Source organism: Rhododendron vialii, chromosome 5a (assembly GCF_030253575.1).
Source record: "Rhododendron vialii isolate Sample 1 chromosome 5a, ASM3025357v1".
Classification (NCBI taxonomy): domain Eukaryota; kingdom Viridiplantae; phylum Streptophyta; class Magnoliopsida; order Ericales; family Ericaceae; genus Rhododendron; species Rhododendron vialii.
Genome location: NC_080561.1, coordinates 18,720,946 through 18,865,124, shown reverse-complemented (window position 1 = coordinate 18,865,124; position 144,179 = coordinate 18,720,946). Strand labels below are relative to the sequence as shown.

At 41.5% G+C, this 144,179-nt stretch overlaps 4 protein-coding genes and 1 non-coding gene across 6 annotated transcripts; 2 read left to right on the top strand and 3 right to left on the bottom strand.

Annotated features, from left to right (window-relative positions):
* Nucleotides 1–4,478: 4,478 nt before the first annotated feature.
* LOC131327666 (uncharacterized) lies at nt 4,479–5,027 on the top strand. The gene has a single exon (XM_058360810.1). It carries the CDS (start codon nt 4,479–4,481, stop codon nt 5,025–5,027), a length of 549 nt encoding a protein of 182 aa, XP_058216793.1.
* Nucleotides 5,028–13,102: 8,075 nt separating this feature from the next.
* On the bottom strand, nt 13,103–13,759 carry LOC131327664 (uncharacterized). Its single transcript, XM_058360809.1, has one exon. It carries the CDS (start codon nt 13,757–13,759, stop codon nt 13,103–13,105), a length of 657 nt encoding a protein of 218 aa, XP_058216792.1.
* Nucleotides 13,760–49,597: 35,838 nt separating this feature from the next.
* Nucleotides 49,598–82,808, bottom strand: LOC131326928 (uncharacterized). The gene is made up of 21 exons (XM_058359841.1): nt 82,384–82,808; nt 79,636–79,768; nt 74,664–74,800; nt 74,504–74,549; nt 61,785–61,997; nt 61,153–61,656; nt 60,937–61,071; nt 60,629–60,844; nt 60,459–60,548; nt 60,120–60,364; nt 59,942–60,030; nt 57,482–57,522; nt 57,158–57,188; nt 56,946–57,068; nt 56,624–56,841; nt 56,430–56,525; nt 56,213–56,325; nt 55,872–56,007; nt 55,676–55,780; nt 50,384–50,698; nt 49,598–49,836 (listed from the first exon to the last, which is right to left on the bottom strand). Exons 1-20 carry the CDS (start codon nt 82,656–82,658, stop codon nt 50,498–50,500), a joined length of 3,147 nt encoding a protein of 1,048 aa, XP_058215824.1. The 5' UTR covers nt 82,659–82,808; the 3' UTR covers nt 49,598–49,836; nt 50,384–50,497.
* Nucleotides 75,313–75,420, top strand: LOC131328147 (small nucleolar RNA snoR100). Its single transcript, XR_009200425.1, has one exon. It is a non-coding gene; the product is annotated as a small nucleolar RNA snoR100 (small nucleolar RNA).
* A 6,125-nt stretch (nt 82,809–88,933) lies between the features above and the next one.
* On the bottom strand, nt 88,934–96,162 carry LOC131326927 (uncharacterized protein At1g10890-like). 2 transcript variants are annotated; one of them, XR_009200133.1, is made up of 4 exons: nt 95,882–96,162; nt 95,450–95,628; nt 89,589–92,852; nt 88,934–89,525 (listed from the first exon to the last, which is right to left on the bottom strand). XR_009200133.1 is itself a non-coding variant. In XM_058359840.1 (4 exons), exons 1-4 carry the CDS (start codon nt 95,584–95,586, stop codon nt 89,151–89,153), a joined length of 855 nt encoding a protein of 284 aa, XP_058215823.1. In that variant the 5' UTR covers nt 95,587–95,625; the 3' UTR covers nt 88,934–89,150. The 2 variants fall into 2 exon arrangements, 1 of the variants encoding a protein (XP_058215823.1); XM_058359840.1 differs by lacking the exon at nt 95,882–96,162 and having other exon boundaries at nt 88,934–89,417; nt 90,190–90,436; nt 92,649–92,852; nt 95,450–95,625.
* Between the last annotated feature and the right edge of the window lie 48,017 nt (nt 96,163–144,179).

The window sequence follows — 144,179 nt, the reverse complement described above, 5'->3', positions numbered from 1 at the left end:
TGTGTGCGTTTGTGAAGTGAGAGCATGGGATAATTTTTCCCATCTTTTCCTCTCTTTTATTTCCCAGGAGATATTCTCTCCTTTATTTCTCCTCTCTCTCGGCCGACACTCTCTCTCTCTAGCTGTCACCTCTCCTTCATCTTCTCTCCTCAATTTCACCTCCATGGAGTATGATTCCAAACAAAGTCCGAGAATTAAAGTTGTTCTACGGAACGAGGGCTATCTATCCATCCAAGAAAAATTACGATCGGATCACGTAGGAGTTTCGGTTTCGCTCGGATCTTTGGGGTTTTGCTCAAAACCCGTGAGGTAGGGATTTCTTACTCTTGTTATGTGTTTATACGGTGTTTATGTACCTAGATCGTATCTTGCTTCGTTGTTTAAGCTTGTTCCTTCCATTTCCGAAAATCAGCAGAACAGGGCCTGTGTTTTTGGGGTTTACGCGTTCTTAAGCTCAGATTTGAATTTTGGTTCCTTCGTATGAAATAGAGTAGACTTAGAGCCGGTTCTAATGCCGTTGGAATCATACGAAACCGTTGAGAATTGAATTGATAGTGATTTTTAGAAAACTGGTCTGCAATCTGTCTCGTGTTCTGGATTTCAGCCCACTTCGAATGGCCATAACTTCCTCGTCCGATGTCCGTTTCATGCAAACTTTATATCGATTCGAAGGTCTTGAAGTCAGCTTTCATTTGCCACTAGAATCGTCTTAAAACTCTTAGTACACAGAAAGTTATGTTTGTTTGAGTGGAGGTGTGTCAATCTGTCATGCTGCGCGACAGATTCGTGTAGCCTGGGAAAACCCCTGTTTAACCACCCTTTGAGGGCAGATTTGACAAGGGTTCCTTCGTGACTTTTAAGCTTCGTTCAATCGCGCAACTATTGGGACCGGAATCACTCAAAAATATTAAGAACTCGATTTATAGTAATTTTTAGAAGATTGAACGAAAATCTGAAAATCTGGGCAGGGCATCGGGTTGCGTTTTCTTTTTATTGTTTGTTATGGTTAAATGATGCCATTGGTTATGGGTCCTTGTGGGTTTTAAAGATTGGTAAGTTGGTGATAATTTGGCGTTGGAATCATTGAAAAATATTGAGTATGCAATTTTTAATGATGTTGTATAATCGTTTTAACTCGATAATGGGTGTCAGATTGATTATGGATGGATTGTGCATAATGAAGGATGTTTATGGACCTATGATTCGAGTGTTACGGCTACGTGTGACATCGAACTTTGTATGTATCATGGTGTGGCATTTCATAGCATATGGACAATGGATGGAGTCGTATCCAACTTCGGATGTCGACGAAGGTTACGGGGCCTAACACCGCCCGGAATTCACGTCAATATGGACGGAGCCCGGTTCACCTCATTGGTGGGACCTTGGCGAGGGTTACGGGGCCCAACACCGCCCGGAATTCACGTCAATATGGACGGAGCCCGGTTCACCTCATTGGTGGGACCTTGGCGAGGGTTACGGGGCCCAACACCGCCCGGAATTCACGTCAATATGGACGGAGCCCGGTTCACCTCATTGGTGGGACCTTGGCGAGGGTTACGGGGCCCAACACCGCCCGGAATTCACGTCAACATGGACGGAGCCCGGTTCACCTCATTGGTGGGACCTTGGCGAGGGTTACGGGGCCCAACACCGCCCGAAATTCACGTCAATATGGACGGAGCCCGGTTCACCTTCTTGGTGGGACCTTGGCGGGGGTTACGGGGCCCAACATTGCCCGGTGCATTGCTTTGCATCACATATCACGCATTGTTGATTGGTTGAGCTAGACTTATGACATGTGTTGCTTGAGAAATGAAAAGAGAGATAAAGTTGTTAATCTAATGTTTGGCTTGTCGTTCGACTTTGAACCGTATCTTGGATTACTATTCTTCCTCACTGAGCCTCTTGTTCGGTACAAATCAAGGAAACTAGTTCTTGTTGCATGGAGTGGCTAATACTTGAGAAATGAAAGATAAATCAATTATGTTAAAAAAAAAGGAAATCCAATGATATGTTTGTGTTGTTCTGCTGATAGATATACTCATTGTTATTATCGTCTTGGGGTTCGTTGTACATATATAATGTTGCTCACCTACCCCTGTTGGTGCATGATCATCACATATTCGTATAGATCGAGGCAAAATGGAGTAATTGCGTAGCGATGGACAAGTGACGGTTGAGGATAAGTTGTGGTCTAATTAGGATAATTCGAGTTGGTTTATGCTTCTAGTTTGACGTATGAGCTGTTAGGAATACCTTTATGAAATTATGATCCCCTGGTTGTAGTATGCTCGTTTGTGATGGAAAACTCACGTTTCTTTGTGGTATCTCGTCGTATCACTCAGTCTAGGTGTATGATTCATCACATTTTCATATAGCTTGCGTATAGATTTTCCTATTGGGCTAGTGTAGCTCACCCTATCATTTTCAGGTACGATTCAAGGAAGTTGACATGGAGTACATGTTGTGCACTTGTGACCAAACCTTTAAAAAGGTATTCAAGAAGGATTTCATAGCACAAGATCTGAAATAGCATTTTTTTTGGAAAGATAGTATTTGTAAATTGTAATAATATTTCTCTAGGATATTGGTATTTTGATGATTTAGGGCCTTCGAGTTGGAATGTAATTTTTGAATTTTATTTGAGAACAGTGAACAAAAAGATCTTTTGGGGTATTATTTGTATTACAGCAAGGACTTTATTTATTAAAAGTGTTTATTATTTATGTTGAAAATCGAGGGCGTGACAGATCTCCCTTGCATCACCTGGGTCTGGCGGGATGCCAAGGCTATCCTTGACGGAGCTGCGGTAGGACTTTTCGTTTGGATGCCAAGGCAGTCCCTGACATATTATACTGGTGGCGACACTGGTATAATGTGTCAGACTTTGTAGATGATCAAGGTGAGCTGTACACCTTGGAGGCCTTTGGAGCTAAAAAGCTAACTAGGATGGAAGAGCAGGTAGAGCTGTAGTTAGGAACCCTAGTTTCCCTCCCTTTTGTAATGAAAGTACTCTCATGGAGGTTATGATGTAATGATGAGCCAAACTCTATTTAGATATTGTCTATTTAACGTACACGGAAATTGGGGGCGTTACACTTGGTATCAGAGCTTTAGGTTCAAAACCTCGGCCATGGGTAGAATGGGTAGACCATAAGATAGTTTGACCGTTGCACAAACAAGAATTGAGTTTAAGTTTATCGTCCCAAATTGGGTGGAATTCTGACAAAACAATCTTCGGATTGAAGCAATGTGTGGAAATTGGCAGTACTACTGAGCTGGGAATTCCCGAACAATTGGATGGTGACTTAAATCAAGAATCGAATGTGGAACTTAGAAACTCGAAAATATTTTTGGTGTTACTACCCGTTAAGCAATTTTTATTTACTAGTTTGTTGAGGAGCCATTCTTGGATAAATATTTTCCCACGCCTCTTAAGGGACCTAGCACCGAGTGCCAAGCATAACCCCACTAGGCGCGGCAAACCGCACCTTCTAAACTTCAAATTTCAAAATTTCAAACTCCAAATTTAAATTTCAAATCCTTTCCCTCCTCAACACACCTCTTCCGCCCCTATATATTCCACCACCACTTCCATCTCTTCATCTCCCTCACCATTTTAACCCCTCCAAATCGCTAGCCTATCGTACCGAGCCATGGCAACCCGAGGACGAGGATTTTCAGAAGATGCCGTGTTCCAAGAAATCGAGGGAGCCGAACTAACCATAACAATCCAAACCCTATGGATGCGACTCTTCATCCTCATTTTGTCTTGTGCGGTACTTACAATAAGCATGCCACGGTGGTTCGCCGGGAATAACCATCTCAACACCTTCTGGTACTGGGTTCTCGTCATGGCTGTCGCACTCGCAGCAATCATAAAAGAATACGAACGTCGTTTGCGCTAAGCTTTCGATGAAAGATGGTAGGGAATCTCGAGGAGTAGGCATATCTTAGGCCGACCTAGGAGCAATTGTAATCCTTCGGGATGTAGGATAGTATCGTCATAACTTGTATTAGGAAGAATCTTATCCTAAGATCTCTGCTTGCCATTGTAGTAGAATTTTATGCTTGTATTGTATCTTTCTTTTATCTATGAAAAGCTTGCTTTAAAAAAGTATTACTGCATACCACGTGATAAAATTGCTTTTGACCTTTAGGAAGATATACCATTTACAAAAGGAAAATTATTTAAGTAGACTAAAACACCCCCTTTCGATTTCCCCTCGTAGATGGTGAACCGACGCAGTGGATTAGGATGCGAAATCGGAGAATCCTCAAACGCTAACCCAGACCTAACCCAAATCATGCAAGCGTTCATAGCTGCTTTGAAAGTTAATCGCCCAAACCAAAACCACGACGATGAACCTATGACCCGAACCCGAGCAATGAACGAATTCTGAAAATGTCGACCCCCGACCTTTCACGGAGACACCAACCCCGTCGTGGCCGAGACATGGCTGAACGAGGTCAAGATGATCCTTAGAACCTTAGGGATCACCCAAGATGGAGATCGTGTGGCCTTGATCACCTACCAGCTGAAAGGAGAAGCCCACTACTGGTGGGATCTAATGGAGGCAACCCATGTCATAGCCACCATGACCTTTGCCGAGTTTGAGACCCTATTTCTCGACAAGTACTTCCCCACACCCCTTCGTCTGGCCAAGGAACAAGAGTTCCTAAATCTGAAACAGGGAACGATGACCGTTACCCAATATGCGGCCAAATTCGAGGAATTGTCTCGTTACGCCCAAACGGCCGTTGCAACTGAGGACAAGAAGGCGAGAAGGTTTGAGTGGGGACTGACAACTGCTAGAAGGGCTGTGGTAGCTCAGGCCTTTCCCACCTATTCCGGTGTTGTGAAGTGTGCTCTTCGGTTAGAGAGTGAGGAGACTGACTTCAAAATCCGATGGAGGAAGGCGAATAACAGCACTGGTGGACCAATCCGAACCCTTTTACCCAGCAACAACCATGGACCCTACCCTACCAAACCCTCTAACCTGCTTCAAGGCGACCAACTCTAGAAGACTACTACACCAGGGCATGGCGAACCACAGAGAAGTGGTTGAGACTTAACGACAGTTCGGTGCTACAACTGTCAGGCTATGGGCCACTACAGCCGCCAATGCCCGCAACCTCAGAAGGAGGGTAATGGGAGCTTTGGACAGACAGGTTTTGTGAAGCAAAACCCTGGAGGCTCATCACAGCAGCAGAATGGGCAAAACAAGGGAAAACAGCCTATGGGAACCCAGTAAGGCACTGGAGGGCGCATATTTGCACTACAGACTGAGGAACAAGAATCGGATTCCTCTGTGATCCAAGGTACGCTACTATTATATAGCACCTGCGTACAATCCTTGTTTGACTCTGGTGCATCTCATTTGGTTATATCTACTGCCTGCGTAACTGCTCTAGCATAAGAAACAGAACCCTTAAGTACGTGTATGAAAGTATCATCACCGTTAGGGGGAAGGATAGCTGTTAGTCTAGTGTGTAGAGGGTGCGAACTAGAAGTAGCCAACTTGTGCCTAACTTGCAATCTTTAAGTAATCAACATGACAGATTTCAACGTAATCCCAGGGATGGACTGGATATCAACACATCGAGCGGTCATAAACTACCATAAGAAGATAGTAACCACGTATACCCCCGAAGGGACTCATTTCCAATTTAAGGGGGATAGATAGACGGTGAGCCCGACGACGAGAAGATCCAGGTGGCAGAATCAACTGTTTGGATGGCTAGCTAGCCTCCAGTTGGGAGAAGCCGATAGGATGGAAGTGAGATTACCACACATTGTGTGCGAGTACGCCGATAATTTCCCTGAAGAACTTCCTGGCTTGCCACCAAAAAAAGAGATAGACTTCTCTATAGAATTCCAACCGGGAAATGGCACCAATCTCTATGGCGCCGCATCGAATGGCCCCAGCTGAGCTAAAGGAGCTCAAGACCCCAATTGTAAAAGCTATTGGACAAAGGGTTTATCAGGCCGAGTATGAGCACCTGCACTGTTCGCGAAAAAGAAGGAAGGGACGCTTCGACTATGCATCGATTACAGGGAGCTAAATCAAGAACCGGTATCCATTGCCAAGGATCGATGACCTATTTGATCACTTAAGAGGAGCACGAAGGACACCTCCGGATAGTACTACAAGTACTCCGAGATAGCCAACTTCATGCCAAGACAGGTAAATGTGAGTTTGACTAGAAGTGGTTAAGTTCTTGGGGCACGTAGTATCCAAGGAAAGAATCAAGGTGAATGAAACTAAGGTTGAAGTAGTACTGGATTGGAAGCAGCTGTACCTCTGAAATTACCGCCAGAAGTCGACGCTGCCAAAGGCTTATTTTTCCTTAACTGCATAGGCTCTTTCAGTGCCTTTGCGGATATTATCCGAGTTTGTATCGTAGGGCATACTTGCTGATGTTCGATTTTTCCCAGATAAGGATAAAGTACTTACGCTTTACGATGATGGAGTGAATCTTGTAATGCCCCGATTTTCGTACACGTTAATTAAATCATTTCTAATTGATTTAATAATCCATAAAACTGATTTAAGAACTAAAATTTTATCAAATAGAGTTTAGCAGCATAAATCTCAAATACCGAATTCAAAACAACTTAACTGTCTTACAACCCAATGAAATAAAAACAGAGTTTGACAAATGTGATAACACTTTTGGAAATTTAAATAACAATACTTTAAATTAACAGAGCTTCTAAGGGTAGGGTATCCAAGGCTCGACAAACTCCCCTTCCTCAGTCGGGAGGTCCTCACCCTGATACTGATCATCTTGAAGACGATTCTGCTCTTCGGTCTCTTGATTACCTAGCATAAAACGCCAGCCCAACGGCACCATAATGAGTTTTGAAACTCAGTAGATAACCCCAACCCTACTAACCCCTTATTCTACAGTTAGCAGTTCAACGATATAAAAATTGACAACATACAGAAAGTACAGAACAATAGCACATCATCCTTTTTCTTTACTATCCACCAACTTGCATGATATCTAAGGATTCTCTCCACGAGATCCTTTTCCTCCCACTTCCACTAACTACAACCGTCTCATGGGTCCACCCTTCCTCTTGCTTATCCTGTACCAGGATCCTAGGTGAGTTCACCTAAATTATATATCTAGCATGTTCTCACTTAAGACCATAACAGGAGGATCGTCATCCCATGACGCATCGTACATTAGGGTCGGACATCACCTACCACTAACTATAACCGTCTCATGGGACCTATTCCCTCTTGAACAAAAGAAGTGAATTTTCCCATGACGCATTATACATTAGCGTCACAACATCTCTCAATACAGGGCCCCATTGGTTACCCATTTCAACACAGGGCCCCATTGGTTACCCTTGCCATAGCCATGGCTCAAATCACAATCCACAATCTCACACCTTAACACCTTTCCATTTTTCATTTACGTAACACCGTCTACGTGAGTCACTACTCGTAACCACCCAGTGAACCTAAGTCCGTGCTAACACGTACAACATAGCAATTCCATAACAACTCATTAAATAACATCATACATATCAATGTGCACATAAGCATGGCAGTTTATAAGTGCGAGTATTTAAACACGTAGATGTTAGGATTGGGCCAATGCCCTTGTTGAATTAGTAAAACACAAGCTAACTTTTATTCAATAAGTTATACTTATTTTTGTTAATGATGATACTAAATTTTTACTAATCGGTTCAGTACCTCACCTAATAAATATCAAATAAACGCATACATTTATCCTTTAGGTTAAGAGTAACCTTAATCATTTTAGTATCTTTATATACTTCTTTATATTTTATAATCTATCCGGCTAGATTAATAGGGTCTTTAATCTTTTAGCCTATAGCCAAATGTTTCAATAGTTTTTAACTTCATAAAAAATAAATAAAAATGTTAGCTTTCACCTACTGATTACTTTACTTTAGATGATGGTTAAACTTTTTATTTTACTACGTAAAGAGAAAAGAAAAAAAAATGCTCTTATCATTTTTTTTTTTTGTTCAAGCTAATTATTACTTTTACTCTTACTCGGTACTTTTATTTTTCTTGTGATAAAATTTTACTGTGATTGACTTATTCACAAACATTAAATATTATACATATCAATGGAGAAATACAACCGTAATGCATTTATCCTACTGAACAACAAATGTAATAAGTTAACCACCTAGTTAAGGATCAGATTTGGGAACAAACATAACCACAGGGGGCAATCTGTAGTTTCGGCACATCTCCTTAATAAAATAGAACGTTCATGTTACTGTAGCAATTGAGTTTTGTTTCCAGAAAACAGAGCATCGCCTCTGGTCTTTTCGTTTTCATTATAGGGTCGATTCTCTTCACTTCTAAGTATTACAGCTAACACATAGGAGTAAAAATATACTTAGGGGAGAGTAGGGAAGTGATTATTCTACCTCGACTCCGGCCGAAAAAGCGATTAATGGGTTTGATCGATTTTTAGCGATTGGAGAAGATGACGGAATCGGAGAACTTCGGGGCTGCCTCGGAATGAATGGAAGGTGGGCTGTGAATGCTTGGTGATGTAGTGGTTGATTGGAAACCCGAATTTGATGTGTGGAGAAGTGTTATATAGGAACCCGTTTCTCTCTCTCTCTCTCTCTCTCTCTCTCTCTCTCTCTCTCTCTCTCTCTTAAAACTCCATGAATGAGAACTCAAGTTCTCTCCCTTTCTCTCTTTTTCTTTCTCTGGACTGAGTAGGAAAAATGGAAATGAGTAACTTTGTTTTTTTTTATTTTGATTTTCGGAATTTATGGGTGTGTCTAATGGAAGAGAATGAGATAGTGGGGGATGGGGTGTTGTAGACTTGTAGTGGGTTCATGGCATAGAGGGAGAAGTGGGGAGTTTAAAATCTACACATGGGGTGATGGGTAGTAATTCTCGGCTGGGATGGGGGGAAAGATGAGTTGGTTAGGAGTTTTTTTTTTTTTTTTTTAGAAAGGTAAAAAGAATTATGAATGTAGTACAGTAAGTGTAAATTATCATGTACTAACATAATCATAAGTTTTAACTAATTAATTTAATTAATCATTGAATTTGAATTTAACATTTCAATCTTTTTTTTATATACTACTTATTTATTTATTTAAATTAGAATTGTTACAACTTATCCCCCTTAACGAAAATTTCGTCCTCGAAATTAAAGTTTACCTTCCGATGAAAACAGATGTGGGTAGTTGGTGCGCATAGTATCGGCTCGTTCCCAAGTTGACTCTTCTATACCTTGATGTCGCCATAAAATCCTAACAAGTTTGATCGTCTTACCACGGATATTCTTCTCACTATAATCTTGGATCTCGACTGGTTGTTCATCAAAAGTCGTGTCTTCGTTAATTGTGATCTCCTCCCAGTTGAGTATGTGGGAGGGGTGTGACATGTATTTGCGAAGCATAGACACATGAAAAACGTTATGAACTCTGTCAATTTGTGGTGGCAGGGCTAGGCGGTAGGCGGCTTCTCCAATCTTCTCCAAAATCTCAAATGGTCTGATGTACCGGGGTGATAGTTTCCCCTTCTTTCCAAATCAGATAACTCCTCGTCGTGGCTTGATTTTAACAAATACATGCTCTCCAGCTTGGAAGGACAATGGTCTGGTCCTCTTGTCGGCGTAGCTTTTCTGTCGGCTCTGAGCGGTCAAAAGTCGTTGGCGGATGATTTTGACTTTTTCTATTGTCTCCCTAACAAGTTCTGGTCCCAAAAGGCTTGATTCTCCCAGCTTGGTCCAACAGATAGGGGATCGGCATGGTCGTCCATATAGGGCTTCGTATGGAGCCATCTCGATACTGGCTTGATAACTATTGTTGTAAGCGAATTCAACCAACGACAAATGACGTTCCCAATTTCCACCTAAATCTAAGGTACAGGCATGGAGCATATCCTCTAGAGTCTGAATCGTCCTTTCAGTTTGTCCGTCCGTTTGTGGGTGAAAGGCTGTACTCAAACGAAGGTCTGTTCCCAATGCTTTCTGCAGACTCTGCCAGAATTTTGACGTGAAACGCGGGTCGCGGTCGGATACAATTGATACTGGTACCCCATGCAGTCGTACAATCTCCTGAATGTAGAGTCTGCTGAATGATTCCATGGTATCTGTCATGCGCACAGGGAGGAAGTGCGTTGATTTGGTCAATCGGTCAACAATTACCCAGATGGCAGTGTTGGATTTTGGTGATCGAGGTAATCCGGTGACGAAGTCCATAGTGATGTGCTCCCACTTCCAATCAGGTATAGGTAATGGCTGAAGTGTTCCTCCAGGTTTCTGGTGTTCAACTTTAACTTGCTGACAAGTGAGACACGTGGACACATAAGCTGCCACATCCTTCTTGATTCCGCTCCACCAATATTGATGACGAAGACCTTGGTACATCTTCGTACTTCCTGGATGTACGGCGAAATTGGAATGGTGAAACTCCTTCAATACTGCTTCTCGAAGTGTACCAATGTCAGGTACAAAAATTTGTTCCTGGAAACGGAGACTTTTGTCGGAGTGAATTGCCCATCTGGCTGATGCTTTTCCAGTTGACAGTTGGTATCTGATGAAATCACACTCTTGGTCAAAGGTTTGGGCCAACAAAATTTCTCGATGTAAAGCTGGTGTGGCAAACAAAGCAAAAAGGTAGGCTCCTTCTGCTCTTACGGTAGGTTGAAGTCTGAACTCATTAATGGCTTCCATCATTTTCCATTCCCTGATGGCCATACTTGCCACCTGTCCTCGAGTTTTGCGACTGAGAGCGTCTGCAACTACATTGGCCTTCCCATGGTGATAAGACAATGTGAAACTGTAGTCCTCCATGTATTCCATCCACCTCCTTTGCCTCATATTCAGCTCCTTCTGAGTGAATAGATACTTTAAACTTTTGTGATCAGTGAACACTTCAAACTGTTCTCCGTACAGATAGTAACGCCAGGTCTTAAGGGCAAATACTATTGCTGCCAATTCCAAATCGTGAGTCGGATAATTCTTCTCATGCGGCCTTAGTTGTCGGGATCCATAAGCGATGACCTTTCCATTTTGCATGAGCACAGCTCCCAATCCATCTTTGGATGCGTTACAGTACACTGCATATCCCACGTTCCGCTCGGGAATGATTAATATGGGGGCGCTGGTTAATCTCTTCTTGAGCTTTTGGAACGATTTCTCACATGCTTCATTCCATTAAAACTTGACCCCTTTCTGGGTCAGTTGCGTCATTGGTTTCCCCAAAATTGAGAAATCTTGAATGAACCTTCTATAGTAGCCAGCTAATCCTACGAAACTCCTAATCTCAAACACTGTTGATGGTCGTTTCCAGTCCATGACAGCTTCTACTTTGCTGTTATCCACAGAGATTCCTTTCTCTGACACCGCGTGTCCTAGGAATTTGACTTCTGTCATCCAAAATTCGCATTTGCTAGCCTTTGCATATAATTGATTATCCCGAAGTACTTGCAGTACGATTCTCAAATGCTCCTCGTGTTCCTTCTCAGTTGGCGAGTACACCAAAATATCGTCAATGAACACTACCACAAATTTGTCCAAGTATGGCGTGAAAATTTTGTTCATCAGACACATGAAAACGGCAGGAGCGTTGGTTAGCCCAAATGGCATCACCACAAATTCATAGTGGCCATTAACGGGTTCGAAAAGCCGTCTTGGGTATGTCACTATCTCTAACTCGCAGCTGATGGTATCCAGACCGTAGATCGATCTTTGAAAAGCAAGTTGATCCTCTCAGTTGATCAAACAAGTCATCGATTCTAGGTAAGGGATAACGATTCTTGATTGTGACTCTATTGAGTTGGCGATAGTCGATGCAGAGTCTGAGTGTTCCTTCTTTCTTTTTGACAAATAAAGTAGGGGCTCCCCATGGTGATGTACTGGGTCGGATAAAACCTTTGTCCATCAATTCTTGTAGCTGAGTCTTCAACTCTCGTAGTTCCGCTGGTGCCATCCTATATGGTGCCATGGATATTGGTGCTGTACCTGGTTGCAACTCGATCGTGAAATCCAAGTCTCGATGTGGCGGTAGTCCAGGTAATTCCTCGGGAAACACGTCCTCGTACTCACACACAATGTGAGGGAGACCAAGTTCCATACGATTTGTCTCCTCGAGCTTGAGGCTTGCTAGCCAGCCAGAAAGCTTATCATGCTACCTCGATCGGTGTGTGGTTATAGCAGAGGGGTCTTGTTTATCCCCTTTAAATTTGAAACACGTACCGTCTAGTGAACACACTGTCACCATTTTCCGATGGCAATCTATGACAGCGCGATGCGTGGATAACCAATCCATTCCAAGTATGACATCAAAGTCTGTCATGTCGATTACTCGTAGGTCAACAGTTAATCTCAAGGTAGATACTTCTAATTCGCACCCCTTACAAATTAACCCCACAGAAATTTTACCACCTAATGGTGAGGTCACATGCATCGTCGTCCCTAGAGGTTCTGTTTCTAGTCCAAGAGTAGAGACAAATGCAGCAGATATGAAAGAGTGCGAAGCTCCTGAATCGAATAATGCTTGAATACAAGTGCTATATAGTATAAGAGTACCTTGAATCACTGACGAGTTATACTCCTCCTCAGTATCTTGCTCAGTGCCTTGTAGAGCAAAGACTCTGCCTCCTGTTGGCTTGTTCTGTCCGCCTGCATTGTTCTGAGAAGGATGAGATTGTTGCTGATTCCATCCGATCTTCTGTTGGTTCGGATTAACCGGATTCTAGTTCCCAAACCCTGACGGCCGAGCCTGAAATTGCTGCTGTGCTGCTTGCCCAAAATTTCCAGATCCCACAAGCTTTGGGCAATTGTTCCTAAAATGGCCTTCTTGGTTGCAGTTGAAACACCTGCGGTTATACGATGCCTGAAGTGAGTTTTGGCTTTGATTTGGGTTAGAATTGGAGTTTTTCCAGGTTTGAGGGATTTGCTGTAGAGGGCGAGGGTTGTTCTGGTAATAAGGTGTTTGAGCAACAACAGTCTTGTTGTGGTTTGTTCGGATTGGTCCTCCAACTGATGGAACATTCTTCTTTTGCGCCTCCCATGTTGACTTTGAATCAGATTTCTCACGTTCCATCATAAGTGCACATCTCACCACCTATGCATAGGTGGGGTACTCATGAGAAACCACACTAGTACGAATAGAGTGGGACAGACCCCATTCGAACTTCCTTGCCTTTGCTTCATCGGTGGGTACTATGGTAGTAGCATGACGTGCGAGTTCTTCAAAACGGGCAGCATATTGGGTTACTGTCAGAGTACGCTGCTTCAAGTCCATAAATTCCTGGGCCATGGCTTGCTTCACAGTTGCTGGGAAGTATTTTTCAAGGAAAAGGTTTTCAAACATCCGCCAGGTCATAGTTGTCAAATTATGAGTGGTCTTAATCAAATCCCACCAATGATCTGCTTCCCCTTGCATCTGAAATTTTGCTAAGGCAATGCGATCACCTGCATTGGTCACATTAAGTACTTCCAGGTATTTGGAGATTTGTTTGATCCATGCTTCTGTAGCACTAAGGTTTGCTTCCCCATAAAAGATCGGAGGGCGACGTTTGCAGAATGCATCCAGAAGTTGATCTCTACTCCTGATTAGAGGTCCACGTTGTTGTTGTTGTGGCTGTTGAGGGTTGGCAGCAGTAGCAGCAACAAATGCTTGCATCAGTTGAATCAAGTCTGGCTGTCCTCCTTGCCCATTTGGTTGTGGTCCGCCATTTTGTCCATCGTTCGTGTGGGTCCCGTGTCGTGTTTCCACCATCTATGTATAAATATATATATATATATATATATATATATATATATATATGAATTTTTTTTTTGTTAGGGGGTTTTCTGTTTTCATACTTAGTGAGCATTATAAAGCGACGAATGTAACAACACCGATGTGACAAAAGTCAATTTTTTATTTATTTATAATACTGGAATGAAGTACATGGGTCCTACTACCAACTAGAAAAAAAAAACAAAATTTAAAACATGACGAAAAGGAAACAATATTACTGTCTAGAAAGAACAATAAACAAATAAAGAAAGTCAGACTACTATGTCACTCTACTCAATAGTTCAAGATTACATTCTCCTTACTAACCCTTAAAACTACCCTAATTTCTCCTCATCTAGTCGTCGAAAAAATTCGGATAGTGCCTTCTCATCATACTCTCAGGCTCCAAAGTTTGCTCGGTAACACCGTAGCACTCCCAAGTCACAGTCCACTGCGGGTTGTTTTGATGTTCATTGGGACCAACTACATTCTGCATGTGGATTGGTGTTTCGACGTATTCTCGGTGATCATTATAATCCACCCCTGCAGATACGATGCGACTGTCATCTCTCGGGCGACGATTGGTAATAAGTGTGTATAACAAGTACTCCGAGTAATGCTCCGCAAATCCCGGTGGTACTGCTACTCGATAGTAATCCTGTTGGTGAGGAGATAAGACTCGTATTGGTCCTAAGTAAAATGGTTGTGCCTTGCGTTTCCAAGGACAAGGGTACAGCAGAGCTAATTCCACAAACACATAAGTGTTAGTGGCAAAAACTGGGGGCTCAAGATCATCAACTTCACTCTCCAGATCTTCCTCCTCTGGGGCTGGTGGTGGTGGTGGCGGTATCGGTACTATTGGCTCCAGGTGCATTAGCCTCCATTGTAGTTCATCTTCCCAATTGACTGGTGCATCGATTGGGACCAACCAACTGTCATCGTCCTCCTCATTGGGGGACAACCAACCCTCATTGTCCTCTCCCTCTTCCATGTCCTCGTCAACCTCGTCTTCCTCAGCAAAGCTAATCTGGTTCTGATCTCCCTCTAGGAATGGTGGTTCCTCAGGGTCTTCTTCTTTTTCACTAACATATTCTGGGGGTGTCCTTTGAATTTCATGGCTAACAGGGGTCGGGGCTGCAGTGACATGAAAAGGGGCATTGTTAGGATTGGTGTAATATGAATAGTAAGGATCGTCCTCCATACGAAATCCTGGTATTGATCTCAAGACCCTTTGAATCTCTCTCTCATTAGTGGCTACCCTTTGAGGACCCCAATCTTGTGAGTGATGTACCCTCCTTCGGCAAAACAAATTAGTTGTACACCATTGGTACTGAGCATAAAGGAGAGGGAAATCTGTTGGAACATATGGATCCTCGAATGAAAAGTCAGGCCCTATGCGTCCTAGAAGGTCTCGCAGCCTCGTCCACTCATCAGTTAGTTGTGCACGGTATACTGGGTCCATCTACAAAGAAATAGCTATAATTAGATTTAGGGTTAAATAGCGCATATTACAAATTCTAAAAAAAAAAATTTTGATTAACACTTCAAGTTATTCTCTTAGTATGACGTTCTACCCAATCTATCCAAGGTCGGAGGGTTTGAACCTAACCTCTGATACCAAGTTGTAACGCCCCGATTTTCGGACACGTTAATTAAATCATTTCTAATTGATTTAATAATCCATAAAACTGATTTAAGAACTAAAATTTTATCAAACAGAGTTTAGCAGTGAAAATCTCAAATACCGAATTCAAAACAACTTAACTGTCTTACAACCCAATCAAATAAAAACAGAGTTTGACAAATGTGATAACACTTTTGGAAATTTAAATAACAATACTTTAAATTAACAGAGCTTCTAAGGGTAGGGTATCCAAGGCTCGACAAACTCCTCTTCCTCAGCTGGGAGGTCCTCACCCTGATACTGATCATCTTGAAGATGATTCTGCTCTTCGGTCTCTTGATTACCTGGCATAAAACGCCCGCCCAATGGCACCATAATGAGTTTTGAAACTCAGTAGATAACCCCAACCCTACTAACCCCTTATTCTACAGTTAGCAATTCAACGATATAAAAATTGACAACATACAGAAGGTACAGAATAATAGCACATCATCCTTTTTCTTTACTATCCATCAACTTACATGATATCTAAGGATTCTCTCCACGAGATCCTTTTCCTCCCACTTCCTCTAACTACAACCGTCTCATAGGTCCACCCTTCCTCTTGCTTATCCTGTACCAGGATCCTAAGTGAGTTCACCTAAATTATATATCTAGCATGTTCTCACTTAAGACCATAACAGGAGGATCGAGTCATCCCATGACGCATCGTACATTAGGGTCGGACATCACCTACCACTAACTATAACCGTCTCATGGGACCTATTCCCTCTTGAACAAAAGAAGTGAATTTTCCCATGACGCATTATACATTAGCGTCACAACATCTCTCAATACAGGGCCCCATTGGTTACCCTTGCCATAGCCATGACTCAAATCACAATCCACAATCTCACACCTTAACACCTTTCCATTTTTCATTTACTTAACACCGTCTACGTGAGTCACTACTCGTAACCACCCAGTGAACCTAAGTCTGTGCTAACACGTACAACATAGCGATTCCATAACAACTCATTAAATAACATTATACATCTCAATGTGCACATAAGCATGGCAGTTTATAAGTGCGAGTATTTAAACACGTAGATGTTAGGATTGGGCCAATGCCCTTTTTGAATTAGTAAAACACAAGCTAACTTTTATTCAATAAGTTATACTTATTTTTGTTAATGATGATACTAAATTTTTAATAATCGGTTCAGTACCTCACCTCATAAAATATCAAATAAACGCATACATTTATCCTTCAGGTTAACAGTAACCTTAATCATTTTAGTATCTTTATATACTTCTTTATATTTTTAATCTATCCGGCTAGATTAATAGGGTCTTTAATCTTTTAGCCTATAGCCAAATGTTTCAATATTTTTTAACTTCATAAAAAATAAATAAAAATGTTAGCTTTCACCTACTGATTACTTTACTTTAGATGATGGTTAAACTTTTTATTTTACTACGTAAAGAGAAAAGAAAAAAAAAACTCTTATCATTTATTTATTTATTTTTTTGTTCAAGCTAATTATTACTTTTCCTCTTACTCAGTACTTTTATTTTTCTTGTGATAAAATTTTACTGTGATTGACTTATTCACAAACATTAAATATTGTACATATCAATGGAGAAATACAACCGTAATGCATTTATCCTACTGAACAACAAATGTAATAAGTTAACCACCTAGTTAAGGATCAGATTTGGGAACAAACATAACCAAAGGGGGAAATCTGTAGTTTCAGCACGTCTCCTTAATAAAATAGAACGTGCATGTTACTGTAGCAATTGAGTTTTGTTTCCAGAAAACAGAGCATCGCCTCTGGTCTTTTCGTTTTCATTATAGGGTCGATTCTCTTCACTTCTAAGTATTACAGCTAACACATAGGAGTAAAAATATACTTAGGGGAGAGTAGGGAAGTGATTATTCTACCTCGACTCCGGCCGAAAAAGCGATTAATGGGTTTGATCGATTTTTAGCGATTGGAGAAGATGACGGAATCGGAGAACTTCGGGGCTTCCTCGGAATGAATGGAAGGTGGGCTGTGAATGCTTGGTGATGTAGTGGTTGATTGGAAACCCGAATTTGATGTGTGGAGAAGTGTTATATAGGAACCCGTTTCTCTCTCTCTCTCTCTCTCTCTCTCTCTCTCTCTCTTAAAACTCCATGAATGAGAACTCAAGTTATCTCCCTTTCTCTCTTTTTCTTTCTCTAGACTGAGTAGGAAAAATGGAAATGAGTAACTTTGTTTTTTTTTATTTTGATTTTCGGAATTTATGGGTGTGTCTAATGGAAGAGAATGAGATAGTGGGGGGTGGGGTGTTGTAGACTTGTAGTGGGTTCATGGCATAGAGGGAGAAGTGGGGAGTTTAAAATCTACACATGGGGTGATGGGTAGTAATTCTCGGCTGGGATGGGGGAAAAGAGGAGTTGGTTAGGAGTTTTTTTTTTTTTTAGAAAGGTAAAAAGAATTATGAATGTAGTACAGTAAGTGTAAATTATCATCTACTAACATAATCATAAGTTTTAACTAATTAATTTAATTAATCATTGAATTTGAATTTAACATTTCAATCTTTTTTTTATATACTACTTATTTATTTATTTAAATTAGGATTGTTCCAAATCTGCCCAAATGATCCGTTGTTTCCTAGTTTTGGAAATGAGTTTAATATCGTTAGGTGGGGAAGCATGCGGATTCAACAAGGACGTGCTAAGGAATGTTTGTAGGGCATGAGTCCGCATGATGATTTGGTAGAAGTTTTGCATTTGACGTTGGCATTTATGACAGAAACCTCATCAAAGGTGTGCAACGAGGCGAGTTGTTCGACGGCTGAAGCAACTTTAACCCCGCTTTGTTAAGCAGGTGATGAGGCTTAATTTGATTAACAAAACATGCAAAGGATTGTGATGGATGCCTGAAACCCTGTTGTCTTACTCCGAGATACTTCTAGGACCTGCCGGAGCCATAGACAATGGCCGTGTGATGCCAAAGAGTTTTGGAGCGTAGCGAATATGTCTAAATCGTAGTCACGCACCAATTTCAAGGACGAAATTATTTTAAAGGGGATAGGTTGTAACAACTCTGATTTTTGGTATATAAAAATTTCCTTAAAATTTTGAATTTTTATTTTTAATTACTCGGAGTGCATTTGAAATCCCTTTTTAATTTCTAAAAATCCATCATAATTAGATTTTGGCCTTTAAAATTCGTTTCTTGATTAAAAGCCCTACTTGGCAAGTGTAGTTAGCTTCTAACCAATTAGTTGAGGAAACCTAACTACCAATTTATCTAGTTATTTTCTCCTAATCCTAGATGAGCCTTTTGAACCTCCTTAAGCCTTTTGAACCTTTCAAACCCTAATGAAACCTTTTGGACCTAGGTTATTATTATATACATACACACACACACACAAATATATATATATATATATATATATATATATATATATATATATGACTAGTCAATCAAGTCATACTTGTCCTCTTGGATCTTTACCCATTGGACGATAAAAGTTAGGGAAACTTTTATCTATTGGACAATAGACCTTCCATTAAAAAGATTTCTATGCTAGATTGTTAAGTTCAAATATATAGTTATATATAGGTATATATACACATGCCTAAAGGACATATGGTATTATTCTAGTGTATATAGTACCTCACCCTTTTATCCATTGGTCAATAACCGCTAGGGAAATTACTACCCATTGGATAATAGTATTAGTCTTGCCATCAAGTACTAGGGTTTTATTTAATAATCATTTCCTAGATTTCCCATGTGATGATATATTTATATAAATATCTATGTGTGTACCTTATAATATATACCCTAGATTTCCTAAGTACATAATATAGTATTATAAGGAAACATGTGCCAATTTGGATTATTTTAATAAAGGATTTTGATCTTATAATTTTTTATTGGATACTTGGAAATCTTAATAGATTTCATGGTACTATTATATATATAGTTGGACATGTGTGTGTGTGTGTGTGTGTGTGTGTGTATAATAGTATAATAAGAACATGTGTGTATTAGAATAGTTTAATAGTAAAATCTTGGCTTTGAGATCCTACTAGATTATATTGTACCTTATATACTTGGTTATATATATATATACTTCCATAGTACGAGAGAGAGAGAGAGAGAGAGAGAGAGAGAGAGAGAGAGAGAGACAGACAGACAGACAGACAGAGAGAGGAAGGCCAAGAGAGAGAGAAAGGGAGAGAGAGAGAGAGAAAAAAAAAAGAGAAGGAGATTTGATTGTACCTTGACTTGATCTTCCATGATCTTCTTACATCCTTTCAATCTATGGTTATATATATCTCCAAGCAAAATCCATCTTCCAATGTCCTTTTATGTTCTTTTAATCACCAAATCTTGTACAACCCCTCCTTTCCTCCATCAAATCTTCCAAAATCAAATCCAAGGTACTACATCTAGTCATGCAAGCCTAGAACTAGATCTTGATCTTTCAAAAAAAGCATGACAAGTTGAATAAAAAATGAGATATGGAGAGAGAGAGAGAGAGAGAGAGAGAGAGAGAGAGAGAGAGAGAGAGATTTCGGGTGAGAAAGAGAGAGACGGAGCCTTGGCCTATAAATAGCAAGTCATTCCAAGCTTAAACTCACACCTTCACTCTTTGCTCCAACTTCTCTCTAGAATTTCTAAGCTTTCCAAGTTCCAAAGTTCTAGTTTCTTGAGTTTTCTTAAAGTTCTTGAGGGCTACCACCAAACCACCTCCAAAAACCACCCCTAGATCTTTAAAGTAGCCTAGTTTAGTTTGCAAAGTTGTTTCTAGGAAGAGAAAATCCATCTCTCTTCCTTTCGAAGCACTTCAGAGCCATTACGCCGCCGATTCGCAAAATCGACAACCAACTCTCAAAAACCGACCAACCGCCAAGAAGTAAGGTAGGATTCCTTGTTCACCAACTCTACGTATAGAACTGTATGTTAGAAAGTAGATTATTCTTATCCCCTCGCTCTAAGTATATGTAGAATACCTCTACTTACCTACACTACGTATATTGTATGTTGTTTGTATATCAAAATGCATGGAAGTATTCGTATTTTGATCTTAAGGATGGTTATGAGTATATATGATTACTTGGATTACCTGTTTGATGTGTGATAAAGCATAAGTGGCATCCACTCTAAGGGCATCCGTACATGTGGCGTTATGCTTTAAGTTGTGATTTGAGCATCTTAAATAACATAGAGTTGGATGATCTTGCTAGTTTAGTTTCAAGATTACAATGAATGATTTATGTATACGTGAAAAGTCCTATCGCGGAGTCTATGCATGTGACGAGACAAAAATCAAGGAAGATAGAAACATGACACCTAGGGTGTGTTAATGACAATGTGTGTTTTGAAATCGCAATGTGGCCAGACTTGCCCATTGTGGGAATGTGTGTGTGTGTTCTAATGGAAATTCGGATCAGCGGAACCATTGTGAGGTTGTGTGCATTCCCATGGGAACCCGGAGCGGCGGAACCATGGTGAGGAATGGCTTGGTTATCTGTGGAGAGAAGCCAATGCAAATTTTGTGTGCCAATGGGAACCCGAAGCGGCGGAACCATTGTGCGGATACTTGGGAACCCGGAGCGGCGGAACCGAGGTTGGGTGTGTAAAAAATGATTTTGGAAATGATGGTTTGGTTTATGAGAAACGGAAAATGGTGACACGGTCTAAGACGTCGTGTAGGAGAAACTCAGAAATCATGGACACCAATGATAGTTGAATAATGAATGTGGATGTGTCATTGTTAACTATTTCCGTTAGCTATGCATGTACTATGTGGAAATTGTTAATTTTGTGATCTACTGTTTGTAAGTTAAGGGTTAGTGGGTATGGATTATTCTATTGAGCTCTCGTAGCTCATGGTGTTACCTTTGGTGACCCTGACATATTATACTGGTGGCAACGCTAGTATAATGTGTCAGACTTTGTAGATGATCAAGGTGAGCTGTACACCTTGGAGGCCTTTGGTGCTGAAGAGCTGGCTAGGATGGAGGAGCAGGCAGAGCTGTAGTTAGGAACCCTAGTTTCCCTCCCTTTTATGATGAAAGTACTCTCATAGAGGTTATGATGTAATGATGAGCCAGACTCTATTTAGATATTCAATAAAATTGTTTATTTAACGTACCAGGAAATTGGGGGCGTTACATCTGTGGTCCTCATATGAGCGGTGTCATGCTCGCTAGGAAGATCCTACGGTAGGGTTATTTCTAGTCTACAATGGAGTCTCAGTGTGTGGATTATGTACCACGTTGTCATAAGTGCCAGATCCATGCCAACCTAATGCATGTTCCTCCTTCTAACCTATTTGGCATGACTTCTCCTTGGCCTTTCTCTGTGTGGGGCATTGACGTCATTGGCATGATCAGACCGTCTACTTCGAACAGTCACAAGTTCATTTTGGTAGCGATAGATTACTTTAGCAAATGGGTAGAAGCTGAATCCTGCAAGATCCTAACTGCGGTTCAAGTTGCTCACTTTATCAGAAAGAACATCATCTATCGATACGGTGTACCTCAAGCATTCGTGTCAGATAATGGGACTCACTTCAAAGGTAGGGTTTTGGAACTTTTGGAGGAGTTCAAGATTCAGATCCATCACTCGACAGACTATCATCCTCAAACGAATGGAGCTGTCGAAGCGGCAAACAAGAATATTGAGACGATTATCAAAAAGTCTGTTGAATCTGCCCGGGACTGGCATGAGCAACTACCTCTAGCACTTTGGGGGTATCGAATGTCAATTTGAACACCGACAGGGGCGACACCCTATTCTTTAGTTTACGGGATGGAAGCAGTACTTCCCATCCAGCTCGAGGTACCGTCATTAAGAATCATGGCAGAATGTGGACTCACGAAATCTGAATGGCTCAGCGGGAGGTTCGTTGAACTCATGCTCTTTGATGAGAGAAGACTTCGTGCCTTGTATCATGTCCAAGGGTATCAGCGAAGGATCGCCCGAGCATTCAACAAGAAGGTGAAGACTAAGGACTTAATCGAGGGGGATATGGTTACAAAGGAGATTCGGGCGCCTGTATTCGATCCCCGTGGCAAATTTTGTCCGAAACGTTCGGGGCCTTACATCATCAAGACCATCCTTTCTGGGGGAGTAGCTCAGCTCATAGACCTCGATGGCAATGAGTTCGCCACTTTGGTTAACCTGGATCAACTCAAGCGTTACTATCCTTGAGAGAAACTCGTTGGGCCGAAACCACAAGGGTGGGCGGTCCCAAGCAAAAATTAGACCACGGTTGCCGGACCGAAAACCTGAGAAGGCGGTTCAGGCAAAAATAAATATGCAGTAATCAAAAGCTCACTAGGCCAAAAACCCGAAGTGGCGGCACTAGGCAAAAGTTAGAGCATAAAAGGAGAGCAAAAATACTCGAGTGAACCTTAGCTTGAACTACGTTTTGACATGTTCCTTGAAAGGGGATACGTAGGCAGTCTCTTCATGAGATTCGGTCACACTCCATCAACTTAATCCATGGTTTGCCATTTTGGAATTTTCTTCAGCGTGCAAAGCGGTGTGGTGTTCAACATTTGGATCAAAAGGAGAAAGTTCTAAATCTTTTGATTTTATTCAAACTACTACTTCTATTACATAGCTGAGCAAAGCCTTTAAAACAGTTAAGCATAAAAAATAGAATAAAATGCTAGAGGCCTTAACAAGCTCACAGTTTATTCTAGATCATTGGGGTCTTGTCAGGAGTCAGTCGACATTTTGCCTCTTTGCAATTTCTTTTCTTAGCCATGCTTTATAGCGATGCTTGAGTTCTGTGCTGAAATCTGATTCCACTCCGCCGAGTTGCCTCAGGCCCCAATTGTGCTCATATCCTGTCAGATTATGGGCAGTGAATGCAGGGATATGGAAAGTTTCGACTCTGGCTCTGTGTAGCCCTTGACTTATCCCTAATTGACGAAGAATACAACCGAAAATGTAGAATGTGAAAGCGGTCAGTCCGGCTATTACAATCCTCTCGAAACCTGCAGAATTAATGGCCATGTCTGGGATGTTCAAAGCCTCATGCCTCCAGATGATTTCATTCGACAACATTTCTTTCATAAATGTGTACCACTAGTTTACGGACATCTCTGGGTAGATCATTCCTCGCTGATGCATTCGACCAGGCAGATGAGGCCAGTTTGCCTTCGGTGCTGTGAGCAGCCCCAATTTGTCTGATAGCCAGAGCTGCATGAGGTAAAAGACAAGTAAGGAGCCATATAAAACTTGAGTGAGAAAATAAGTGAGAAGCTCCGATATAGCCTAAGCCGAGAGATGAGATAAAAGGTAAATGTGTGAAAGCTAGAAAAAGGTGAGCTGAGTGAGAGTTACCTGCAGCAGGAGTGGACTACCACCAAATATGTCTGTTTGGCAAGTAGAAACCAAATCCAAACCCATGAGTGTTTCTGCCAGAACCAGCGGCACCACATTCCATTTAGCACCCATTTGAGCTGCAAAGCTCACTAGCGAGGGGTTGACTCGCCCATTCGGAGATACTAGTAAATAGGCGGCCAGCACACTGACCACCAGGGCAAATCGGTGCCGAGCTTGCAGGGCGGTGTCCTCTGTATTGCCTTTAGGCTCATACCACTCCATCAGGCGCACGACATTGATCTGCCCCTCAGTTAACAGACTTTCAGCTGCTCCCCTTGAGATGTTGAGACATGACTGCAGAAGTCTTGGCATGCTCTTTCTGTAAGGTGGCATGACAATCATGCACGAAGCAAACCCCTGGAGATATGCTTGAAATTCCTCCACAGTTGGCACAGCTCGTTGTCCTCGAATCTAAAAACGTGAACCTTTGGGTCCGAAAACTGTAGGGCTGCCATCAGAATTTTGGGACAGACCCTCACATTTCGGAGAAAATGAAAAGCGGCCAGCCCGTGAGACCGAAATGAAAGCCAATCTCCGGCAACAAAGGCCGTTAGCCACGGGCTGATCAAGGCGGGAAGATTATTTGCAATTATAAGGGTAATGAAAATGTTAGCTTTGGAGGGTGTGCGTCACATTTGCAAGGATATGGCCTTTTATAGCCAAAGCTTGAAAAATATCCCTCCTTTCAAGGAAAATATCTAGGCAAGGTGGCATTACCCCCTTCAATATAAGGCCACACCTGTGAACTGCCCCAGAAGTGTCCTGGACGACTAAGGACAATGACAAGGCTTTTTGTGCCTTAAAGATCTGATGTGGTCAAATAAAAGAGGCTTAACAGAGGTTATCCATCGCGCGACAGACCCACTTTAATGCACGAGTAAACCTCCATCGCGCGATGAACTCACTCCATCGCGCGATTCTGAAGCCTGCATTTTGATAGTTTGCATAAGCCTACTGTCCAATTTTGGTCGTTTTTTTGTTCCGAATGTCTTTTTCCACATTTGACGGTTCCAACAAGTCATAATAAGCATTTGTGACTGTATCCAAGCATCGGTTTCAAAATATCAAGCTTAACGAAGATTTTGGACCCTCGGCGGCTTGTTTTGAGTTCAAATCGAGATTTTGAGAGGTTGAAATTCGTTTTGAAGATTTTCATCAAGTACTCTCATGCTGTACAGGTCATATGGACTTAATGTGACTGTATGGAGGTGTCGGTTTCGGTCCGGGACATATTCAAGTTCTGTTTTGTGCATTTTGTCCATTTTTACGACATTTTTGGCACTTTTGGGTCTAAATCTTGCTCCGAGATGTATTTTTCAGTTTCGTCGATTCGTACAGGTCATGTTATGCATATTTGGTCTTACAAAAGCATTAGTTTCTTCTAAATCAAAGTATTTTGAATTTTGGCCTATTATTGTCCAAAATTTCATTTTATTTCCCGTGTCCTCGTGTCCTGGACATATCCTAGGGTATATTCTCAATTTTCTTTCAAGTTAGTCACATATGTACATGTGTATATGTCTGTGAGCAATCTCAGTACATCATCAATGCAAATTTGGTATTAATGGTGAGTTTTTATCTTCTCTTATCTATTACAAGAGTACATAAACCATGAAAATGCAAATTTTATAACTACCATGATCTATCCATATCAAAATGAAGAAAGCTACTGCATGTGCGGCACTTCAGCCAATCAAAGTCATCATGTCTGCTTAGGCACATCCGTGCGCAAGTCAAAAGGACACGCAGGCCTTAAAACGGCTATCAAATGTCAGCTAGGGCGTATTCGCTCGCTATCTACCTATCTACTTGGGCACGCAGGCCCGAAAGCAAAAGTAAACGCAAAAGGTAAGATGAGGCTTCATAGTAGCCCTCAGTCCTCTCCAAGCCAGTCGTCGTCGTCCCTCTCTCTAGGATCCTACTTGTATCCATGATCATCTGCGGTGTCATCAGAGCTGCTGCCGTCGCCTGCTATCTACCTATCTACTTGGGCACGCAGGCTTGAAAGCAAAAGTAAACGCAAAAGGTAAGATGAGGCTTCATAGTAGCCCTAAGTCCTCTCCAAGCCAGTTGTCGTCGTCCCTCTCTCTAGGATCCTGCTTGTATCCAGGGTCATCTGTGGTGTTATCAGAGCCGATGCCGTCGGACAACCCCTCTTCTTCCTTTTCTCCCTCTTCTTCCTCTTCTCCGTCTTCTCCCTCTTCTTCCTATTCTCCTCCTTCTTCTTCTTCTTCTTTTTCTTCAGAGACCTCAAGCAGGATCAGTAGCTTCTTACAGACCGGCTCGTCTTGAGTGGGCTTCTGGCGCATCTTGATTTGGTACCGCTCTTTCGCGCGTGCCACGGCCTCTCTGGTTGCTTCCTCGCTTGCAACTGTCGGCTGTGAGCCTCTCGTCTATCGCCTAGTAGTGACTGGAGGAGTAGGAGTCCTCGCTGCCAACTTCTTCTGCGGAGGATCTCTGGCACTCTTCCTCCTAGGAGCCGCTTGTCTTTGTGCCTGCATTGTAAATTTTTAAGCATTAGTATACATTGTGCATATTGTATATCAAATGTCTGAAAGCAAGTATGATCAATTTCAAATCAAAGGCTACCAAAGCATATTATGTATCGAAAGGAGATGCAAACATCAAGTATTGAAAGCAGGAGTGTATCATTTTTTGAAGGGTACACCTGAGATCTCTGAACTACCGGTGGTGAAGTTGGTGCTGGATAGCGCAAATCTAGTGGCAGACCACTTGCGGCCCTTCTCACTACATTCTCCAGCGCAAGCATGCGGTGAACAGCCTCGTTCACCCACTCAGTTGGCACTTGCAATAGTGATTTGGATTTATCAAAACAGTTCAACGATAATTCAATTCTATTAAAAATGCAATAAAGGAGGCTATGATGTTTTACTAGAACAGTAATTGGTGCAGGCTCAGTTCTGGCAGGGACTTGGTGTAGCTCAGCTGGGTTGCCTTGGGAATCTACTACTGTTATCTTCCACAACAACTCTGGTGGCCTTCCTCTCACAGGTCCATTCAAGCTCTATCTCACACGGCCCTCACCACCGCTTCGTCTCTCAACAGTAGCTCTCCTCTCCTCAGCAGCTCCGTGGGCCTGACTCTAGACCTCTTTGAAATCCCGAACTCTCAGCGGCCCCGCCAAACGATCTCTTCGGTATGTGGCATAGTCCATTTCAGGGCGTAAGTGGCGTGCCAGGTCAGTGTCAGGCTGCGTGAAGGTCTCCAGCTTGGCCAGTGTGTACTCCCCTATGTGTGAAGCCCGTGGTGGAAGTGGCCCTGGCACCTGGAACTCGGCATAGCCAAGTGACTGGCGTGTCACTTGGTCACCCAAGTACCATTGCCAACTAAAGGCTGACTCCAGCAATACCCTACTAGCCGTGACGGCCCTACTCTTGGCCAGGTACTCGGGCTCTGGCCCTGCCATTCTCCAAGGATCCTATTCGATCTGCCCACAAGACAAGCAATCAATGCAAATATTGATCAGCGACAGCATTAAAGCAATATAAGGGATGCATACTTTGCTCGATGAAGTTTCATGTCATACCTGTGAGCGTCGGAGCTCATCTAGATATATCCGGAAGCCGTTCAAATCACCTCTTCCTTTCTTCTCTCCCATGTTCTTCTTGCTCCAAACGTGAGCACGCGGGAGGATCATCAAGTCCGAACACTTGGTTGCTGGTCGGCACACGTTCTAAACCTCGTAAGCCCAGAGCTGCATGGTTGTCAAACAAATCAAAATCATCAGTTTATGCAAGGATACAATTAAGCAAGTTATGCAATCAAATGGATATAAGTATAAACTAAAATTGTGTTTTACCCTATTGAAATCATACCTCAAAGATCCTCCAATACCCAGCTGTACTCTGCTCCGTTCTCGACGAGTCGCCCAGGAAGCCATAGGTTGTGCCAAGTGCTGCTGCTCCACCCCAGTCAAAACGCGAGGCTGTCCTCAAGTCCCTCAGCGCAGGCAAGTATGACAAATGAACCTTGCTACGTCTATTCAGGTACAAGGAAGCACCAAAAAGGTACAAGTATGCTCTGGCCATCTGCTCCGCTTCTTCTTCCGTTGTCACCTTTTTCTTGAGGTATCTTGTGAATTGCCCATACCTCGCCATCCCCTCCTCAATCTTGCGCACTTCTCCCAAGAACCACTCTAGTGTTGTCGGATCCTCTTGAATGCCTGAATCAAACGAAATGGGCTCTTTTCCAACTCTCAAGCCAGTGATCGCCGCGAAGTTAGTAGGCGTCACTGTCATCTCCCCAGGCGGAAGGTGAAAGGTGTTAGTAGTGTCCCTCCACCTTTCTGCAAGCGCTACTAGGATGACATGGTCATTTCTGACCGGAGTAAGGGTCTGTATGAATTCGCCAAAGCCCGCCTCATCCACTAACTGCCTCACTCTTGCCGGCAGACTCTTATATAGCTCCAAGGAACTGCACGCGCCTCCAAAGCCGCAAATAACCCTTTGCCTCGCTCTCGCCTATTTCAAACACGAAAACAAGCAACAAAGGGACATGTTAGCATGCAAGGCTTTCATTCTCAAGTTCTAGGTAATCAATGTAGCCTAGCGACGGATGGTTGGTTCAAGTTATTGTGTTACATGCATGGCATTCGATGTGAGAATTATGGTATCGCAAACTGGTTCATTTCAAGGGTTATGGCATATTCCTCAAAGTTCAAATACATGCAAACAAATTTGAATTTGGAATTACAAAAGGAGGTTTTCTAGGAATATACCTCTGTCCAGCTGCTTGAAATATGAGTCTCAGGGTCTCTCAGAACAAGCTCGGGGTCATACTCTGTCCGCCGTGGCCTGTATGCCACAAAACCTAACGGCACAAACAAGTGTGGCATAAGAGGTACATATGCCTCGACTGAAAAAGGAGGGCGTATCGCTCTTCCGGCCTCCTCCACCGCGGTCACCCTTGGCCCCTGTGCCTCTGCTCCAGCCTTTTCCTCTACCTCCATGCCTCTCAAAGCCTCCTGCTCCTCGGCTCTCTCCCTCTTGACCTTCGCAGCGGCCTCTGCAGCGGCTATTTCCCTTTCTCGCTCCTCCCGAGCCTCTAGAATTGTAGCTCCAATTGCGGGATTCTCCTCGAGGAGTTGGGTTAGCTTCTCGTCACTCAAAAATTTTGCAACATCCTGTTTCGTGAGTGGCCTATGGCCTGACGATGTCACCGCTGGCCGGAATAGCACATCCTCTTCTCTATAAACAAAAGGAACCCCCGTGGTCTCCTCCTCCTCAGCCACGATGCCCTTGCCCCTCGCCGGGTCCCTCGGCGGAGACCCACTCGGCCCAACGCGTCACCATCGGCACCGCTGCCGCCAGTGTTTCTAGAACCACCTTCAGTCACCACTAAGCTGTTTATGGCCATACTTGGGTCTAATGGCCAAACAAAGGGGCCCACGGCCCTCGGCTCCTCTGTCGCGCGATGCTCGTCGCCACCACCAACCTCCTGCTCACGACCTTGACCGCCATCGCCACCGCTCATAGCCGCTGCACTAGAACTCACTATGGCCTCTACTAGCTGTTGATCCCCTACTTCGATCTCCATGGGTCCTTCCTCATCCTCGAGACGATCAACGACCTCTCCTCCGCCGCCATTGTTGCCGTGCTCTGCCATGAACAATTGGCTGTGTTTGGGTCTCTTGATTTTGGAAGAAATCCTATGTTTGGGAGAGATTGAGAAAGTTTGAGAGTAGAGGGAGGTTTTGAAAGTTTGAAACCGCTAAGGACTGGTTTCTGTAGCATCCCCGGGAAGAAAAGGGGAGGAAACAGGTTTGGGCCGGGTCTGGGCTTTTTCCCAGATCCAAGCCCTAGCAGGCCTCCCTCGCGCGATGGAGTGACTCCATCGTGCGATGGAACAATTGGGCCTCTGGCCCAATCCAGCCTCTGGACAGGCCCAATCATGTTTATCTCTCTTACGAAGCCCCATGAGTTCTTATTATGGCATCGCAACAATTTTGAGGGTCATCAGGAATAAATACTTGTTCATCTAGAACATTTTATTTCCCCAGCAACTATCCGCCCGCACACTCTCCAATTTCAAATCAACGACGATGCATCCATCCAATTTCAAATCAGCGACGATCTATCCGTCCAATTACAAATTAGCGACGATCTATCCGTCCAATTTCAAATCAGCGATGATCTATCCATCCGTCGAATTTCAAATCAGCGACGATCCATCCGTCCAAATTCAAATTAGCAACGATCTATCCGTCCAATTTCAAATCAGCGACGATCCATCCGTCCTATTCATTTATTCCCCAGAAGAGTCATATCAATGATTGATCTGCTCTCCGATCCATTGGTGCACGGTATTTTTAGATACTCGTTTGCATTTTCCATTTAATCGGCTTTTGGGCAGATTTGATGGGTGTCTAGAAATCTTTGACGTTACCCGTACCAGTCAATGGTGCTCCACGCGCCGTCAAAGAGGGACTATTGTAGACACCCCAATTTGGATCTCCCAATTGATTTACTTTGTTTTTCGATTTCTTGTTTCCCCGATGACGAATCAGATCAAAAACAGTCTTGAGAGTGAAATGGTTTGAGCTTGGAATGAGTGGAGCCTATCATAAACCCCAGAACCCTAAGTCAAAACCCTAACCTCAAGTTTGACCATCGCGCGTTGAAATGGATCTCACGCGCGATGCTCCATCCGCCAGGTGTTGGTCAAAGTCAACCTACGTCAAAACCCTAACCTCAAGTTTGACCATCGCGCGTTGAAATGGATCTCAAGCGCGATGCTCCATCTGCCAGGTGTTGGTCAAAGTCAAAGCCTTGACTTTTGACCATCGCGTGGGTTGGTGAAATAATCGCGCGATGATGTCACTCTCTCACGCAATGGTCAACACCTGTCCCTTTCACTTTTTTCCAGCTGGATTTTGTGATGATCAGGGGGCTACTGACCTGTGGAACCCTGTTTTCGTCGATTGAACAACATTTGCAGGGCCTTGGAGTTAGCCACCCACTCAAGCTCTCCCATCACCTTTTGGGGATGGCCTTAGCCACCAAGTAAACCAAGGCCAGCTTTGTTGGCTGGTCTCTCCTCCAAGTTAGCCACCCACCACACTCTCTTCCAACCCCTATAAAAACCCCCCATGGTTCATCTTCCTAAGGGTTACAAAAAAATCAAGCAAAAAAACGAAGGGCTACACAATCCTCAATATCCTTACTACTTCATCACTCAAACCACTTTCATACACTTATTTCACAAGCTCTACCACCTTGTTCAAGCCATTTTCATATCACTCAAGCAAAGGTATAAATTTTCTGCCTACGTACTATTTGATCCCCGAGGGGGGGGGGGTTGGCAAGGTCAAGGCTGGTAATCAATACCAGTTCTGGTCCAGAAGTCAGCAGGGTTGCAAGAACCGTGTAGCTAGTACACCTATGCTTGACGGAGCCATTCACGCACGCGACTGTCTCAGTCAGCGCGCGACGGTCCTCGTAGGGATAGGATACTAGTTATTTTTCTGTTTTCTGTGGTATCATAAATCACTCTGAAGCATGATTAAAATTAATCCACTGACTTGCATGCTAAAACTCATAGCTTAGCTTTAGGTCGCCTATTTAATTGCTTTGGAATGCCGCTGGATTGCTTCTGAATATGTCTCAGAGCCCAGGCATGCAAAGCAATTCCTAGAAGTCCAGTCATGACCCACGCGCGGTACTCTGACTCCATTGCGCGATGGTCAACCTTTTTTTAGGGGTTGCTTATGTATGGGCAATTTGGTCTCTAACATTTGTTTCAATACCCCCACTGTTTAGGGGTTTCATCTTATTCCTGTTCATCCTGTTTGTAATAATTATTTACTTTCAGTACATATAAACTGTTTGGTTTGTCCCTGGGTGTGCATTGGTCCTTCCAGAGCCCAGAAGGAGATAAAACTTAACCTGTTGGGAGGATATCGACTCTCGCACAATGGAGTGGTTTTGACGCGCGACGGTGGACTTGCATGCTGGCAGATCCATGCATGCAAGTTGGCATTGTTTGTGTCAAATTCGTGCCAACGCGCTGTTTTGATATCCAATCACAGTGTTGGATTTTTATCTCATTTATTTTCTAATATATCATTCATCCATGCTATTTTTTGATCACATCCTGCAAAGTGTTACAGTTTTGAACCCCCAATTAACTGCTTCCCCGCCCTAATTGGCTAAAAATTGTTTAAAGAAAAAAAAAGAAAAATCACAAATAATTTCACAAAATGCTTAAGTAGAGACCGATCTCCGGATTGGGCGAGCGGGATGCCTTAAAACCCTTCCCCTCTCGTAACCTGGCTCCCGAACCCAGATATGGTTATGACGGACTGGTGCTTTCACGTTTTCAAAAACAAACAGCGCGGCAGGTGCTTCGAAATATGGTTCCTTGGGTGTCGGACCTTCAAAACTCAAGTGGCGACTCTGTATTTTTGAGCGCTTGCCATCTGCGCTCGCGCTCCCTCGATTCCAGGCCCTTGGTTTGGAAATCTGGAAATTTCCAAGGGCATGCTGCCCACACCGGTCCTTTGTAAGCTCCTCATTATTATCAATCCAAGTGTCGGCAGTGAAAACCTCAATTGCCCAACCTAATGCCATCATGTTAATCTCCGGTTTGAACGGGATGGATACGATTAGTTTGGGTTGGCTTTCTGAGACAATATAGTGGCTAGGGTTGAATATGGTGGAGTTAACCTCCTTTATCATGTGTAGGTAAGAGCATCGCCTACTTACCACACATGATGCTTGGACCTCTGTCGCACGGGGCATTTGCTAAATAAATTCTAGAGCTAGCTTGGTAATTGAACCATCTTATCTTCCGGTTTAGGAACCTTAATTGAGTATCTTGAACCACATAATTGGGTGAAAATGTGATTTAACTTGAGCCGTGGGTGTTAATTTATTCCGAGACCTAACCTACTTTTTATCCTAGTTTATTTGCTTTTAATTTAGCCTTTTTACTTTCCACCGCAAACGTAAAGCAAAGTTGGCTGCCTAAAAGCCAAAAACCTTGCTTACTTCTACAAATCCAACCAAGCCATATTAATTATTCCCGTGGGTACGATCCCGGTCTTCCAGATTATTATGCTTGAATTGGACGTTTAAGCCCTACGCTTGGGGCGATCTTATTTGATATATTGACGAACGAAGCATTGGGTTCGGGCCCCATAGCTTTGGCGTTTTGAACCTGATTGATGTTAGCGGCAACTGCGTTATCCCCATTTGAAGCCGTACTGGCGTAATTGCCACCGCCAAACAATGCGCTGCTATTTCTAGAGTAAGCCTTCGATTTAGTTTTATATGAGGAGAACTCTCCCTTAGGCAGAATTCCACTCTACAGTGCATCCTCAATGGCCAAACCAGACTCAAAGAAAGTCTTTAAGTTTGTAGATGCTTGAACCAATACAAGGTTCTTGGCATAGTCGGGCTGAAGATTGCACGAGATGATGCGGAGTTGATCCCTCTCGCTCGGGCGTTCAGTCATTAGAGCGGCTTTGGCTCTCCACCTCTTAACGAAATCTGCAAAGGACTCCTTTGCTTCCATTTTGGTGGACTCCAACTCATGAATGATCATCTTAAAATGAGAGTTGTAATTGTACTGTGCAACAAAGGCAGCCCCAATGTCTTCCCAAGTCCTTCTTTTGGAGATGTCGAGCGATAGAAACCATTGAAAGGCGGGCCTAGAGAGAGTCTATGGGAACAGTCGAGACATAGCCTCACTTTCCATACCCAGCAGTTTCATTGTAGCATGACAGCCAAAGAGATGAGTCTTAGGATCACCGCTCCCATCGAACTTAACCAAGTCAGGCATCTTGAATTTTTCGGGAACCCTAGCATTAGGGTACAGGCAAAGACGATCCAAGTCAATTCCTCCTGCACTGATTTTCTTGGATTTTGAGACAGCTTCTTCCAGCCTAGCAATCTTGGCCATAAGAGCGGCCATGTCAGGGTTTTAAACAGGCCTAACAGCAACAAGGTTCGGGTTTGGAGCAGGTGCACGAGCCTCTTTAGGAATGGGCTGAACAATGAGACGCCTTGCATGATTTGGATCCTCGACAAAGATAGGTTCTACATGAACATCCTCATCGTCCTCGCCTTCCTCTTCAAGCACTGGCGCTGGTGGAAGACGAACGTTGATGAGATCATTCAGACGAGTGATGGAAGCATCAGTCTGAGTGGCCCTCTGTTGCATAACAGTGATACTGTTCTGGAGGTTCGTGAGCATAGTTTCAAGATTGAGCGGCTGATCTGTCATCGCAGGTTTTTCAGTGGAGCTTGATGAAGAAGCTGAAGATGGGGAAACCAGCGGCGTGGCTTTTTACAATATTGATGGCGAACCCAATTGTAGGGCGGCCAACAGTGAACCTAGAGAAGTCTCCGTTGCGACTACAAAGAATCTAGCCTGACAAGTCTTTGAACTGGATTTTGAAGACGTTCCCACGTAGGTTTTGCTCTTCCTTTCGGTACTTTCTTGTTTGGTGTAATGGCTCCAAACTAGACAGTAAAGCAATTGAAAGCTCAGTGACGTTCCTGCAGCCGCAGTTAATTGCAAAAAGAAATGCAATGTACATGTCATCGTCGTCATTATCCTCTTAGACTCTATAACTAAAAACGAGTCTGTCTTATGATGTTTGAACATTGCCAAAATCCTCAGAATTCTTTTTGAGGTGTATCCTTTGAATAGATTGACTAACACTAAGAGATGTCAAAATAGTCTAAGCTTTTGACTATTCCGTTCTCGAAGTTTCAACTTTGGAGTCAGAACAACTCAGTGTAGATGACGTGATACCGGAACCGGGGTGGCGTAGGCGACACAGCGCCGTAGCCTAAACGGTGTACGTGCTTAGCACGATAACCAAACTGGTATAAGCATCACGGCATTCTCTCTGTTGTTCCTTGTTTTCTGTTTGAAACCTCGATCGGATATTAGACAAGGATTTAGAAAGTCTTGATTTCCCAAAGTCTCGTTGATCTAAGGACTTTGAAAATTGATAACGTGCACCATCAAGATGCACGACTCTTCATCGGGTCATAGCAGCATCCTAATAATCATAAGACAAACCCGAAAGAGAGACAACCTAGAAGCCGCTCTAAACATACTCCTATGCAAAACGGTATGTATGTATAGTGTATGCGATAAGGAAAGCAGTAACACGTAGACAGTATATGGGGTTAGATGCAAATAGATCTTACCTTGTAGGTACCTGTTTTAGTTTGGAGAGTTCTAATGCTTTGTATATGCAAAGGCCAGTTTTGATTTGAGGGGGTTCCTCGGACTAAAGCCAAGATATACCTTCTGCTGCTCGCGTAACCGCAGAGCAATAGTCAAATGGTAGAATGACTTATCATCGTCGAAGGTTATCGGGCATTCGAGGTCCCCGGACTCCGATAAACCGTGCAAGATTGCCAAAACACTCCAACGGGGCTATCCCACATTGATGCAAATGAGAAATGCTAAAAATTGATTGAGAAGAGAAGAATCACAAAATTGCAAAACGCCTTTTCAAATTTGGCTCACTTTATTTAGTCCATCTTTAGAGGAAACTACACAAGTGATCGATCGAAAAAGTCCCAGATCGGATTGGCCGGACACAAGGTCCTGTTAAATCACCATTCCAACCTTCGATAGCGCGAAGCTAACCGTTTTGACAGACTTTTTTAAAAGATTGTTCACAAGCGTATTAAACTCTAAGCATGGATTAATATTGGTTCGATTATCCCCAGCAGAGTCGCCACTGTGGGCAGCATGCCCTGAAAAAAGCGGATCGATAAGCATGCTTTTGGCAGACGAGCGCTCAATTTAGAGTCGCCACTTGGGTTTGAAGGTCCGACACCCAAGGAACCGAACTTGAAACGCTCGCTGCGCTATTTATTTTGAAAAAGTGAAGGAACCAATCCGTCATAATCATATATGGGTTCGGGAACCAGGTTACGAGAGGGGAAGGGTTTTAAGGCAACCCTCTCGCCCAATCCGGAGATCGGTCTCTACTTAGGCATTTGCGAAAACATTTGCGATTCTGTTTGGTTAATCAATGCTTTAGCCATTTAGGGCGGGGGAATAGTTTAATGGGGATTAAAGCCGTAACACAATTTGCAGGATGTGATTGATAGCATGGAACAGTTAGTATAGGATGAAAACAGACTGCTGTGGGAGTGTAAACAGACTAGAAGGCTGCTGTTTTGGAGTGACGTGCGCAGGTGGAAACCAGTATGCACTGATCAAGTCAGTGCATGCTAATCAGACTTGCGCGCGCTACTACAAGAAATGCACGCGCTAGTAAGTCTAAGCCCACAACTCTTATTTTCAAGCCCTCTGGGCTCTGGAAGGACCAATGCACACCAAGGACAAACCAAGCAGTTATAATATACAATTTAAAGGCTGAAAAGCCCTACGAATTAACAAAACACCCCATAAACAATGTGTGGACAAAATAACGGCCTAAGGCCAAGTTACCCATGCAAGGCCAGCCACTGGTCGGAGACAGATTGGCGTGCGCGTATGGCGCCATGGCGCGCGCGTGTCTAAACCATTCAACCAGTGTTTGGTTTACATGTTTCTGGGTTCTGGAACATATCCTGAATGATCCCAGGGGTACTCCACAGTAGCAGATATGCATATAGAAATACAACTAACAGTTCTAACAAAGGAAAGCAGTAAACTGGTTATTTACATGCTCGCAGTGATCCATGTACAAATTAAAGTGTAAAAAGAGCAAGAAACCAATCCCTACATAGATCCGCGCGCACAGCCACAGAGTGGCGCGCATATGGAAAACTGGCGTGCGCTGGTCCAATGCTCACACGGTTTTGAAACCTTGCCAGCTTTAGGGCCAGGATTGGTATTGATTACCAACCTTGGCCCTGCCAGCCCCCCTCAGGGATCAGAATAGAGAGTAGAACAAAGGTGTTATACCTTTGGTTTTGAGGTTTGAAAAGAGTATTTGAGCTTTGATGTTGAGGCTTGATTGAGTGGTTAGATGTTTGATAATTGAAAAACAAAGTGATTGTGGGATGTTATAACCCTTTTAGAAAATTGGAACCCTTTTAATGGAAGAACTATGGGGGTTATATATAGGGAGAAAGGAAGGTAGATATGGTGCAAATAGAGGAGCTCAGCCAGTCCACGAGGCTGGCTGAGGGTTACTTGGTGGTTAAGCTTACCAACCCATAAAGGTGATAGGGACAGGCTTAATCGGCGCGCGCACGTGTTGTGCCCCAGCGCGCGCATGTCATATTAACACGCGCGTGGGTCAACGGTCAAGCTTTAACTGTTGACCACCACCCGTTCTGTAACAACCCTAATTTTTAGTAAGTAAAAATTTTGTTAAAAATTTGAATTTTATTTTAACACTTGGATTCGCTTCCAAAAATTCCTTTTGTATTTCTAATAATCCGTCATAATTAGATTTTAGTCTTTTAAAATTATATTTATTAGCTAGAGATTCTACTTGGCAAGTATAGTTAGATTCTAACCAATTAGTTAGAGGGACCTAACTACCAATTCATCTAGTTACTTTCTCTTAACCCTAGATGAGCCTTTTGAACCTTTTGAACCTTTCGAACCCTAGTGGAACCTTTTGGACCTTTAACCTTTAGCCATTGGACGATAAAAGTTAGAGAAACTTTTATCCATTGGACAATAGATCTTTCATCCAAGATCTTTTGATAGATTTGTCAAAGTACAAGGATATAGTTATATATATAGGTATATATACACATGCCTAAAGGATATATGGTATTATTTTAGTGTATATAGTACCTCACACTTTTATCCATTGGTCAATAACCGCTAGGGAAATTATTACCCATTGGATAATAGAATTAGTAAGTACTAGGGTTTTATTTAATTATTATTTCCTAGATTTCCCATGTGATGATATATTTATATAAATATATATGTGTGTACTTTATAATATATACCCTAGATTTCCCAAAGATATCCTAAGTACAAAATCTAGTATTTTAATAAGAAACATGTGCCAATTTGGACTATTTTAATGGGGAATTTTGATCTTATAATTTTTTATTGAATTTGGAAATCTACCTAGATTTCATAGTACTTGTTTATATATATATATATATATATATATATATATATATATATATATTACAAAGTACACATGTGTTTATTTGTATAGTTTAATAGAAAATCTTGACTTGAAAATCTAGTAAGATTACATAGTACTTATGTACTTATATTTATATATACTTGGTCATACTAATATATATATATATATATATATACATACATATATATTTACATTGTACAAGAGAGAAAGAGAGAGAGAGGAGGGCCGAGAGAGAGAGAGAGGGCCGAAGGAGAGAGGAGGGAGAGAGAGAGAAGGAGATTTGGATTGTACCTTGGCTTGATCTTCCATTGTACTTTGACTTGATTTCAATCTTGGGTTGTATACTTCTTCAAGCAAACTCCCTTCACATTGTCCTTTGTTGTTCTTTAATCATAAAATCTTTGTAAAATCCTCCACCAATCTTTCCATAATCCTATTCAAAGTACCAAAATCTAGCCTTGCATGCCTAGAACTAGGTAGGAGTTGTACAAGTAAGCCATAACCTAACCCATCAAGCTTGACAAGTGAAAGAAAAATGAGATATATAGAGAGAGAGAGAGAGAATTCGGTTGAGAGAGAGAGAGAGGGAAGCCTTGGTCTATAAATAGAAGGCCATTCCAAGCTTAAACTTACACCTTCTCCATATGCTCCAACTTCTCTCTAGAAATTCTAAGTGTTCTTAGTTCAAAAGTCCAAGTTTCTTGTTCTTTCTTTGAAGTTCTTGAGAAATACCACCAAACCACTCCAAAAACCACCCTAGATCTTTAAAGTAGCCTAGTTTAGTTAGCAAAATTATTTCTAGGAAGAGAAAATCCATCTCTCTTCCTTTCGAAGCAAACCGGAGGCGTTACGCCGCCGATTTGCAAAACCGACGACCTATTCTCAAAACCGACCTACCGCTAAGAAGAACGGTAGATTCTCCCTATCTACTACTCTAAAGTATAAGTAGAGTTCCATATATGCTATCTCTAAGTATATGTAGAATATCCTTAACCGTTTTCTATAAGTATATAAGGTTATCTATTGCTTGTAATGTTTGGAATGAGGGATAGTTAGTAAACTCGTTTGCTAATGGTGGTATGAACATGTTGAATAATTGACTTTTACTTTGATAAACATATGTTGTTTAGAACTTGCCAAAAAGGAAGAAAGAACGGCTTTCGAAAGATAAGACTTATCGTTGATAGAAGTATTCGTATTTTGATCTTTAGGATGGTTATGAGCATGATTACAAATATAGAATTGGATGATCTTGCTAGTTAGTTTCAAGATTACAATGAATGATTTATGATTACTTTTGTGAAAAGTCCTACCGCGGAGTCAATGCATGAAACGAGACACGGAAATCGAGAAAGTAGAAACATGACACCTAGGGTGTGGTTAACGAAAAGGTGTGTTTTGACTTGGATAAAATATTTTTGAAACTACATAATGGCCGGACATAGTAGCCATTGTGTGGGTGTGTTTTTCGAAAACCCAATGGGAACCCGGAGCGGCGGAACCATTGTGGGATACTCGAAACTTGGAGCGGCAGAACCGAGGGTTTTGAATTGTGGATTGGTTATCCGTGGAGAGGAGCCAATGCTAAATTCAATGATTTTGTGTGCCAATGGGAACCCGGAGCAGCGGAACCATTGTAAGGTTGTGTGCATTCCCATGGGAACCCGGAGCAGCGGAAGCATGGTGAGGATCCTCAGGAACCCGGAGCGGCGAAACTAAGGTATGGCTTGGTTATCCGTGGAGAGGAGCCAGTGCAAATTTTGTGTGCCAATGGAAACCCGAAGCGGCAGAACCATTGTGTGGATACTCAGGAACTCGGAGCGGCGGAACCGAGGTTGGCTGTGTAAAAACGATTTTGGAAATGATGATTTGGAAAATGAAAAATGGAAAATGGAAAATGGTGACACGGTCCACGACGAGTCGCATAGGAGAACTCACAAAATCATGGACACAAACGATAGTTGATTAGCGAATGTGGATGTGTCATTGTGAACTATTTTGTTAAATATGCATGTATTATGTGGAAATCGTTAGTATTATGATCTACTACTTGTAAGTTAAGGGTTAGTGGGTACGGATTATTCTATTGAGCTTTTGTAGCTCATGGTGTTACCTTTGGTGACCCTGACATATTATTTTGGTGGCGACGCTGGTATAATGTGTCAGACTTTGTAGATGAACAGGGTGAGCTGTACACCTTGGAGGCTTTTGGAGCCGAAGAGCTGGCTAAGATGGAAGAACAGGCGGAGTTGTAGTTAGAAACCTTAGTTCCCCTTCCCTTTTGTAATGAAAGTACTCTTACGGAGGTTGTGATGTAATAAAGAGCCAGACTCTATTTTGAAGTTGCAATAAAATTGTCTATTTAACGTACCCGAAATTGGGGGCGTTACACGTTCGTTTCACCAGCGCGCGCAGATTTGGGTTAAGCACGCGCATGTACCACCTACTCATGCGTTGGTCAATGATCAAGCTTTGACCATTGACCAACACCTATCACGTTGATCTGCGCGCGTAGGCTTCAAATCAGCACATGTCAGTAGGTTTTTTTGGCTAAGGTTAGAGGTTCAAGGGTTTTTTCAAACACTCAAAGCTCAAATACTTATCATTTTCGGGGTGTTCTTGATCCATTTCATCATTGGAGAATCAAAAACCGAAAGTAAACTAATTTGGATGCCCAGATTGGGGTGTCTACAGGATCATCAAAGGAGAACATTTTCACCTCGGCTAGAAAATGATGTCGTTCTTGGGTAGACCAATGAGTCGGAGTCAATCCCGTCACCAAATAGTTGATGATATCTGCAAACCATGTGGCCGTTGAAATGCCAAACAATTGTTCATCGGGAAAGGAGTCATCGATAGGGATATGAGAAGTGCGGTCTTCGAACTCCAATCGAGACAAGTGGTCGGCCACCACATTCTCTACGCCCTTTTTATCCTTGATTGTAAGGTCAAACTCTTGCAAGAGGAGGATCCACCTAATCAGCCGTGCCTTGGCATCTTGTTTCATGAAAAGGTATTTGAGCGCGGAGTGATCAGTGTAGACCGTGATAGGAGCTCCCACTAAGTAGGACCAAAACTTGTCCAATGCAAAGACAATAGCAAGCAACTATTTCTCGATTGTAGAATAGTTCATTTGGGCCTCATTGAGAGTCTCACTGGCATAGTAAATCACATACGACTCTTTTCCTTGCTGTTGTCCGAAAATGGCCCCGATGGCGTAATCGCTTGCATCACATATTAGTTCGAATGGTAGAACCCAATCCGGCGAACGAACGATGGGTAGAGAAGTAAGACTTGACTTAAGCTTTGAGAAAGCTTCCTCACAAGCAAAAGTCCATTCGAGCTACACATCTTTTGGGAGGAGATGGCACAACGGCCGAGCAATGGCGCTAAAGTTTTTGATGAACCGCCAATAAAAACCAGCATGCCCCAAAAAGGAATGGACGTCCTTTAAACACTGTGGAGTGGGGAGGTTCCTAATTAAATCAATCTTTGCTCTATCCACCTCAATACCTTTGGACGAAATGATGTGGCCAAGGACGATGCCTTCGATTACCATATATTGACATTTTTTCCAATTCAACACCAAGTTCTTCTCCTCGCACCGTGCTAACACTAGCTCCAAGTTGGTGAGACATGACTCAAAAGAGTAGCCAAACACGGAGAAGTCATCCATGAACACTTCCATGACCTTTTCCACCATGTCACTAAAAATTCCCATAATACATCGAGAGAAGGTGCCGAGGGCGTTGCATAGCCCGAACAACATGCGTCGATATGCGAAAGTCCTGAATGGGCATGTGAGAGTAGTCTTTTCTTGGTCCTCCAAAGCCACTTCAATTTGGTTATAGATGGGTGGGGTCTCAAAGTTAGTAAAAGACTAACTTTGAAGGTGAGAAAAGAAAACAGAATGTTCTTGAGGAAAGGCCTAGAGAATGTTTTTAGAACAACATTCTCAAAGCTTGGGAATAGAGAGAGTGAGTATATGGGCCAGATGAGAAAGAGAGATTAGGGACCCCTTTCACTTGAGTGGAGGGGTGTATTTATAGGCAAGAGCCAAGGATTTCAATTCAAAATAGGGGAGGTGTCTTCTGGTTGAGCTGGAAGTGCTTTTTCAGCTAAGCCGTTTTGTAGCTGTGGCTCGAGTGAGCGTGGCCGACAGCTTTCTGAGCCAGTCAGAATTTTACCTAAAATGTCGTGTGGTTAACCTCTTGACCTCATGCGGTGTATTCAATTCTATTACACCGCACGGTGTAGGGGTGTGCCGTGCGGTACTAAAGGTTCAGTTTTGCGCTTTTGGGATTATCTGGGCTTTTGGGCTTATCTAGGCTTTTGGGCTTTTTGGGTTATGGGAGCCCCTCATTCAAGCTCTCGAAGGTATTTGTTTCCTTTCTTTCATCATCGGGGTATTTAAAGAACCTCCGAGGTCCGGATTGGGGTGTCTACAGTTACACCTTAAGTTGATTTGGTGTTTCAGTTAGAGGTATCCGCTAAATCGAGTTCAAATTATACAAAGGAAAAGATAAACGGAGTACTTACAGTGGTTTGTCGAACCTCCAAATAAGCTATATTAAGAATCCTTGGCAACGGCGCAAAAAATGCTTATGACTTTAGAATGGATACTCTTGGATGTTTAGCCCGAAGTGTAGGGCTTCTAGTCGATTGCAGAATAACTCGATAAGACCGGGATTGCACCACATGGAATCAATAATAGCTTCCTCGGATTGTAGGTTTTATGTAAGGATTGTGGCATTTAGTCGGCCAACTGTCGGTTTTGCTTTGAAAGTGGAAATACTAAAGTGAAAAAACTAGAAACGAGTTTAATAAGCTAAAAGAGGCAAGTCTAGGGATCATTCATCCTATGACTTAGGCCGTTATTGGTTCTCGATTATAACTCAAGCGAGAGTCACGACTGCACGCTCACGCTCGAAAGATTTAACTTTAAAGACTATGTTTAATCAAATGATATGATTTGCTGGAGACGAACTAACTTGTTTGACTAATGAATCGAACACGTAGGAGGATAGAGCTCCAACCATGCTACACACCAAGACCGCTTGTCGACATGGCACCGAAAGAGTTGACACCCCTAGTTTAGACCTAAAATTGCAAGACTAGTTCTATTTCGAAAATCATACTTTTAAGCCCGAGGGTTCGAGAATCAAACAACAACCTAAGTATTTGGGAAAGATTAACCCAAGACTTAGCCAAAAGACTACTCACTCATAGTTAAAGAACAAAGCATAGCATAAAAATGAGACATGTTATTTAACCGTAGGAAACGAAAATAAACTTGATATTAGGGAGAATCTAGTTCGTACAAACAAATTTAATAAACAACAAATTAACGAACTACAAATACCTTAAGGCGTTCTTGCAAGGATAACACTAAAAAGCTTGAAGCAAAGATATGGAGTTCTTAAAACACAAAAAAAGACTTAAAACTAAAAGACTAGATAGTGGCCAAATATAACATACAGAGTTATTAACATGGCTTATAAAATTAGCCTACAATGGACCAAAAGGTCCCCAAAATATCCCAAAAACTATCCTTAAATAGAAACTTTCCATAAATGGAAGGTTGAACAATTCAGCATAAAGTTCTGGTCACAGAGTAGCGGTATCGATACCTAAGTTTTGAGGTATCGGTACCAAGCCAACTGTGAAGCACTGGAGCAGAAAGGTACCGATACCTATTTTTCGAGGTACCGATACCTTGTTCTGCAATCTCCAGAATTGGACAGCTTGCTTCATAAGTCCTTTTGATGCCTCGACGGCCTTCTGACTCTTCATTCCTTGATACTTGAGACTTGACAGAGGAGTGTCATGTGGCCTTGGTCTCTCAGATGCCCTCGAGGACTATCCTTGATGCATTCGCCTCGCTTCCTAAGCTTTGACTCACTCCATGTCATTCTTGACCACCGGGCGTCCTCCGAGGCTACTTGTAGTGCCGTTAGGTTCCGGTTGCGATGAAATGCGTGTTGTTGGGCACTTGGACGCTTGGCTGCACCCCAGAGCATCCCTTGGTGATCAAACACGCCTTATTAGCACGTTTGACCTAAAACACTTACAAAATACCTTACGTGCAATATCGAATAAAAACAGTAACTTAAATGCATAAAAGCTACAAACTAGAAGACTTAAGCACCAAGATTATACAATCTTGGGTGCTTATCATTCGCTGCCGCCGTCGGTGTCGAGTTTTAGACAAGTTGGGAGAGATGTGGGGGAGTAGTGTGGTGGTTGTTGTCGAGCTGTGACAACGGAGGCGGTGAAGAATGTGAGGAGGATTGGGAAGAGGAGTTTTAATGGGTGAGGCATTGTGAGAGAGAGAGAGAGAGAGAGAGAGAGAGAGAGAGAGTAGAAGGAGGAGGAGGAGAGAGAGAGAGAGTAGACACCATGGCACTGTGGGGAGATTCGGTGAGGAGAGACAGAGAGATGAGAGAGGGGTATGAAATTGCAACAATTTTAGGAGAAAGGGACGTTTTTGTCTTCAAAACCATGTCTTGGCAATTAATGTTTTCCTTTTTATAACTTTTTAATTCCGAAAAAGTAGTCCATGAGTTGAGGAATATTTACCCCAAGCCCCACTGAAACCAAATTCCCCCAAAAACTAACCCAAAAAAAACCTCAAAACTGTGACGTTAGTCACCCACCGACTCTCATTTTCACCTTTCTGGGCCTCGTTAATTCCTCTCTCTCTCTCTCTCTCTCTCTCTCTCTCTCTCTCTCTCTCTCTCTCTTTCTCGTTTCTTTTTACGTAGATACATCCTCTCTCTCTTCTCCACAGCAAAACCTCAAAGCACAGATTTTTTTTTATGAAAAAGCATGGACTATTCAATGAAAACCATCTTCGTTCCTCATGCCACCGCCAACGCCGTCTACCTCTGTTTGCCTCTTGGCTCCGGTCACAGTTCAAGCCAGACATGGAGGACCTCCACGTTTTCTTTGCCGAACAAATCTCCGTCTGAGAAGATTGTCGATTCTCTATCCATTGGTGATCTTCTCCCACTCGATGAATCTCTCTCCTTTTACCATCTCCAAGCCCAGAAGATTGTCACCGAAGTGATCTTTATTCATACACTACATCAATATTGCAGAAAAAAAAAAGGAAATTTTTAACTTGGGCCTTTTTCAGTTTAAGGGTTTGGATTTTTTGTTTTTGAAATTTAATTAGGGCTTGTTCAATTGAGGTTGAGGATTTGGACTCTAAATTATTACCATACTCTAACATCCACTCATTACCCCTATCTCCAATCACTACTTTCATTTTTATTTCTATCTCTCTCCAATCATTACCCCAATCATTACCCTATCTCCCTACCCTAATCATTAAAAATTCAAATCCAAAATCCAAAAACCTTCAACCGAACAAGCATTTTTGTTGAGACGGGTGATTAATTTAAAAAATATGTTTGGTAATTTTTTCGTCTGGTGAACTTTTTGGTGCTTTTGGTCATATTTTGTTACTTTTGAGACTCCTTTTGTTGAGACGGATGATTAATTCAAAAAAATGACACCAATCTAACAAAAAATTGAAAAAGACGAACAACACCCACAAATCAAAAAATAAAAACAAAGTTAGGGAGAACACAGCCCAAGCAAAGTAAGTAGTAAAAAATTACGAGTATCGATACATTATATACATGGAAATTAAATTTACATGTGTTTGTGCAGAATTGTGGGTGGGTGTCGATAAGTCAAGGTACACAATCAATCCCTCATATACACATGGGCCCCACACCCATAATTCCGTGTAGACCCCATGTGTATGTGAGGAGTTGTAGTTGGGTTGTGGTTGGTTGGTTGGTTGTGTATGAAGCATTTCTTGTGTCAAAAATACCCAATTTGTTTTGTTCTGAAACTTGATTTCAAGGATGATGCTATTGTGTCCCTGGTCATTTTGGAAACACCATAATTTTTAGCATAACTTCATCATTATGAGTATAACTAAAATCCATTACAAGCATAACAGAACCCAAATAAGGCATAACCAAGAAATATTCAAAAAAACCAACCAAGGCATAACCAAACCCAACTATTGTTTGTTATGCCTTATTATGGTTTTGTTATGCTTGTAAGAGGTTTTGGTTATACATATAAGGGAATGACTTCGGTGTCCCCGATCATTTTAGGGACACCGTAACTTTTGGCATAACAAAACTATTATGAGTATAACCAAAACTCATTACAAGCATAATAGAACCATAATAAGGCGTAACTTGTTTGTTATCCCTTGGTTGGGTTTGGTTATGCCTTAATTGGTTTTTTGGATATTCTTTGGTTATGCCTTGTTTGGGTTATATTATGTTTGTAATGAGTTTTAGTTATGCTCATAATGGTGAATTTATGCCAAAAATTACGGTGTCCCCAAAATGACTAGGTACACCATAGCATCATCCCTACTCATAATGATTTTATTATGCCAAAAATCACGGTGTCCCCAAAATGACCGGGGACACCTGTCACGCCCTCGATTTTTAACATAATAATAACAGTAACCTTTAAAAGGAAAACCATCGCGGTATACTTATAATAACCCAAAAAAGACTTTCTCATATCGTAACGACCCTGATTTTTGGTAAATAAAAAAATTCGTTAAAAATTTGAATTTTATTTTAATACTTGGATTTGCTTCCAAAAATTTCTATTTAATTTCTAATAATCCGTCATAATTAGATTTTAGTCTTTTAAAATTATATTTCTTGGCTAGAGATTCTACTTGGCAAGTATAGTTATATTCTAACCATTTAGTTAGAGGAACCTAACTACCAATTCATCTAGTTACTTTCTCCTAACCCTAGATGAGCCTTTTAAACCTCCTTGAACCTTTTGAACCTTTCAAACCCTAATGAAACCTTTTGGACCTAGGTTATTATATACATATACATACACACATATATATATGACTAGTCAATTAAGTCATACTGTCATCTTGGATCTTTACCCATTGAACGATAAAAGTTAGGAAAAATTTTATCCATTGAACAATAGACTTTTCATTAAAAAGATATCTATGCTAGATTGTTAAGTATAAATATATAGTTATATATAGGTATATATACACATGCCTAAAAGGAGATATAAGCATTATTTAAGTAGATATTACGTCACCCCATTAACCATTGGTCAATAACTATTAGGGAAAATATTATCCATCGGATCATAAAGTCAATCTTCCAACAAGTACTAGGATTTACTAAATAAATCATTTCTTAGATTTTCCATGTGATGATATACTTATATATATACACACACCTAGTAGATTTAATACCCTAGATTTTCTAAGTACACTAGTACAATATTATGAACATGTGCCAATTTGGACTATTTTAATAAAGGATTTTGATCTTATAATTTTTTATTGGATATTTGAAAATTTACTTAGATTGCATGGTACACACACACACACACACACACACACACGTATATATATATATATATATATATATATATATATATATAGAGAGAGAGAGAGAGAGAGAGAGAGTTTCCTTCTTATAAGAACTACCTTATTTTAATAAAATGCAGACCTCTCTTTCCCGATCGAATTTCGATGATCCAAGCCGCTCAATGTGTTCAGAACGTGATTTTAAGGGTACCCGCGAGAAATCAATAAAAAAAAGACCGGGAAGGGCTTCATCCTAGCAGTTTTTGTTTGTTTTTTATCTAACGGTTCAAATAAAAATTGCTCAAATCAAGCCCTTTCTGGTCATTTTTTTTGCCGATTTTTCACTATTACACTTGAAATCACGTTTTAAACACATTGAGCGGCTCGGATCATCAAAATCCAATTGGAAAAGGTGAGAAATGGGAGGTCCGCATATAAGGTCCTCATTTTAAAGTTTTTACCTGAAGATTTCTGTATATGTATATGTACTTGGACTTATATATATGTGTATATATATACTTATATTATTACAAAGTACACATGTATTTATTAGAATAGTTTAATAGGAAAATCTTGATGTAAAATTTAGTAGAACACATAGTACCTATGTACTTTTATATATACTTGGTCATACTCATATATATATATATATATATATATATATATATATATTGTACAAGAGAGAGAGAGAGAGAGAGAGAGAGAGAGGAGGGCTGAGAGAGAGGGAGAGAGAGAGAGAGATGGCCGAGAGAGAGAGGAGGGAGGGAGAGAGAGAGAAGGAGGGAGGGAGAGAGGGAGATTTGGTTGTACCTTGATCTTCCATGATCTTCTTACATCCTTTCAATCTATGGTTATATATATCTCCAAGCAAAATCTATCTTCCAATGTCATTTTATGTTCTTTTAATCACCAAATCTAGTACAACCCCTCCTTTCCTCCACCAATCTTTCCAAAATCAAATCCAAAGTACTAAATCTAGCCATGCAAGTCTAGAACTAGGTAGAAGATGTACAAGCAACCCTTAACAAGCTTTCAATCAAACTTGACAAGTGAAAAAAATCAAAGAGGAGAGGGAGGAGCGGGTATAAGGTTACTCTATTGAGCTTTTGTAGCTCACGGTGTTACTTTTGGTGACCTTGACATATTATATTGGTGGCGACGCCGGTATAATATGTCAGACGTCATAGATGAACAGGGTGAGCTGTATACATTGGAGGCCTTCGGAGCCAAGGAGCTTGCGAGGATGGAAGAGCAGGCGAAACAGTAGTTAAGAACCCTAGTTCCCTCCCTTGTTTGTTAAAAGTATTCTTGCAAGGCTTTGTGATGTAATAATGAGCCAGACTCACTTTGTTTTTGTAATAAAACATCTTATTAACGTACCTAGAATTTGGGGGCGTTACACATATTCATTTGCTCAGCACAATTAAGTTCAAAGATTAAAACAATGACACTCTGGCCCCAAAGTTTCAAAGTTTAGTCAAAAGATAAGTTAAGTGATTGCAATATTTCTAAACCAAGGATTTGAATGAAAATTATAAATTACGTCTTCTCAAAAAAGTTTACACATTTCACATCAACTTTTACCTCCACTTTATATATTTATCCTCTATGAAGACATCATTATTACACTTTTATTAACTCACTTTTCAAAATAGAATATACTTTTAAGGGCAAAATGAAAAATGTACCAAATTTTACCCACTAACTTTAAAAAATGGACACTTATTAAGGGACAACCCAAAATGAAATACTGGACTTTAAAAAGGGAACGGAGGGAGTATTTCTTTATTCTTAAAAAAAAGAAGCAAATGAAAGAAACCCGTTCCTATCCCATAGGACCCACACTCCTCTCTCTTAACTATTTCAATTTGAGGTTTGGCGACGTGTGGCTGCAAGTTGGGACGGCGACAGCTGAAGGATTTCCTTCGGCCGGTTTTACTTCTCTTTTTTTGTCTTGTTCGGTTTTATGCCGGTTATGTCCGAATTTATTCCAGTTTCGTCCGAATTTTGTGCAATTATGACTAATGTCCACAAGTTTATCATTATTTTTGCTATGGAGATCCGCCTTCCCGAGGCATCTGTTGTCTTTACATCTGATCCATGTTTGTCGGCCCATGCTTTTAACAGTGTGGACAGAGTGGTGACTTCCCGCAAAGGCATGACTCTGCCCCTTGTAATGGCTCCAAATGGGAGTTTCCATTCTTGTCGTGTAGGTCAACGGAGTCATCTTAGATTCGTACCGGTGGCTTTTCTGTATCTTAGCTTTTAGGTGGTTGTAACAGTTGTATGCTTGGTTTGTATTTGATTTATTTGTAGATGTCGTAGGGCTTATATGACTTATATCAATGAACTGGTGCGCTCTTGCCGATTGACAAAAAAAGTCATTGAGACTATGGCAAGTTGCAATTTACACATCTTCACAAAAAAACACAATTTCTCAGCTACTTAAGCTCAGCAAACATATGAATATAATGAACACAACACCCAAGCCTATAACCATAAATTACAAAAAAATAAGGTTGAAAAAATGAAAGCATAAATACTAAAAGAGTAAGCAGTGTCTTCAAGCCTGAAAAAATTGGGTAACAGCCAGAAGGCAACCAAAACCTGCAAGAAAGAACCAAGAATATGAAATTGTAATGTCACTAATAGTGAAACATAAAAGGTGAAAAATGAATGTTAATAACGAAAACATGTTTGACAGTATCGGCGATGGATAAATTTATAGAAGGATAAAAAAGCAAGCATAGTCTTGAAGCACATGGTACAACTCAGGCATGAAACAAAGTGAGAAATAGTAGGAAACAAAGTGAGACTGGAAGAGGCTGTTTTTAATGAAGCCGGAACAATACACCAGAGATCAATTTTTAAACTTTAGCAGTCCCGAGAAAATTCAGACAACAGCAACGGCAACAATTCAGGTACAGGGACTAGAGGAAGGATAAAATTCCAAGAAAAAATCTAGAGTAGTCAAGATTAGAAGTTCCATTAGGTTAGAGGTGGGTTAGGGGACACGGCACGGACTTTTAGATATGAGAACCAGATTTAGGATATATAGATATCAGGAAAAGCCCGCATTCACAGTAGGATTCTGTGGAGATCTTGTTGTGTTGAATATTTACAGTTCGGTATTTATGCCAATAGTGATACATACCTGTTCAAAATCTTCAACTCCAAATTGATGAAACAAACCAACCCTGAGAACCGAACTCATAACTGAAGAAAAAATCCACTCAAAAAGTAGAATGCCAGAAGGCCTGATGAAGTGTCAACTTTTCGGAGCAATTGCAGCCAAGGCATTAGCATGTGTTGGTGAAAGACTGCTCAAAATGGGCTGCATCTGATGCCCATATAGAGATATCAGGTGTGAGAAAGCCCTCCCTATATTAGATTTGGCTTCAGAGGTTTCATCAGGTGATACTGCAACTTGGGCAAAAATATTTACCAACTCTGGTACTAGAGACAGTATCTGCTTTGAGATAAAAAGAGTTAGAAGATACAAAAAGTTATAAAATACGATAGAAAGAAAAAAACAGAAGATCAAAGTTTCAAGATAGCAAAGGATATCACTTTTCTAGTTAACGAACATGAATATAGTAGTGCCTTATGAAGCTTCGACGCACTTAAATGGTTGCACTATTGCAGTATGCATGTTGGGGACACGTATATGCCCGGCAAGTCCTTTAATTTCTTTATCTTTTTTTTCACAGCCAAGTTGTGGACACATATATACATGTTTTGTGCTTGGCTGTGAACTAAGTCCTTTAATTAACAGCCATCGTCTTTTTTTGTAATTGTCAAATGGGAGCAATGATGTGGGAACTAAGTCCTTTAATGTCAAACGCTCCAATCTCACGGACTTCACAACTTGGCTGTGAACTAAGTCCTGTAATATAGGTATATACGTATATTGCTTGGCTGTGACTTAGTTCACAGCCAAGTGAGATTGGGCGCGTAATACGTATATTGCTTTAATTAGGCTCCCCACAACTTTTTTTCACAGCCAAGTTGTGAAGTCCTTAGTTCTTGCTTTAATTTCTTTATGCATGTTGGGGACACGTATATTGCTTTGAATTTTCGGCCAAATGTTTTTTGGATAAAATAAAATTTTAATTAAACTTCTAGACTAAAACCCTGGAAATAAAACCTAATTAAGTTATACTATAACGATCCTATTTTTTTTGTCAATAAAATTAAACGTTAAGTTATAATTTCTTTTTACTTAAAATGTTATTTTAATTATTTATTCATTTGTTGTTATAATTTAGGAAAAATGACGGCCAACGACGTGTTTTGATAATTAATACCCGCCACGGACAAGCTGAAAACATTTGTTAATGTTGAAAATGTCCTTGGCGGATATTAATTATCAAAACATGTCATGGGCCGTCATTTTCCCTATAATTTAACCCTAGGTCTAATTTAACCTAATCCTAAGTACTAACCTATTATGTACTACTTAAGAATATTTATATACACATACATATATGAAGCTTCTTGTAAGGACCTTCAATAAGGACCTAGGTAAGGACTCAAGGATCTCGATCAAATTTCGATGATCTGAACCATTCAATGTGTGCAGAACGTGATTTTAAGGGGTCCCGCAAGAAATCAACAAAAAATATAACCGAAAAATGCTTGTTTGGAGCAGTTTTTAATTGAGCCGTACCATGAAATCTGCTCAAATCAAGCACTTTCCGGTCTTTTTTTTTTGCTGATTTCACGCGGAGACCCTTAAAATCACATTGATCGATTCGGATCATCAAAATTCAATCGGGATCTATGTAAGGGAATCCTTATATATATACAGTCAGTCTCAAATGAGGGAGTCCTTATTTTAGTTAAAATGCGGACCTCCTCATTTCTCCCATTTTCCGATCGAATTTCGATGATCCGAGCCGCTCAATGTATTCAGAACGTGATTTTAACGGTACCCGCGAGAAATTGGCAAAAAAAATGACCGGGAAGGACTTCATCCTTGCAGTTTTTGTTTGAACCGTTCGATAAAAAACAAACAAAAACTGCTAGGATGAAGCCCTTCCCGGTCATTTTTTTTGCTGATTTCTCGCGGGTACCCTTAAAATCATGTTTTGAACACATTGAGCGGCTCGGATCATCGAAATTCAATCGGGAAAGAGAGGTCCGCATTTTATTAAAATGAGGTGATCCTTACGGAAGACGGACTTTATATATAAATATATATATATATATATATATATATATATGTATATATACAGTCCGGATCCAATGAGGGATCCCTCACTGCCTTATGGTGCGGGACTCCCCTTTCCCGATCGAATTGCAACGATCTGAGCCGCTCAAAGTGTGCAGAACGTGATTTTAAGGGTACCCGCGAGAAATCAGCAAAAAAAATGATCAGGAAGGGCTTGATTCGAGCAGTTTTTTACTGAACCGTTCAATTAAAAACTGTTCGGATCAAGCCCTTCCCGATCATTTTTTTTGCTGATTTCTCGTGGGTACCTTTAAAATCACATTCTGATCACTTTGAGCGGCTTGGATCGTCACAATTAGATCGGGAAAGGGAAGTCCCGCACGGTAGCACCGTGAGGGATCCCTCATTGGATCCGGACTCTGTGCATATATATATATATGGGGCGGTTCCGTGGACAACGAATTAAACACGTAAAAAAGCACCCCAAATCTCAATCTCATAGTTTCCGATTAAATTTTTATGATTCGAACCGTTCAACGTGTGCAGAATGTGATTTTAAGGGTACCCGTGAAAAATTAGCAAAAAATATGACCGTGAAGTGCTTATTTTGAGCAATTTTTAATTAAACCGTTCATCAAATCTAAGCTAAATATTGCTCAGATCAAGCCCTTCCTAGTCTTTTTTTTTGCTGATTTCTCGCGAGTACCCTTAAAATCATGTTCTGATCACATTGAGCGGCTCGAATCATTAAAATTTGATCGGGAACTATGAGGTGTTTTTTTAGGTGTCTAATTAGTTGTACCCGGAACTGCCTCGATATATATATATATATTCTCATAAAAAAATTGTATAATTATGTACATGTATGCGAAAACCCTATCATTTTATACCCATCACCTTTCTTACACAAACCCTATCCAAATACCCTCACATCAACCTCTAACAAGATCAAAACCCTGAGAATTTTATCTTGAACACATCAAATCAACCAAGTGGGAGAGAGATAAATATAGAGAGAGATGGGGAATTTGGCTGAGAGAGGGGAAAAGGGAGGAGATGGGTTTGTAATCTCTTACACATCTTATCTCTTACATCACTACACTATACTATATTTACAACCTATGTTGTAGCATTAAGTTGACCGGCGGGGGGGGGGGAAGAGAGAGAGAGAAAGCGCGCTTAAAAGAGAGGGAGGGAAAGGAGATGGAATTAATTTTGCTCTATATTGCCTTACACAAAACCAATGATGATGTTCTTACTTACATGATTTGACGAGAGAGAGAGAGAGAGAGAAGAGCAGGTGTCGTCATATAAGTCTACCTTACCCTAATGTTGTATCCTTATCAACCTACAGAGAGAGAGAGAGAGAGAGGAGAGAGAGAGGAGCCAAGAGATGAGAGAGGGTGATGCGGGAGCCTATAAATACACCTTCTTCCTTTCATTAATGGGACACACTTTCACACCCCTTTCCCACATCATTGCTCCAATTAGCTCACGCCTCCACCACATTGCCACCACTTATTCACCACTTTTACCACCCTCCAATCCAATCTAAAATAGTTCCAAAGTTATTTTAGAGTTGTTTTTTTTTTGTTTTTTGTAAAAAGAAAGTTGGGTTCTTTTAGTCAATTCAAGCCGAAGTGACGTGCCACCCACATCCCGACCTGACGCTACTGTAGCCCACCACTACCGCCAAGAAGCACGGTAGAAACCTCCTTACTTACCTAAATATATAATCGTTATAATATTTGTCAAAATACCGGAATTTAGCTTTTATGATTAGCATGTGAAAAAAAAAATAATGATAATAGAAGTAAACCACCTGAAAACTGAAAAATGATATCTTGTTTAAATGATGGAAATGTTCAAAACTTGCTACATGTACTGTACTTATTTTTTAAGTTAAGAAAAGCATGACAGAGTTTAGTCATTATACTTGGAACCCAAATGTTATTGCATGATAAAATTTTAAGTGGTAAGATGTAAAGTGTGTTAACCGATAACGTGGCGGAATTGTTGATCTTATACTATGGGTTGTTGAAATTTTTGGATGGTAAAGTAGAAAAGCATGGAAATTAGGGATTTATTATTATAGCATAATTTTTAGCAAAAGAATAATGTGAACGCGAGGAAATGATGTGTGTTTACGAGACACAGGACACGAGAAATGAAATACAAAAAGAAAAGAGAAAACGGAAAGTGAAAAAGTTAATGATTGTGTGAGCATGAGAGCCTGGTAGGATTAGTAAAGCTGGTCGGGGGAATCATGGCTTGGGTGTGCATGTGTGAACACGAGAGCCCGGTAGGATCTGAAAGAATGGTCAGCAGAACCAGTTTCGTGTGAGTGGTGAAAGAGCCAATGAATTGAATAAGATTGAGAGCCCAGTAGGATCTGAAAGAGATGATTAGCGGAATCAATACTTTTGGGTGGCAAAATTTGAGTTTAGCCTGGGAGCCCGATAGGATCTAAAAGATGGTTGGCACAACCAATACTCGAGAAAATATAATCGAAAGTGGAAATCGATATTGAAAAAATGATGACACAAATTACGATACGCTGCAATGACGATAAGCCCTGACAAGACACTGACACTTTATTTGCTGATTTGATTTTAAGAGATGAATTGATAAATTTCTGCTTTTTAATTTACGATGCTATTTTTGCTAATGTAGGGGACATAAGGGTGGGAGTTAGCTACTGAGCTTAAAACTTCACGGTGTTACTTTTGTGACCCTAACATATTATGCTAGACCTAGGTGACGAACAGGGGAATATTATAACTTGGAGGAGTTCGGAGCAGAGCAAACTGTTAAGGACGTCAAGAAGAGTAGAAATTACCTTAGTGCCTTTTCCTGAATTTGAATAAATGTAATTTGAATTATAAGACATATTTGGTTTGCAATGACTTAATTATCATTTTATTTAAATAAATATTAACTTCATTTAACGTTCCCAAAAACCGGGGCATTACAAGACACGCCGGGGACAGGCGTGTCTCAAGTTAAACAAGCCTGGGTTCCATTCATAATTTTTTTTTTAAATTATTCCCAGGAATAATACTAATATTTACTCCATACAAAGTAAAATGTTAGAATAGCCAAATAAAATATTATTTGTGGATACAACACTCGAATTCGAATGACTAACAAACTAAAAATATTTTGCCACTTGTCCCCTGCCAAGTGTCCTCATATTTTAGAATTGTCGTGTCCCGTGTCCATGCTTCAAAAGTTCTCTCAGTCTCGCTTTAATAAGAGGGAAAGAATTAATACCAGGGGATTAGATGAAAGAACAAGATTACACACACAACTGTAGACAGCCGCGGATTCCTCGCGATCTTCTTTCAAAGGTAGAACTTTCAAGAAAACAGGAATCACCTAAGAGAAGAAACAAAAATAAATAAAGCACTAGGAAAGAAATGAAGGCAACAAGAAATAGGAACATGTCAGATCTGACCAAATTATAAACCTGATTCAAAGGAATGGATTCAGGGTGGACCATTATCATCCTTGCCACTGCACCAGCTGCATTATCCCTAACAGCATCATCTGGCTCAGAATCCCCAAACAGTGGATAAAGTGAACGTAGTACATCGCCATAGTATCTGGCACAGATGGAAAGAAAATGCTGTAAACGTGCAAATGCAGTATAGTGCAAAATCAGAATCAAACCTAATTGAACGGTATCTTCAAAAATAAATCGTCAAAAGTTACCCAAATATAACAGTCACAATACGTACGGAAGGAAACATAGCAAATAACAGAAAGATCAAAAAGCCAAAAGTAAATGATTAGTAATTGGAAGAATACTTTAGAACAGAATCACCGCCATTTTTGCACAGCTCTCCAACACAAAACGCAGCATTCCTCCTATTAGTTGCCACCGATGATAGTAGTTCTTTGAGTACCAAGGGCATTACAGCCTGAAAATGACCAAATTTATCACAAATTAAATGTAAATGTAGGTAGTAACCACACATATACAAGGAGCAATCAAACAGCTAGTCATAGATTCCTGAGAAACTACATCAATATATCCTGCAATTGGAGCTCCCATATGCTGAGCAACTTCTGCAAGACATGCAACCACCATGGTCCGATCCGGTGGTGGGCGAGAAGCTTTCTGCAATTGCCAATTAATTACAATTTGAGTGAGTTTACAACTATGAACTGATAGCACGACATTTGAACATTCCATATCAGTTGCAATTTTTGACCCACCGCAAATTTCATTAAAGGACCAAACATATTCTCAAAGATGGGGGCAAATTGGGACCCCATGGACTTCGCAAAGGCAGGAAGGAGGTCAGAAACTGCATCCATTAGCACTTCATCATGTTCAGTATCATCATCATCAATTTCACCATCAGATTCTGTTTGCTGACAAGCTGATTCCTCTCTAAGCAATATCATTGTTGCTTCAACAAGCCGGACAATATCTGATTCCAAATCAGCGGAAGCACATTATGATTGAAGAAAATTCAGTTTGCACTAGATAAATTCCAACGGATAGAAGAGATGAAATTCATGATTCCGTACTTACATGGTTCAATCGCCATGTATCCATTATCTTTGATAAAGTCAGATATGCTCATACAAGCTTGAGCGACAACTTCCTTGTCATCATCTTCAGTCATCGTCTTGATATAAATGTTCATTACAGTATCTGTACAAATAAATTTATAGATCCTCCATAAAATTGGATGTTGCCTTGAAAATGCCCTAGTGATGCAATTATCTGGATCAACCTCTTACCTAAGACTTCTCTTGCCTTCGTTGGCCCTTCCTGCAAGGAGACAAGAAGGAACTTTTTACCATATTAGTACCATTACCATGTTTGGCTGATGGTTGCATTATATGGGGCTTAACCAAGACCCACAAACAAGTAACCAATTTAAAAACTAGGGGCAGTGTTTCCCCAAGCAGTCCCAGTAGTGAAACCAGTCAATAAAGTTCTCCGTTAGAAACATTAACTACTCTACATAGTTCAAATCTACAGATATGCTCCCAACTAACCACATACCCAAGCCAGTACATGCAATGTAAAAAAAGGCAAGGAAATAGAATACGCAGGCTTACATGTTGAGATTGGAATATGGCTTGGGCAGCTGTCAAAATATCTGCAATCAACGGATCAATGAATATCCAGTTTGGGATTAGTAATTGATTTACCTCAGCAACTCGATGATAAATGAGAAAACTTAGTAGCAAACCTACTAAGGACCAGTTCTACCAACACATAAACATTAATAGAATGATTGCTAAGTTTAGACCCAGCAGGATTATAACTTCAGTTTTCTTTACCTAGCAGGAAAGTTAATTCACTGTATCACCTAACAAGCCGTTGACTTTACATGTATAAATGAAAAACTAATATGGGTATGATTATGCTAGTCACCTGTGTACACAGACCATTGTCTTCAAAACTTTCATGTTATGGCAAAAATAACCCAAAAATGATAGAGGTACAGAAATTTTGGGACCGAATCCGGACCGACGGCCGCCGGCGAGCCATCTCCGGCCACCGGACGGCCGATCCGAGCCGTCCAAAAATTCTAAAAAAAAAAACCGAGGGGCCCCACGCGGGAATCAACGTCATCCGAGGTGTGTAGGGTGCTTGATCGGAGCACCCCTTTTCGTATGTGTATATGTATATACATATACACATACGAAAAGGGGTGCTCCGATCAAGCACCCTACACACCTCGGATGACGTTGATTCCCGCGTGGGGCCCCTCGGTTTTTTTTTTTAGAATTTTTGGACGGCTCGGATCGGCCGTCCGGTGGCCGGAGATGGCTCGCCGGCGGCCGTCGGTCCGGATTCGGTCCCAAAATTTCTGTACCTGTAGTGTTACTCCTCACTTAAGTGAACTAACATAATGTTATGCATTACCATGGTTCTCTTGGTGGACGCCATTATGTAACAGCTCAGTTACAAAGGTGGCACACTCACTCTTTTTAAAGTTGTCTAGTCTTCCTACCTATTTCCTGCCCGTCCATCCCATCCTGGTATTGGTGGCTTAAAAGCTTCAGAATTAGCGGAATGGAGCTTGTGAGGAGTTTACATACACCTGCTTAGATTGGAAGAAGGTCTGTTCTTTGGAACAGTATGGTGGTCATCGTTTTTAATGAAGCCTTCCTTCAAAGTGTCCTTGATATACGGTCATATGAAGGATAAGTGTAGCTATGCCAAGCAAGGTTTGTTGACTCCCAAGGTGGAAGCATCTCACCGAAGGAGTGTTTGGAAAGGAATCAGCATGTTAAGGGATGAATCTTAGAAGCATTCTCTTCAAGGTGGGGAGAGGTGACATTGTCAGATATTTGGTGAGGTAGGTGGTGCATTGACGGAATTCCCCACTATTTTTGTTGTTGCGTCTGATTAGAAAACTTCAGTGACGAACTTATTGAAGGGTAGGGAGAAATAACTTGCGAAATGTGTTCCTTTGAGGAGATATTTGCATGATTGGAAGGTTGAAATTTTTTGTGGATTTCCTTTGATTGCTTTATGGCCATTCTGGTGGAGAGGAGGGCGATTCTAGGAGGATGTCTTGTTCGAGTGGTGGGGAAATGGAGGACGAAGGAAGGAGCTCCTGCTGCCACTTGGTTGATGTGACTTATCTGGCAAGCGTAAATAAAACATTCAAGGTGTTGAGAATAGGTTACTAGATTGAAAAACTCCTTTTTGTCCATTTTATACAATTGCCTTTGAGGGACTGACAAACCTTCTCTGGATAACCTTTTGAATTTGTAGATTCTTTAGTGTCAAGAATCTTTAGTCTTGCTTGTAGGTTTTTTGTTTTGCTCTTTGTCGTGGGAGGTTACCATGGCTTCACCTCCTCTTGCAAGGGTACCACCCTTTTTTCACACAGAGATACTACCAAGCGTCATTTGATAATGTCAATCTTAAAGAAACTTCTTCCCCTAGAATAAAAAACCTAGTTCCATTAGGTTTCATCTATTAATTTGGCCTTTCTCGCTAAAACTTAGATGCTTTCAAAGAAAAAAATTCATTTTAGGTATCATAACCATCTACTTAGATGTCCATGCGATCGAAACTGCAAACAAACTGCAGATTGCACAAAGTAACATTGTATGTAACTTACGCTAGACAAACAGTGAACTCTGACATAAGTATTTAGTATCCCAAACACATTAAGTACACAAACCAGAATGAGAAGGTGCTAGGGGCACATATTTTGGCACGGCTACACAGACAAAAATCATGGTGACTTAGTAGTAGGCCGTCGTGGCTTATGAACATCATAAGCTAGATCTAAATGCGAGAGAGATTTTCTTTTCACCGACTCCTAGTTTTCCTTTCTCTCCACCAAAACTACTTATGGATTGTCTTGAGATATATAAGAGAGAAACACTAACAAGTATATGCAATAGCTAATTTAGCATACTTGACAAATCTAAAATGTGAATCCTTGGTGCCTCTTGTATAGACAATTCCTTATCAACAAAAATATGAACATGCATCTCAAAACACGCTCACTGAGGCTTTTGTATTTTCTGGTAAATTCAACCTGTACTCACGTTTCAATGAAGTAATGGACTGAAGCCGAACATCCTCATGAAAGTAGGTTGAATGTCTAACCAAAATCTTCAATGACTCCTCCAAATAGCTTATGATGATCAAGGAATTCAATCAAACATCTACCATTTCCCAGGCTGGAACAAAAACAAAATAAAAAACCACACACACAAAGGATACGGTGCAAAGGAACTCTTTGTATGCAAAGCAAATAAGCCAAGGGCCTGAGTTGCAGCAGCCTTCTCATCCAATACTCCAGTTCTTATGCTGATATTTCGAACCCTTGGTTCATCATGAGCTTCATCATCAGAGGAAACTCCATCAAATCCATTAACATTCTCATCCTCGGATTCATCAATATCCACAGCAGATCCATCATCAAGATTGCAGGAGGAAACTGCTAGAGGTACTACATGCGGAAGGTACTATTTACCAGAAGAAAATTCCACATAATTAACAAGCATACGCAAACAACTAGACACAGACGCGCAAACTTAATATGACCAAAGCCATGCATACCTGCGCAAATCCATCATCCAAAATCTCTGCTATGTTGCTGAAGAAGCCATGAGTGTATTCCCGAAGTTCACTGAACTCCAACCCAAACCCCTGACAAATTGAACCGCCATAATTAAATGCCCATATAATATTCCGAGTACTTCCAATTAAAAAAAGCCAAAGTTAATTACAGCTATGGAGGCTTCAATGAAAGGGGGTAAAATTGGTTCCATCCGCTTTCTCCCCACAGACATTGCGATTATGCCAACTAATTCAGTTGCCCTTGCTCGTGACCGGAGGTCCTCGTCCTTTGTCAGCACCATGAATATTTTCATCAACTCCAGAACCCTTTCAGCGTATGGAATGAAGGATCGCTCCGCAGCAGATGCAACTGAACCGATTGCAGACTGCACCAACATTAGTAACAAGTTTACTTAAAGGTATAAAAAAAAATTACATAGATCCATCATGCTAAGTTGTCTGTATGAAAAATCATTACCATGCATGTCTCCTGCAAATGACGGGGGCTATTCTGAAGAGCTGCAAGCAATTTTATCATCAGAGGATCAACAAAAGGAAGTATTTCTTCACCCATGTTCTCACAAAATGCTGCCAGAGCATAGTATGATTTTTCCTGCACAGAAGCAATGAGTTGCATTATGTAACATATGTTGTCCATATCAGATTTAATGTCTTACCAAATGTTTAGGTGTACCTTTACTTCATCAGAGGCATCCTCCAGAGCATTTAGAATGCAAGGAAGAACACTTTCATAGTGAGACACAATCTCAGGCTGCAAATACTCTGCAAATTGACCCAGTGCAAATGATGCAGCCCCCCTTACCATTTGTTCAGGATCTCTGAGAGCCCCCAAGACTATCTGAAGAACTGGCTCCAATTTATTTTTCATCAATTCCAAACAACCCTCTGAAATAACACCTAATGCTGTAACTGATGCTTCCCGAAACTTCGGATTAACACTCTGACTGCTCAAAGAAGAAAATTCAAAGACAGGCGGGAACACATGTTTCGAAAGATTTAAAGCCATGGTATCAATAACTTCAGCAGCCGCACGATCCGGTGCAAGATCATCATCATTATCATTCTCGGAAGCTTCAGCAAGCAGTGGACAAATAACTTGCAGGATAGGAATGACCAGCTTGTGCTTTTTAAGGGTATTGGATTTGTACTTTGCAAGCCATGAAATTATTTGGATAGCCTGACAAGGTACCAAAAAAAAAGAAAAAAAAGATTAAGAAAACAGACAACAAACATTTACAGCAATATTTGTCGTACGCAAATGTGAGATAGTAATCACAAGAAAAAGATATTCATCTTGATCTGAACCTGATGCCGAGTGCTAGTTTCCAAATTCTGACTAGAGCAAACTTCAAGAGAGAACTGCACTATGGCCTTAACTGATTCCCCAAGAAGAGGTGCAGGAGATTCAATCAGCTCGTCAAAAATTTCAAAAGCAATTACAGCCACATCCTCTTCACCAGAGGCAAGGCATTGTCTTGATACATTTAAAATGCTAGGAATGAACTCTCGAAACTTGACCTGCGCAGGTATGGCAAACACTAAGGGCACAAAAAAGCCATTAGAAAGTGCTGCATAAATAACTTAATTCCCCAAGACGAGGTGCAGGAGATTCAATCAGCTCGTCAAAAATTTCAAAAGCAATTACAGCCACATCCTCTTCACCAGAGGCAAGGCATTGTCATTGATACATTTAAAATGCTAGGAATAAACTCTCGAAACTTGACCAGCGCAGGTATGGCAAACACTAAGTGCACAAAAAAGTCATTAGAAAGTGCTGCATAAATAACTTAATTTCCCACCAATAGCCTCAAGGTGCTCACACTATGCATAAAATATAAAAACCAAGTGGCAGTACGAGTACATGGTGAGGGCTATTGTCCAAGACAGGTTTAGCACAGAAAATACTGAATGTCTTCGGTGAAAAATTTAACTGATGAAGGTACACAGGAACTTGTCATAGTTGCAAACTTCCAATATGACTAATTCTAAGATGGGGCACATAAGCAACAGTATGGTACCAAATCCTATTTTAATAAGTTGGGGGACTGAGATTAAAAGTACGGCAAAGGCCAAAAAAAATGAAAGGAACCAACTGAAAAAGAATGCTCCATAGTTGATTATACAGGATCTAGAGTAACAAGATAAACATCCAGGGAGTTGACTGGGAAATCCATTAATAGTTTCTAATAGGCATATTGCAAAAACAAAACAGTGGCATGCATGCTACCTGCAGATGCAATGTACAACTTTCATTACTTATCCCTTAACCATTTCAGCGTCTCAATGAAATGGAAACTGACAAACGGACATCCTTCTATACAGTTTGGACAAGTCCACATCTGTATGGAGGTATTCCCGAACAAGTACAACTAAACGGCCGAACACGTGGTATGAGGGATCACGGAAAGAATACAATGATAAGAACCACCATGAGCAGTGATCGGCGATATGGACAAGTGGCATGAGAAGTCATTGGTCCAAGATATCTGTTCGGCAGATATAGATATACAATGGCATTTGTCTAAATGTTATTGCAGGACTAGTTACATGTGAAGTAGCTAGCCCAGGCAAACCTGTTCGGCAATGAGATAGCCGAACAAGGAAAGAACTCTAGTCAAGTGCTAAAGAAGGAAGAACGCTCTGGAAGGGTCCAAAAGCAGTGTTATTTCGTTAAAGAAAGAGATCCCGAGAATATAGGGTCTAGAAAGGATACCCAGTGAGAGTGGGATGTACGGCCAGCTATGGAAAAGAGTCCTAAATGGACTAAGGTAATGAACAGATAAAGGAAAGAGAATCCACGATATTCTGGTTTCCTATACGAGGTAGGAAACCTAGGGCAACACGGATACTTGGGCAACAAGTATCCAAGAATCTATAAATATGAGGTAAACCTAGAGGTAAAAGGTACGCAACACATTGCTTTCATACAATACTTCTTATTAAGATTTAGGGTTTTTTGCTAGTACGTGATACTAACTTAGGCATCGGAGGGCCTTTGCCACGAGAGGCAAAGGTGCGCTCACCCCTTGTATGTTTTGCAGATTAGGGATCTAACGACGAATTAGGGTTTCGGTGAAATAGCACGAATAGCCGTAGCAGTCTGGTGTTGTTCTAAGTACCAATTGCTTTCTTCCCCCTACAATTGGCGCCGTCTGTGGGAAACGAACAATTTCCCTTTGAAAAACGACCATGGTGGAAATAAATCCAGCAACACCACACGATCCGAAAAATCTGCTAGATGGAGGTGGAGATAAATCTCCGCCTGGGGCTCCGAGAAAGCCCGAAGGCGGACACAGGAGGACCACGAGTAAAGGCCGCTCCCTTACTGTTCATGACAACTCTTAAGAACAGAGAGGGTGGGACGGCTTCGAGATCCACGAGAAGGAGTAAATCCCACCGAAGGGATGAATCGGTCGCACACTCCAGGAGTGTGCACCATAGCGAAGATATCCTCGATAAAAAGAGACAAGAAATCAAGGAGTATGTTCGTCTGATTAAAAAACGAGAGCATGAGATCAGGGAGCTAGAGGGAATCTGGGAACACCCGAAGGATTCCGGACTATCTCGAAGAAATTCCAGGGGCAACGAGTATGCTATGGTAAAATACAGAAAAGCCCCTTCATGAGGAAGGAGCAGAAGCAGAATTCCAACCCCAAGGCGACACAAAACTTCTCCACGAAAAAAGAGGAGCAGGAGCAAAAGCCGAACACCGGAACGAAGGAAGGCTTCTTCAAGAAGGAGGAGAAGCAGGGGCCGAAGTGGGACTAGGAAACATCATAGGGACAGGTATGAGAGACCTGATTCCGATTGGGAAAGGACTAGACCCAACAAAACAAAGGGACTAGAAGATGAAACCATGACTGCACGAGAAGCAGCACGAAAGGCACTGAGGAATATTGCATCCTCCCCTTTTGCAAGAAAGTTACAGGAGACTAGGTTGCCGAGTAGAGTGAAACACGGAACATTCATCATCTACGAGACAGATGCTGATCCCGTGGCCCACATACAACATTACCAACAGGCAATGTTTATGCATGAAGGAGACAATGCAATTATGTGCAAGATGTTCCCATCGAGTTTGGGGAAGGTAGCTTTGTCTTGATTCCATAAGTTGGGACCACGCTCCATCCGAACATGGGTGCAGTTGGCTGAAGAATTCACTGCTCGGTTCTTAACAAGCAGAAGAGCTCCAAAAACTTTTGAGAGCCTCTCCTTTATGAAACAAGGCTAGGACGAGCCGATCAGGAGTTATGCAAAGAAATACTGGGAGACTTTCAATGAGATCGAAGGTTGCAGTGAGGAGTACGCGATAGCCACGTTCAAAACCGGGTTGCCTGTTCGGGGAGAACTGCGTAAGTCCTTGAACATGAGTCCAGTGGGAACACTAGCAAAGTTAATGGAACGGATCGAGCAGCATGCCAGGAACGAGGATGACATACTACGAGAACACGGCAAAGTAGTTGCCGAGCAAGTCAAAGGCCCTACAAAGAAAGCAAATAAGCCAGAGCCCAAAACCTATCGAGAAAGGAAAGACTATGGGCAGGCTAAGAGAGAGCCGTACAAATAACCACCTGATCCCAAATCTTTCTTTTCTATTACCACAGTTTGGAAAGAGCCCATCTATAGGATTCTTTATCGAATAAAGAATCAGCCTTACTTCAAATGGCCCCCAAGTCTAGGTGGAGATAAAAATACGAAACGTGCTACGAATCAGCACTGCAGCTACCATAAGGATTGGGGCCATATGACTGAGGATTGTGAAATGTTTAAAAGGCACCTTGACGATTTGGTCTCACGAGGCTATCTCAAAGAATTTATCCAAGAAGATCCCAATTGGATTACGAGCAGAATCCAAAAGGCATAATCCATATGATACATGGATTGGCCGTGCCTTACACGAGGAACGAAGTGAGATTACTCCAAAGACAGATCAAACATGACCAACACGTAATGCAGCTAAGAAAGAAGAGAGGGCGTGACGAAGAAACATGCAACGAGGGCATAGTTTTCACGGATAAGGATCTGGGAGGAGTCCAGGTACCTCACAATGATGCTTTAGTCATAACCCTACGAGTTGGGGAATATGACATGGAAAGAATCCTGATGGATTCAGGGAGTTGCACCGAGGTGCTATATTACGATGCATTCAAGAAGTTGGGACTGACTCAAGCAGATTTGGTACAGTCAGTAACCCCCTGGTCGGATTCGGGGCAGGAGCAGTTTGGCCATTAGGAAAGGTAACTTTGCTTGTACGGGCTGGGACAGTGTTACTACAAACTGACTTCCTGATGGTAGATGTGCCATCCTCCTATAACGTGATTATAGAGAGAACATGGTTACACAAGATGAGGGCAGTCTCTTCCACCTTCCATCAAATGGTAAAGTTCTCAGGATCCAATGGGATTGAAAAGATCAAGGGTAACCAGAAGGTAGCTCAACAGTGTTTGGTGTCCATCGTAAAGAGAATCCAGAATGCCCACCATGTCCATACGGTGGAAGTCCCGGATCAACCGACTATCGAGGACGTCGGAAAGGACCCAACAGAGAGGGTAATTGAGGGTTTGAAGAAAATACAGATCAACGAGACTGATCCAGAAAGGTATTTCCTCATTGGAGAATCATTACCTGCTGAGGAAGAGGCTGAATTGGTAAGTTTCCTAAAGACATACATTGACGTAATTGCTTGGATACCGGAGGAAATGCCCGGGGTGGATGCAGATGTCATCTGCCACCATTTGAACGTTAATCCACAACATAAGCCAGTCATTCAGAGGAAGAGAAGGGCAGCCATGCAGCATGTTGACGTTGTTATCGAAGAGGTAGATCGTTTGTTGGAGGCCAAGGCAATACGAGAGGTTTATTATCCAAAATGGTTATCCAACACAGTGGTAGTGAAAAAGAAGAATGGAAAATGGCATGTCTGTGTAGATTTCACAGACTTAAACAAAGCATGCCCAAAAGATAGCTTTCCTCTTCCTAGAATTGACCAATTAGTAGATGCCACTGCTGGATATGAGCGGATGAGCTTTCTCGACGCATACCGAGGATATCATCAAATTGCTATGTTTGGTCCTGATCAGGACAAAACTTCTTTCATTACACCACGAGGGTTGTACTGTTTTAGTGTCATGCCCTTTGGACTGAGGAATGCAGGGGCAATATACCAAAGACTGGCAACCATCATGTTCAAAAAGCTCCTTGGTAAGACCATGGAGGTTTACATTGATGATATGGTGGTGAAAAGTAAGACTCACCAAGGACACATAGCAGATTTAAAGGAGGCCTTTGAAATCCTGAGGAAGTACAAACTAAAACTCAACGCCTCGAAATGTGCGTTTGGGGTGGAATCTGGAAAGTTCTTAGGTCATCTTGTAACCATGAGAGGAATTGAGGCAAACCCTGACCAAATAACGACCCTACAGAATTTGCAAAGTCCCAAAACCACAAAGGAAGTCCAGAGATTGATTGGAATGGCTGCAGCACTCAACAGATTTATCAGCAGATCAAGTGATAAGTGCAGACCCTTTTTTCAGTTGCTAAAAAAAAAGGAAGGATTTAAATGGGTAATAGAGTGTGAGCAAGCCTTCCAGGACCTAAAGAAGTATTTGGCCGAAGCCCCACTTCTGTCAACTCCACTTCCTGGTGAGTCTTTAATTTTGTATCTGGCAGTTTCTGAACATGTTGTAAGTGCGGTCTTGTTAAGGGATACAGGATCCGAGCAAATCCCAGTCTATTACGTAAGCAAAACATTGCTAGATGCAGAAACAAGGTATCTGCCCCTTGAGAAGCTGGTCCTAGCATTAAGGACAGCAACAAGAAAATTACCATATTATTTTCAAAGTCATAAGGTTGTGGTTTATACTGAGTTCCCATTGAAGTCGCTGCTACGAAAAGCAGATTTCTCGAGAAGAATCTCAACTTGGTCCGTCGAGTTAAGCCAATACGATATTGATTATTAGCCACGCACGGCAATCAAAGGCCAAGTGTTGCCTGATTTTGTGGCAAAATTCTCGCCTACAGTAGCACCTTTGCCTCCTACGAGAAAGGAGCAGGTAGCAGGGCCACCAGCAAAGAAGAACCAGGCCCCAGCCGAACAAAATCCCCTGGAATGGAAGCTATTTGTTGACGGATCAACATGTAACACGGGGTCAGGGATTGGGATTGTGCTCTTTCCCCCTGATGGAGTGATGTTGGAGCTGTCTGTTCGGCTAGGGTTCAGTGCATCAAATAATGTGGCGGAGTATGAGGCACTCCTAGCTGGATTGAGAAGTGCACGAACATTGAAAGTAAAACGAGTTAGGGTATATTGTGATTCACAGCTCGTGGTCAATCAACTGTCCGGGGAATACGAAACCCAGAGTGAAAAGATGGCAGCCTATGTGCAGGCAGCCAAAGACCTGCTTGATACCTTCAAAAGGGTATATATTGAACAGATAAGTTTTGGACAGAATGCTCACGCAGATTCATTAGCTTGGTTGGCTGCAGCTGTACCAACTGAGTTTAAAAGGAAGGTGGCAGTAGAGTATCTGAGTGAGCCAAGCATTGGGAGAAGTGTGGAGTTGGTCTTGGACGTGAACCAAGGACCAAGTTGGATGGATCCAATCGTGGAGTTTTTACGAGACGAAATACTCCCTTCTGACAAAAAGGAGGCTCACAAGATAAGGACCAAATCTGCTAGGTTTTGGCTGTCCCCAGAGAGAAAATTGTACAGGAAGTCTTTTACAGGTCCCTATTTGCTTTGTGTGCATTCTGAGATGGTGCAAAAATTCCTACACGAAATTCATGAGGGAACCTGTGGAAGCCATGCTGGGGGCAGATCCATAGCCCACCGAGCAATTACCCAAGGTTATTGGTGGCCACACATGCAAGAAGATGCCAAGGTTTATGTGAAAATCTGTGAAAAGTGTCAGAAGTTCTCACCAATGATTCAGACACCAACAGAAGACTCGGTGCCATTGACAAGTCCTTGGCCATTTGCCCAATGGGGTATGGACATCGTGGGTCCACTCCACAAAGCAACTGGCAATAGGAAATTTCTGTTGGTGGCAACGGATTACTTCACTAAGTGGATTGAGGCAGAACCGTTGGCTAAGATCACTGAACCTATGATAGAAAGGTTCGTGTGGAAAAGTATTATTACTTGATTTGGGGTCCCTTATTCATTGATTACAGACAATGGGTCCCGGTTTCAGAAAAAGTTTAAAGCTTTTTGTGCCCAATACGGGATACGAAATTACTACTCAACCCCAGCCTACCCTCAGAGTAACGGGCAGGCAGAAGCTTTTAACAAAACCATTCTTGACGGGATCAAGAAAAGGTTGGATAAAGCAAAGGGAAAGTGGCCAGATGAATTACCATTGGTACTATGGGCGCATCAAACAACGCCTAGGAGGTCTACGGGAGAGACCCCCTATTCATTAGCATATGGTACAGAGGCAGTTATACCCCTAGAAGTTGGCCTTCCAACCAATAGAACTGCGTTGGTTGAGAGTGGGGGCAATGACAGGGCGCTTGAGATTGAGCTTGACCTTGCCGAGGAAAGGAGGGAAAGGGCTCTGGTTCATTTAGCCTCATATCAGGAGCGCAGATGATGAAAAGCTACAACAAAAATGTCCACCCGCGAGAGTTTGGTGTTGGAGACCTTGTACTTCGAAAGGTGCTCGGTAACACCAAGGTGGCCAACGAGGGCAAGTTAGGGGCCAATTGGGAAGGCCTGTATCGAGTGACCGAGGTTATGGGCATAGGGGCTTACAGATTGACAGATTTGGAAGGAAACCCAGTACCAAGGCCTTGGAATGTCAATAATTTAAGGAAGTTTTTTATTTAAAGGCCTCCAGTCATTTAGGGCTGCATATCGTGATTGTGTGGGAGTTACGAGTAAAACTCTTACGTTTTTATTACTTGTTAGTTGCAAGGGGTACGAATAACGCCCTCTTGAGTTTCAGATATTATGAATAAAATCACTTTTGCAGTATAATATTGCGTTCTTGGTATTTGTCCTAAGAATACGAACTACGGACTTGGTTTCCCCCATTCGTAATGGGGAGCAGGGAACAGGCACCTATACTTGCAAGGGGTACGAATAACGCCCTCTTGAGTTTCAAATATTATGAATAAAATCACTTTTTGCAGTATAATATTGCGTTCTTGGTATTTGTCCTAAGAATACGAACTACGGACTTGGTTTCCCCCATTTGTATTGGGGAGCAGGGAACAGGCACCTATACACTAAGTACGAGAAACTTAAAACTGTTGAGTACGTGAAACTTAGCGAGTACAAGTATGAAACACTTGTATGGTTTGCAATTCATTTCAAGTACGAGAAACTTAGAAATATTTAAGTACGAGAAACTAAAATAAAGTACGTGAAACTTAGCAAATACACGTATGAAACACTTGTATGATTGAGGAACTTAGAAATATTTAAATACGAGAAACTTAGATACATACAAGTACGAAAAAACTTGGTTCGCATACAAAAACATGCTTGAACACTTGCAGTACATACAAGTACGAGAAACTGAGGATTGTATAAGTACGCAAAACTTACAATTTATTTAAGAGTACGAGCAACTTAAACATCATCTAAGTACGAGAAACTTAGATGTGCAGGATTACTGAGTACGAAACACTAAGCTAAATAAACATAACGAGCATATGTTTAAAGGGTCAATCATCATAAACTTTGTTTGGATAATCTGTTTGCATCCGAACACATGCAAACACAAGAGGAAGCCGAGCAAAATGTATATTCATGCCGCAAGGGGCTGAATACTTGTGTTATCAAAAGTATAGAAAGTACTGGTGCCACGCAAGGCTCGAATATCACGGTCACAAAGGACCGGCCAAAATGTTTTAAAAAGTATTTTATGCAACCTTACCAAATCAATCCAAGTTCTGGACCTCTCAATGCGTTTCATCTGGGACCTCTCCACTGACTCCTGCGGTAATATCACCTTCAGTTGCATTCTCCTCCAGGTTAATGGGCTCGATGGTTGAGTCTCGAACAGGTGATTGCACAGGGTGAGAGTCAATTGGCGTATCCTCTCCTGCATCAGCAAACTCTTCAATCTGCCGTTCAACGTCATCCTCTAAGGTCTCCTCGTGTTCTTGAGAGGCTGCAAAACGCCTGCTCGGTAGGTCATTCTCCACCCAGAGGACTGAGTCTTCGGTAGTGCCAACCTTTGTCAAACAGGCCTCCCAGCTGGCGACCCAGATTTGGTCTTGTATGGCTGGCATCTGCTCCACATAGCTGGCTGTAGCAGCATTGAACCCCTTCTAGTAACCTTCTTCATAAGCAGCTTGTTTGGTCCTGTCCATTTCTGACAAAGCCTGGTTGAGGCTGTCTTTAGCTGTTCCGAGTTTTCCTTTCGCCTCTTCAAAATCAGCCTTGGCTTTGTCTCTTTCTCTCTCTAGTCTTGAGATTGTACGGAGCAGCCTAGTGTTGTCGTTCAACAACCTGATCCTCTCAGCATCTGCGTCTTGGAACTTCTCACCCAGTGTAATCATCTTTTGAATGAACTGAGAGATGTCCAAGAATAGTGACAATACTGTAATAGTGAACAAGGGGAACATGGAGCGTGCATAAAGTAATGATAATACTTTACCTTTATCCCACTAACGAGACCAGTGGAGATGAGCCGATCAGGTGGAGATCCAGACTCCTTCTGCATATCAACAGGCAGCAGAAGGCCTTGGGCAAGTGCTAGTGCAGTTTCAGAGAAACTTGCACTATCCCCAACATGAACGGACCGATCACCCCTGGTGAATTGAGGGGCCCAGGTTTGAGGTAATGCTTGGGTACTCGGCGATAGGGGGCTGGAATCGAAGCTGCGGCTTGTTCGGCGGCATCACCGGAGTCTGCTGCTCTAGGACGTTTGTCCCGATGAGCATCACCAGCTTCATGAACAGTATCGGACCCTCGAGGAGAAGAGGAAGACTGGGTAGAGCCACCCCTGGTACGGCGGGGTGGGGGAGGGGCATGCCCGGTTGACGCTGCCCTCCCAGAGCCCCGTCCCCGGGCAGAAACGATCAGGAGAGAGCTAAGGTTTATGGGTTGATGGGACATTGTACCTAAATTTGGCGGAGACGGGGAATAACCGGATGACGAAGATTGACTGGTATCAAGATCAACGGCTGGTTGTTCGGGTTGACGTTGAGAGACGGCTTGACGTTGGGAGGACCTTCTAAGGATTAAGTGAGGCAATGGGATGCCCTCGGAGACGGGTACTTCACCTGGTTGCCTGGCAACAGTAACTCCAGCACAGGATCTCGAACTCCATGGTTGGGGAGCAGTCGAAGTTGAGGCAGCACTAGTACTTGGGTTGGCGAGTCTTCTGTCAATAACCCCTCTGAACGCAGGATCGTATCCTAATAGAACGTCCGCGTTGCGACCCCGACCAGGCTCACCTGTATATTTCAGGATTTTGTTAATATCCGTTGTTCGGACGTAACTTGGCTCTCGCCTGGGACGTTTGTTGGCGTTATCCGCTGTAGATTAAAGCACAGGTATGCTTTAAATACAAAACAGAGGAAAACAGTGGAAAGAAATTATGAGTAGAGCAAATAAAATCAGGAGCATACGTGGGTAGCCCCAAATATGGGGGCAATGGAAGTCCACCACCTGGCCATCTTCCCCTATTGGCTCGAATGCTCCGGTAACGTAGAGGAAGTCAATCTCGTGGTCGCGAGCAAAATCAAGCAAATTTAGCACAAGACGCTTTTCTGCTCTTCTGACCTTGAAGTAATATGTATTGAAATCGGGGTTTAGCACGATGCTATACCACCACTGAATGTCCCAAATTCCTAACTGGGTCCCCAGAATTCTATTCAGAGCTATTACTCCCATTACAATCCTAAATACGTTCGTTGAAACTTGCATGTGGTGAGACGATACCAATTCAGGATCTGGCGGAGAAGTGGGTGAAGGGGAAATCGAACCCCACCCTCGACAATGGCCACAATAGGGATACACATTCTATCCCATGAGCCACCGTCCCTATCTGCTCCCAATGGGGCAAGTTTGAGGCCCACATTGTCAGGGACATTATATTCTGCCCTAAATGCTGCCATGGCAGTAGGAGTTTCACAAAGTTTCCTAAACTTACTGGGTTGAGGAAGGTTTTCATTGTCATCCGCCATTGAGGTATTCAAAAGAAAGCTATGAAATCAGAAAAGGGTATGAACTAGCCCTAGAAATTAGCGGTTCTGAGATCTCAGAATGGACTAAAAAATGAAGTAAGAACAAGGATCTTACAAAGATACTGTGAAGATTCCCCGGGACGCAATCGAATTTGCAGACAACGGCGATGGCGGATGTGAGGCGGGTTATTTTCGCCTGGTTTTAGAGAGAGAAAGAGAGGATTCAAGTTTTAGGTAGAAAACCCAAAAGTATCCTTTCTAGGGGTTTAGAGTGGAAGGAACAGAGACGAAACGTCTCCTCCCACACCGTTACAAGAAAAGTAACGGAAAGAAGGCTTCGAAGGATGCCGTTCTGACGCCGTTTTGGCCGAAACGTCAGTCAGAATTAAATACAAGACGTACGAAATGTGCCACGTGGAAACACTACTTCGAGGAAATGATGATTAAACCACCAAAAACACCAATGGATTTGGGTATTATGTCTACATGGGATTCGAGAAGCTCGGCTCTGGATCTAGTTCTAGCTTTACCTGTAGCCCCCGAGTAGCGGCAACAAGAAAAGCTGGGGAGCAATTGTAGGGAGGTATTCCCGAACAAGTACAACTAAACGGCCGAACACGTGGTATGAGGGATCACGGAAAGAATACAATGATAAGAACCACCATGAGCAGTGATCGGCGATATGGACAAGTGGCATGAGAAGTCATTGGTCCAAGATATCTGTTCGACAGATATAGATATACAATGGCATTTGTCTAAATGTTATTGCAGGACTAGTTACATGTGAAGTAGCTAGCCCAGGCAAACCTGTTCGGCAATGAGATAGCCGAACAAGGAAAGAACTCTAGTCAAGTGCTAAAGAAGGAAGAACGCTCTGGAAGGGTCCAGAAGCAGTGTTATTCCGTTAAAGAAAGAGATCCCGAGAATATAGGGTCTAGAAAGGATACCCAGCGAGAGTGGGATGTACGGCCAGATATGGAAAAGAGTCCTAAATGGACTAAGGTAATGAACAGATAAAGGAAAGAGAATCCACGATATTCTGGTTTCCTATACAAGGTAGGAAACCTAGGGCAACACGGATACTTGGGCAACAAGTATCCAAGAATCTATAAATATGAGGTAAACCTAGAGGTAAAAGGTACGCAACACATTGCTTTCATACAATACTTCTTATTGAGATTTAGGGTTTTTTGCTAGTACGTGATACTAACTTAGACATCGGAGGGCCTTTGCCACGAGAGGCAAAGGTGCGCTCACCCCTTGTCTGTTTTGCAGATTAGGGATCTAACAACGAATTAGGGTTCCGGTGAAACAGCACGAATAGCCGTAGCAGTCCGGTGCTGTTCTAAGTACCAATTGCTTTCTTCCCCCTACAACATACATGTTGAGGTGGATGTGTGGTAAAACTAGAAGAGACAGGATTAGAAATGAAACGGTTCGTGAGATGGTAGGTGTAGCACCCATAGAAGAGAAGTTGAGGGAAAATAGGCTAAGATGGTTTGGGCATGTCTACCGTAGACCAGGAGATGCAGTAGTTAAAAGAGCAGATATGATAGCTTTGGGTAGCAATACTACAGGGAGGGGTAGACCTAAATTGACATTAGATGCTGTGGTACGCAACGATATGAGTATAGTAGGTTTGTGTGAACAAATGGCTCTTGACAGAGCTCAATGGAGGAAAAGGATTCATGTAGCCGACCCCAAGTGATTGGGACTTCAGGCTCGGTTTGGTTTGGTTACATGTACCATCTAACTCAACCTAAAACTCATAAGCCAACAATCTCTGACCAACATTTGATCAACTAATTAACACACGTCCTTTTTCCAGATAGAAAGCATAATCAAATTGGTTCCCTAGTATCAACAAAATCAAAATTACTCACCACTTCAACCCCATCATGAGTGCACTCAAGGAAAGAGCCAATTGCCCTGAAAACATAATTAATGCAATTTGCCGCAAATTAGTTTTCGGCATGCATGCAAAGATGATATCTAAGACCAGAAGAGCAAACGAACTATGGACCAAATTTTAAAAAGACTTACTTTAGTGCGGCAACTCTAACTTTGTTACTGGTCTCATCCTGAAGGCACTTGAGTAAAAGAGATTGCAAGTCTGCAAAATGTGGCTGGAATGAATTTCCGATTGTTTCGGTTAAAGAGCTGAAAAGGATCAATGCCACCTTTCATCACAGAAAGCAAGACAACAAAGTGTTAGCAATTACATCCTCAAGACAATTACCAATATAAATTATCAAGGAAATATGGAACGAGAACTCATACATAATGCCTCACTAGCATAATAAAACTCCCAGACATGTACATGTGGAAGTAGACATTTCAAGCAGGACATGTACCAATAACCTCCCTTATAGAAAGCTGATAATCATAAATCAGTTGGACATTTTGTGATGAAGGGATGAACGAACTTCGTTTATGTTTGAACATATATAATTATATGGATGTGTCACGAGTTCGGAGTTCCTAGACTTAGCCATAAGTTAGTTGGTAATTATATATTTATATCTACTGAGGTAAAATCTTGAGGCCATCAAGGATCTCCACTATTGAAGAAAAATCGTGATACAAAGTAGGTCACAAGCTTCAGTAGTCAGGAATTTACAAATGTAGTTCGTGAATATAATAAGTAGATATGCATATAACTGACAATGTGCATACCGATGCTCTAGACTATCAATGAAGGAAGCACGGTAATATGCACAGAAATTGAATTGGGTCTCTAGGCATACCCTCTTTGATGCCATTTAGCTTTGATTTGGGGGCATGGTTCGGCAGCAAAACAGGTATACGAGGGCCACTATTTCAGTGGTATTCTGAGACCAGCCACTATGTGCATATTGCCAAAGGTTAGGTCTGTTTCCAATCCTCCCCCGCCCATACCCCCAATGATTGGGGATTACATGGGTTCTGTTGTCATTGTTGTTGTTGTACATGCATATAATGGACAACAGTTATCTCAACTACTCTACCTTCCTTCCTGTTCTGATAACTATAACTAAAGCTCATATGGACACTACTCCCAATTATTTTGATATTGTTGGTAAAAACAAACAAACTATAAGGATGCGAGATACACTAAAAAAAGCAGAAGACAAAGAAAAAAGGACAACTAATCATCCCTTAATGACTCCCCTGTCACCAAAATATAACTCCCACAAAGCACCCACGAAAGAAAAGTCCAAATATGATCCCTTTACCAACAATGATCAAAAGAAGAGGTACGAGCCAAAGGAGTTACCATTGATAAATCTTCAAAGGTACACTGGTTTATCCAAACAAACCATTAAGGGCATAGGAGCCCCCATGCATGGCTTCTTATCCCTCTTCACTTGGCAGTTATGGTGATTGGACATTTGGCCCAACAATCATATAACTGAAGAACATAAGGAACCTGTACCCAACCAAGCCAAAAGCGAGAACAAACTCCATGTAGCTCTAGCACCATCAGAATGGATCACAAAATGATCCAGTCACTCCACTCATTTCATTTGAACATGCAACACCAAAGAAGAAAAAAGAAGCCCATCTTACCCTAATAGTCAACAGTATGGCATCCAAAGTCCCCGCGCATGAAAAGTAATCTTTCCGTACGGCCACATAACAGAAAGGGCTAAATATGAAAACAATATGCCACTCTAAATCCCAAATTCATGATTAAAGCATGGATGTTATTAGATGTTAACCACCAACTTATCTAAAAGTTTAAGTTGTTAGAGGGGCAACTTTATTATTTATACCTTCAACACTTGTAGCCAGACTCTCCTCCATAAGCAGGCTAAACATGTGTAAATATTTTAACATTAGGTAGGCAGTGAGGTTCTAACAAAGGATGGATGTTATTAGATGTTAACCACCAACTCATCTAAAAGTTTAAGCTGTTAGAGGGGCAACTTTATTATTTATACCTTCAACATGCCCCCTCACTTGTAGCCAGACTCTCCTCCATAAGCAGGCTAAACATGTGTAAATATTTTAACATTAGGTAGGCGGTGAGGTTCTAACAAAGGATCTATTGCAAATATTTTAACATTAGGTAGGCGGTGAGGTTCTAACACAGGATCTATTGCGTGTTGTGATACCATATTAGATTGTTCACCACCAACTCATCTAAAAGCTTAAGCTTTTAGAGAGAGGGGCAACTTTATTATTTATACCTTTAACAGATGTCATACACCTCTCTAGCGAAGATACGCTAACTTTCACCGGCATACTCCTATAGTCTTGACACAAACTCAAACACACCCGAAGATAACATAACTGTTGAGAAAAAGGAAAAACAGGGCACCTCCAAAGCTATCACACTTAGGCCACTTGGACCTTAGACTACATTATTTTCAAAATGGCCCGTCCAACAACTTTCCAATGTCCGATAGCTAAATATGACATTAGGACCAGCACCTGTTAAAGTATTCTGGAACAGTATTCTGGAACTGATTCATGGGTCGTTGCCCTTGCTACCCCATGACCATGAGGATCCTAAAACAACGAGAGAATTTTTTCTCCCAGTCAAAAGACCAGTAAAACCCATATTAGGAGGCTTTTTGTGCTAACCAATACAAATTCAAGACACCAACATTACCTTTCCTACATCCTCATTCCAACTGGAACCGTCATGTCCCTTCACCATGTGCCTGCCTAGTGTTAACAATTCATATCTCTACGTTCCCATCATCTCTCTAAAATACAGCAACTTTCTCCCCCTTGAGAACTCCAAGCATCCACTCCAGGGCCCAACTCCATATAAAGACCTTCAATCTTAGTGGGCCTAGTATCAATTTCCACACAAAGGCTTTCCTTCAAATGTACAATTTTTAGACCGAATACACTAGGGTCTTTCCTTGAAGGGGAAAAAGAAGAGAATATCTCCATGCAAACAACACTAGAATTTGTTGGGACTTGCCATATGCAGTTCACTCAATCTTCAACCACCTTTGTCTTCAGCACCACCACCTTACAATCCCCAACAGAAGCCACAAGGCAAAGTGACTATAGGACAGCAAGCCCTATTTGTCTCCAAATGGCCAAACCTGCAGCTATTTCATATGCAGAATTTAGATACGCTCACCTCCTGACACAACTGTTGGAAAACCAACAAGCTATCTTTAATCATCCTTCTGCCTCCTTAATACACACAAATCTTCTACCAGCACTACCAACAAACCTCCAACTATCTACTACCTTTTGGGTATGCTTCAAACCAAGTATACATTCCTAGCAATCGTTTGGCAAGCCAACACACCACCACATCTAAAGCCAACACATGGGAAAGCACAAATCAAGGCACCTTATAAGTGAAATGACAAACACCCCAACCGCGGCCCTAATGGAGCATCCATTGATTGGTTGAACAAGTATGATAGGCTTTGGAAGCCTAAAGCGAAGGTCATGGGTCCCACAATATTGAAGAAGCCATTTTGGTCCAAAAATAAGTGTCCATGGTAGTAAAGGGTATTTTGGTAACTTAATAAGTGCTGGATTTTATTAGTAGTCATAATTTAGTATAAAATAGTTAGTTACCTATTCCGAATAAGGGAAGAATAAGAATTCCTATTCCTAATTGGTTTAGAATATAGTAGTTGCTAAATATGGTTAGTTTCTAAACTTCGTGTCCTAGTCCTTAAGGAAGTAGGAGAGCCTTTGCCTATATATATGGTCGTAATCTCATGGATTCAAGAGGGATGATCAATATGAGAAGTTCAGATTCTTTGTGTGTGAAATTGCTTAACCCTTGTGAGGGTGAAGCGTCTCTCTCTCTCTCTCTCTCTCTCTCTCTCTCTGAAGTTCAGATTCTTTGTGTGTGAAATTGCCTAACCCTTGTGAGGGTGAAGCCTCTCTCTCTCTCTCCTTCTTGGAGTACAAGTTACTATCTCGGATAATACTCACAGTGCCCAGAACAGACATCAAAACAGCACCGAATCCAACATTTTTCTTCCCAAAACCTTGCCCTTTCATAACCCTAACATAAACCCTAAAAGTCCCACATTCTTAACCCTTTTTTGCACACAAAAACTAACGTGAACAGCCTGCTACTGCCGCTGCCATAGTTCTAATTTTGGATAACCTACATGTGACGGCGTGAGAGTAAACACCAAACACCAACCCCCAGCCCCCCCCCCCCCGCCCCCCCCCCCCCCCCCCCCCCACTCTATAGACCAATGTTCTAAAAGTCGCAAGGTGCTAGTTGGGCGGTCGGCCACCTTCAAGCAATTAATCGGATTGATCGGCGATTAATTGGTGCATATTAATTAGTAACCGACGATTAATCGTTAGTCGACCTTAATCGGATAAGCCCCGCCAACGATTAATCGGCAATTAACCATTGTGTTAGAACACTCCTATGAACACGACTAGTCTACTTCAACTGATCAATTGCCTCAAAGATCGAGAGTCCCACCTTTTCTCTCGTTCAACCCTTGGTTGGATGTGTTACTTTGTCGGTCATGACTTTGCTCTATGTATCAATATCATGGAGCTAGTGTTAGCCGCTTATTTCTTTCTCAATGTACCCTTTCGAGTTATCTATATACATCTTTTTGCTGATCAAAAAACAGATCGAGAGTCCCACACCCCTAAACAATGCTCCATCCTCCCCTAAAAGATTTACACCATTACTCTACAATCATAAGGTTATCAAAGGTCTTTTGACCTCTTAGAGTGTAACATATCAACCGACAGATAAGAGACACATTGCCCAGTCCCCCCCGACCCTATTCCCATTAGATAGGACACAATGTCACCGTGAAATTTTTATCATCCACTGCAATAATATAGAGTCAAATCAATGGAGGGAAATAGGACATATTTTATACTCAACAAACCAGTCCAAATCTGACTTCCGAACATTTATGAAGATAATTTTACGGCCACAATTACCATTCCAATGTGCACAACCTTTATTATTTTGATAAGCAATACGGTTTTATTGAAAAGGCATCAAGGGGATGCCACCGATGTACAAAAGAATGCATGAAAACGCGGTCAAGAGCAATTAAGTTACTTCTCTGTGGTCTTCTTGTTGGCTCTGACTGCACTGGAATAAAAATGGCAACAAATCAGGCCACTCTCCAGCTGGAACAGCATACTTTGCAATGATACTCACCACATTTGCACTCGCTCGCCTGACTGGTGGACTACAGAAACATCATAACACATAAATCTCAGTCTCACTGGACACCCCAATAGTAGTGAAGTCATGAATTAGATAACAACGGAAAAAAGATCAACTTTATTATTAAATCCATGCAATGGCAACAAACAACATGTGAGATGCATAACCTTCACTGCTGAAAGAACGAAATAAACCCTTTATACTTCAATGTGGAATTAAAATGGGTTCTACCAAAAATATGTGTATTGTTAAAAGACCATTCCCTCAGTAAAGGCAAATAGATATTTCAAAGGCTATTAATGATCTTGTTAAGTTAGGATGAACACAGTCTAGATTTTGATTTACGCTACATAGAGTAAGTGAATGGAAATAACAACAACCCCCTGCCAAAAACTATTTACTTCAAATTTATGCTTGTCTTTACCTTATTGTGAAATATCCAAAAGAAGAGGAAAGATAATGTCTCACATTCAGGCAATTTTTTGTGCATAAGCTCGTGACAAAAAATTTCATAACCTAGCAGCAGCCATCTTTTCAGTACTTTATCATCTTAGAACTCCAAATCAGATATTAGAAGGAAGTTTTGATTTGGCTAACAAGTTGATCAATTAAGTTATTTTGCACCTATATCTAAACCTATCCATGGTCCATGATCCAGAGTCCAGACTAAATCAGAGTAAAGAAACGGGTAGCCTCTAGCATCATTTCTGCAAAAAGGATGACTGTAACACTTACCAATCACTAACATGACGTTATAAGGGTCACTCGGTTTAAGTTATTAACTTATTGCAAAGCTGGTTTGGGATTTCAGAACATTTTTTCCAACTCTATACCATTAAAGAATATCAAAATTTGTACATCTGCTGCTCCTTTTGCCTCTAGCAGCATGAGAGACAAAAAAAAAAAAGAAAAAGAAAAAACACAGGTAGTTCCATTTTTTATCTGTATAAGCATGCCCAGCATCAACCTGAAGATTGTATACAGACAAAGCACCTAATCTTTGTAACTCCAACAGTTACTGTAATTTGAAAATGGGAATCAATTTGGCTCGTCCCATGGCTCCCAACTCAAATTAATTAGATCTCTGTGAACCTCTGAATTTGCCATCAATGGCATATTTATCTATCATGCAATACACACCAAAAAGCAAGCAGGGGGAAGAAAAAGCAACCCATTGCATTCAAATGTGTACCAGGCTTGTACTTTCTCTTTGATTTCCATTCAGGGAACATAAAAAATGACTAAAAATCAATCCCCCTGCATTGCTTAGAAGATTACGATAGATAATAAATAAGGACCAACCCGGTTTAGTTACATTAAACAGATGCTGTTTTCTGCACAAACTTTTTTGGCTGACCTTTTACAAAACTTGGTCCCTTAGGGAATTTTTTGCAGAAAACATCAGGTACATGTTCTACCCGAAGTGACCAATGTCACAAATGTTCCAGTTTTAAGAACAATATTTGGAAAAGTGTGTGCACAAAAGATTCTTAAAACAGAAAACAAACGCAGTGTTCTCTCCAACATTTGCGCATACACTGTGGAGTCTTGTAGAAACTATTTCTAAATAATCCATAAAATTTCGTTATAAAATCTATGTTGTTTCCTCCTCTCATTCATACTTTTTTCCAGTAAGTCATTCTTCCTCTCGTTTCAACTTAAAGTGAGAGTCAACAGCATCCAATTTTCCTCACAAAACCCATGTCATATCAGTTATTTGAGCCTTTCGCGCCTTCAAAAGGCAATAAAAGGATGCAACATCAACTAATCAAAGCAAACTTAAAGAACCAAGCACAATGATTGGAGGAATGCTATAAATGACCAATTTTTATCCCCATTTGTTTCCGCTTCAACAACATATTATTGCCTTATTCTATTAGTCATTCATAACTTTATCTGAAACATGGAACCAGTTATAAGCATCCAACTAAGCGTAGGCACAGCACATTGACAGAAGTACTGTTCCTCACCAGATAACGACCATATGCAAGAGTATACTAACAAACAACACAAATTAAGTAGACTTGGCGTTCGCATATTTTCCTTTGTCACAAGCATATGGATTTTACAAATTATCAGAAACCCAAGTTCTTAATCTTCTTAATTAATATCTAGTCCTCAATGTGAAGGAACATCTTTTTTTCTTAAGACTTGAATAAAAGATTATTTTTTAACACAAGGAATAATTCATTCTGAATTAAGACATGAGAAACTAAGGAATTCTTGACTAAATCAATGGAAAAACTGGTTAAGAGGTCATTGTCAGTACAATTTATCTAAGAGTGAGTGGTAGACCTAAACATCAACACGAATTGATTCTAAAGAACCTGTAGCACATGGCATTTCTCAGCAGCTAATGAAACATAAGATACGGACACACAGTAAAGGCAGGGCTGGCCCAGGTATTTTGGATGCCCAAGGAGAATTTAAGAAAAATAGGGTCATTCATACGTTTTACAAGAAAAATGATAAAAAGATATCATCTTTACAAAGCAAAACTATTAGCAACAAGGTAAAATTTCAAACTAATGCGTATCATTACCAAAATTTGAAATAATCGTTTAAAGATCTCATATAGACTGAATATAATTTTATAGACCTTTAATTACCCAAAAAAAGTAAGGGAAAAAGGGAGACCTGTGTTCGAGGGTGATGCTTTCGATGAGGGAGTGCTTGACGAGCTGACGGAGCTGAGGGGAGAGCTTGGCCCAGTGCCCGGTGATCTTCTTGCGGAGGAGCACAGCCGAGAGCTGGCGCACATTGGGGGTCTTGGCCGTGCGGAGGTGGTGGACCAGGGCCGGAATCACCTGCGGATCCTTGGCCAGCCGCTTAATCTGGTCCTCCGCTTGCCTCCGTGCATCGTTGTCAGGCATCAAGAACTGAATCAACAGCAGTTCCAGTGACTGAGCCATAATCCTTCTCTCTCTATTTATATGTATATATCCTCTCTCTCTCTACAGATTACTTGTGTGTGCGTGTGGTATTTTCTCTCACTCTAAACAAAGTTGGGGGAGGAGGCGGGGGACAGAGAAACCCTATGGAGGAGGGAAAGGAAAGGGAGGAGGAGGGTTTTGTGCTTAAAAGGATGGTGGTGGGGCCGGGTTTTGTTTTTTTTTTTTTTGAAACATTGTAGAAATGCATTGATAAAAGTGGCCGGGTTTTGTTAGGTTTTATAACTGGGCGTTTGGATGCCGAATTTGAGGGTGAATATGTAAAATAATGGTGGATATGTAATGACCGTGGTGAATATTTAAAGGGCGCTGTTATTCGCAGCCCTTTATTTTCTCTCATACCTCATTACATTTCGGTAAATGGTTGTTGAAAATCATAAATAACATTTCAGTAAATAACTGTTGAAAAAAAGATTATATTTCGGTAACTACATGTCGAAAATATGTTCAACTTTTGGTAAATAACTACCGAACATACATTTTCGGTAAATAGCTGTTGAAAAAAATATTATATTTCGGTAATTGGATGCTGAAAATATATCTCAATTTCGGTAACTAACTGTCGAGTATAATTGAAAATTTTTAACAGGCTATGGGAGAAAATAAAGGGCTGCGAATAGCGGCGCCCTATTTAAAATAAGGGGCTGCTATTCACAGTCCTTTATTTTCTTCCGTAACTCGTTAAAAAGTTTCAATTAATTACAACATGATCTCCTAATGTAAAATAACCTACTTACCCTTATACCTATACATGAAATGACTTATATGCCTTTATGACCAAAACCCCTAAATTATCCACTACCCCCTTCCCCCTCAAAATCATCATTCACGTTTTAAAAGAAAAAAACAGACACAGAGCTCCTGTTCTTCATCTTCGGCTTTCTACCGTTCATGTTCTCTTCTCCTCTCTCTCTAAATCATCATTCTCTTTTCTCCTCTCTCTCAAATTTTTCAATGGAGGAGAAGCAAGGTCCAAAGATTATATCAATGGAAGGTTCAAGTCCTTCCATTGATCCATTTTTTAACGTACTTGTAGGATTGGATTTTGAAATTGAATCAAATTCTACTAGCAACCATATGATGGCAGAGGAGAAGAAAGCTACTGTGATGGACATTATATCTTGGAAGCCGCATGAGGAGGTAAGTTTTTCCGTTTACAATGGGCTCTGCTTTGTTGTTGTGGCATGTGGGTTTACAAAACCCAATTTTTCGAGGGTTTTCGATGTTTCTGGTTCGAATAGAATAACCACTATAATTTCAGTAGCTAACCACTGTAAAATATTACCATACTCGACAATAAGTTACCGAAATTAGGATACATTTTCAGCATCCAACTATTATTGGTTCATATGTTTCTTGTTTTTGTTGTATGCATTTTCGACATGTAGTTACCGAAATATAATCTTGTTTTCAACATCTATTTACCGAAATGTATGTATGGATTTTCCTATATAGTATTAAGTTCAGCAGTTGGTTACCGATTGTTGAACATATTTTCGACATGTAATTACTGAAATATAATATTTTTTCAACAGTAATTTACCGAAATGTATGTATGATTTTCCTATATAAGTTCGGCAGTTGGTTACCGAATGTTGAACATATTTTCGACATGAATTTACCGAAATATAATATTATTTTCAACAGCAATTTACCGAATGTATGTATGATTTTCCCTATATAGATAGTTCGATAGTTGATTACCGAAGGTTAAAGTGTGGCACTTGTCTAAGGATTTGCTGATAAACCAGTTCAGAGTCGCTGCCATCCCAGTGAGCCTTTGTACTTCCTTGATTGTTCTTGGGGGGCGCAAGTCTGCAACTGCCTTGATCTGGTTGGGGTTAGCTTCAATACCACGTTGAGTGACCAAGTGTCCAAGGAATTTCCCTGCGCTCATGCCGAACACACACTTTTCAGGATTTTGGCGGAGCATGTAGAGTTTGAGGATTTCAAAGACTTCAGCCAACTCTTGGAGGTGGTAGTATTCCTTCTGGCTTTTGACAACGAGGTCGTCAATGTAGGCTTCCACGGTGTGGCCAATTTGGGCGTGCAGCATCTTGAATATGACTCGGTTGAATGTGGCGTCCGAGTTCTTGAGCCCAAAGGGCATGACTCGGTAGTAAAAGATGCCATATGGTGTGAGCCGCGGTAGGCGTCGAGGAAGCTTAACCGAGCGTGGCCTGCCATTGCATCCACTAGTTGATCAATCTTGGGAAGTGGGAACCAATCCTTTGGACAAGCATCGTTAAGATTGGTATAATCAACGTAAACTCGTCATTTGCTGTTTTTCTTCTGAACGACCACAATGTTGGACAGCCAGGTTGGGTATTGTACTTCTTGGATGGCGTTGGCTTCCAGCAAACGGTAGACTTCTTCTACTACGGCGTCGGCGTGTTTGGCTGCCGACCGTCGTGCCTTCTGGACGACGGGTTTGGCATCCTTCTTTACGTTGAGAGAGTGATTGATAAAGTTGGGATCGACCCCCAGCATCTCGTTGGGGATCCAAGCAAAAACTTCAATGTTGTCCTTGAGGAATTTAAACATTTCTTCACGCTTGGCATCACTGAGGGAAGAACCAAGCAAGAAAAAACAAAAGCCATCCTCGTTGATGGGCATTTGGACGAGGTCTTCTTGTGCTTTGTCCTCGGCCTTCTCTTTGACCTTGCCAATGACTGTCGTGTCCGGGATTTCAACCCACTACACTTGCTTGGCTTTGGTGGAATTGTGGATAGCTGAAAGATAACACTTCTTGGAGGCGACTTGATCACCGTTTAGGTCTTCCTGCTTTCCATTTGTGCCAATGAAACGGACGACCTGGTGGTAAGTGGAAGCGATAGCTTGCATACCGTGAAGCCAGGTTCGGCCCAGGATTGCATTGTATGGGCTTGTCACATTGACGACAATGAATTCAACGCTCAATGTTTTTGAACCGACAACGACTGGAAGGAAGATTCGACCAAGTGGCCAAACAGGTGCTCCATTGAATCCGATAAGAGGTACTTTAGCGAGTTGTAATGCAGATTCAGGTAGATCAAGTTTCTTGAACAAGTCATAGTACATGACCTCTACTGAGCTTCCCCGATCAATGAGGACGCATTTGACGTCATGGACTCCAATTTGGACAGTTACGACGAGGGCATCGGAATGAGGAGTTTGCACAGGCTTGAGGTCGCGCTTGGTGAAAGTGATTGTCCACTTCGGCAATTCCTCTGGATGTGGGCGTTTGGATCCAGGTTCTACCGCGAGTACCTGCTTGGAAGTGGAGGCGCAATCGAGGTCGGCATAAAGGCTTGTTTCAGATTCCTTTGTCACGGGGCCGTGGATAACGTGTATCGTCGGCCGCGGCTCATTGGGGTTGGGATTTCCGTCAAGTTGATGGCGGGTGTTTTAGTTCGATCAATGTACTGGTCGAGATGACCTTGGGCTGCCAAACACTCCAACAGTGCCTTATACGGGGCGCATGTCGTTGTGTAGTGGCCGAGCTCATTATGATACGAGCACTTCTTCCTTAGGTTCTGATCTGCTTGGCTAGTGTCTGTGCCGAGCTTCCCTGTTAGCCACTCGAACCATGGTTGCCTCATGATCTCCTTCAGGAAAGACCAGATGGACTCTTTAAAGTACGTTGTTTTGGCCATGTAGTCGTGCACCTTCAGCGGACGTTTCTTTCCTTCCTTGATGTTGTTGACGTGTTTCTTTGGCTGGGACTGTTGGGTTATGATTGGCGTTGGCAGCTGGGACGCGACCGTTGGAAGTAGGGTAGTTGGGTTCGGTATTCCCTGAGCCGCTCGGTCTGCGTAAAATTCTTCAAAAGCGCAGAAGCGCTCTACGATGCACATCAACTCGCCCATGCTGTGGGGTGGATGGATAGCAAGTTTGTCCAGGATCTTGCTGCCAGTTTCCAAGCCGTTTTTAAAGGTTCGTGCAGCCCAGTACTCATCGATTCCAAGGATTTCATTGAACAATTGCTAGTATCGTTTAGCAAACTGCTTGAGTGTTTCAAATGGGAGCTTCCTCATCTGGGATAATGACTCAGGCTCCTTGGCAATCATGTTGCTTGTGATAAAGCGAGTGTTGAAGGCGCGTTCAAGGTAGGCCAAGTTCCGTATGGATCCATCGGGCATTTTGTCGAACCACTGGAGTCCAAGGGAGCCGAGGCTGGACGGGAACGCCTTACATTTAATTTCATCCTTTGTGGTGCATAGTTCAATTGTTTGACGAAAGTGAATCAGGTGAGTGTAAGCTTCGCAAGTGGTTGGGTCAAACTTTGTGAACTTTGGCAAGTGGAAATTGGGTTCGGTGGTTGTGCTGATTATGTGGGATGTGAAGGGCAAGATGCCGAGATCCTTCAGCTGCCGCTCAAAGCCTGGGCGCGGCAGTTTGCCGAGCCCATCGGATCACGTTCGCTTTAAGTCCCTTTCTTTGGACTCCATTTCTGAGGGTTTCTCCCGATCTCGTTACCGAAGTTGGTTTCTCAAATTTGTGGTCATTGGGTGGGGCCCTTCGACAGACTTCTCTCGTTCACGACGAGTTTGGGTTCGTCGTTCGGCCCTTCAATGCGTACGCCCTTCCCGTTTTCTCCGAGACCGATTTTCATTTTCCAGGTTTTCAGGTGGAATTTCCCCGAGACGTTCGAAAACATGGCGTCTCGCTTCCAAGGAGCCTCGGCTATAATGAGAGGTTGTTGTTCGGGAGAACTCCACGCGTCCGGTGGAGTAGGTGCTTGTGAAGGACCTGATGATGTCCCTGGATCTGCTCTGCTCCTGGTGGCTCCTTAAGCGGTGCGTCTTAGAGGTTGTTGGCCGTTTGTAGAGGATGAGTTCCCTGGCGTCGCCCTTTTCTGGTGTGAAGCCAAGGCGCTCTTTGACGGAGCCGCAGTAGCCTGCTTCGTGGGGTTGCTCCTGCGGTGGTGGAAGAGGTGATGGGGGAGGAGTCTGGCGTCGTCGCCTTTTGCCTCCAGTAGATCTAGACACGGCTGGTGCGGCGTCCTGCATGTGCTGCTTCATTTGAGCCACCTCCGTCCGCAGAGGGCCGCCAGTTCGTTGTCCCTTTTGTCGTCTCGACATTGCAGCACGCGGATGTAGGCCGCTGTTACGTCATCCGTGGCCGGAAATAGCCCGGAACTGGCAGGGATGGAGATGGACATGTGTCTCTCGGGGAACGCTAGAAGGATTGTGTTTCCACTAGCGTCTTTGGCCCCCGAAATGGTAACATCTGGTAGATCTCCGCCCATCGTGGTTGAATTTGCGATTGTCTTTGGAAGAGGAAGGTAGCTTTGAAGAGGGTTTGAGCCGTTTGAATCAAAAGCTCTGAGGTTTCACGTCGGCTTCACTAGTTGTGTGGCCCGTGATCCTTGGTCCAACCTCCTCCGTTGTTTAGTTGGTTTCCTAGCCTTCTCACTCTAACCTGAACAATGAACACACAGTTAAGACCTGGCCGGGGGTTGCCCGGCAAGGTCCTCTGGCGAGAGAATAAAGATGTGCAAAGAGCAAAGTAAGAGACTAGGGTTTTTTGGATTGAGTAGTGTGTACCTCTTAGGGTTGTGATCCTCTTGTATTTATAGAGTCTCCTTGATTTGCTCTCCAAGTACTGCCATGTGCTCCGCACGAGCCGGGTGATGTTGTAGTGATGTCACTGAGTAGATTCGGTAACCGTTTTCGTATGAGCTGGCGCCCCCATGTGCGCTCATCATTATCCTCCTCTATAACCGCTTCAGCATGTGGCGAGGCATGTGTCAACACAGCTAGCCGAGCCCCATACTTAGCCGAGCCTAGTGGGTGACTCATGGGGAGGATTCAACGATCGAGCCGCTTACCTTGAAGGTGGGCGAATCTGAAAGATTCTCTCCTTGAGTTGACCGTCGGATGGACGTGACATCATCTGCTTCCGAACCTTGGGTGTAGCCGAACTTGGAGTCTTGTATGGCCAACATTCTCGATCCAACGTCGGTCCCAGCCCATTTGGCAGTGGGCTCGGATAATCAGGTTCGGTCTACTACACAAAGCAATAACTAGTTACTACTTACTACTAACTATAAAGTTTCACTCCAAACAAAGCGTCAAGTCTTTTACAGGTGTTTCTAACTGTTTTTCAAACCCAAAAAATATCAAAAAACAGAACTAAAAAGAATGGAAGAAAGAAGAGAGTGATTAGTTCATCCCCAAATCGAAAAGGGCTCACTGTATCTAATTGGGTTCCTAGTTAGTATATTTTTGTTAGGACAATAGAGACCAAAAACAAAAGATGAACCAAAATATACTGGGATGCAACCGATACCAAAAACAAGGTCTCAAATTCATGTTACACTTCTTCAAAAAAAATAAATTCATGTTACACTAAAACTTACACTGGAAATATTGAGGGACCAAAACACTACAGCAGCCAGCATATATATCTTGCTTCAACTAGCACTAACTGACAAATGTAACTGACACACATTTAAATCCCAGTCATCAACTATTTCGAACCGATTGCAAATGAGACTTTTGGCCGGGCTTTGTTCTTGCCCAACAGTTTGATCTGGTTTGCGCGCTCTTCTTCCTCTTGCTGCTTCTTCCTTCGCATGGCCTCTTCTTTCTGTTTTTGACGCTCTTCCAGTTCTCTGTATCGTTCCTCCTCCCTCCTTTGCTGTTCTAAAGCTTCCCTTCTTTGAGCTTCTTCCATCTTCCTCCTGTTCTCTTCAATCATCCTCTCCAGCCCTTCTTTGTCTTTTTTAGCCCGTTCCTGTATGACAACAGAAAATTGAATTATCTTTCTCATGTTAGTTCAAAAGCATTATTTGCACAGACGATAAGCAGAAGTGGAGGACAATCAAGAACACCAAACAAAAACCTTAGGAATCTGCCCTTAGGGGAAGAAAAAGTGGAGGACAATCAAGAACCGCCAAACAAAAACCTTAGGAATCTGCCCTTAGGGGAAGAAACAGCATCCACACCAACATTCTATAACAATTAACAATACCCATGTAATCCCTAATCGCTGGGGGAATGGGCTGGGGAGAACTGGGGACAAACCTAACGTTTAGCAATGCATGCATCTAGTGGATTTTAAAGCCCCATCTATAGAGACCTTTAAATAGGTTCTTCCAAATTATAACAAGATAATCTAGGAAGTTTCACCAAGATGTTAAAGCAATCTCAGAATATCCTCCATGATAAGAGACAAATAGCCCCTGGGGTGCTCATTCTCATTCCTTTAACAAGCAGTGACTGGCCAAAAGCAAACCACAACAACTAGGCAGAGAATCACGATTCTGATAGGATGGGCATATAAAAGGTTAGGATTCCAAAGGGGGCCACATCTCAGGGCATTCGCATTCCATTTTCCATATGCAAATTAATGTGTTTGCAACCAGTGACAGGCAAACCCTTGTCCTGATTCAATCAAGTGTACCGCAGGTAAACTGTTAGGCTACCAAGAAAACAGGAGATAGGAGTAACTCAAGAAAACTTCAACAAGCTTGAAATATGGAAAAGAAAGTGATCTGTACAGGGACTTTTTTAATTTTATAATGGATACTTGCCTCTCTTTTTCTCGCCTCAATAACAGCAGATTCCTTCTCTTTCTCAAGTTGAACAGCAACCACATCAAGAAGCTTCCTCCTACCTTCCTCCAATCGCCTCTGTAACTCCAGCTTGATCTCCTCTGAGTTCAAGCTCTCCTCGACTTTCTTCCTAATTGCTTCTTCCACTCTTTTTGCTGTTTCTTCCTCTATCAGCTCCAATTCTGCCTCCTGTTGACGCCTGATAGAACAAGAAGAAAGTTAAGCAGAAAATGGCCACGATAGGAAGGGAAGCACATCATTTTTTTATTCCAGAAATGTCTTTGAAGCCGGATTAGCAGCGAAATGGGAGTGGCATTTTACATTGTAAACTTCCAGTTACCACCCCACTTTTACTTTGCATACTGAATGGCAAACTAACCTTCATGACGACAAAGGCACAAAAAACAAGTTCATGCTTTTAAGGCATACCTCTAACTGATTCCTGATCCAAACAAATGAGTTCAAAACTGGTGAATAGTAGATAAACGAGGCATCCAATTGATCATCAAATTTAACAAGTTGATCTATAGCAGTATCTTCCTTCAAAAAAGCCTGTGGAGAAGAATGTCAAGTAATGATTTGCAGTTTTAAAACTAATCACCATAACACTTTCATCCTTGCATCACATTTGTGTCAAAGCCAAACTCTAGTTAATATACGTAATTGTGCCTGGTTCAGCCGTCAGTGAGGTAGACCAAAGACAGTGATTCCATTGTTTAGTACTATTTACAAAGAAGACCAGAAATATAAATTGTTTGGATAACTACCAATAAGAATCTTGATGGGTAATGGAAAGAGGAAAGCCGGAAAGAAAAGAAGCATGTTTGCTTGTTTGGTGGGAGGGATGACAGGTATAAGAGAGAGGACAGGGAAAGAAATCCTCCCAGCCCAAAAATACAATCCTCCTAATCCATTGACAGAAGATAGGAGGGCTCTCTCTTGTCCCTCAATTGTTGGTCAAGTTTTCTACAGAACATAAGAGAATATTTGTAAAAAGCAATGTTAACCCACTCCCTTCCTTCACTCAACCAAACAACTTTGTGGGAACTGGGAACCCAAACATACATTGGCTAGAGATGCTAAATCCATCTCCTCCTTTCCCTTGCTACTTTCCACGCCATGTACCAAACCAAAAGGGGGATTAGAGTTCGACAGTAACAGCCAAAGGCTCCCTGACACCCAGAGACAAACCTACCCCAAACCCAGAACCGAACTCAGTTCTTTCAACCCTGTGATGTTCCAGGCTAACGAATATCATGTCAACTCAACTTCCTAGAGAGTGAACAATGAGATAATTCAAATAACACAATGTAAAAATAATTTCCCCCCTCACTGATGACGACGAAAATGCATTTGAAAATGTCAGAGCACCTTCTGCATATTTCCACAAGCTTACAATTCTGAATTACATAACTGATTATGCAGACACAACCAAATCAACAAATCTAATTCTGTACTTTTCCACCAAACTTCAGCAAGGTCGAGTGTTTCCAAGAACGGAAAAATAATAGCATTTCATGAAAATGCATTGCCAGATAAGGAGCCTAAAAGGACTTGGATTCATCTGTCCCATATTTTTCAAATAAAGGTGAACACAATTTTTTTTGCATGAGCATAAGAACCCATAACCAAAATTATATGGTACAGAACATGGCTATTTCACAAAGCGATTATGAGAAAAGTCGGTAAATACTGAGGCTACAGGTACTCTCTAAAGTTAGGAAATGGGGAGCTACACAATCAATTCAGCCTACCAAGAAGATGTTGTGATGAGGAATGACACAATGGGTTTGACTATAATGCCCCATATTTTCTAAGTAAGAGAACATAAAATGTGCTCCCATCTTCAGAGAGCAGTTGGTAGATCATCTGAAGTTTAGTTCGTCCCATGCTACACTTTACCTCAGATGCACCGGCAGTAACCTTTTTTTGTTGTGATTCAAAAAGCAAAGAACACAATAATGCTACAAGCACGCCAATGTACAATGACATGATTTTGTGTTAGATTTCTTTGAAAACAAACAAGAAAATACACATGGGCCAATAGCTTCTTGCCTGATCACCATCAAGGCTCCTGCACGAAAGTGGGTGTTTAACAACACAAGGCCATTGATTCTGCAGATTTCCCCTTATTTTCCATTCATTCTTGTCAAATGTAAAACAAAGAAATGATACAAAAATGTGGGTACATTGTAAATGTACAAGAACACCAAGAAGTTGATTCCCGGCAAATTCGTATACATTCTAGTAAAAAGCAGATAAGAGTGTGACGGTGTGTCCTACGTAGTTCATAGCACGCAATAGAGGAACAAAGATGGAAACAAACATATCATACTTCTGAGACGGAGCAAAAAGATGAGCGAAAACGTGAAAAAGAATTATTCAGTAAAGGACATAAAGCGTTTATATACCGTTTCTTCTCTTCTTCTTTTCTCAAATTTTCACTGGCATTTTTGCACTCTATTGACCCGCTACCAGGACTGTGAGATTTAGCTATAGGAGATAATGAGGTCCTTTGTCTCTTATGACGCCTTGGTGTAGGAGAGCGACTTTTACGTCGCCTTGGAGATGGTGGACTTTTGCAGCGTCGAGGGGAAATTGAACGACTTCTTCGTCTGTGTAATAGCATTTAAGGTAATGAGCACCGAATAAAGATGAGCAAATCATAGAATATAGCATGTCTAGTATCACACCGACCCACCACCATCTAGCTCAATATGTATAGAATCATGTACAGTTACCTCAAACATTGCTAAGAATTAACTGGTTGCTCCCTCTTTTCTCAATATGAAACCTCTAAAGAATCGAACAATGAAAAGACACCTGTCAGCAACCATCACCAGCTCGCTTCCTATTTGAAGGGAGGTAACTGCGTCTCTTTAAATTTTCTAGGAAATAGAAATGTATTCTATCTTACTCGCCTAATATAGTTGATGTAACATTACAAATATCTCTTTAGCATATTTCCACAACACATTAAAAAGCAAAGTCCCCAAAAGTCAGATAGTTCAACCACTATTGCTTGCAACTTGAGTAGGATAATCATCAGATTGACCAAAGATGAGAAAACTCTGCACAAGTATGATGGCGAACAACTGTAAGCATACTCATGGAAGGCGAATCTCTCAGAGCAGCAACGTCATAAGCAAAACGAAGAGAACACAACTATCCATAACTGATCTGCTATCTAAAATAAATGGAAGAAGCGAATAAAATGATCAGCCATGATAATATCAAAGATGTCAAGTCCAATCTTTGGTTGAAAACTGAAATTCAACAAATGACTTTAGAGAGAATGATAAATATTACATATAAACGTTCTTACTCTAGAATTGTACATTTTGTCTTTTATGGTATAATGCCAATGCTCCAAACTCTCAAGAGACTGTGCAGTGTCTGGATCTTGGATATGAAGAGGGAATGAAAAGCAACAAGGTAATGAAACTACTTGTGCCTATCCAGTTCTCTATGAGTCGCCAAACAAGAAAAACGACATTTTCAAATCCATCATTAGTTTTCCCTGAACTTTTAGGTTAAATCACAACAAAGTGCCAAATGAGAAGAAAGAAAGAAAATTTAAAATTATTTTTGATAAGGCGGGCATCCCTAAGAAACAATACCATGGCGACCATATCTGGATACCAATGCGGGACACATGCTCATTAGATAGTATCAAGAATAATATCAGTCATCACCTCACCATTGCACTTTGTGTAAAGGTTAATCTGATTTATAACATTCCAAGCCACATGAACTCCAACACTAATGAGCACAATTGCCTCTTTGACCAACTACGCATACATAAGAGCTCTTGAATGTAAGCAATCAGGTTGATTTCAACTTTCACAGTGCAAACTTAAATGATTTAGTCGCGCAAACCTTCAAATCTGTATGATTATCATAATAGTTACATACCATTGAGGCACTGATGATTCAAACCGTTCAACTTGTTTAGAACATTTTTCTAGGGGTACCAACGCGCTATGTAGCACGGACACCGATACGAACACAGCAATTCTAAAAAAAATGGGAATACAGACATAGCAGGACACGCCACGTGTATAACTATATATATATATATATATAATTTTTATGAACCATTGTATATGAATAATTTCACAAATTGTATAAATTTTTTTCAAAGGCATAATTACAATTTAACCCAAATTTTTTGAATAATTTTATATTAACCACGAAAAATTAAAAATATTACCTTTTGACCCCCAGCTGTGTCCCTGGCATGTCCCCTATCAAAAAATATTGCCTCCATCCCTATTTGTTGTGCTTGTTTCCATTTTGGAACCACACAAAAATTGTCTATATCTCACAATCTATAATGTTTTTTATGATTTCAAAATTTTTGTTTAAAAAAATTAATTGAGATCTATCAAACAATATCCATATTGAATATATAAAATATTATACATTAAAAGATATAGATAATATTTTGAGACCTCCAAAAAAGGGAACAGACACAACATTTTGGGACGGAGGGAGTAATAAAATTATTGGACACGCCACGTGTTCAATACGTGTCCCCGCATGTCCTTGTGTCCAATATGTGGATACAACGCCCTTTTGGAGTGTCGGTGCTTCATAGCCAGCAAGAAATCAACTCAAAATATGACCGGGAAGTGTTTGATCCAAACAGTTTTTCATAACAATGGTGCTACTAGTACAAATTTTATATCTGTACCAGTGTGTACAAACCCCTTTTATGTCTCGTTTTGAGTCTCAAAAAAATTATTGGAACCGCTCATTTTGTTTAAAATACTTTGCTTATGGCTCCTATGAAAATAAGCTCAATCCGATATCGGTTAAGGCATCTACAAAGCGTTTAGACCCAAAATGGGCCCAACAAGGGGTTTGTACCCGTTGGTAAAATCTGTACCATTAAACTTTGTGTTTTCATAAAGCTTGACAGGAACTGTTCTATGTAAAAGATGTTTGGATCAAGCACATTCTGGTTATATTTTGAGTTGAACGGTTTAGATCATCAAAATATGAACCGGAAGGCTCCAAACTATGAGGCCCACATTTTAAATATCCCACCCCTGTTTTTATAAAACATCTCAGATAAACTAAATCATCTTTGAGAATTCTGAATATGCTATTCCAGGGAAAAAGAGACAATCAACAAGAGATCAGAAACCTACCTCAAATAAATCCAACAATTACATAGATATGGATACAGTAAGTAATCTGGTATCACCTGCTATAAGAATACGGAGATCGGCTTCTATCTCTTCGGCTTCTCCGGCTATAAGAAATACCACCCCTCTCTTCGGCTTCTCTGGAATACCTCCTTCTGTACGAAGGTGACCTCGACAAATCCCTATCCCTAGCCATCTCTCTCTCTCTCTGATTATGCCACAACACAAACAACAATACCTACCAAAAAAAAAACAGAGACTTATTAGGATGCCTTTGGGTGGTAACTAGGTGGTATTGTTACGCAAAAATGGATTTTACCAGTTTTATTTTCCGTCAAAACAAACAGGGTCTGGATCAAAACGGGATTTTACTTACGTTATCAGAAAAATCTGTTCGGCAATTAAGTAATATATTGCCTCAGAAAGTGATTTTCACTGCTTTATTTTCCATCAAAACAAACAGGGTCTGGCTCAAGACGGGATTTACTTACCTTCAGGAGAACCTGTCGGATGATTCTGATCTTTACATGCAGATCTTTTCATTAGGTAGAATTGAAACCCCTTTTTTGTGAAGAGACGGAGAATTTGGAGGTTAGGGTTTTGATATTTTGTTTTTTTGGTGTACGAGGAGAGGCCAAAGGCTTTGATGATGCGGAGGAAGATAGATGAGGAATCGAAGTGAAACAATAACCAAGGGAATTGAGTTCTTGTGGCTTAACAACGCTTTGTTAGGGTTAGGTCTTGTTTGGAACTGGATTTTTTTTTCTGTTTCATTTTTCGAACCTAGCTTCTTTTTTAAATTGACTTGTTTTCGACTTTTGTTGTGTTACATTGAGTTTTTTTAGTAATTATAAAAAATGATTTTTTTAATACATCTGAAGGGGAGAAATTCCAAAGTAAAAAAATATGTTCCAGATTTAAAATAACAAAAATAAACTTAAAAAGTACCCTATCTCGTTTGACATATTTTCTTCAATGTTGTTTTTCTAGCATTTGGTCATAATTTTTTTGTTTTCAAGTCTTCACTCGTTTTTGTGAAGAAGAAATTTTTTTTACGCAAAGCTCATGATATTCAGAAAATGCAGAAAAATAAAAGCCCAAAATTCAGTACTCCATTAATTGTTGAACAGTTCAAGGGCATTTTTTCCCCTTGTTTTTACTTTATGGTGACATTTCATTCGTGGACCTTTAGAATTGGACAATTGTATACAGAAAAAGTCTTCAAACACAATCCTTTAAGGCTATCACAGTGGTATAATAAAAAAAGATAATCAAAAGCTGACATATCGGCTTTTGATTATTCATTTAAGAGGTTGCTAAGCTTAATAATGTTGAGTTTCACAATGATCACTTCTAGTTCATAACCAAAATAAAGGTCCACTACAATTTTATTCTCTCTCTCCTCCTCTGTTTCCCTCCATTTACGTTTATTTTGGGTAAAAATGTATCAATTCCCTTTCTTAATTTTGGAAAAAAATAAGTGACTTTCTTCCCTCCTATTATAAATTAGTTTTTTGGAGGAAAAATAGAAATGGGAAAGAAGAGTGAAACACCTTAATCCGGCGACGATGGATTGAATTGTAGATGATCGAGAGATATGAGCTTTACTTTTTTAAGGAAAGAAAGACAAATAGTTTGTGGGTGAAGTGAAGAAGATATAGAGTAGACGAAGAAGAGAATAAGAAAATACACGTTGAAACACGCATGTATACAAATTTTGGAACTAGTTAACTTATGTGGTGTGGGATCCACAAATTTTGATTATTAAAAAATGTTGCTAGTTTTGGTTATCCAAAGTCCAAAATTTGATTATTTCTAAGGATGTTTTTAAGTTTGATTATACCATTGTGAGCTATTTTTTAAACCAACATAGTTAACTTTAGAAACAATTGGCTTTTGATTATACCACTGTGGATGACCTTTTAAGGTGTATATCATATGCACCTATTGTGTGGTTCATATTGTGCCACCTCATAAAAAATTACGTGCAGAACCAGTCATTCATAACATTTTAGTTCGTATTGTAACTTTTATACTCAAAATTCATAACTTTTCATCAATAGAATTTAAGAAAGAATTTTTTGGAGGTCCACTATAGTACTTCCCTAACCTCTCTGGTCCACCTCTTAAGTTTCTAACCTCTCTAGTTCACTAACCTAATAAAACAATTCCTATGATGAAAATACACATCCTATATAACCACTCATAAAGAGAGAAACCTTAGCCATTTCTAGATCTGGAGCGCCTCTCTCTCTCTCTCTCTCTCTCTCTCTCTCTCTGATTACTCAATGTCATAGTCAGTGCCTGGTGTGCTCCTCCTCCTCCTCACTTGCTCGCCGCCGATGCACTCCTCCTTTTCGGTGCTGCCCTTCGTCGCCGTCCATCGCTGCTACCACTATTAACGCTACCACCATGGTCGAGTTTCTGCCCTCCATCGCCGCTACCACTGCCGCCGACACCTTCATCATCCCCCTCACCACCGCCGACGGTCTTACCCGCCACCATACAGACCGGTCCGCTGCAACGGCGGCGCATGGGGTCCCAGTCGAGGCGTTGCCGTGCTTTTTCTTTGAGATTTTTTCCAGATTTTGTATTGGCAGTATTCGAGGATTTATTGTGTGTTTGAGTGACATATATAATTATATATGAGCAGCTGTTTAAAAGTTGTTTAAGTTAGGATTTTGGTTGTTTGAGTGGAACGACCCGAATTTTGGGCCGGTTTTTTTCCAATTAAACTAATAAAATATAAATAAAAAATATTAGTATTATATATAATTTTAGTATATATAAAAATATACACTTATATATATATATACACACAAATACACACACCCCCATATCCACCACCACCACTACCGTCCCTCACCTCTCCATCTCTCTGCCAATTCTCTCTCTCTCTCTCTCTCCAAGAAAACTTGGACCCTAAACTTTCCAAAGATGGAAAACCAACTTTTAAGCCCTTATTGTTGACTTTGCAAACCACCCACCTCACCACCTGCAACCCTACTCCCTCTCTCTATCTCCCAAATGTCTCTTTCTCTCTCTCTGTCCTGAATTCTCTCTCTCTCCTCCAAACTTGGCCACCACTCCTCCTCTTCCTCTATAAATACACCTCCCCACCTCCTCTCCAAACACACCTAACATCACCACCTCTGGAAAAATCAGTGGAGAAGAGAGAAAGAGAGAAAAGCTTGAGCTCTGTCAATGGAGGTCTAGAGAGAGAAAGGAAGTGGGTTTGTGCCGTAATGACGTGCTACACTCCAATTCGAGGTTCCAAAGTTCAATACCATCCCCAAGAATCCCAAACCCAACAACAATTCGCAAGGAGGCAGCCCTAACGGCTCCCGTTCCAATCGTCTTCCTCGTTTTATCGAAAATGATATGTTCACGTTTTAAGCTCGTTCAACCAAAAGCAAGGTAGATAAACCCTTAAACTACCATCTCCTATGTATATTTAAGTGTTTTGGACCCTACCCTTTGTCCTTAGAAGGCCTTATGCATCAAAACAAGAAGATAGAAAGATCTGCTGCAAACCAGAACATAGGTTGCGGCCGCAACACCGTACCTTGCGGCTGCCAACTTTGACGTTTATGACCATGCGACATCGACACTGAACTTTGCGGCATTAACCTTCAACCTTGCGACATCAACCTTGAACCGTGCGGCCTTAAACTCAAACCCATCATTCCTATATTTGGACCTTTGAACATGTTTCGGAGACCCCCGGGGATAGTTTTGTGAACCGTTTCGACCCCTGGTCACTACTTTATTAATATTTGACGGTTTACCACCCCTAGCATTGTACGTGTTGATTTAAATACCGAACATGCATTCTTAACATGTTACTTGATAATCTAAATGTCAAAACCTGTTCGTACAACGTTATAAACTGATTTGATGCCTGAACACTATTATATGGTTTATTTATTATTTTTCTTACCATCATATCAATCTGAAAGTTTCAGATATGCTATGCTAGATAGATCAAACTTAGGTTCACATGCTGTTTTACGATAAGAAAACTGATAGACATTATTGAGTTAATGAGAATCGGATGATGTATGGTGAGAGGGTTTGAGTTACCTGTGAGGCCCAAAGGTGGGAAATGTTACGACCCTAATGTGTAATGCGCCATGGGAAGTTTTCCTCCTTAGTTTAGGAAGAGAATGGGTCCCATGAGATGGTTATAGTTAGGTGAGGTTATGCTAATGTATAATGTGGCATAGAAAGTTTTTCTCCTTTGTTTAGGAAGGAAATGGGTCCCATGAGACAGTTATAGTTAGTGAGCGCAATGCTAATGTATGATGCGTCATGGGAAGTTTCTCTCCTGCATTTAGGAAGGGAATGGGTCTCATGAGACAGTTATAGTTAGTAGAGTTTAGTGGATGTCTGACCCTAACAGACAGTTACGTCATGGGTAACTTACCCCTTGTTATGGTCTAGGTGGAATGTATTAACCTATGACTCCGAGAGTAGGACAAGCAAGAGGTGGGTTGTTCCATGAAACAGGCGAAGTTAGTGGTATGAGAGGAAGGATCTTGTGAAGAAGATCTTTGATTTCATTTATGTTAATGGATAGTGAGAGAAGGATGACATGTTACGTTTGCTGTACCTTTTATTGATATCAATTATTATATGATTTGTCTGCTTGGTTATAAACTAAGGGGTTAGTAGGGTAAGGGTTTTATCTATTGAGTGTCGACTCACGGCATTTTAAACACTAGGTATCGAAGAAGGACAATACTATCACCCCGAAGAGCACTACCCAACTGAAGACCTCCCGGTCCAGGAAGGGGAGTTTGTCAAACCATAGAGGAACTATTAGTAGAAGCTCTAAATAATTTCAGTATTGTAATTTCAAATTCCAAAAGTGTTAGCACAATTGTCAGACTCTATTTGTATTTGAGAATCTGTAAGACCTAATGTAACGCCCCAAGGTTTAATCCTCACACGTATCACCAATGCATAAATATCGCGTTGAAAAGTCAAGTTCTCGTCAAACATTGAAAGAGTTGACCAAATAAAATAAAAGAAAATAAAAAGTTGCTTATGTCGTAAAGATATTTCATCGATCATAACTCCATATTATTAAACCATATAGCTTCATTCTTATAAGTCACAAGAACATATTCTATAGTGCCTAATTAAGTTCTACAAACTATATCATGGGCTTCCCAAAAGATAATTACATAACCTCTAGTTTTATAGTTCCAAAATAATAACATAAGTTTTTTTTTTTTGGTTCCATGATCGTGCTACAAAAGACGTTATAGCAAATCTGGCCTTATGGCCATACATGTTCTATTCCATAAGCTAAACAAACAATAGTGCAAAAGAGACTCCATGTTGCTACACTTCACTTAGTCCGCGGCACCTCATTGTCACCTGAAATGGTTAAACAACATGAGCCGAAGCCCGTAGGAAACAAGACAATACCAAATAATGTGTTCAAATTTAACGTAAATGCCATGAAACACATACAAGTTAAAAGTCCACATATAATTATCATGCGTCAATAAGTATCACTTAATAATAACCTCGTATGGTTTCTCCATCCGATCACCCTTGCCCAAAGCCATAACCAAGCGCTAGTTCTAAAATCTAACCAAGGGTAACCGGGTACAAGCACCACCCCTTGAACTGGGGTAATCACGTACAAGTACCACCCTCACAAAACCAAGGGTAGTCGGGTACAAGTACCACCCCATGAGCCGGGGTAATCGGGTACAAGCACCACCCTTGCACCGGGGTAATCGGGTACGATGTACCACCCCATCAATTTTCGGTCTTTCACCGAGGAGCTCGCCAAGCCTAGCTTATTTTTCCTAGGTGCACCACCTATGTCTAAACTAACATAATCTGAGCACAATCATTTCAACCTTTCTCATCGAACGAGATAATTCATACACAAATCTCCTTCGCATAATTCCCATCAAGCATCCTAGCCCCAAGTATTCACTAGACTTCAAACACACATGACCCACTTCAATATCACATGTAACTCCTACACATTCAGCATCTTTACACCTCGATAACACATAAATCTCAAGAATTTAACAAACATCAACAAAAACTCATATTTTCCATGTGAGACATTAAAACCCTAACACAAATTTCACATAATCTAAAAAAAATTACTCATGCTCTACAAACAATCCACAATATTTACACTAAAAATGAACATATTAAGAAGATTAGTCATGTCTCCTACCTCAATGATGCAAATACAAAGCCCTAGCTTTCAAGCTCCAACAAACCCACTCCTAGCTCCAAAACTCCTTGATTTCTAGGTAAGAAATTAGGCTTTCCCCAATTTAGATCCTCCAAAATCTACTTGATTTATGAGTTTGATTGTGTATGGAATGAGGGAGAGTGAAGGGATCAAGAGATAGAAGAAGGAGATGAAAAAAAAGAAAACCCAAAGTTGGGAAATCTGGGTGCCGATCTCTCCAGGTAAAGTATCTCATTTTTTAAAAAAAATTACACTATAGGTCCTTCTAGATACATAGCTACTCTAATTAATCTCCTAGGTTCGTGAATTAATGGTTTGATCCCCAAAACTCAAATTTTGCCTCAAACATACATCTAATCATACCAAAAAAAGTCTTAGGATACACACCTGGGTCCCACGTCACTCCGACACATGCACACGTATCAATTGACAACCAATTAGAATAATAATAATTAAAATCGGGTCTTTACAACCTCCCCATGTTAGGAAATTTCGTCCCCGAAATTTGATACGTACCTCTAGGCATAAATAACTTTGGATACTGAGAACGAACTTCTGACTCTAGCTCCCATGTCGCCTCCTCAATGCCATGATGCTGCCAAAGTACTTTTACCAAAGGGATAATTTTTCCCCGAAGGACTTTCTCTTGAGAATCTATGACTTGGGTAGGTCTCTCCTCATATGTAACATTATCCTCAACACGAAGGTCTTTCCAATTAAGAACGTGAGACGGGTCTGGTTTATATCTTCTCAACATTGAAACATGAAAAACATTATGAACTCCCGACAACGACGGCGGCAACGCAAGGCGGTACGCTACTTCCCCGATCCTCTCAAGGATCTCAAATGGTCCAATAAACCTTGAAGCTAACTTTCCACTGCGTCCGAATCGCATCAAACCCTTCTTCGGAGAAACCTTCAAGAACACATGGTCACCAACCTCGAAGGAAAGTGGTTTTCATCTCTTATCCGCATAACTCTTTTGGCGGCTTTGAGCTGCTAGCAACCGCTTTCGAATTATTGCAACATTCTTCATAGTTTCCTGCATTAATTCTGGACCTAAAATTGTCATTTCTCCCACCTCCGTCCAACATACAGGTGATCTACATGGTCTTCCATACAAGGCCTCAAATGGAGCCATCCCAATACTCGCTTGGTAACTATTGTTGTAAGCAAACTCCGCCGTATCTAAATGGTCTTCCCATGAACCTTGGAAGTCTAACACGCAAGTCCGCAACATATCTTCCAAAATTTGAATGGTGCGCTCTGATTGCCCATCTGTTTGTGGATGAAAAGCAGTACTAAATAGCAAATCTGTGCTTAAGGCCGACTGTAAACTCTGCCAAAATCGTGCTGTGAATCGAGGATCACGATCTGATACAATGGATACGGGAACGCCGTGGAGTCTAACAACTTCCTTAACATATAATCTTCTAAGATAGTCAACTGTAGTTGTTATAGAGATAGGAATAAAGTGTGCTGATTTCGTCAAACGATCAACTATGACCCAAATAGCATCGTGACCCTTTGGTGATCTCGGAAGTCCCGTAACAAAGTCCATAGTCACATGTTCCCATTTCCACTCTGCCACAGGTAATGGTTGTAATAGCCCCGATGGTTTTTGGTGTTCAACTTTAACTTGTTGGCATGTGAAACACCGGGAGACAAATTGAGCCACATCCCTTTTCATTCCCTGCCACCAAAATTGACGACGCAAGTCATGATACATTTTGGTGCCTCCGGGGTGCACAGCAAGGCAAGAGTGGTGAAACTCTCGGAGAACATCTTCTCGACAAGGTTTTGGCACGAACACTTTGCCTAGATTGTAACGACCTTGATTTTCGGTAAATAAAAAATTTGTTAAATATTTAAATTTTATTTTAATTACTTGGATTTGCTACTAAAAATTTCTTTTTAATTTTAATAATCCGTCATAATTAGATTTGAGACTTATAAAATTATATCTTTTCGCACCGAACAATCTAGTCATTTTCTAAAGACAAGTATGCTTGTAGAAGCACTTGTATTTTTTTCTAGTGAGTTAAATAAAATCTTTAAATTATATTTCTTGGCTAGAAATCCTATTTGGCAAGTGGAATTAGTTCCAACCAATTAGTTAGAAAATCCTAATTACCGTTTCAATCTAGTTACAATACCCTAACCTTAGATGGGCCTTTTAGACCATCTTTGAGCCTTATGAACCCCTTCCAACCCTAGTTAAACTTGGTGGACCTTATGAACTTTCCTAGAAACCTAGTTAAACCTTTTGAACCCATGTATATATCCATTGGATAATAGCATGACTTGACTACCCATCATTGTACTTTAGACTTGTCATGTCATGAATAGTGTGACATGATTACTTATCCAATGGATAATAAAACCTAGGGAAGTTAGTGACCATTAGTTAAAGCCATGACATCATAGTACCTTTGACTTGTCATGTCATGAATAGTATGACATGATTGTTTATCCAGTGGGTAATAGAAAGTAGGGAGATTATTACCCATTAGTTCATGCGGTAATCAGAAGTATGTGTATCACTGTACTTATCCCAACCTATATGCCAGTGTACTTTCCCCAACTTATAGGACAGTATGCTTTCCCAAATCTTTGTGTTGTCCTATCTAGAATAATCTTGACATCACCATCACCTTTTACCCTTTGGTTAATTATTGTTAGGGAAAATACTATCCCTTGGACAATAGATTCCCATGACTAGTTATATCAAATTATTACCAATATTCCTTTACCTCTTGGTCCATAATTGTTAGGGGAATTTTTACCCCTTGGTTAATAGACCTTTGACTTGCCAATAAGCATGACGAGACAACTCATACATGGAATCTCATCATTTTGCTTCCTTTTGGAAGCAAGGCTAGCTTGGCCATGCATGCACACCTATGTTCTAGCCTTAAACCTAATCGTCCTAGACTTACTTTCCTAGACACACACATATATACTCTTATATATATATATATATACACACACTTATATATATATATATATGTACCAGAGAGAGAGAGAGAGAGAGAGAGAGAGAGAGAGAGAGAGAGAGAGAGGGCCGGATGGAGAGAGAGAGAGGCCGGATGGGAGAGGGAGGTGGAGTGTGTGATTGTGTTTTGTTCTCTTTTACAAGCAACCTTTAACCCTTAGGGCTATTTTCCTATTGCCAACCCATTTCTAGTCAATTTTCTAGCATAGAATCCTAGCCTTTTATCATCCTAGACCTAACTCTTATTACCCTAGATTTTGACTACAAACCTAGACTAAAATTGACCATACATGGAAGGCTATACCTTAGCCTAATCAAACCCTACCTTAGACTTGTAAGACTTGCCATGATTACCTAGATTTACCCTAGAAAGTATACGATCCTAGTTAGTTTATAGCCTTAAGCCTAAAAGATTGGACAAGACAAGACTTGGCATGCTTTCAAGCTTGATTGGACATGACAATGGAGCAAAGTCCATGGGAGAAAGGAGAGAGGGGGGGCCGGCCATAGAGGAAGAAGGAAGAGCCCAAGTTTTGCTATAAATAGCACCTCCCCTTCACCCTTACAACTCACACCTTCACTCACTTCTCTCTAGAAATCATTTCCATTTCCAGACAGCCTACTGTCCTTCACGAATCTCCATTTTTCTCCTGCCTAGAGTAGTTTTTAGAACCAACTCCCTTCGGAAAAGTTGTAGAGCACTTCGAGACCTTCAAGTTAGACCCAAGAACCACCCCAATCGGTGAAGAAATGACAAAGATATTGGCATCCGAAGTTCAGTAAAAATCTCGGATTTTCATTTCCAGACAGCATACTGTCTCTTCCTTTATCACCATTTTTCTCCTACCTAAAGTAGTTTCTAGGATCAACTTCCTTCACGAAAGTTGTAGAGCACTTCGAGAGCTTCAGTTTCAACCCAAGAATGACCATATTCGGCCAAATATTGACCGAGTTACTGCCATCCAAAGTTCGGTCCAGATTTGCAAGTTTCACCGCCCGTAGAAAACTTTCAACTAGCTTATTCGGCCCCGACTAGTTTCGGATCAAGGTAGAACCCCTTAACTCTACGTATAGCATAGAATCGTATGTTAGAAAGTAGAATGTTCTTGATTCAAAGTATCAATATCCTTATCGTTTTCCTTAAGTAGATAAGGTTATCTATTGTTTAGTTCAAGTAGATAAGGTTATCTATCGTTTAAAATGCATGATTGTCAATAAGTTTATCTCGCTAATGGAAGTACGAGCATGTTAGATAAATGACTTTGTCTTAAATAAACATATGTTGTATTGAACTTCCCACAAAAGAAAGAAAGAACGATTTTCAAAAGATAAGATTTTAACGCTTGATTTGAAGTATTCATATTTTGATCTTTTCGAGCATGCTTAGTAAGATTGAGTTGAATGATCTTGCTAGTGTAGTTTCAATGAATGATTTATGCTTATTTTTTTGTGAAAAGTCCTACCGTGGAGTCTATGCATGAAAACGTGACACGGAAATCGAGAAAGTTAGAAACATGACACCTAGGGTGTGGTTAACGAAAAGGCGTGTTTTGAAAGGGTAAAATATTTTGGAAACCGCAATGTGGCCGGACATGGTAGCCCATTGTGTGGTGTGTGTTTGTGTGCCAATGGGAACCCGGGACGGCGGAACCATTGTGAGGATACTCGGGAACCCGGAACGGCGGAACCGAGATTGGGTGTGTGGCTTGGTTATCCGCGGAGAGGAGCCAATGCAAATGTGTGCCAATGGGAACCCGGTGCGGCGGAACCATTGTGAGGATACTCGGGAACCCGGAACAGCGGAACCGAGGTTGGGTGTGTTAAAAACGGATTTTGAAAATGTTGATTTGGTTATGAAAAGTGAAAATGGAGACACGGTCTACGATAAGTTGCGTAGGAGAAACTCAGAAAATCTTGGACACCAACGATACTTGAATAGTGAATGTGGATGTGTGATTGTTACTATTCGTCATATATGATTTACTGTTTGTAAGTTATGAGTTAGTGGGTAGGGTTTACTCTATTGAGCTTTTGTAAGCTCACGGTGTTACCTTTGGTGACCCTGACATATTATATTGGTGGCGACGCCGGTATAATGTGTCAGACCTCATAGATGAACAGGGTGAACATTATACCTTGGAAGCTTTCGGAGCCGAGGACCTCGCCAGAATGGAAGAAGAGGCGGAGCAGTAGATAGGAACCCTAGTCTACCCTCCTTTTGTTTAATAAAGTACTCTTGGGAGAATTATGTTGTAATATTGAGCTAGACTCTATTTAGATTTTCAATGAAATAGCCTTCTTTAACGTACCCAAAATTGGGGGCGTTACATAGATATCTTAAGCCTTGATTGGGGTGAAGAATCCACCCTTCTACGCTCTCACCATTAAGTATGTGACCTCGGATTTCAAGCGCTTCTTCATCATGTTGTTGTGCTTCGATCACCCTGTTAAGAAGTGTCGGTGGCGCAATCATTGTAAATAAGGTTGTGTGGTCAGCTATCTCACTCAAGTGTAAATCGAACTCTCCAATGGCGCCAAGCATTTCCCACTCGTGGATGGCTAAGCTCGCCAAATTTCCAAGGGATTTTCTACTTAAAGCATCGGCCACCACATTAGCCTTCCCAGGATGGTATTGCAAATCAAAGTCATAATCTTCCATGTATTCCAACCATCTTCTCTGACGTAGGTTGAGATCCCTCTGTGTGAACAAGTACCTCAAGCTCTTATGGTCTGAAAACACTTCAAATCATTCACCGTATAAATAATGCCTCCAGCTTTTCAAGGCAAAAATAACTGCTGCAAGCTCCAAGTCATGAGTTGGGTAATTCCGTTCATGATTCTTCAATTGATGAGATCCATAAGCTACTACCTTTTCTAGTTGCATTAATACGCATCCCAAACCATCTCGTGAAACATCACAATACACTGTGTATCCCAGGCACCAAAATTGGTGCAGTTGTCAACCTCCGTTTCAACTCTTGAAAAGCAAACTCACAAGCATCATTCCAAACGAACTTAACCCCTTTTCTCGTGAGACACGTCATAGGTGCTGCGAGTCGTGAGAAATCCTTTACAAATCTACGGTAATAACCCGCTAGGCCCAAAAAGCTTCGAATCTCAAACACATTCTTCGGTCGCATCCAATCCATAACGGCTTCAACCTTTCCCGGGTCAACCGACACCCCATCCCTAGAGACAACATGTCCGAGAAACTTTACCTTCGATAGCCAAAATTCACACTTCTCATACTTAGCATACAATTTGTGCTCCCTTAAGAGTTGCAATACTATCCTCAAGTGTTCTCCATGCACTTCCTCTGATGGAGAATAAATAAGAATGTCATCCACAAACACCACTACAAATTGATCCAAGTATCGATGAAAAATTTGATTCATTAAATCCATAAAAGCCGCGGGTGCATTTGTCCGGCCAAATGGCATTACTAGAAACTCGTAATGTCCATAACGTGTTCGAAAAGCTGTTTTTGCTATATCCTCCTCTTTGATCCTTAATTGATGGTAGCCAGATCTAAGATCTATCTTGGAAAAGCAAGTCGAACCCTTAAACTGATCAAACAAGTCATCTATCCTTGGCAAAGGGTACTTATTCTTCACAGTCACTCGATTCAGTTTTCGATAGTCTATACATAAACGCAAGGAACCGTCTTTCTTTTTAGCAAATAATGCTGGTGCACCCCATGGTGACGTACTAGGACGTATAAACCCCTTGTCAAGCAATTCTTGGAGTTGTACTTTCAATTCTTGCAACTCAGCAGGTGCGAATCGGTATGGTGTCATAGAGATTGGTGATGTTCCCGGTACGAGATCAATGGAGAAGTCAATTTCACGATGTGGTGGCAACTTAAACAAGTCTTCTGGAAACACATCTGGAAATTCACAAACTACCGGTGGCAATTCCCCGTGAACCACTCTACCTTCATCTGCTAGAGTGATTGCAAAGAGATGGCTCAATCCTCCGTTAGTTTGCAAGTCATACAAGGGTGGTATGAGGTAATCACCCTTATCGCCCATAAAGTAAAAACAATCACCCTCAGACATGCACACTGTTACCCTTCGTTTATGACAATCAATATTGGCTCGGTAAGTAGTTAACCAATCCATCCCAAGGATGACATCAAATCCAGTCATGTCCAAAACAATAAAATCAAACACCAAACGACGATCAGCAATCTCTATCTCACAAGATTTACAAACCCTCATCAAGACGGTTCTATCCCCTACTGGAGTTTCTATAAGCAATGGTGTATCTAATACATCTATGTTTAGGCCCAACATAGATGCGAATGAAAATGAGATAAATGAATGTGATGCACCAGTATCAATAAGAACACTAGCCCAAGAATTAAACACCAAGAAAGTACCTCTCACAACAGACGTATCAGGAGGTGTAAGATAGTCTGCTAATGCATTTGAAGTACCCGAAGTCACAACTGCATAGGCATGACCCTGAGAAGTCTGACCCTGATAGCCCCTTCTTTGAACTCCCTGTTGCCTCACTGATTGAGAAGACATAGCCCCCTGCTTGGTCCTAGAAGCCTGCGCTGATTGGGTTTGCTGAGGTGGCCTATATGGTAGCTGTCCTGGAGCTGCCTGAACCGACTGAGTTTGTTGTGACCTCACTCCACTTTGACCGCTACCCCTCCTAAGGCAAAATCGTTGGATGTGTCCGGCTTCCCCACATTGATGGCAAATGATCATGCTTCTATCTTGAACATGGCGTGACTCTTGAGTCTATAATTGTCCTTGAAATCTCCCTTTTTGAGGACACTCTGACTTGCGATGTCGACGTTGTCCACACTGATAACATATAATGCCTCCTCCAGAAGACCGATTTGAAGTAACCATAGACTGTGCTGGAACTGAGCGAGACTGCTGAGGTGGTCCTTGAAAAGAAGAACTACCACCAGATATTTTATGTTTCTTTGCTTGATGCCCTTCAAACTGAGTGCTTGAACCACCATACTGAGACCGAGATTCCCTAATCCTCTTTGACTCTAACAACGTATCCTCAATTGCCACGGCTGCCTCTACCAATGTTGAATACTGTCGTAGTCTCATTCCCACAACCCTTTCTTTAATGCCTAATCGAAGCCCATTCTCAAACCTTTTAGCCTTAAGTTCCTCAGTGCTCACTAACTCTGGTGCATAGCTGGATAAAGTTGTGAACCTAGCCTCGTATTGTGACACTAAAATATTGCCCTGAATTAAGTTTTGAAACTCCTTCCTCAAAGCATCCTTTGCCGTCTCTGGAATATATTTTGCTAAAAACGCTTTCTTGAAGTCATCCCATTTTGCCTCAACCGTAGCCTTCGCATACTTCCACCACTGGTGAGCGTTTTCTCGAAGTTGAAAAGTTGCAAGGTCTACCCTCAAGTCATCGTCCTTGACATGAAGAGTATCAAGGAATCGAGTAACCTGCTCTAACCATTCGTTTGCAGCAATCGGATCTGGTTCACCACTATAAGTTGGTGGGCCAAGCCGTTGAAACTCCCTCATTGCTATTGAAGCCTTAGTATCCTCCGCCGACACTTGGTTTTGAGCTATTCTTTGCATCGCACTCAACATCTCTTTCATGAAGTCGGGTCCAAGTACAATCTCGGGATGTGCATTAGCAACTCCCACTTGGGATGCACTAGCAGCCCGTCCATTTACCTCTTGGTCTTCACCCTTCGCTTCCGCTTGGACTCCCAATGAATTATTTCCAACCTCATTTTGGGACTCAACATCGGCCCCCCTACCGATAACTCGACCACGGCCCCTGCCTTGGTCTTGACCCCGACCTCGGCCTCGGCCCCTACGCCCTCGAGCCATCAATCTATATAAACAAATAACGATGAGCAATTAACAATAAAATTAACTAATTTACAATACGCAAAATTCTCTTAGCAGCAAAAATTTCTAGCACACAATGTATATATTATACATAACCATTACAGCACCTCACACAAGAAAATTTTCATATATGGGATTAACAAACACTGGCAAGCGAACAATCCAAAAGTTACCAAAGAATTCCAATAAAAAGAAACGTTGATCAGGCGTTCTTTGAATTGGATCTCAAAGGTACTCACTCGGTGTCCAAAATGTCCCGCAACACAATTTACAATAGCACACTTTGGACATCATGTAAAATCATACAAATATATGAGATATAGACATGTTGCTATCAAGCTACATCAGCTACTTATCGCATCCAATAACGAAGGTAAGACCATGTCCTACAGCCACTAGGTGTTCGAACCTAGAGCTCTGATACCATTCTGTAACGCCCCAAGGTTTAATCCTCACACGTATCACCAATGCATAAATATCGCGTTGAAAAGTCAAGTTCTCGTCAAACATTGAAAGAGTTGACCAAATAAAATAAAATAAAATAAAAAGTTGCTTATGTCGTAAAGATATTTCATCGATCATAACTCCATATTATTAAACCATATAGCTTCATTCTTATAAGTCACAAGAACATATTCTATAGTGCCTAATTAAGTTCCACAAACTATATCATGGGCTTCCCAAAAGATAATTACATAACCTCTAGTTTTACAGTTCCAAAATAATAACATAAGTTTTTTTTTTTTGGTTCCATGATCGTGCTACAAAAGACGTTATAGCAAATCTGGCCTTATGGCCGTACATGTTCTATTCCATAAGCTAAACAAACAATAGTGCAAAAGAGACTCCATGTTGATACACTTCACTTAGTCCGCGGCACCTCATTGTCACCTGAAATGGTTAAACAACATGAGCCGAAGCCCGTAGGAAACAAGACAATACCAAATAATGTGTTCAAATTTAACATAAATGCCGTGAAACACATACAAGTTAAAAGTCCACATATAATTATCACGCGTCAATAAGTATCACTTAATAATAACCTCGTATGGTTTCTCCATCCGATCACCCTTGCCCAAAGCCATAACCAAGCGCTAGTTCTAAAATCTAACCAAGGGTAACCGGGTACAAGCACCACCCGTTGAACCGAGGTAATCAGGTACAAGTACCACCCTCACAAAACCAAGGGTAGTTGGGTACAAGTACCACCCCATGAGCCGGGGTAATCGGGTACAAGCACCACCCTTGCACCGGGGTAATCGGGTACGATGTACCACCCCATCAATTTTCGGTCTTTCACCGAGGAGCTCGCCAAGCCTAGCTTATTTTTCCTAGGTGCACCACCTATGTCTAAACTAACATAATCCGAGCACAATCATTTCAACCTTTCTCATCGAACGAGATAATTCATACACAAATCTCCTTCGCATAATTCCCATCAAGCATCCTAGCCCCAAGTATTCACTAAACTTCAAACACACATGACCCACTTTAATATCACATGTAACTCCTACACATTCAGCATCTTTACACCTCGATAACACATAAATCTCAAGAATTTAACAAACATCAACAAAAACTCATATTTTCCATGTGAGACATTAAAACCCTAACACAAATTTCACATAATCTAAAAAAAATTACTCATGCTCTACAAACAATCCACAATATTTACACTAAAAATGAACATATTAAGAAGATTAGTCATGTATCCTACCTCAATGATGCAAATACAAAGCCCTAGCTTTCAAGCTCCAACAAACCCACTCCTAGCTCCAAAACTCCTTGATTTCTAGGTAAGAAATTAGGCTTTCCCCAATTTAGATCCTCCAAAATCTACTTGATTTATGAGTTTGATTGTGTATGGAATGAGGGAGAGTGAAGGGATCAAGAGACAGAAGAAGGAGATGAAAAAAAAGAAAACCCAAAGTTGGGAAATCTGGGTGCCGATCTCTCCAGGTAAAGTATCTCATTTTTTTAAAAAATTACACTATAGGTCCTTCTAGATACATAGCTACTCTAATTAATCTCCTAGGTTCGTGAATTAATGGTTCGATCCCCAAAACTCAAATTTTGCCTCAAACATACATCTAATTATACCAAAAAAAAAGTCTTAGGATACACACCTGGGTCCCACGTCACTCCGACACATTTACACGTGTCAATTGACAACCAATTAGAATAATAATAATTAAAATCGGGTCTTTACACCTAAATATGTCAATTTCAATTTTAATATTAAAGACTTCCGCTATTTAACTCTGTTGTTTATTATATCCAATTTTAAAGATATTTAATCATTTTAAAAGATTTAATTAACATGTCCGTAAAATCGGGGCATTACATTGAGTGACATATATGGTAATATGTGAGAATCCATTCTTTGTAAATCCAAAAAAAGAGAACATATATGTTTAAGATTTTTGTTGTTTAACATATATGGTTATCTATCTATATTTATGGTTATCTGGCATCCTTTTTATTTCATTAAGCTCACATATAACCACATATGTACATATATGTTTAAGATTTTGGTTATCTATCTATATAATGCTATATGTGTATGTTATCTGGCATCCTTTCAACATATAACCACATATGTACATATATGGTTGTATTTGGTTAATTGACATCCTTTTTATTCTATTAAGCTCACATATAATGCTATATGTGTATATCTGAATCCTATATCATACCATCATTTCTAACATATATGGTTATATATCCAAATCTGAACCTTATGTTGATTGATGGGTTTGGCCCTTGTTCGTATGGTTATCATACCATCATTTAGAATCGATTAGATCTTTTTATAGCGCAAAGAAGATGTGAAATATCATAGTATATGGTTATCAATTAGATCTTTTACCGTATGGGAGATTTCGTATGGTATGGTATCGTATGAGTGTTTTGGTACAGTATGGTACTGTATGGGTGTTTTGGTATGGTATAGTACCGTATGAGTGTTTTAGTACGATATGGTACCATAAGGGAGTTTTTGAATGGTATGGTACCGTATGGGTGATTTCGTACGGTATGGGTGTTTTGGTATAGTATGGTACCGTAAGGGTGTTGTAGTACCGTAAGGGTGTTGTAGTACCGTATGGATGTTTTGGTACGATATGGTACCGTATGGGTGTTTAGGCACGGTATGGTACCGTATGGGTGTTTTGGTACAGTATTCTACCGAATGGGTGTTTTGGTACGGCATTGTACCGTATGGGTATTTTGGTATGGTTGTTTTGATACGGTATTGTACTATGAGAGCCCTCACGTTAGAAATATTAGTACAATGATAATTTGTGACTGACATTAGTTATCGGTCGCGAACAGAGTCATAAACACTTTTTACAAAATCTCTATGTTCTAGATTTTCCTTGAAATTCTGAGAATGGAGTTATTCTTAGAATAATTTATTCATTTTACTACATGAATTGCATATTTTTTTGAGTTCGGAACCCAAACAGCTTTTCGATTATGCGCGCGATCGATTATTTGAGACCACTAGCGACTTGCATGGACCCAAGCTAACAGACACTTGTCAAGCTAATGGACACATGTCAAGGTATATACATGCATATTAGATCAGATTTTAACAATTTTTGTTCACTTTATATCATTTTTTTTTAAAGAAAAGCATGTAGAGAGAGAAATTTAATCACATCTCTTATTGGAGAGAGGGAGAATTTCGGCCAAGAGGAGAAAGAAGCATTTCTTCCACCTCTCCTCCTCATTTCCACTGTGGGCCTCCACCTCCCACGGAGAAAGAAGTGTTCTAAAATACTAATATGGATTCTGAAATAGCAACAAAATAAGTGATGGCAATGGGGCAGATCGGAGACGGATATTGCCATATCTAAATTGGAACCCTCCACCCGTCTCCCGAATTCACCCCGATCCCCGATGGATATATTTTTTGGTCCTCCATCCCCACCCCGAACGGGGAACGGAGATCCGATCAGAGATTTGGAAATCCGATTTTGAAAAAAAAATAATTTATTGGAAACCAAATTACTAATTACACGGCTCAAAACTTCAAATCGGTTCCGCTTCAAACACGCATTTCATCGCTGTAATCGAGTTTCATAACGTTAATCTTTGTTGGAATGGAAGAAAGGGAACCAATTGAAGGGGTGTGTGGAAGAAAACAAGGGTTTGAGTATTTGGGTTTTCGATTACTTCACAGTCAGAGAGAGAGAGAGAGAGAGAGAGAGAGAGAGAGAGAGAGAGAGACTTGAGCATTTTATGCCAGGAATCGATGTAAACACCCCGATTTGGCCTAACGATTATTTCAAGTCCCACCTTGGGGACCATCCCGATGATGAATGGATACAGTGATTGCTGATTGACTTCTCGTGAACCTTAGGACTTTTGGTGAGTACTTTTAGCCATTTAGAGGACCCAATTCAGAGCCAAATAGCCTTTCAGACAGAAATATAGCATCTTATGAAAATACATCTATCAACCGTAAGGCCGATTCCTCGACCACCAGATCCATTCTTCGGCCACCAGATCCATTCCTCAGCCACAAGATCCATTCTTCGGCCACCAAATCCATTCCTCGACCACCAGATCCATTCTTCGGCCACCAGATCCATTCCTCGGCCACCAAATCCATTCCTCGGCTGCCAGATCGTCTTTTTCCAGAATTCTAGAATGTTCTGTCAGTCGTTTGATCGACGCACCAAAATCCTAGCAGCCTTTTTCTGATTCTTTAGGGCTACGAAAACAGATTCAATCAGAGATCTTGTTACCCTAAACTACATTATTGATTCATGCCATTTGATTGGCCGGAGTGAGTCACCAATTGCCTATATAAAGAGGCCTTAGGGTTCTGAAATAACATTCAATTCCTCCATCTCATAGCTCCAAGCTCTGTAGAAATTATCTTTCATATCCTCTCTACAAAAGCCCTAAACCTTTGTGAGTAGCCGCATCCTAAGCGATCAAACCCTGAATTTCAAACCCTAATCCTAGGGTTTTGAGAAGAAGATTAGTCAATCACCCTCAATCCGAAGCAATCAAGCACTGAGGGATCAAGGTGGTGAGGCCCAAGGGCCTATGGTTTGATTCATCTTCTGTTTTTATAGTTTAATCGTAGTATTTTAATTCCTGATTAACTCTTTGTTCTGGTGTGAGGAAGAACATCGGCTAGGGAACCAATCCTTCGGCCGATACATTGATCCAGTGGGATTCCTTGGCCATGACATCAATTCACCGGCTGAGGATCTATTTGCTAGGACATATTTGTTTTCTGCTTATTCTGATGCATGCTTTCAATTATCGTACTAGCTCACCTTACCAATTATTAAAGACTAAAAACCAGATTATGTGTTAGAATTAAATAAAGCAAATAAACATTGTATGTTGAACGATTATGGGCCAGTCTCACTACTGGGCAAAGAGGGGTGCCTAACACCTTCCCCTTATTGTACTCTTGGCTCCAGTACCCGGAATCTCTATCTTTTTGTCATAGTTTTAATAAATTAGGTGGCGACTCTATTTTGATGATAACCGTTATCGCGTGGCGATGTTCCTAGCCATGGGAATATCCACGATGTTGGTTTATGAAGTGGAACCAAACAAGCGTGATCATTTGTATGGTGATACCTCGTTTGGGAGGTGTCTACAGTTTTTGGCGACTCCACTGGGGACTTGAGAGCCATAACTAGAAAGTTCAACATGGAATTAATATTTGCTTTATTTAATTTTTTTTCATATGCATCGAGTGGGCAACCCATGTTGAGTTCACCTAATATCCTGGCATGTCACGGGCTATGTTAGGGGTTCCAGCAAACTCCTAACAAAGCATCCTTTGAGACTACCCGAAACCTTGCATATTGCAGAAAGCCATAGAACTCTTTCCAAACTAGGACAGGAAATCCCAAGCAGGTTAGGACCATGTGTTGCATTATGTCTCAAAATCTTGTTTGATTCAATAATTATCACTCTATAGAGTTTTAATTGTTGTAGAAGATGAATTTCATGCTCATTTTATTAAGAGTTTGTGATGAAGTCTATCTCTCTTGAGATGAAGAAAAGTCCTTGCATAACTCTATCTCTCTTTGAGATAAATTTTAACTTGTGAGAGATTGTCACAGTCCTCAACTATTAGGAGTTCTTAAAAAAAAATGTCTTCTTTTTCCTCTAGGATTTATAAATATCTTTCTTTATTTTTTCTTAATCCTTACTAGGATCTTTCAAAAAAAAAAAAATCTTTCCTTTTTTTTTTAGGTTTCATTCATTTCTCTCTTCCTTACTAGGATCTTTTCTAAAAAAAAAAGAGAGAGTCTTTCATTTTTCCTCTACGTTTTACAAATTTCTTTCTTTCTTTGTTTTCTTTATTTTCGCCATCATCTTTAGAGAGAGAGAGAGAGAGAGAGAGAGAGAGAGAGAGAGAGAGAGAGGAAAAACGAAAAGTTGGGTTTTTGTCAATTTTGTATCTTGCATGATACATTATATATATGATCTCTTGATCAAATAATTGTTGCATGATTGTCTATTGTATTACATTGATCACATAACTTCACAGTATGTTGTTCAAACACTTGGTTGCATGCATGGTAAATAGGTCATCATATTAGGGGCAACTTGCATTTTAGGGGGCAATAGGCATAGGTGCACTGCATGATCACTTGATTCTAGACATCTCAACTTGAGTGTAACTAAGTTATTGCTTTTCCTAAATTTTGGGTTTGGTCTTAGATGTGACAATGATGACTGACAAGAAGATTGAAACTCTAGCCACTAAAGTTAATGTATTGGCTGAGTTCGTGGCTGCCCTAGCCACCATTGTTCACAGTTTGCAAAGAAGTCCTCCACAAACTCCATCTCCATCTCCCCTTGCTAGGTGGATGGAGAAAGTAGTTCAAGCGGAAATTCATTTTGCCAAGGAAAGACAAGGAAGAACAATGATGAACCTATAGCCTCGACATATGGAACAAGTCGAGGGAGAAATCACCTAACCAAAAAGAAGCATTCCCAACCATACCATTGTCACCAATGCCAGTAGTGCCATATTTTCACTAAATCCATCCCAACACACCCCTGCTCACCAGAACCCCACTTCTAAAAATCCCAAACGTCGTGCACTCCACCACCGCCGAAATCTTAACTCATCCCCATCTCAAGCTCTCCCTATTCTGGTTAATAGGGCTCCTTGAACCTTTAGAAACTCAGTCGCCCCTCCCACCATTTGGCCCAAACTATGATCCTACCAAGCACTGTGCCTACCATCAGATTTCTGGGCATGAAGCTGATCATTGCATCCAATTGCAATGTGATATCCAAAACTCATTGATCAATGGGTGTTTTGATCCGGCCAAGTTGAATGTTTGAGTGGCAACAACCAAGTTTGTCACGTCTTAGTCTGAGTGTTGAGTCAATATTTTTAGCTTCTTTTTACTATCTGAGTCTAAAGTTCTCCTTTAGGAGATTGAGTCTTGAGTTTATTTTCTCTTGAAATTAAAGTCATTTTGATTATCATGGTTTTTGACCAACTCTTTGCACTCAACATGAAATGTGAAACTCTCCTGAAATATGAACCTCCTTAGACATGAACTACGAATGGCCCTATTCTCTTTAGAGATATGTAGGCACCTTAGGGTCAGCCACATTTTTAAAAATATTTTCTCTTGTGCTAATTTGCTGCCATGGAATACTCATGATAACATTAAAGTGCTGAAAATAATCCTCAAGGGTTCCAAAGTAATCTCATGATATTGCTTGAAACACATCATAAATCACTCAAGTTGTCAAATGCAAAGAATGGGTTATGACCATGTCATTCATGTTCAGTTGAGGCGGAGTTGAAAACATTTGTGTGCTCTCATGGAGCCACTCAGAGGAGAAACATGTTGTTGAAGATAGAAGGGAAAAAAATGAGCTCGCTAGATTAAAAACCATCAAGGGCGGTCTAGGCAAAAGTTAGAGCAAAAAAAGAAAATTTAGCCATGTCTCCATGCACCCACTTTGAGTCTCAAGACTTGTCCTCGATTTTGAAGAACCACTTGGTAAAACATCAAAGCCTCTTAATCTCTTGGATTCTAGTTGCTTTGTCGTGTAATTCAAAATGAAGAAAGGCCATCATTTCTCTATCCAAACACTTATCCCTTGCTAGCCACATTGAGCCTCTGAACAGTTTCTTTCAAATAAAGCCTGCTAGATAGCCATCCCCCACACTAGGGTAGATAAAAATGTAATGAGAGATGACTACAAAATGGAAAGTAAGCATCCCGTCACACAAGGGGGTTTTGAGAGAAGAAAAGAAAAACATCATCCCTCCCAATCCAAAAACAAGGGGCATTTTGAAGAAAGATCTCTCTCTCTCGTAAAAAATAGAGCGATTAGATGGCTGCTAGCTTTTGGAACCTAAGCATGTGTAGAAAGTAGATTTGAGCCGTTATATCCCTTCCTTTCTTAGCCAACACCCTAACCTACAATATGGTCCATAATAAAGTCCTCTCGGATTGAAGAACGCGACTTAGCAACAAGGTCCTAGATACCAGGGGCATAACCAATGTGTAAGGTATGGACAAGAAAAAGCGGTATGAAGCAAAGGGGCACAACTGCATCCCCCTTTTTAGAAGCGCACAACGTTCCATGAGGCTTGCAGTGGTCACTTATCAATCCAACTTAAAGTAGTCAACTCACCCTGAAGCAGTAAACTCGCTAGGGTCATGTGTTCGTGGAACCGTTTTGCGTCTCTTGACGATTGTGTGGTTTGAATGTGAATCATGTAGGTAAAATGATGTGGTTTTGAAATCCTCAAAGAGAAACTTTTAAAATTGATTTTATCCTTAGCATTTTTGACACAGCAATACAAGCACAATTACTTATTTGCAAATTTTCACGGAGATAACATGGGTTTCCCATTTCATGAGGAGTGTAGCTAGAAGGCCCCTTGGCCATACAGTGTGTTAGCAACGTCGCTAGAGTGTTGCAATCTTTCAAGTCTCTTGGGTCTCATCGTCTACTTTGTCATAGGCATTTGGCTAGTATAGAGTTTATTGCCATCTTATGGTGTAGGAGAAGCACTAGCTTGAGTATGCAAAAGTTGAGATGTCCCAAAACACTTGTTTGCATATCACTACAATCAAGTAGTTGCTTGATGTGTAATTTAGGCAGTTGCATTGGCCTCTTGGCCCGCACCGTTGATTTGTTTACATAAGCACCTCAGTGTTTAGTCTTATCTAGACATTTCCCTAGGCCTCTTTGGCCCGCGCATTTGATTCGCTTTCATGTCATTGTGGTTGTTGTGGTTATTTGGTCTTGCATTGGTCTCTTGATCTAATACTTGATTTTTGTCTTCACCACTACATGTTCCTTGTATTATGAATGTTTGATTACCTGTCGGTGTGACGCCTTTTGGCTCTGAAGAAAAAAAAAAAAATAGGCGCTATCTCTTGATACATTAGGTCTCTCAACCACTATGCCTCTCGGTATTTGCATCTCTTGATGTATTAGGTCTCTCGACCACAATGCCTCTTGGCATTGCATCTCTTGATGTATTAGGTCTCTTGACCTATACACCTCTTGGTGTTGCATCCCTTGATGCGTTATGTCCCTCGACAAAGACGCTCCTTGGTGTCGTGTCTCTTGACGCATGAGTCTCTCGATCTACACGCCTCATGGCTTTGCATCTGTTGATGTATTATCGCGCCTCTTGGCCCCTAAATGAAGTGGTATTGTGGTGTGCTATGTCTCTTGACGTATTTTGCCCCTTGGCATCCTTTAATGTGGTATGCCCTATTTTACTCTAAGCATTCTATTAACAAAATAATGTGCACATACCTCTTGCATCGTCGTGTCTTGAATAATATAGCTTGCAGTGGTTGATGTTTTTGTTGCATGTCACTTGACATCAGCTAATCACATGTCCAATGATTTGAAGCATGAGGTGTAATAGAATAAGTGTTACATTCTAAATTCCAAATAGAGTGCACAGAAGTCAAAATTACGTCTCTCTTCTTGTACGCCTCATGGTGTTGTATCTCTTGATGATTTATGTTTGTGAGTCACTAGACTTATTTGGCCTGCGCATTCCCTTGAATGAAACCTAGTGCTACACTCATAGGATTCACTAGTTGAATGCATTTTGCTATCAAATATACCCTATGTTTGCATTTGAAACAGGTTACAACCGGCTCTATGCCTCGGTTCTATCACTTCAAGCTCCAAGCTCCGGCTCCTCAGGCTCTTGCCTTATGATTGACACAGGCTCTACGCCTCGGTTCCATCACTTCAAGCTCCAACTCCTCAGGCTCTTACCTCATGACTATAACCGGCTCTGCACCTCGGTTCTTTCACCTCTAACTACTGGCCTTGTGCCCCAATATCTCAAAATCGGCATCTGATTGTCTTTAGCAGATCGTTAGGATTCCACCCAATTACATCAATTCCATCCACCTCATTTGCAAGGATTGGCTATTCTACCGAGCTATAGTCAGTCTTAGTAAGAATGATCAGGAAAAGTAAACAACTCACCCACTGTGTATTGATCTACCCAAAAATTCTGAAGATGCTCTCCGCAAAATTTCCCCGGCAGCCCGGCGCTCCTTCAACTACTCCCTGCCAAAATGCTGGCATAGCTCAAGTACATTGCACTACGGCTTTTAAAGCCTGAAGGTACGTCTTCTTTCCATAACCCTCTGCACTTTTAGTTTCTCTATTGCCTCGAACTACGATTGGTCTGAATTTCCCTTGTGGAATACGTAGGCAGCCTCCCGGCCCGACCATAACTAAAACCTTTTTCAAAAACCCTTGGAATAGTGGTTTGACCAAATTGAAGTTGTTTTACGGCTTTGACTCTTACTTAAACATGTCTCATGATCTGTCTAAGTTCAGTCAAAGAGGGGCATCTGTAGACACCCCAATTTGGCCTAACAATTATTTCAAGTCCCACCTTGGGGACCATCCCGATGATGAATGGATACAGTGATTGCTAATTGACTTATCGTGAACCTTAGGACTTTTGGTGAGTACTTTTAGCCATTTAGAGGACCCAATTCAGAGCCAAATAGCCTTTCAGACAGAAATACAGCATCCTATGAAAATACATCTATTAGTCGTAAGATCGATTCCTCAGCCACCAGATCCATTCTTCGGCCACCGGATCCATTCCTTGGCCACCAGATCCATTCTTCGGCCAACACATCCATTCCTCAGTCGCCAAATCCATTCCTCGGCCACTAGATCGTCTTTTTCCAGAATTCTGGAATGTTCTGTCAGTCGTTTGATCGACGCACCAAAACCCTAGCAGCCTTTTTCCGATTCTTTAGGGCTACGAAAGCAGATTCAATTAGAGATCTTGTAACCCTAAACTACCTTATTGATTCAAGCCATTTGATTGGCCAGAGTGAGTCACCAATTGCCTATATAAAGAAGCCTTAGGGTTTCAAAATTAACATTCAATTCCTCCATCTCATAGCTCCAAGCTCTGTAGAAATTATCTTTCATATCCTCTCTACAAAAGCCCTACACCTTTGTGAGCAGCTGCATCCAAAGCGATCAAACCCTGAAGTTCAAACCTTAATCCTAGGGTTTCGAGAAGAATCAAAGATCAGTCAATCACCCTAAATCCGAAGCAATCAAGCACTGATGGATCAAGGTGGTGAGGCCCAAAGGCTTATGGTTTGATTCATCTTCTATTTTTATACTTTAATTGTAGTATTTTAATTCATGATTAACTCTTTATTCTGGTGTGAGGAAGAACATCGGTTAGGGAATCAATCCTTCGGCCTATACATTGATCCAGTGGGATTCCTTGGCCGTGACATCAATTCACCGACCGAAGGATCTATTTGCTGAGACATATTTGTTTTCTGCTTATTCTAATGCATGCTTTCAATTATCGTACTGGCTCACCTTACCAATTGTTAAAGGCTAAAAACCAGATTATGTGTTAGAATTAAATAAAGCAAATAGACATTGTATGTCAAACGATTATGGGCCAGTCTCACGACTGGGCAAAGAGGGGTGCCTAACACCTTCCCCTTATTGTACTCTTGGCTCCCGTACCCAGAATCTCTATCTATTTTTTTTCTAGTTTTAATAAACTAGGTGGCGACTCTATTTTAATGATAACCATTATCGTGTTGCGATATTCCTAGCCATGGGAATATCCACGATCTTGGTTTATGAAGTGGAACCAAACAAGCGTGATCAATTTGTATGGCGATACCCCGTTTGGGAGATGTCTATAATCGAACGTGTATGCGATGGCAACAAAAAGAATAGAAGGAGAAGATGGAGATTGAGGTGGGGGGTGAAGTTGGAAGGTAGCGGTGTTAGGAAGGGTAAACCAAAAGGCCTGGAAACTTCAAAATGAGAACAAGTAAAGTGTTATGTGAAGTACTAAAATTGCTTTTTGTTTGATAAAAAGTTAAAAGGAAAATACTAAAGTAACAAAACTCGATGCATACGTGCGTGCATTCATACATACATATTGGCACGTTTGGGTGTTCAGGGCAGATCGGGAGGAATATTCGTATACAGGGCGGGGACAGGTGTACCCATGAATTCTATCCTCGAATTTAAAAAAAAAAAAAATCTTCATATCCGCTTTGATCCTCAAAAAAAATCCCCGAATCTCCAATCTGTTTGGGGCGGATAACAGATCGGATATGGACGGGTCAGCCAAGATGGCCATCCCTATGTTTGAGGTGGTTATGATGATTTTTGAAAGATTTAGGAATACCCATATGAATTACTCTTAACGGTTTCTTGTTCTTCTCTATATTAATTCTAGGAGAGTTCAAAATGAGGAGGGATAAATACAGATGACTCTGGATTAGTTTTGAACACTCCATAGTAGGAGAACCCTTGTGTTGGTTAAAACTTATATACATTTACTCTACTCCTTTAGCTCATTGTAAAAACACTGTCCTCATTTGGTGTTTTGACAGAATAAATGTAAAGTCTTTACATGTCTCTTGGTAAAGTTTCTATTTGTTTAATTTATTTTTTGTTTTATGTTATAGGCTGATAAGGGTTTCTGATCCATTTTTTGGTTTTAGGTCGAAGTTTTCTTTGTTGATTTTTGGTTTGCGAGAAATGTGTTGCTCAAAAATTTGAAAAATGTGTTCCTCTCAAATTTAGGATTTCAATATGTTTTCCTGTGTGTGTGTGTGAGAGAGAGAGAGAGAGAGAGAGAGAGAGAGAGAGAGAGAGATGTCTTCTTACTAAATACTAACTAAACACTATATAAGAGGTATCGATTGTATTGTAATTTTATACTAATAAGAAGTCAATAATTTTATTTCTCGTAAGAGAAAGTTGAGACCAGATTGGTCATTTGGATTGATTATCTCATCAAAGAAAAAGGAAAAAATTAAAGCACACTTGGTCATTAAGATTTGTATAATATGTTGACAAGGACCCAGGGCATTATAGTATCTTTAGGATTGGTTGCTTGTGTAGATGTGCATCATGGGATCTTCAATGTCAATTCATGAGTTTCTTGTACAATACATTAAGGTCTCTGCTAAATTCCCGACTTTAGTTGAAGGGCACTCTTGGAAGAATCAACGTTTGACTTCTTTGGTGCTTACTTCAAGCAAGAGATTGGAGGGGTCTATTTTTTCTATCAACCAACAGAACAAGGGCTTTTTTGTTTACACAAGTTGACTTCTTGAATTACTTAGAAGAATTCTCCAGTATGTATTTCAGTAAATCAGTTGGGAGTGAATCTCTTTTCCGTAGCATACCAAAGTTTGCATTTGAACCTCTAAATCAATATGCGTAGGTCGAGACTATATTTTCTTGGGAAGTGTATTTGCCTATTTTAAACTTAATTTTCTTGCACTTGAAAAATGACCAAACAGAATAAATTAATTGTGCAAAAACACTAAAGTGCCTTGAAAATTTATAGCAAGGTGTGTACAACCCCCTCTCTTTTTGAGTTTTGGTAGAATCTAGTGGGTTTGGCTCGAGATAGCACTTGACGTTTCATGCCAGAGACCATGATTTCTAGGAAAATTACACCACAAAGAGATTTGATGATGTTTGGCTACGGTGGAAAGTTACTACAACGTTTCATTAAGTCATTTAAGACACTTGAGAGGATTGAGGAGGTAAAGTTTGTCTTGCAGTACCGTCACAGCCATCGAAAGTTCATGATATTTCTTGTACCCATGTTACAATATTATGCTATGAATCCTTCATGAGTATTTGATTGTGCTAGACTCGATTTTGATCATGACATTTGTTATGATTCTTACGAAGAGCAATTGGTGAATATTCTGGCCGGATACTAGAGATCATGTCTTGTGGCATCTTCATGGAGTCAAAGAAGCCATGTGAGTGTAGGTATCCGAATTTGTTTGATCTATCTAGCTTGTTTTCTTCTTGAGGTGGGTAGAAAATTTCATTCCTTAAGGAGAAGAGATTGTAGAGACCCGTCCTTAAGGAGAAGAGAGTTTGAGAAAGTTAAAATTAAAAAAATGTTGCATTTTTTATTCTTTTCTTGGAGAGCCTTTTGCTGGTATGACTCTTCAGATTTGAAGAAATTTAAGTTTTGCTTCATCCATAGGAATTGCTCTAAGTTCGTCTTCGTGCAACAAAGATTATTGAACCATACTATTCTGTGTTTATTATTTTAAACAAACCATATTATTAGGCCTCTTTTGGTTCACAACTAACTCCATCTAAAATATTCAAATTGTTCATCTCATAGTACTTTTGAACAGAATTCATGCTGAAAATTAAAACAATTAGATAGCTGTTGCGTTAAGCAAAATATATGGTTGCTAAGTATAACAGACCTCATGAGGTTAGCACCGAAAGAATTACAGACCTGAGGAGTGGGGACCAGTCTAGCCTGGAACCCTTGTCTACCTCTTACTTGGGATAAAGACGGGTCATACAAGGTCAGATCCGTGTATGAAGCTGTCGTAAAGTCTAAGAACTAGCTTTGATCGCTAGCTATAGGAAGAGGGATAATAGTCGACTAAAATCATGGAATATACTTATTCCAATTGAGATACCTCATCTGGATTAAGATAGAACTGGAATCCTACAAGATAAAGGATGCCATCAGCTGGATAAACATTAAAGCTCATGGGATACACAATTCAGGATGGATAGGGAGTCCTAGCTAAGGCAGGGCTCTCTTTAAACATCATCAGGCAATTCGGAATCTACGTAAAATAGTCCAATAAGGACTCAACCTCCTATCAAGATGCCTATAAATACAACACTAGAATGCCAATTAAAGGTACGCAATACCCAACAGAGAACTTGGTTTTCCTCACCACAACATCAAATACTCTACTGACTTAGGCATCGGAGGGTGGTTGGCAAGCCACCACACTGGTGACAAAAGCTTTTACGTTGTTTTGTAGGATCAGGTTGGGGTTGTCAACAAAGTTGATTCATCAGTTGGCGTTGTCTATGGGAAGGTCTGATCCTTATGGTGAATAGTTTTGTATGGTAGAAACCCGATTGAACAAAACAACAATGGCTTCAGACCCCCACAAATGGGCATCAACGACGTCACAAAGATTGTCGCCGCTGCCAAAGCTGCTTAGGTAGCTGAGGCCGCTAAGGTTGCAAAAGCCGCCAAGGCTACCGCCGTCGCCGAGAAGGCTGCAAAGCAGTAGAGGCAGCTAAGGCCGCCGCAGCAAGTAAGACTGGAGGCGGCGAAATAACCCCAGAAGCATTTGCTAACAAGCAATAGCAAATAAAAACATTAACCCAAGGGTTGCAGACTACACTGCAGGAAAACGCAGATCTTGGAAAATAGATCTCAGAACCAAGTATCCTAAACTTGCAACATAGTCAACACGAAGAGAAGATAATCGGGAAGAAGGTGAATCTAGTGAAAAGGAAAGCCAAAATAGGAGAAAGCATAGCAAGCTGCCTCTAGAGAGGCCCCCAGGTGAACAAGAGGCATTGTTCAAGATCTAAGACTAGATTGAAGGGTTGATAAAACACATTAAAGCACAAACCCCTGCTACGGTAGAAAAGTTGGTGCAGACCACTGATTCACCCTTTACGCCTGAAGTCAGGGGGCTAGCACTCCCAAGAAAGTTCAAGATGTCATAATTAGAGACATTTAATGGCTCTATGGACCCATTAGATCACTTGGAAACATACAAATCTCTAATGCATCTTCAAGCAGTACCAGATGAAGTTATGTGTCAGGCATTCCCAGTTACCCTAAAAGGAAGTGCCCGGTCATGGTTTAATAAGCTCCAGCTAGGGAGCATACGTAGCTTTAAAGAGCTCAGCAAGAGCTTTACAAGCTACTTCATTGTTGGACAACGCTACGACAAACCAACAACTCACCTCCTGAGGGTGAAGTAAGGAAGATGAGAGTCATTGAGGGACTACACCATAAGGTTTAACAAGGAGGTTGTTCAGATAGATGAAGTTGATGATAATGTATGTATAACTGCATACATAGCTGGATTATATTTAGGATAGTTTTTATACCTCCTGTCTCAAGAACCACACAAGACCTTGGCAGATGTAGAGACCCGTATAATTTTTTTAATTTTTTTAATTCTTGAAAATACTTATTAAATGCTTAATTGAGAAAATATGGTTAATGTGGTGGATTATTTGAATTGTGATTGATATGAAAGGATGGAAACTAGAAAAAGTGTGTTTGTGATTTAGAGATATGTGAGTATATATAGTGGGTGTGTGGGGTGTAGAAGATTATTTCATCTCCATACCTCTCTCTCTCTCTCTCTCTCTCTCTCTCTCTCTCTCTCTCTATCCACTCTCTCTCTCGGCTTACTCTCTTTCTCTTCTCCTGTCACTCAAAACTCCTCCAAAACCTCAAGAACTTCAAGAATCAACCTCCCTCCGGCCTTCCAATCATGTGCTCGAGCTCAAAATTTTCGTGGGTCAAGCTTGGAGGGAAGCTCTCGTTGATTTTGGACTTTGTGGAGGCTAGGGCTCAGCCAAATCATTTTGAATCTTGACCATTGTTGTGAGGTAGGGATTTCTTAGTCTCTTTTACGTGTATATGTGTTGATTTGGTGTAAAAAGTTGGGTCTTGGCTGTAGTTTCTTACCCCGTCGAAATTTGTCAAAAATCTGCAAATCGCCAGCTGTAATGCATTAGTATCGGTACCAACTGTTTGAGGTACCTATACCTTAGTACCAATACCAACTTTTTGAGGTATCGGTACCTTGATTCCCAATTGCTCTCTAGATTGGTTTGGTATCGATACCCACTTTTTTGTGGTATCGGTACCCTGTGCTCAAAAAATAGTTTGAACTTTGTTGATCCCTCGTCGATTATTTTGAACCCCAGGCACTTCTATCACCTCTTTGACACCTCTTAACCTGTCTCAAGTATATTCAATTGATTTTCTATGATTAATTGATGATACCCTTGTCCCATTGGCCTCTCGTTAGTAAGGATCGAATAAGAGTCCACTTGATTGAAACTACGTCGAAATGCATCTTATTGATTGATTGATTACTTGGAAATGTTTGTGGCATACTTGTAGCATTGTTGGCATATCGTATGATGTCTCATGTCAGAATGTGATCATGAGAAAGTCTTAGCTTGCATATTGAATAAGAAAGTAGTTGTTTGGATCGGAAGTTGGGATAGGGAGTCCCGTAACACAAGGGGTGGTAATATGGAGACTCAAGTGGATCTCGTAACACAAGGGGTGGTAATACGGTGATCCGAGTTGTTGGGGTTCACTGTAACGCAAGGGGTGGCAATAGGGTAACTCTTGAGGTGTTATACTGTAACACAAGGGGTTGAAATACAGATAGTGGAGATTTATGATAGCGAGTCGTGTCGAAATCACTTGAGTCGCATGAGTATTATGAACTATGTGGTAATGATATGTTCTGGAACTATCTTATTGAATGTTGGCTTACCTATGAGTTGGATGCTATCCATTCATTGAACTATGATTCCTTGTCTTCTTTCCTTTGCACTTACCATCACATTTGCATACAGAACTGGTAAAGATTTTTCTACTGGGCTAGTGCAGCTCAACCTAATCTTTCTTTTCAGGTTCAAATGTTGGACAGTAGCTAGCATGCTTTTGTGTGCTTGGAAGTGAAAGAATTTTTGGAAGCTAGCTCCATTAGTTACTCATTCATCTTTGTAATCGATTCTTTTTGAAAAAGATGGGTTTGTAACTATTTATTCAAAAATTTTCTTTTGACTAAGTGTTTGTAATATTCTAAACAGGTTCATACTTGTATCTAAGTTGATTTGGGCCGTAGTGCTAAGATTGTAATTCTATAAACTTGTGGACTTGTTTGTGAATTTTAACAGATGGGAACTCTTTTGGGTAATATCTATGATATGCGGGGATCTTTTATTGAAAATGATTATTTATTTATGTTGAAAATCGAGGGTGTGACAAATTGTTATCAGAGCGTCTAGGTTTGAATACTTAGAGACCATGGAGAGACTTTTAGTCTCATGGATTCAAAATGTCATGTCTTCTTGCATGTCATATGTGTGCATGTGTGAATTGACATTATTTGGCTTATGTAACTTTGTATTTTAAATATGGTAGAGTGGCGTAGAGTTGCTTTGACCCTTGTTGGGATAGTTGGGGCTTTGACCTCAAGAAATGATGTTGTTATTGATGAATTTCCTTTTCTTATAACTTGTAGTAAGATGCCTCCGAAAACGCGTGCTAGAGCAAGTGAGGTTGAAAGTAGGGGTGGTCGTGGCCATAGGGCGCCGATTAAGGATGAGATTAGTCATCATGGGGAAAATCCGAATGGAAATCCAGGGGATGAGGCCAAACACAATCAGGGAGAGGAAGTCCCGGTCGTTCAAAATCCTTTCGCTTTCGTCGTGGCTCCTGCGGCTACAAACCTACTAAACCCAGCTCCTAAGGAAAGTGCAGATAGTCGTGCCTTGCCGGCAATGAGGGAGCTCAGCTGTAGAAATCCTCCAACATTCAATGGGTCGAGCAGTGACCCTCTTGTGGCCGATCATTGGCTAGCTCAAATTTGAAAACTCTTCAGGGCGCTTAAGATCACAGAGGATGACTTACGAGTCAATATTGTGGCCGTTCAACTGATCGGAGAGGTGAATGAGTGGTGGGAGTCTGTGTTAGAATCGAGAAAGGACGCAAGGAGAGCGGCAAGGACCGCAACTCAAACAAATGAGCCATTTGTGGAGAACTTGACTTGGGCTGAATTTAAAGTGCTCTTTGAAGAATAATATTTTTTGGGGATGAGTCGTGATCAGTTAAGGGATGAGTTCGAGAAGCTAGAGCAAGGGGATATGACTATGTCGGAGTACACTTTGAAATTTCAATCTTTGTCCCATTTCGCACCCGAATTTGTGGCTACTAAGGAAGGAAGTGTAGGCGATTTGAGAAGGGTTTGCATGACACCGTGAAGAGGTTGGTAGTGGCACAATGCAAGGGGAGGTTCGTCGATGTCGTTGAGTGTGCAAGGAGCATCGAGATACCTAAGGAGGCGCTAAGAAATCCTAAGGCTTGGGAACCAAGACAACTGGTGGGGGTTATGGGTTCTTCTTCGGGGAGTTTCGGTACTCAGGGGAGCAAGAGACAAAGAGATCAAATGTTGACTTCGCAGGGTCCGTCAAACTTTAGGCCTCCATCTTCTTCGTTTGGAACTCGAGGAGTTTCTAATAGACCTCCGATCGTATGCCACGAGTGTGGTCAGGAGGGACATATTTGCGCCCATTGTCCGTGGCTTTTAGGTACATGCTTTACTTGCGGGAAGATAGGCCATTTTGCAAGGAATTGTCTGCGTGGGGATGGGGCTCGTAGCGAATTGGGTTCAGTGCAGCAATCGAGGGGTGGACAAGGTTCTAGTCAGCAATCATTTTGGGGTAATCAGAGGCAGCAGCAGCCTCACTTCCGTCGTACTACATCATCCCAGGGATCTCAGTTTGAGAGGGGAGTGAGTTCGTCTACACCTACTCAAGGTTCCGGTCACCGGGGTGGACACGTTCAGAGAGTCAGACCACTCAGGGAAGGGCTTTTGCTATCACTTCTGCCATTCCACCTCCACCACCTCCTGTTACTTCTCAGACCCCGGAGACTTCGGTTGTGAGTGGTACATTTCTCTTGTTTAACTCCTTTGCTAGAGTGTTATTTGATTCTGGAGCATCGCATTCATTATTGCTGCATCTTTTGCTTGTGGTTTGGAATTGGAAATCGAAAGTATCAATCCTTTGTTGTTTGTTGAGACACCCATAGGGGGTAGATCACCGTTAGGTCGTATTTGCCGGGATTGTGAGCTTATTATTCAAGATCGTTGTTTTACCTTTGACTTCATTATGTTGAATATGTTGGGTTTCGATCTTAAATTTGGAATGGATTGGTTGTCTACATTTCACGCTACTACAGATTGCTTCAAGCGTCGATCCGCATTTGTCCGCCTGGGGGTGCTTGTTTTGAGTTCTTTGGGGAGCATCAGGAACCGTTAGAGCCGTATTTGTGTCGGTCTCGGGAGCAAGAGTCGGTGTATGCCTTATTAGGGAGTTTGGCCTTAGACGAGGATGAGAGTTACCTCTTGTTGTTTGTGATTTTTTGGATGTGTTTCCGAATGAGTTACTTGGTTTGCCACCCGAGAGAGAAATCAAATTTTCTATTGATTTGCTTCCTAGTACCACTCCTATTTTCGTACCTCCTTATCGTTTTGCGCCTGCCGAGTTGAGAGAATTGAAGACTCAGTTGCAAGAACTGGAGAGTTTAGGGTTTATCCGTCCAAGTACGTCACCGTGGGGAGCACCGGCCTTGTTTGCTCAAAAGAAGGATGGATCGCTTCGTCTATGTATTGACTATCGTAAGTTGAACCGTGTCACCGTTAAAAATAAGTATCCAATGCCTAGAATTGATGACTTGTTTGACCAACTTCGAGGCGCAACTTGTTACTCTAAGATTGATTTAAGGTCCGATTATCACCAATTGAGAGTTCGGAGGGAAGACATTCCAAAAATCACTTTTCGTACTCGTTATGGCCACTACAAGTTTGTTGTTATGCCCTTCGGGTTGATGAATGCACAGGCAACTTTCATGGATTTAATGAACCTCATCTTTCGTGCCTATCTTGATTGTTTCATGGTTGTTTTTATAGACGATATCCTTATCTATTCATCTTCGGAGGAAGAGCACCAATCTCATCTTTCTATTGTCCTTGAACTCTTAAGAGAACACCATATGTATGCCAAACTTAGCAAGTGCGAAGTTTGGTTGTCCGAATTTAAGTTTTTGGGTTACATTGTGTCGAAGGATGGGGTGTCTGTTGATCTGGGAAAGATAGAGTCCGTAATGAATTGGCAACGACCGAAGAATGCATTCGAGATTCGTAGTTCTTGGGCTTGGCCAGGTATTATCATCATTTTGTGCTTGACTTCTCTCGCCTAGTGGCTCCGATGACTAGATTGACGTATAAGGGGACTCGATTCGATTGGATTGACGCATGTGAGAAGACCTTTGAGCAATTGAAGAGGAGATTGACTACCGTGCCGGTTTTAATTGTGCCCGAATAGGGGGTTGGTTATTCTGTGTATTGTGATGCTTCGAGACAGGGTTTGGGATGCGTATTGATGCAATTGGGGCGAGTGGTGGCATATGGATCGCAGCAATTGAAAACTCACGAGATGAACTACCCTACACATGACTTAGAACTTGCGGCCGTCGTCTTTGCGTTGAAAAGTTGGCGTCACTATCTTTACGGTGAGAGGTTTGAAGTCTTTTTCGATCACAAGAGTCTAAAATATTTGTTCTCTCAAAAGGAGCTTAAATTGCGACAATGCCGGTGGATGGAACATCTAGAAGATTACGATTTTGAGTTACAATATCATCCGGGCAAGGCGAATATGGTAGCGGACGCGTTAAGTAGAAAATCAACACACTTTGCAAGTTTAGCCATCCATGAGTGGAAGACGATGAACGACTTAGGCTCGTATGCATTGCATCTTGAAGAGGTTCGAGATGGAGTCACCTTGTGTAACTTGACCGTTCAATCAACCTTGTTGACTCGAGTAATTGAGGCCCAACAACAAGATGAAGAAGTGGGGGAATTTCGCACCTAGTTTCTTAGTGGAAATGCTCGAAAGGAGTGGATGATTCATGCCGATCAAAGTTTGCGATACCAAGGAAAATTGTTCATACCCATTTTATGTCATGAGGAAATTTTGAGGGAACTTCACCATTCACCGTTAGCTGTGCATCCAGGGGGAGCAAAAATGTATCATGACTTGCATAGACAATTTTGGTGGCCAAGAATGAAGAGAGATGTCGTCATCTTCGTGTCCAAATGCCTTATGTGACAACAAGTGAAAGCCGAACATCAACGACCCGCCGAAGAGTTACAACCGTGACCAGTGGCCGAATGGAAGTGGGAGAACATGACTATGGATTTCGTTACCGGTTTACCGAGATCACCAAGGGGGCATGATGCCATTTGGGTGATAGTTGATCGATTGACCAAGTCGGCGTATTTCTTACCTATTCAGGTTACGGATTCGATTGATACGCTTAGTCGTTTGTACATCCGTGAGATTATCCGTCTTCATGGGATTCCCATCTTTATCGTGTCGGATCAAGATCCAAGGTTTACCGTGTGCTTTTGGCAAAATCTGCTGGTCGCTCTTGGCACCAATCTTTTATTTAGCACTATGTATCATCTTCAAACAGATGGGCAATCCGAGAGAACGATCCAAATTTTAGAAGATATGCTTCGGGCTTGTGTTATGGATTTTCGGGGTAGTTGGGAGGATCATCTACCGTTAGTTGAATTCACGTACAACAATAGTTACCAATCTAGTATCGAGATGGCACCGTATGAAGCTTTATATGGGAGACCGTGTCGATCACTCATTTGTTAGACCGAGTTGGGCGATGCTACGTTGGTCAAGCCGGATTTGATCAAAGAAACCTCCGAAAGTTCGATAGCGATTCGTCAACGTCTTCTTGAAGCACAAAGGAGAACCACCGAGCAAGTTAAAGTGATTCGCCAACTATTGTTAACCGCGCAAAGTAGGCAAAAGAGTTATGCCGACGTCGTTGCCGGCCATTATCATTTGAAGTGGGAGACCACGTGGTCCTTAAGGTGTCACCGCGTCGAGGATTATCTCGTTTTGGGCAAAAGGGCAAACTTTCACTGCGTTTTATCGGACCGTTTGATATTATCGAGAAGATTGGAGAAGTTGCGTATCGATTGGCCTTGCCACCGAGGCTATTGGTAGTTCATGATGTGTTCCATGTGTCGATGTTATGAAAGTATGAGCCAGATCCGTCACACGTTCTTGAGTGGTCCGAATTAGAATTGGAAGCCGACGCATCTTATGGAGAGGAGCCACTATGTATCCTAGACTCGCGTGAGCAAGTTTTGAGGGGTAAGACCATACCTTTAGTGCGAGTTCTTTGGAGTACTCTTGGAAAGGAAGAATCGACGTGGGAAAAGAAAGACAAAATTAGAGACAAGTATCCGCATTTGTTTCGGAATTAACCAATGTGAGTTTTAAGTTTTGACTTTATGAATGTTAGCTTATTGTTTGGTTACATGTGTAGTGGCATGAGCATGATTACTTGATGCATAATCTTAGTTGGCTTGAGTTGTAAATTTCGGGATGAAATTTATTTAAGGAGGATAGACTGTAGAGACCCATATAATTTTTTTAATTCTTGAAAATACTTATTAAATGCTTAATTGAGAAAATATGGTTAATGTGGTGGATTATTTGAATTGTGGATTGATATGAAAGGATGGAAACTAGAAGGAGTGTGTGTGTGATTTAGAGATATGTGAGTATATATAGAGGGTTTGTGGGGTGTAGGAGATTATTTCATCTCCATACCTCCCCCTCCCCCCCCTCTCTCTCTTTCTATCTCTACCGATCTCTCCACTTTCTCTCTCGGCTCACTCTTTCTCTCTCTTCTCTTCTCACTCAAAATTCCTCCAAAACCTCAATAACTTCAAGAATCAACCTCCCTTTGGCCTTCCAATCACGTGCTCGAGCACGAAATTTTTGTGGGTCAAGCTTGGAGGGAAGCTCTCGTCGATTTTGGAGTTTGTGGAGGCTAGGGCTCTGCCAAATCGTTTGAATCTCGGCCATTGTTGCGAGGTAGGGATTTCTTAGTCTCTTTTATGTGTTTATGTGTTGATTTGGTGTAAAAAGTTGGGTCTTGGCCGTAGTTTCTTACCCCGTCGAAATATGTCAAAATTTTGCAAATCGCCTGCTGTAATGCATTGGTACCAACTTTTTGAGGTGTAGGGAGGTATTCCCGAGCATGTACAATTATTTCCCGAACATGTGATATTCGGGAGCACGTGGTAAGTACGACAGGACTTACCGCCGGGCAGTTCGGTGAACAGCGATATGGACCAATGATATGGGAAGTCATTGATCCATGCAATCTATTCGGCAAATTAAGGGCCAATGATATGAGAAGTCATGGCTATAAACTGACTGTTCGGCAGTTAGAGACATTCCGATTACATTGGACCAAGATACATGTGAAGTAGCTGGTCCAAACAGACTGCTCGGATATGATACAGCCGAACAGTTGAAGTAAGAACTAAGCACATAATACGAGTGATGACGGGACAGTCATCATGCAAGGCAATAGTCTAAATAATTATAATTGATGAAAGACCAGTTACAAGTGAAGTAATTGGTTCGGACAGTCTGTTCGGCTATGAGATAGCTGAACAGAGAAAGAAATCCGATCAGGTATTAGAGTAAAAGGAACATTCTAGAAGGGTCCAGAAACAGTGGTATTCCGTTAAGGAATAAGATCCCGAGAATATAGGGTATGAGGAAGATACCCAATGAGAATGGGATGTTCGGTCAGTAATGGAAAAGAATCCTGAAAGGACTCTTTTCCATAAACTGATAAAGGAAACGAGAATCCTTGATATCCTGGGTTTCCTATACGAGTTGGGAATTCTATGGCAATAAGGATGCTTGGGCGCCAAGCATCCGAATGTCTATATAAACAGAGCAAGCCTAGAGGTAAAGAGGTACGCAATACTTTGCATTCTTGCTTTCCTACTGATATTTAGGGTTTAACTGCTAGTACGTGATACTAACTTCGCCATCGGAGGGCCTTTGTCACGAGAGGCAAAGGTGCACTCACCCCCTGTCTATTTTGCAGATTAGGGTTCAGACGTCGAGTTAGGGATCTGGTGAAGAGGCACGAATAAGCCGTTGCAATCTAGTTGATCAGAAGAACCAATTGTTTTCATCCCCCTACAATTGGCGCCGTCTGTGGGAAACAAACGAGTTCCCTTTTGAAAAATAAGTACGATGGAAGAAGATCCAGCTACTCCATTTAGTTCGAAGGACCAGTTGGGTGGGGGAAGAGATAAATCCCCACCAGGCGCTCCGAGAAAGCCTACTGGTAGACATGACAGAGGTAGCTCCAAAGAAAAAGGAGACAAAACTGCTACTGGCTCCACGAGAAGGAGTAGGTCACATCGAAGGGATGAGTCAGACATCCGTTCAAGAAGTATACATGATGACAATGATCTCCTAGATAAAAAGAGAGGAGAAATCGAGGAGTATGCTCGTTTGATTAAGAAACGAGAGTATGAGATACAGGAGTTGCAGCGGATACGAGAGCACCCAGAAGATTCTGGACTCTCTCGTAGGCATTCCCCAAGAGATGGAAGGACGCTGGTAGTCCATAAGCAGACCCATTCATGAAGAAGGAGCAGAAGTCCTGTTATAGGGCGTTATGAGGCTTCTCCACGAAAAAGGGGAAGAAGAAGTAAAAGCCGAACGCCCGAGAGAAAGGCTTCTTCACGAAAAGGGAGGAGCAGAGACAGAAGTTCCACCCCCGAAGAGGAGGGAACTAGGAAACATCATCGAGACAGGTACGAGAGACCTGATGCTGATTGGGCCAAAGCCACGGCTCACAAATACAAGGAGCAAGAGGATGGGACAGTGACTGCACGAGAAGCAGCACGCAAGGCCCTGAGTAATATTGCAGCCTCCCCCTTTACAAAGAGGCTACAAGAAGCAAGGTTGCCGAGCAGAGTGAAGCACGGTGCATTCGTACTTTACGAGACAAATACGGATCCCGTGGCTCACATACAACATTATCAACAGGCCATGTTTATGCATGAAGGGGATGATTCCATCTTGTGCAAGGTGTTTCCCTCCAGTCTTGGCAAGGTGGCTTTATCCTGGTTTCATAAGTTGGCCCCACGATCCATACGAGGATGGAGGCAGTTGGCAGAGGAATTCACTGCTCGGTTCTTAACGAGCAGAAAAGCCCCAAAGACTTTTGAGAGTCTTTCCACCATGAAGCAGGAGGAGAACGAGCAGATCAGGGAATATGCAAAGAAGTACTGGGAAACTTTCAACGAGATTGAAAGTTGCAGTGAAGAGTATGCAATTGCTACGTTCAAAACTGGTTTGCCTGTTCGGGGAGAGCTGCGCCGTTCATTAAATAAACATCCGGTAGCCACCTTGGCTAAATTGATGGAACGGATAGAGCAACACGCCAGAATGGAGGATGACATACTCCGTGAGGATGGCAGGACGGTTGCCGAACAGCCGAAGGCACCTGTCAAAAAAGTGGATAAGCCAGAGCCCAAGACTTACAAAGACAAAAGGGAGTACGGGCAGGCTAAGAAAGAGCCATACAAGGACAAGCAAGCTCCTGACCCCAAGTCCTTCTTTTCTATCACTACGGTTTGGAAGGAGCCAATTTACAGGATTCTTTATCGAATAAAGAATCAGCCATATTTTAAATGGCCCCCAAGTCTAGGCGGAGACAAAGATGCAAAACGTGCTACGAATCAGCACTGCAGCTATCACACAAAGATTGGGGCCATATGACCGAGGACTGTGAGATATACAAGAGGCACCTTGATGATTTGGTCTCTCGGGGCTATCTCAAGGAGTTTATCCAGGAGGACCCTAAAGAGAAAGGGAAGGCTATGGAGTTGGGTTACGAGCAAAACCCTAAAGGCGTGATCCATATGATACATGGGTTGGCTGCACCTTATACGAGGAGTGAGGTGAGGCTGTTGCAAAGACAGGTCAAACACGATCAGCACGTGATGCGATTGGGAAACAAGAGAGGGCGAGAGACTGATGTATACAATGAGAGCTTGGCATTCAGTGATGATGACTTGGGGGAGGTCCAAATACCCCACAACGATGCATTGGTCGTAACCCTACGAGTTGGGGAATATGACATCGAGAGAATTCTAGTGGACTCGGGGAGTTGTACAGAGGTATTGTACTATGATGCATTCAAGAAGCTGGGCCTGGCCCAATCAGACTTAGAACAGTCAACAACACCTCTGATTGGGTTCGGTGCAGGAGCAGTCTGGCCCCTTGGAAAGGTAACGTTACCTGTTCGGGCTGGATCAGTGGTGTTGAGAACAGACTTTCTGGTGGTCGATGTCCCATCTTCCTATAACGCGATTATAGGGAGGACGTGGTTGCACAAGATGAGAGCAGTCTCCTTGACTTATCACCAGATGGTGAAATTCCCAGGTTCAAATGGGATTGAAGTCCTTAAAGGCAACCAGAAGGTGGCACAGCAATGTTTGATTTCTATCATCAAAACAGCCCCAAAGGTCCACCATGTTCATACATTAGAAGTACCAGATCAACCAACCATCGAGGATGTTGGAAGAAGCCCGGTTGAAAAAGTGGTTGAAGGATTGGAGAAGATTCAGATCAACGAGACTGATCCTGAAAGATATTTTTTAATTGGGGAATCACTACCAGCAAACGAAAAGGCTGAGTCGATAAGATTTCTAAAGGAGTATATTGATGTTTTTGCATGGGTGCCAGAGGAAATGCCCGAAGTGGATGCAGATGTGATCTGTCACCATTTAAACATTGACCCTCAGCACAAGCCGATCATTCAGAAAAAACGAAGGGCAGCCGTGCAGCATGTAGATGCAGTGATTGAGGAGGTCGATCGTTTACTGGAGGCCAAGCAATACGAGAAGTCTATTACCCAGAGTGGTTATCCAACACTGTTGTGGTAAAGAAGAAGAATGGGAAGTGGCGTGTCTGTGCGGACTTCACAGACCTAAACAAAGCGTGTCCTAAGGACAGTTTTCCTTTGCCCAGGATTGACCAATTGGTTGATGCAACCTCTGGTTACGAGCGAATGAGTTTTCTCGATGCATATCGAGGATATCACCAGATTGCTATGTTTGAACCTGATCAGGAGAAGACTTCGTTCATCACACCACGAGGGTTATACTGCTACAGTGTCATGCCGTTTGGGCTGAAGAATGCTGGGGCTACATACCAAAGACTTGCAACCATTATGTTCAAGAAGCTCATTGGGAAGACTTTGGAAGTTTACATAGATGATATGGTGGCAAAGAGTCGAGAAAAAGGAGGGCATATTACTGATTTAAAAGAAGTGTTCGAAATCCTGAGGAAATACAAGTTAAAACTCAACGCCTCGAAGTGTGCGTTTGGAGTTGGTTCGGGAAAGTTCCTGGGCCATTTGGTAACCATGAGAGGGATAGAGGCAAATCCCGATCAGATTGATGCCTTGCAGAGACTACAGAGTCCCAAAACTACCAAGGAAGTCCAGAGGCTGACTGGAATGGCAGCAGCACTTAACAGATTCATCAGCAGGTCAAGTGACAAGTGCAGACCCTTCTTTCAGCTATTAAAAAAGAGGGAGGGATTTGAATGGGGAGCAGAATGTGAGCAAGCTTTCCAGGACCTGAAGAAGTACCTGGCCGAACCCCCACTGTTGTCAACTCCACAACCAGGTGAGTCTTTAATTTTGTACTTAGCTATTTCCGAGCATGCAGTAAGTGCAGTTCTGTTGAGGGATTTGGGGATCGAGCAAATCCCTATTTATTATGTTAGCAAGACATTGTTGGATGCAGAGACGAGATATCTGCCTTTAGAAAAACTTGTCCTGGCACTTAGGACAGCCACAAGGAAATTGCCACATTACATCCAAAGCCATAAGGTTGTGGTTTATACTGAGTTTCCATTAAAATCGTTGTTACGAAAGGCAGACTTTTCGGGAAGGATCTCGACATGGTCCGTGGAGTTGAGCCAGTACACGCACAGCAATCAAAGGCCAAGTGTTGGCAGATTTTGTGGCAGAATTTTCACCCACCGTGGCTCCCTTACCTCCTACGAGAAAGGAACAGGTGACTGAGACATCATCCATGAAGGATCAACCTGCAGCCGAACAGGATCCCACGGAGTGGAAGCTATTCGTTGACGGATCAGCATGTAATACTGGTTCTGGAATTGGGGTTGTCCTTTTTCCTCCTCAAGGAGTTCTGATTGAACCATCTGTTCGGCTTGGATTCAGTGCATCGAATAATGTGGCTGAATATGAGGCACTCTTGGCTGGATTGAGAAGTGCAAAGACCCTTAAAGCAGAACGGGTCAGGTTGTATTGTGATTCCCAGCTTGTTGTGAATCAGCTGTCCGGCGAGTACGAGACTCGAAATGAAAAGATGGTGGCCTACGTGCAGGCAGCCAAGGACTTGCTTGATACCTTCGAGAGGGTATATATTGAGCAAATAAGTTCAGGGCAGAATGCTCATGCAGATTCCTTAGCTTGGTTGGCTGCAGCTGTACCAACTGAGTTCAAAAGAAGGGTGGCAGTAGAATATTTAAATGAGCCGAGCATTGGGAGGAGTGTAGACTTGGTCTTGGACGTGAACCAAGGACCAAGTTGGATGGACCCAATCATGGAGTTCTTACGAGACAAGATACTCCCTTCTGACAAAAAGGAGGCCCACAAGATAAGGGTCAAATCTGCTAGGTTTTGGCTGTCCCCAGAGGGAAAATTGTACAGGAAATCCTTTACGGGTCCATATTTGCTATGCGTACATCCTGAAATGGTACAGAAGTTCCTTCACGAAATCCACGAGGGAACATGTGGGAGCCATGTTGGAGGAAGATCCATTGCCCACCGAGCAATTACTCAAGGCTACTGGTGGCCACACATGCAAGAAGATGCAAAGGTGTATGTGAAGATTTGTGAGAAGTGTCAAAAATTCTCACCAATGATTCGAACACCCGCCGAAGATCTGGTGCCTTTGACAAGTCCCTGGCCTTTTGCTCAATGGGGGATGGATATCGTGGGTCCGTTGCACAAAGCAACTGGGAATTGAAAATTCCTGCTTGTAGCAACTGACTATTTTACAAAGTGGATTGAGGCAAAACCACTAGCCAAAATCACTGAACCTATGATAGAAAGGTTCGTGTGGAAAAGCATAATCACTTGCTTTGGGGTCCCTTATTCATTGATCATAGACAATGGATCCCAATTTTAGAAGAAATTCAAGGCTTTTTGTGCCCAGTATGGAATAAGAAATTATTATTCCACCCCAGCCTACCCTCAGAGTAATGGGCAACCAGAGGCGTCTAATAAAACTATCCTTGATGGAATCAAGAAAAGATTGGACAAAGCTAAGGGAAAGTGGCCTGACGAGTTACCATTAGTTCTGTGGGCTCACTGAACCACGCCTAGGAGGTCTACGGGAGAGACCCCCTATTCATTGGCCTATGGAACAGAGGCTGTCATACCTCTAGAGGTGGGTCTGCCGACCAACAGGACCGTTTTGGTTGAAAGTGGAGGCAATGACAGGGCCCTTCAAATCGAGCTTGATCTCGCCGAGGAGAGGAGAGAAAAGGCCTTGGTACATCTTGCTTCTTACCAAGAACAGCTGATGAAAAGCTACAACAAGCATGTTCATCCTCGAGAATTTGGTGTTGGGGACCTCGTGCTACGAAAAGTACTCGGCAACACCAAGGTGGCTAACGAAGGCAAGTTGGGGGCAAATTGGGAAGGTCCGTATCGAGTGACTGAGATTGTAGGCATAGGGGCCTATAGATTGGTAGATTTGGATGGTAATCCAATTCCGAGGCCTTGGAATGTCCATAATCTACGAAAATTCTTTGTTTAAAAGAAGCATTCAGTTCTGTTTTAGATTTGCACTACGTGATTGTGTGGAAATTATGAATATAATTCTCTTGTTCTATATTTTAGTTGCAAGGGGTACGAATAACGCCCTCTTGAGTTTTACCGATTATGAATAAAATCACTTTTTTAGTATAATTGTTATGTTCTAATAATCTAGAATATTGGTATTTGTTTTAAATACGAACTACGAGATTAGTTTCCCTCATTCGTATTGGGGAGCAGGGTATACAGTTCAGTACGTGAAACTGAAACACAAGATGACACACTTGAAAGATTTTCAAAACTTTAAGTACGTGAAACTTAAACACAAGTACGAAACACTTGTGTGATGTTCTAAGTACATGATACTTAGGCGTTTTTGTGTAAATATGTGATACTTAACAAGTATGAAACACTTGTATGGGTTTTTAACAAATACGAGAAAACTTAAACGTTATCCAACACACGAGTAGTTCTAAGTACGTGATACTTAGAACTACTTCGGATCAAAGAAGTTTTTGTGTGACTACGTGGAACTTAACGAATGCAAGTACGAGACTCTTGTAAACGTTTATTGGCATGGCTTAAAAACATAACGAGTATATGTTAGCCACATCTGTTCAAGTACGAGAAACTTAAAAAGGTTAAAATACGTAAAACTTATAAATATCTGTTCTTAAGTATGTGAAACTTAAAAGAACACCTATATGATTATATGAACCTTACAAAGTGTTTGTACGAAAATACTTGAAAGATTTGAAGACGAATACAAGTATGAATACACTTGTATGTTTTAAAACTTGCAAACAGTACGAGACACTGGGAAACAAATGTTTTTAAGTACGTGAAACTTAGATTCAGTACAAATAATCATGTTTGTAGGATTTGCTTAAAGTACGAATACTTATGCAAACAAATGACACATATGATTAAAATGATCAAAGTACGAAATACTTAGATTACACTGATGATCCAAAACGAGGGGAGCCGAGCAAACTGTATAAGGTTAAGCCACAAAGGACCAAATACTTGTCTTACCAGGAAAGTATTACCATACTAAGAAAAAAGTACTGATACCACGCAGGGTAAGGAAAGCTATGGTCATGCAAGACCAGCCGGATGATTTTTAAGACAAAACTACCTGTTTACTATTTTAATCCAGGTTCTGAATCTCTGGGGGGACATCAGCCTCAGCAACAGCAGCAGCAGTTTGTACCTCTGGGATAACAATCTCAGTGGTCACTTCCAGAATAGATGATTGCACAACGTCATCTTGTGATTCAACTTGTATTTCCTCATCAACGTCTGCAAAGTCGTCAATCTGTTGATCAACATCATCTGCTGGAGCTGCAACTTGGCGACTTGGTAGATCATTCTCAACCCATAGGGGAGAATCCTCAGCAACTCCTGCCTTTGTAAGGCACGCCTCCCAGCAAGCAACCCAGATTTCGTCCTGAATGATCGGCATCTGCTCTACATAGCTAGCCGTTGTGGCATCAAAACCCTTCTGATAGCCATCTTCGAAGGATGCCTTTTTGGTGCTGTCCATCTCGGCCAAGACTTGATGAAGGCTTTCCTCTGTGGTCTCTAGCTTGCCTTTTGTCTCGGAGAGATCAGCTTTAGCTTTATCTCTCTCCCTCTCTAATCTCGTAACTGTTCGGATCAGCCTGGTGTTGTCATTTAAAAGCCTGATCCTCTCGGCTTCAGCTTCCTGGAATTTTTGGCCCAGTACGACCATTTTTTGGATAAACTATAGCAAATACCAAACGTGAGTAACTTTTCTCTTAAATATTACAAAGATGGAGCTTTAAAAAGAGAAGTTTTTGTTACCTTGATTCCACTGACGAGACCAGTGGACACAAGCCGATCAGAGGGAGACGAAGACTCTTTCTGTAAGTCAACAGGGAGTAGCAACCCATGGGCCAGAGCAAGTGCTGTTTTCGACGAACTAGCACTGTCCCCGACGTGAACGGGACGGTCTCCTCTAGTGAATAGAGGAGTCCATGTTTGAGGAAGTACTTGGGTAGTTGGTGAAGTAGGGTGATGTGTTTTGGTATCTGCTTGAGAAGCAATACCAGTTGGGTCTTCTGATCTAGGCCGTTTGTCTCTGTGGGCATCACTGGCCTCTATGGTAGTATCCACTTCACAAGATGAAGTGGAGTGGTTCGAACCTCCTCTGTTACGACGGGGTGCAGGAGGGGCGTTCCCTGTGGAAGCTACCCGACCAGATCCCCGTCCCCGAGAAGAGACGGTGAGGAGAGAGCTGAGGTTTAAAGGCTGACGTGTCATGGTGCTTGAGTTAGGAGAAGGTTGAGAGTAACCTGAAGAGGACGATTGACTGGTGTCAAGATTCAACACTGGCTGTTCGGGTTGAAGAGGAATAGCCTGTCTGGATCTTCGAACTCTCACTCGAGGTAACAGAACTCCTTCGGAAATAGGGATCTCACCCAGTTGACCAGCTACAGTTACTCCTGCGTTAGCTCTTGTGCTCCTAGGCTGAGGAGCAGTTGATGTAGAGGCAGCACTGGTGCTGGGGTGAGCAAGCCTCTTGTCGATGACACCTCTGTACGCAGGATCGTATCCCAGAAGCACGTCAGCGTCACGACCCCGACCAGTTGTTCGGGTACCGGGCACGCCTGTATATTTTAGGACTTTGTTAATGTCCTCTGTTTGGATGTTGCTTGGTGTACGTCTAGGACGATGATTAACGTTTTCAGCTGCAAAATTCAAATTGAAAAATGAAAAAGCTACGAGAAAGCAGTAAATGAAGAATTGTAAAAGGGTAAAATCAAGAGCATACGTGGATAGCCCCATATGTGGGGGCAATGGAGCCCCAGCACTTGGCCATCTTCCCCTAAAGGCT

What these genes read in the sequence shown, in the direction of transcription:
- LOC131326927 (XM_058359840.1), bottom strand. Translation starts at nt 95,586, where the DNA reads ATGGCTAGGGATAGGGATTTGTCGAGGTCACCTTCGTACAGAAGGAGG. An exon ending in AAAGAAGAAGAGAAGAAACG is followed by an intron (nt 90,437 to 92,648) that starts GTATATAAACGC and finishes TTGTTCTATCAG; the next exon opens with GCGTCAACAGGAGGCAGAAT. An exon ending in TCCATTATAAAATTAAAAAA is followed by an intron (nt 89,418 to 90,189) that starts GTCCCTGTACAG and finishes GTTGTCATACAG; the next exon opens with GAACGGGCTAAAAAAGACAA.
- LOC131326928 (XM_058359841.1), bottom strand. Translation starts at nt 82,658, where the DNA reads ATGGCTCAGTCACTGGAACTGCTGTTGATTCAGTTCTTGATGCCTGAC. An exon ending in ATGCCTCTGATGAAGTAAAG is followed by an intron (nt 61,072 to 61,152) that starts GTACACCTAAAC and finishes GCTTCTGTGCAG; the next exon opens with GAAAAATCATACTATGCTCT. An exon ending in ATTTGCAGGAGACATGCATG is followed by an intron (nt 60,845 to 60,936) that starts GTAATGATTTTT and finishes ATGTTGGTGCAG; the next exon opens with TCTGCAATCGGTTCAGTTGC.
- LOC131327666 (XM_058360810.1), top strand. Translation starts at nt 4,479, where the DNA reads ATGATCCTTAGAACCTTAGGGATCACCCAAGATGGAGATCGTGTGGCC.
- LOC131327664 (XM_058360809.1), bottom strand. Translation starts at nt 13,759, where the DNA reads ATGGTGGAAACACGACACGGGACCCACACGAACGATGGACAAAATGGC.